Source organism: Mya arenaria, chromosome 14 (genome assembly GCF_026914265.1).
Source record: "Mya arenaria isolate MELC-2E11 chromosome 14, ASM2691426v1".
Taxonomy (NCBI): domain Eukaryota; kingdom Metazoa; phylum Mollusca; class Bivalvia; order Myida; family Myidae; genus Mya; species Mya arenaria.
Genome location: NC_069135.1, coordinates 14036967 through 14166405, shown reverse-complemented (window position 1 = coordinate 14166405; position 129439 = coordinate 14036967). Strand labels below are relative to the sequence as shown.

Below are 129439 nucleotides of genomic sequence, written 5' to 3'. Positions count from 1 at the left end.
GTTCTTGACATTGAAATAATTCTTAGCTCATCTGAGCACAAAGAGCACATGCGGAGCTGTGAGGATTGTTGGATTTCTGTTGGATGTCCATCGTTAACAATTGACTTTCTTGAAATGACGTTTGGTCCGACTAACGGCGAGAATATATGTTACGACAACGTACAACGCCATCATTTGGGACAATCAGAAAACTAAAACATTATATTCTCGCCTTTTTTTGTCAGACTGACGGACATGCACCTTTGACAATACGCACTCTCAACGTCATTTCAAACCTTTCTAGAAACGTTTTCGCAGAAAGACCAATTGGTTTGGTTCACATTTAAACCGATCTTACTTAATCTTTGTCACAAACGTGGTCGATTTCGTTAATGCGGCGATGCTGTTATGCGGCGTTACACACCTGATGTAATGTATAAGTATGAACGAAAACAATCGTGTGTTTTTCAGAATGCCAGATGCCGAGAAAGGTGGGTCCATGCAAAGCAGCAATACTTAGATATTATTACAACTCATCAACAAAGACATGCATAAACTTTTACTGGGGAGGGTGCCAAGGAAACGGTAATAACTTTAAAACGCTCAAAGACTGCAATAACACGTGCATCACGTGTCAGCTACCCAAGGTGAGGGGGAGGTGCCGCGGACGTATTCGCCGCTGGTACTTTGACGCCGCCAGTGGCAAATGCCGCCGCTTCTTTTACGGTGGATGTGGGCGCAACGCTAACAATTTCCGGGCAAAATCATCCTGTACGAAGACGTGTGTGAATAAATCCTAACACAGACGGTTTGTGTACTAAGTGATTCTGTGTATACAGCATGAATACACTACGACGTGTGTATACATATAGACCACAGTGGCTTGATGACAAAGGCTCATTAAGGTCACAATTAATAATTTCAACTAGCCAAAATTATATTTTATACATACTTGAACATGTATATCAATAAAATAATACATTGCCATAAACATAAAACGAGATTTTACAAAATTCAAAAATACCCTATACTGTAACATGAAAGTATGTAAAATATAATTTTGGCTAGTTGAAATTAATTATTGTGACCTTAATGAGCCTTTGTCATCAAGCCACTGTGATATAGACAGGCGGTTGTATGAAATGAAAATGTATATGTATATTGTCCCGTGTACTACTTTGTTATGTTCCAATCTAATAATAAAAGTGAGTTCATTAAACAATGTCTCTCCGTAAAAGACTATCTTAAAGTAAGCTCCACTTTCATTCATTGTTAGAACTTAATATAGTAAAAATTGTTCATCCTCTTATTCACATAGATTAAAACAGTAACAGTAGAAGCCTAATTGTTGTTACGTTGTTACATATTGACATTTTTTTTGTATATATACTCGTTTGAATTACATTGTTAAAACTATGCATACAAATAAACTGTCTGTTTGTCTGTCTGTCTGTCTATTTAAGTATTTTGAAAAAAAAAATCATTCACTAAATATTAAAATCTTGCACAATACGTGTCCGTTTAATATAACACATATTAAATATAAGTACTTCCTGTAAGACAGTTTAAAACCTTTCATTCATTCACCACCCCTCCCCGTACCTTGATTCCCTGGCAGATCTGGCGAAGCTTGCTGACGCCCTCCATCTCTAGAAGTCCCTTTTGGGAGCGCACGTGCTCCCGGAGATTGCGGTCACACAGCTCCATCACGATACACAGCTTCCGCCCGTCATCCTTTAGCACACAAGTAAATTTTGTGTAAGGTGGGAAATAACGTGCACTAGGGGATCCAGATGGGGGGTTTACCCTCCTAAACGCGTGCAAGTTGACTTTTAAATTTAAGATAGGAAAAATGTAGGGATGCAAACGAATGGCAAAATTGATATTCGAATATTCGGTAAATCTTTCGATCGAATATTCGATTAGCAATATAACTCTTTTAGAAGTTGTAGTCAACTATTCGGATTATTTTCTTATGTAATAGCCGGGGCATTCTAACCCTACTTTGTCAGATTTCCCCTAAATGACTCTGAACTTTCACATTATGAACAAACAAACTCGATTAATTTCATTTCCGCTTTCTTCATGTTTTTTAACAATGTGAAAGTACATGGATTTTTGGTCAAATGGCGTTATGCGTCAATGAAGGGTCTTTCCGTAGGACGAGCAGCCTTGTTCTGGGATAAATCTCTACTAAAATAACTCTGGAAAAAAACCCAACTGGGGAATTAGTTTTTTTTTCAAAACAGTAATAGAATACGCACCAAATTTACCATTTCTGACCAGAAATTGTTACCCCCCTGCCCCCGTGCCATCACTTGAAACACAATAAATTTCCGTTCAGAAGTTGGGGCGGAAATCGAAGATTACGACATTGACGTGTATTAATGGGCAATGATGCTATCAAAACACTTAAGGAATGCTGTGATAAAAGCTATATTGTCTTGCTTACATGAGTAATGTGATAGTAGATATATAGATGGATGGATAGATGGATTGATCACGGGATGGATGTTCGATTGTACAATACTATTGTAAGTCATTAAGGACTTCTATGTACATATGGATTTCGTATTAAAAAGTTACAGCCCGGACATTATGTGCACATATGCAGCATTGCGTATAAGATCATGCATCACAAGCGATCATAGTGCACTAGTCAATTGTCACCACGCCCCCCCACCCCACCCCACCCCAGGTCCGGTTGTATACCGGGGACAGGGGGGGGGGGGGGGAGATCCCATAAAGGAAAACTAACTGACGTTTTTCTCCATATTTCAAGGCGTCTGTGCATTTTAAACGCAATACAGCGATTTCATTGGCGAACAAAAAAGGGAAAATTGTAAATTATGTTAAACGTGATCTTCGGGAACGAACATTTGTCTTGCGAAAGACACGTCGCCTATGTGTGCCAGGATGATTAAAAACGCACCATGCATGACATGTTACGGCCCGAAAAAAAACGGACGGACGCAAAGACTGTAGACGGAAGGCCCGTGTGATTTTCATATGTCCACTTCTTGTTTCCGCAATCCAAGTTCAAAACAAAGTATACTATACTATAGGTACTTCTTTGAACAACTTTGTAGAGGGCCACGCATGACTTTTTCGAAATTGGTTGAAATGTACAAGATCACATCAAAATTAAATCTTGTTGGTCCTTAGGTACTAAAAACGTACAACTTGTATATTATATTTCAAAGATTCAAACAACTCTCGGTCCCTGAACGGAAACCAAAAACGCTTCTGTAATCTACATGTTCTTATACTAAATCGCATTTCATGTTCCCTATGATGTAAAGAGTAGCAATGTTTCATAATATACATTAATTCGAATTTAATCAATTGAACCAATATTTACGTCCAAAGTTGAACCGTGTTAAACTATTTCAAAATATGCCCGATATACTGAAGAATGTAGGGCGCCTCACGGGTAGAAGATAATTGGACACCAAGAATGTTAAAGAATATCCTATTCGATGTCAAAATTAATTTTCTGTGGCGCAAAGCCAAGGGGAAATTATATGACAAATACGCTCCGTTCTTTAAACTTTCGCGTCTTTATGTATCTGTCTTTTTTTCTTAAGCAAAGCCCAATTCGAGATTTATTTACGCCTTTTGTCTTTCTTTTGAAGTTTTACTCGTTGTAAACAATATTTGATAAAACATGTTATAAATACTGATAATTTATAGTGATCATATTTTGTTTTTCTTGTCTCACATTCAAACCTATTGTGTAACCGTTGCAAGGGCTGATCCAGGATTTGACGTTAGGGGGAAGTAACTTAGGGGCGTAAGCATTTGACTTGCACATCTCCCTGAGAACCGAGATTTATTTGATATAAAGTCTTGGCGGGGGGGGGGGGGGGGGGGTAGTAGTTTCTAGTCCGAAACGTTCCATTTCCGTCGTATTTTATTACTTATTTTCCTATATTGAAATACATAGTATACATACGATTCGAGAGGGTGGATGCGCGCCCCCTGGTACCGCAAGTGTGCTGTCTGTGTATGTTTAAATTGAATTAATATTTTGATCATGTAATGAGAAACACGCTAGTGATAAAATTACTGGCTTAATGAGTTGAATCTTGCATACATGTATACTCGTACATAACTCGACCTAATGCAGCTAGGTAAGAAGGATTGTAAACAAGTCTATGTTCCAGCAACTGACAATTATACATTTAGGACGAATGTCGAACTAGGCAAATCTTAAATATAACACAAATGCGTTATTGTGGGCCTTCATGCTCACGTTCTGGAAGTCGTTTTCGTACCGCACGAGATTATCGTGTCGGAGGTTGCGCAATGCTTTTATTTCCGAATCCACATGCTTAACGTCTCGTTCCGCCAGACCGGAAATGTCGACAACTTTGATGGCGACACGTTTGTCCCCCTAAAAGATGTTATATTATTATTTTTTGCATCTTTTACACATCTGTATTGTTCCGACGTTTGAATACAGCCTAGGGCATCAGTGTTCTGGGGCCGTAATAAATAAGCATCTTAGTGAATATTTTCAACTTTGTAAGAATTCTATAATTTTTGACATCAGTTATTTTAAATACCCACTATTCTTCATCAGATTTATTCATAAGCATACATAGTTTAGACCATTTTCTTGTTTATTTTCATATTTTTTGGTGTCCAAACATTGTTCGTTTTCTTGGAATTCAAATAAGAAAAAAGGCAATTTTTCACTAAGTTGAAAATTATAACTTAGATGCTTATTGAATACGACCCCAGGTCGGTAGTGAAGAACTTTGCGAGTTACGATTTGTTTCTAGTTATGCGATCATAAAAATGGTTAATAGAGACTTTTTGACCATATAGAATATAAATATTAAGTGTTGCAGATATCACTTATGTGCCACCGTACAAAGGGCAGGAATTCGAAGAAAATGTTTTAAAAACCGTGCAAAGCAGAAAGTTCGTATAAACTGTTTTCATAAGCAAACTAAGGTGTCTACTTACTTTACGGGCCTTGTAAACAATGCCGAACGTTCCCTTTGCAATTTTCTGTACCGTGTCGTAACCGTCAAACTTTTCTAGCCGCTCCGGGCCAAGCGACCCGAGGCTGTCCCGTGTCATCACCCGCGATCCGGCACGCGCCATTACAGTGCATTTAACGATATAATTTTGCGCATAAGATTCCGGGGGAAACAGGTCTTCCGATGTAATGTTTTCACCTAAAGGTACTTCTTCTCTGAGGAAATAGAAAATATTGTAGTAAAACAAAGATTGTGCGTCTCTGATTCAAGGATCACTGCATTGTTCAGCTTAGATCAGTTGGGCAAACATATTCCACGAGGATGATTGTGTGTTCTGATGTCGAGCCCACATAACAACACTACTATTTATCTGTACTTCCTTGTCTGATATTCCCACTGGCTGTGTGCCCGAATATCTTCAGTTTCCGTCAAGGCAGCGCGACATATACAGTGGCGATGTCATCTAGCTACCCATTCATACCATTCACCACAAGAGTTATTCCATCTCTGAGCCGTTTGATCGAGAAATGCAACTTCTACGAATTACGGGAACCCAAATTCTACAGGAGTGTCTTATTGGAACTTCAACAATGGATCATTTATAAATATATTTTGGTATTTCCTTTTACGCTTGATCTATTGGAAATTGCATTTTAAATTTATTTAATGTAAACAAATTTCCGATAATAGGTTTGTATCACGAGCTGTTTACATGATCAGTTTATTTAAATGAGTAGATATATGTTTAATGTTGACAATTTCTCCAATGTGACATTTAAATTACAAAATCGGTGCGATCGATACATAACTTGATATTGCTATTTGGGAGATCGACGCTTATCCAAACCGTAATCCACATACCACAAACAGTCTGAAATATTGCAAGGATCGATGTAGTATGAAGTTCCCTTATGCACCAGTCAATTGTAACCACGCCCCCCCCCCCCCAGGTCCGGGGGTATACCGGGGATAGCCGGGGAAATGGTTTTACCATTCAGGTGGCCCCGCAGTGCCGGGTGAATGCGGTGGTTTTGTCTTCACGCAAAATAAAGCGGGGATTTTGCCTTACCTAGGCTCCTTTGGGTGCGGGGGCATTTAGCGCGGATTTGACCATCAGTTCGTCCCCGAAGGGCGTAGATTTTACCCGGGGTTGGCTGGACCGAAAGTCAAAGTCCCCTCTATTCCCCGGACCTGGGGTGGGGGGGGCGTGGTTACAATTGACTGGTGCATTAATTCCATTCTATAACCTCCTATCCTATAGAACACAACAAAATCAATCCTTTTCAATAGTATTATTTTGGAAGTCTCTGTGAAGCGATTTGGGAAACCGATAAACATATACAGCATAAACTTGCAACATGAGCAAAGTATGTCTTATAAAACCCTCATTCTGGGGAAAACTCAGAAACCTCTGCCCGTTTGTCATCCAGATTTACAGGATTTGTCTCGTACCACTAGATGTCGGGCCTCATCACCCGTAAGCTCCTTAACAATTAGGTATAAAATACATATGATTTATATGGTTCATGTACACGCTCTATATCAAGTTATACAAGTGTCAATTACAACGCTATGTATACAAGTGAGAGCAAAAAGATCATTTATATGATGAAATTGCATAATAACAGAAAACTTTCAGCTTAAACATTTGCTTGTAAAATTTAACAATCAATTGTATCGATACGTGAGCGTATCGGCTTCCCAGCGCTGAATGCATTTACATTCTAATGCGCACGAAATACTCGTGCCTATGAACCACTCGTTCATATAAAACGCCACCTGGCGGTTATTCCATTACAAGGGAAAACGTTTTTCTTCTAATTCGTTTCACTCAAACGCAGAAAATAATATAACTTTTTAAAATGACATTGTATATTATATATGTCAAATTACTTCTCAATAAAAGTGACAACTTTAATGGGAAAGTTTCCAAAGCACTTAAAAAGTTGTAAAATATATTACGAACAAAGAATATCTAAATTGGCGCTGTTGTATAAATAAACATTGTTTTAATAGAAGCCTGTCAACATCTACCTCAATAAATCATGTTCCAATTTATCATGAAAGCTTAAACAAAGTGGCAATTTAGGTTTTCGCCAACAGATTACATCGTGTGACGGCATCAAATTGAATTAAAATATTCAAGGAAGTCTTGCGATTAAAAACAAAACACTTTTTTAAAACACTACAGCTGTGCATTTTACATGTACCATAATGGAATGAGAAAAGATAGATGGACCAGCTATGTGAATGCTTCCAAGGTGAAGCAATGTGTCGGTAACAGGTCAATAAAATAGGGGAAACTCAACAGATACATCACATAGGGGTCCACAAGGCCCTACAAATTAAAAAATCCATAGGATATGGAACTTAAAAGGTTGATAACATATAGGGGTATTCAAGTGATCAATTACATAGGGGAACTCAACGGGTCCATATCATAGGGGGAACTCAACAGGTCCATAACATAGGGGAAAGTCAACTGGTCCTTAACATAGGGGAAAATCAACAGGTCCGTAACATAGGAAAACTGAACAGGTCCATAGCATAGGGGAAAGTCAACAGGTCCATTGCACGGGGGGAAACTCAACAGGTATATAGCAAAGGAGAAATTCAACAAGTCCATAGCATGGGGGAAACTCAACAGGTCTATAGCATAAGGGAAACTCAACAGGTCTATAGCATGGGGGGAACTCAACAGGTCTATAGCATAGGGGAAACTCAACTGGTCTACAGCATAAGGGAAACTCAACAGGTCTATAGCATGGGGGGAACTCAACAGGTATATAGCAAAGGAGAAACTCAACAGGTCCATAGAATGGGGGGAACTCAACAGGTCCATAGCATAGGGGAAACTCAAATGGTCCATAACATAGGGAAACCTCAACAAGTCTATAGCATAGGGGAACTCAACTGGTCCATAACAAAGGGGAACAGAACATGTCCATAACATAGGGGAACTCAACTGGTCCACAACATAGGGGAAACTCAACTGGTCAATAACATAGGGGAAAATCAACTGGTCCATTATATAGGGGAACCAAACAAGTCGATAGCATAGGGGAACAGAACATGTCAATAACATAGGAGAGATTCAACAGGTCCATAACATAGGAGAACAGAACATGTCCATAACATAGGAAAACAGAACATGTCCATAGCATAGGGGAACAGAACAGGTCCATAGCATAGGGGAAATTAACTGGTCCATAACATAGGGGAACAGAACAGGTCAATAACATAGCAGGGACTCAACAGGTCTATAACATAGGAGAACAGAACATGTCCATAACATAGGGGAACAGAAGCTGTCAATAACATAGGGGAACAGAACATGTTCATAACATAGGGGAACAGAACAGGTCCATACCATAAGGGCACTCAGCTGGTCCATAACATAGGGGAACAGAACAGGTCCATAACATAGGGGAACAGAACAGGTCCATAACGTAGGGGAAACTGAACAGGTCCATAACATAGGGGTAACTCAACAGGTGCGTAGCATAGGAGAAACTCAACAGGTCAATAGTATAGGGGAACTCAACAGTTCCATTACACAGGGGAACAGACTAGATCCATAACATAGGGGTTACTCAACAGGTGCGTAGCATAGGGGAAAATCAATAGGTCAATAGCATAGAGGAACTCAACAGGTCCATAACATAGGGGAACAGACCAGGTTCAGCTTAGATCAGTTGGGCAAACATATTCCACGAGGATGATTGTTCGATCTGATGTCGAGCCCACATAACAACACTACTATTTATCTGTACTTCCTTGTCTGATATTCCCACTGGCTGTGTGCCCGAATATCTTCAGTTTCCTTCTAGACAGGGCGACATACACAGTGGCGATGTAATCTAACTCCCCATTCACTCCATCGCCACTAGGGTTATTCCATCTCTGAGCCGTTTGATCGAGAATCAGAACTTCTACGAATTACGGGAACCCAAATTCTACAGGAGTGTCTTATTGGAACTTCCAACAATGGATCATTTATAAATATATGTTGGTATTTCCTTTTACGCTCGATCTATTGAAAATTGCATTTTAAATTTATTTAATGTAAACGAATTTTCCGATAAGTGGGCTTGTATCAGGAGCTGTTTACATGATCAGTTTATTTAAACGAGTAGATGCATATGTTTAATATTGACAATTTCTCCAGTGTTACATTTATATTACAAAATCGGTGCGATCGATACATAAATTTTGCTATCTTGGAGATCGACGCTTATCAAAACCGTAATCCACATTCCACAAACAGTCTACTGAATTGCAAGGATCGATTTAATTTGAAGAACTTTTTAAAATGACATTGTATATTATGTATGTCAAATTACTTCTCAATAAAAATGACAACTTTAAGAAGGGGAAAGTTTCCAAGGCACTTAAAAAGTTGTAAAATATATTACGAACAAAGAATTGGCGCTGTTGTATAAATATATTTTGTTTTAATAGAAGCCTGTCAACATCTACCTCAATAACTAAAGTCCCAATTTATCGTGGAAAGGTGGCAATGTAGGTTTTCGCCAACAGGTTACATTATGTGACGGGATCAGATATTGAATTAATATATTCAAGGAAGTTTTGCGAATAAAAACAAAACACTTGTTTTCTTTAAACACTACAACTCGGCATTTTACATGGCATTTATATATACACCATGATGAAATGAGAAAAGATAGAAGGACCAACTATGTGAATGCTTCCATGGTGTAGCAGTGTGTCGGTAACTGGTCAATAACATAGGACGATAACATATTCATATGGTCAAGAACATAGGGGAACTCAAAAAAGTGTAACATGGCCGTCGTAACAGGTCCATAATATAGGGGAACTCAACTGGTCCATATCATAGAGGAAACTCAACTGGTCCATTACATAGGGAAACTCAACAGGGCTATAACATAGGAGAAATCAACAGGTCAATAACATAGGGGAACTCAACAGGATGAAACACGGTGTGGCTGCCGGTTACAGGCCAATAACGTGGGTAAGCTCAACAGTGTTTTATACGGTGCTGCTGTCGGTAACAGGTCAATAAACTGGTGGAACACAACATGGGGGTGGACTCAACAGGCCCAAAGCATTTGGGGAACTCAACAGGATGAAACATAGTGTGGCTGCCGGTAACATGGCAATAACTTGGGTGAGCTCAACAGTGTTTTATACGGTGCTGCTGCCGGTAACATGGCAAGAACCTGGGTGAGCTCAACAGTGTTTTATACGGTGCTGCTGTCGGTAACATGGCAATAACTTGGGTGAGCTCAACGGTGTTTTATACGGTGCTGCTGCCGGTAACATGGCAATAACTTGGGTGAGCTCAACAGTGTTTTATACGGTGCTGCTGCCGGTAACATGGCAAGAACCTGGGTGAGCTCAACAGTGTTTTATACGGTGCTGCTGTCGGTAACATGGCAATAACTTGGGTGAGCTCAACAGTGTTTTATACGGTGCTGCTGCCGGTAACATGGCAATAACTTGGGTGAGCTCAACAGTGTTTTATACGGTGCTGCTGCCGGTAACATGGCAATAACCTGGGTGAGCTCAACAGTGTTTTATACGGTGCTGCTGCCGGTAACATGGCAATAACTTGGGTGAGCTCAACGGTGTTTTATACGGTGCTGCTGTTGGTAACAGGTCAATAGCATAGGGGAACACAAAATACCCATAACATGGGGGGAAACTCATCAGGTCCAAAGCATTTAAGGAACTAAACATTCCATAGCAAAGGGGAAACTCAACAATCCAATAGCAAAGGGGAAACTCAACAGGTCCAAAAGATAGGGAACAGAACAGGTCATTTACAAAGCGGAACTCAACAGGATGTAACACGGTACTGTTGCCGATAACATGTCCATAACATAGGGTGAACTGAATAGGTCCATAACATAGGGTGAACTGAACAGGTCCATAACATAGGGTGAACTGAATAGGTCCCAAAGTTAGGGGACATAACAGGTCCATAACATAAGGTGAACTCAATAGGTCCAAAAGATAGGGAACATAACAAGTCCATAACATAGAGTGAACTCAACAGTTCCAAAACAAAGGGGAACTCAACAGGACAATAACATGTGGGAACTTAATAGGTCAATAACATAGGGAAACTTAACAGGTAAATAACACAGGGGAACTTAACAGGTCAATAACATTGGGGAACTTAACAGGTCAATAACATGTGGAAACTTAACAGGTCCATAACATGGGGGAACTTAACAGGTCAATAACATAGTAGAACTCAACTGGTCCATAACATGGGGAACGTAACAGGTCAATACATGGAGGAACTTAACAGGTCAATAACATAGGCGAACTTAACAGGTCAATAACATGGGGAAACTTAACAGGTTCATAACATAGGGGAACTTAACAGGTCAATAACATGGAAGAACTTAACAGTTCAATAACATAAGGGAACTTAACAGGTCAATAACATGGGGAAACTTACCAGGGTGCAACACGGTGCTGCTGCCAGTAACAGACCCATGAGAGGAAATTCAAATAGTTTATTGCTTCTTATGTATACAAAATATAATAATAATTTCCATTTTAGTAAAAAGAAACATGCAAAATAAATCGTACATGAACATTATTCATGCTATCAATCAAAGATACACTTGTAAAGAAGGTAATTGGAAAAAAATGCTATAATTATGTATATTACAATGGTTTTTGTATTCGATGCAAACGCAGTGAATACCCGTACAGGTTTTTAACGTGCCGTAACCGCCCAACAAGGTAGTGTGAAGTGGAGCGTTTTGTAAGTGATCAGACGAGCAGACGAGCAAGCAGTCGATTTACTTTTACTAACAATACAGTGGACCGGCATTTTATACGGTCTTCACTTTTACTACAAAAGTTGAAAAACTGATTTCATTATCAAACTATCATTTTTCAATAAGAACATCTTAAGAATCGGTCCACACATAAACTGTTATTAAAGGGACTAGACACCAGATGGTCCCAAAATCGGCAAATACACTGCTAGTTCCAAAATTCAAGCCTAGAATGTCCATATGAGCTAGTATGATGCCGATAATACATCATTTTACATGATTGAACACATATTGTTGCTGTCCTCGTTGAGTTTACCCGTTTAAAAATAGCACATATAGTGTGTATATATAGCATTTGAAAGTGACGGATTAGATAAATATACCACCGCTATTTTTTAAATTTACTGGGATTTACGTGGTAGCTAGACCCCGTAAATTTCGAAATGGAAAAAAAATACACAATAAGGTAAAAAAGATATGTGCCGGAAGTGATGTAATACATCAGTAAATAAGGTTCAATGCGTTATACACAACGATATCAGTGTTATGTAAGTTTTTGGCTATTTTCTTCCAATGGTATCATCTGGTGTCTAGTCCCCGGCTTTACAAAAATCAAATCTGCAGCTTTCAATGTTCATGAACATAGGATGTAAGAAGCGTTTCAATATACTTACATGTACGTGTAAATAAGAGATATATTAACTTATATATCATAAACTTATATACTGATAAGCCATTAGCAATAAGTATAAAATGGTAGTCACAAGTCACAATCATTATGTAACACGAAGATGATTGATATTTGCAAAACAGTAATTTTAAATATAACAAGTATGTTGTTTGCAGATTACAAGACAACTTGAATCAATAATATTCCTGATAAAGGAATAATCATATGTTTCCAACATTTCATAATACCATAATGTCTAAAGATTATACCATACTCTTATGACAATTGAATAGTATTCACACATTGTTTAACAATGGAAAGACCGATCAGATCATTAAAGATTACATACCTGAATTTAATAAATGATGTATTCCAGAGTAATATTCTTGATTTTGCGTTATTATGATAGAAACTTCGTAAAATGCACGATAATATAGACAGATAACAAATCACATATCTTTCATGTTTGTGTGTATTGTCGAGACAGTAGGGTCGTAAATAAAGAAATAATCTAAGATTAACCAAAACAAAAATGGTAAAAGTAAAAGTTAGATGACATGAAGTAACGTCTTAATGATTAAGAAGGAGCGAAGTGGGCGTAGCGAACGAGCTCTTCCCAAGCATTAAGATATACCTTTGAACAGGTCTAAATGACTTAGAATGCAACCGCATTGGCTGATACATGGATTGTGTATGGCAGTGGGCGGACCTTTAAACACCAGCGATAGTTGAAAATAAGTTTAGTACTTAATGATTGCCTATCTGCAATTTCATTGGCTTAAACTATAGGTTGTATTCTAATCTGGGGTATTTGTAGATAATGTCAACAGACTAGAACATTGGTCTTCCGCAATGACTGAGTATGTAGATACACATGGACTGCGCGTATCCTTGACCGCCTCGAATCTTTTACTTCTATGTATCATAGATAAACGGGGCGTAGATTTCCTGAATGCCGGTTGTGTGACATGATAAATAAATCAAAGTGCTAAAGGCACTGATGGACTACGGTTTCATTCCGGGGAATGTTGACAACCATATTTCAAGCAATGAAAAAATCGGCTCACATCACAAGGGGTCACTGTTTAATGGGCTAGCTTAAACTTTAGACTAAAACTGCTTGCAAGCTGCAAAGGAAATTTGAAAAATCTAGTTAAGTGTGTGTAGAGTGAGGGGGGTAGAGTGAGGGGGGGGGGCACACACACTTCTTTAATTTGATCAAATCCTTTTATTTCAAAGGTCTGTTATTTGCAGTTTCAGAGAAGATTTTCAATGATGTAATTATATACTATATAGAAAACCTGTCACCTCTTTTTCAGGGGAGCTTTAAACCACAGGGCCATACTTTGAACAATCTTTGTAAAAGATTGTTACATTGTACACCTATATCAGACTGCATACACATTGCTATTAGGAAGTAGTTTGTATTTAAAAAGAGAAGAATTATTTTCTCCCCCTTAATTTGTGCTTGGTATTCAATTCATATAACATGTTACCATGATAACTTAGTGCTGTTGATAAATATTAGACACTGCCTTCTGTCTAATGCTATTCATATTACTGCTGCAGACTTTTGTACATAGCAAAGCAAGTTGAGTAGACTAAGATGAGATGAATATCGTTTTTAAAGTATGAAATATTGAAATGTCTTTTAAATACTTTGACCATCAAATTTCATAACATGATGTCAGTAGTTCATCAGACTGCTAGTGAGAATGGAATACCAAACATAATTTTATTCTTTATTATATACCCATCATCAATCCACATGCAATAGATATCACAAAATACTTTAACCCATATTCTGCTCCAGTGCAATACGGCCATATACCACTCTTGTGATGTCACGTCATAACAAGTATGTTGCGCAATATTAAATTGACGTCATTAAACCAATGAGTGCATCCTTAAAATGAATTTTATTATGCAAAGATGTGGCTTCTAAGTGATCTAATCAGTAATGTATATAATAAAAGGGTTATTAGTACTGCGTTTTGATCCGGATATGGCGGAATGTCATATTTGATTCTGGTAGTATTTTGTAGATTTGATTTTACTCGGCTTGTGCCTTGTGAAATCCGAATCTGCAAAAATCTAATTGAGTTAAATACAACCTCCTGGATCAAAACGCAGGAACAACAAAACCTGTTACCCCGTGGACAGAGCATCTTTAATCCACAGGGCCATTGTAACTTTGAACAATCATTGCAAAAGACAACTACATACAAGATGCTTAAGGAAGTAGTTTGGAAAAATTAAGAATTATTTTCTCCATCTTAATTTGTATGCATTAGATAACTCAATAATTGCAGCAGTTGGCCATTCTTGTATTGTTATCTGTCACTGTCCTGATAGCTCCCTATCTCAATAGATGCAAAAGGTTGTAGGTTCATGATTCTCCTGGTCCAATATGTCATACAGGAATAAGATGTTGAATGCAGAATCAAGAAGCTTTCTTTTCAGGCACTCCAAATTGAATAATACTGTAACATTTGGAGTGCCAAAAATTTGTTGGATTCCTAGGCAACAGGTATCAGGTGTTGCAGTACATTTGGCAAATACTTTTCACCCGTCCTTGTAAATCTAAAAAAGCTTTCATTTCGCAAAAGTAGTTCATATAACTATATTAAGGTTGCTAAATCAGAGTTTGAATAATTCTGCAAACTAGATGTGCCTTTACATTAATTGCAGCAATTTGAACTCAAACTCATACTGTCAAATAAGCTGGTTAAGCAATATCCTATGTTATGATAAAAGCATTGCCAAGTTGGTAATTTGAAAAGACAAGAAATTATATCTGGTCAGGGTTTGACATAGTCTTTCTAGACAGCGTGCTGGACTTGTTTTGCAGTTACTTTGAAAATCTTCAAAAGCTAAACTGAACAAGACTGGAACAAAAAACTCACAATACCAAAAGGGGTTTTAAAGACTTACAAGATCATTGTCACATCACCTATGCCATTAGTTCTTATCTACAAACTTAAGTCAACATAATAATTAATATTTTACATAAATATTGCAATGAATAAAACATATTGCAATAAGTGCCAATAACATAGCAATCAAGTATGATCACTATAGGCCTAAACATGAGATTTCAACATTTCCTGATAAACAATAAATAATTTTACTTAACAATTTTCTCATTATTTACACAAGCTGAAAAAATGGTCTCTTTTTGAATACTTCACATATTTCATGGCTTTCATCATTCAAACTAACATTTCGCTTGTTATTTCAATATTCAACGATTTTGTAAACATTCATAAATGATGGTTAAATTAACATTCATGCTAATCATGCCTAACAAAAGTACCTGACTGACCAATCAGTATCCAATTTTGGCAGGGCTTATTGGTGGTTCATTGAAATCAACCATGACCTCCCACAATCTGCACTGATCAACAGTAGTTAATGAGTTGTTTCAATTGTTCTTATTTGCATAAACTTAGAAAACAACTGCAGTGAATAAAATTTATTCCTCATCACTGAGAGAAAGTTTAGAAAAATGAACGAGGCCGAGTTACATCTAGTAGGATATCAAATCCTACAAATGTATTCATCATTTTATATAATCGTATTTAGTAAATGTTAAATTTTTGAAAGTCTAAAAAGTTTCATTTTTTTGTATATCAAAGAACATTTGTGTGTATAATTTTGATGATATTTTGTGATTCATTTAATTTCAATCTTGTTTCATTTAGTGTTTAATCCCAAGCTTTCTTGTTCACATTTAAGTGCAAGAAAAGTCACTTAATAATGATCTGAATAAATTCATTATAATGTAAGGTCACATAAAGGATATATTGTGCTTTTTACAAATAACATTTTTTTATCTGTTTAAAATTATGTCAAATGTAGTGCATTGAAATTTTATTATGAGTTTAAAGCTGCACTCTCATTTTAACAATTTTTTATTTTTTTGTCTTGGAACGAGCTAATTTTTGTGAAAATCCATGGAAACCAGTTATATAAGACTGCTGATCAAAATTTAGATGGCAGATTTTAATATCAAAGTTAAAAAAATGATGTTTTAAGCATTATTCTTAAACTGTTAGTAATGGTTTAAGCCATAAAACATTAATTTTCGAACGGAAATATGACAAACTACGAGCTGATTGTTTGTCAGCAATCTGAAATCATTGGTTTGAAGATGTTTACGCAAAAATTTGCTCTTTCCATGACAAAAAACGGTAAATCTGTGAGAGTGCAGCTTTAAACTATGACAGGAATAATTCAAGGGAATTATTTTTTTGTGATTTTTTTGTGATTTCTAGCATTAAAATGCCTGAATCGCATGAAAAATTATAAATTATGTAAGGTATTCTCACATTGGTCACACTTTTTGAACTTTGTGCTGTCTTCTTTTTGTTTGTCTCAAATTAATACAGCATTGGCTTCACTTGTTGTTTATGAAAGGGACTGTACACCAGATTGGCACCAAAAAAGTTGGGGTTTTTCTGTAACGAATATAAGGACACTAAAATATTTTACTCTTTGATATCGTTATTGTAAATAAAATACCAAAATAAAAAAAATGCAGTGAAGTGTCGTATCCACTATGCTATGAAGACTTACTTTTACTGGGTGGAATTTTCCAGATGAATACCTAACTCGCTAATATCATGTAATAACATCAAATGCAGATCACGCATAAGGAATGAATTCTACTCGGTAGACATACCTAGTAATCTTTCTTTAATGGAAAAACACGAAATAACTGCTATTAATAAATCATTTGTAAACTATGGGGATCATCAGTTAGTAAGTCTCAATGCATTGATTGTACACATCGATACCAAGTTTATGTCAATTTTCTACAATTTTCTTTAAATTTTTGCATCATTAACTGAGTACAGCCCCTTTAAACTGTACCTTATAATGTCTATGACTTAAATATTTAATAGTAATGGTCTACAACCAAGATTTGTTTTAATTATCCAGGTTTCAAACTGCATTGTGTATGCGATTTTTTTACAAATAACATTCACCCTGCAAGGTACTCATATTTGGATGATACATAAAGATTTGCACAGTCATTTATGTATACTTGCATTTATTGATAAAGGATACCTTTTTCAAATCTTTGATTTAGATTGCAAAGTATAACTTATATAAATAAATATATATTCTTAACTTTATCTGAATACACAAGCTAATTGCCTCAATTACAATTGACTGACCAGTGCATAATGATCCATGTAGTGATCCAATCTCATGCCAAGATGATTTCTGGTCTGACATCGCGAGGTTAGTTATTCTTAAGCATAAAAAAGCCTGGACAGTATTTGAGAAAGACTGTTGTGAGGTTAAATCTTCATTACTTCACTATTCCACAACATTGGGTGATAAGGGAACTTTATTGAATATTTTGATTTTAATTTTGTTCCCTAAACGCCACAAGTCAACTGATTAATTGATACAAATTCAATTCTATCTCCACAATATTCGGCACTGCATTGTTAAATAAAACTCAAAAGTTACACTTGTAATTATTTAACCAAGTACCTTTCCCTCAAATATTTCACAAATTTATATTGATCTATCAACAACAATGCATCACCATACAGTATCTTTGACTGATTTTTGATTTCCATTCTTGGCTAGAAAACAAAAAGTGAGAACAAAGCGTCCTCAGAAAAAGAACTTGTAAAGTATGCACCAGTCAATTGTAACTCCCCCCCCCCCCCCCCCCAGGGAATAGCAGGTACTTTGACCTTTCGGTCCAGCCAATACCCGGTAAAATCCCTGCCCTGCGAGAACGAACTGGTGGTAAAATCGCGTCAATACACCCCCCCCCGCACCCGGGGATCTAAGGTAAGAGCAATTCCCTGATATATTTTGAGGGAAGACAAAACCACCGCAATCACCCGGCATTGCGATGACACTAGTTCTGGCTTCCATAACTTTATTATATAAATGTTGATATTTATTTTTGACTGGTGCATTTCACAGGGGCAGGTTGTGTTGTTTTGACACACCACGTCTCTGTCCGTTTTGTTGTTGTTGTTTTATCTATTTTTAGTAAGAATATGATGTGGTAACTGTAACTTGTGATAATTGGCAATTTTTATTTATTTTTTATTTTTATTTTTTTATCTTTGTAAAGATATTCCAAATAATTGTACGTTGACGGATTATTTTTTTTATTTTTGATATGGCAAATCCTTCACGTACAAATTGTTTAGTATTAAAAGTGGGTAGTTGTTCCGATCAGGATTCCGGGTTAAAGCATATAGCGTCTATAAAATATCATAAAAACAAGAAATATTACCAGATAATGTTATAGTATATTAGTTCCGTACACAAAAAATAAATATCCAACTTTTAATTATGAGTTTGACGGCTTTTTTTTCATTTCATTCTGTCAAAACATAAAGATATATACATGAAGGGCACCTGCAAGGCTTCAGGGCACAGTTTTAAATCGCTCGGAACATTTCGGTCATGGCCGAGTTGTTACGATTGTATAACGAGGTCTATCTCGAAGCTTTGTCGGAGGAGGCCGAGCTATTACGATTGTATCGAGTTGTTAACCTTCGCATAATTGTTGTCTGTGTCCGTCAACTCTCGCTTTATTGGAAAGGTAAACAACTTGTTTTAATGCATTAAATGCTTGTTTAGTGCAAAATAACATTTCACTTACATGGTAAAATATGAATAGAACTTTTTATGATCAATTTCAACCATAAAATACTTCACTTAAAACAATTTCAATATTTTTAAAACACCCCCGTTTTTTGCACATTCCCGTTAAGACGTTAGGGATTGGAAGAATCCCGTATAACACGTCTATTATTTTAGACTATTGTAAAGGGTGACGACTTGACCCTGAATTTCCATATATTGGCCGACATGACCCTGTTTAAGAAGCCAAAACTTTTGTGTCAAAACAATGCAACCTGCCCCTGTGGTAAGAGAGGAAATCAAAATTGAGCATGCAAGATTGTTTTATCAATGGCGATGGTTTATCTCAATGTCATGTACTTACACTGAGAGTGGCTCCAAGACTTTTCTATGCACATAGGTAAACAATCATCTTATTCACAGATGCTGTGCACATATTCATATATTTGGCTTCATTTAGAATGAAACTTCATAAATAAGTATGCGCATATTTGATATTTTTTATCTCCATTTTGCAAAATTGAAATCACATGATTTTTTCAAACGAACTTGGTATTGCTTGAAAATTTACGTGTCAAATTAAAAATGCTACCCAAGGTAAGATGAAAATAAATCCGTTTGATGGTGGTAATCATTCAATGGCGGCTTTATTGATAAATTTCCTCAATAAAGGTTACACACCACCATTGTTTTTCCCTATATAATTCAATGTGAAATTATAATTTTTAGACAACATTTAAAGGCATTTCGAGCGAATGCAGGATATGATAACCACATATATTCTTAAAGTACAAGCTTTAAATTACATTTTAAGCCAATAAAAAAGGGAGGTCAAGTTATTCCTAAGAAAAGTCACTCCACTTGAAAAACAAACTCTAAAAATTGCACCGTCCGCCATGACAGTTCTTCCAAAATGACCTTTCAACTATAGGGCAGCGGTTTATGCTTTAATCTCTACTCTAAATGATAAATCAAGCAAGAATAGATACTTAAGGTATAAAAGTTTCAGGAATAATGATAGTTTTGATTTACAGTGTATTCAGCATGTGAAAACATGTCTATCAATCATAAGAACATTTTTTATTGAGAATTTTCCACACAACGGAAGTACATATGACGTAATGGTGACGTCATTTCTAAAACACTGTGAAATTCACATCATCAGCATCCGGAAGTAGTGATAACATAAATGTATGTCTGAATCATTCGGCCGCTCTGATCAGAGTAAATTTTGAGGTCAATAAGTAGACTGGTACCCTGATTTACTTTTCCTCAAAAATATAAAGATATACAGGTACGCGGCATATGGTTTTTAGTTAACATTAATAGTATTTGAACAATAAATACCAAAAATCATGTTGTATTTAAAAATGTGCTAAGTGCTATGCGATGATTAGTTAAAAAACTTTGTATCGAAAAGAAAATATCACGGAAACATGCAAATTATGTCGAAAAAAAGAACAGGGACCGACTTCGAAATACCAACATTGTATGCAAAGGAAAACAATACTTTTTTAAACCAACTTTCCTGGTTGATTTCTACTTAGACCGCACGCTTTATTCGCTTTACGTATGAATTCACAAGATATTTCGAATGCGCGACGGGCACCTCTGTTAGCTGATACTGGTTTCTTTTCGGATAAAAGAGAAAAAGGGTACCAGTCTATCAATACAGAGCATTGCACGGAAAAAAATTCGATGCGTCCTTTTCCAATATGTTCATATTCTTGTTGCATATAATCTGACCGTATGCAAAAATATTCATGTAGTTAACCCGATTAACTCACTCGCTACGTATGAATTTCTTGATCATTAAAAGAACATACAGTTAGTAGGAGAACTATTTTTATTGGATGTTTTCATTGTAATCAGTTCTGGTACTACTTTGATTATTCAAATTCGCTAACGGCAATCCAATCAAAATACAGCGTATGAATACATTACGTCGGTGAACCCCCAGATGCGGCTTGAGAATGCAAATAGCGCGTTTATGGCTATGAACTAGGCCACAAGTGCCCTAGTCCAAAAACAAGTTGTGGCTGAAATGTTCTCTCGGCGTGAATTTGCTTGAATGCCGGCAGTTCCGTTTGATCACGTTTATTATTACGTCAAGTTTTCATACACTCCCAATTACAGGTAAGATTAAAAGAAGACATCTGATATGATAATGTTAATCAAGCAAAGAAATGCATAAAACAAACATAGTGAATGTCAAAATAAAAGTGCCCGATACTTAAAAGGCTGGCCATACAAAATCGTCGTTCGCTGAGCTTATTACGCATTATGAAGAGCCTAGCTCAGTATATGGAAAAGGGAAGAATATAAACAATCGTTTACAAAACAATTTTCGTTGAAATATTTGACGTCAACATTTCTCGTAAATTACTACATGTCATGTCAGTAAAAACGTCGATAGCGTTTTGTGGTAAAATGATAAAAACTGCGTGTTCTGCGATATTATTTTACACAAATGAAGACGTTTAGGTAAGAACATCAATTCATAATGTGTTTCCAGTCCGTACAAAAACCTCCGACCGCCAGCAAGCCGCGATACCGGCTTGCACACGTGGTCTCGGGTCGGATTTGTCTATCCGGACAGGACAGGCATGAAATAAATATCATACATTATAAATGAATTGAAGAGAGACTCATGATTACTGTTTTTTAAAATGTTCTATGTAATACTCAATAAATAATATTCACTGATTCATCAATAATGTAACTGTAGTAATAAGGAATTTAGGATGTAGATCGTGTATCTTGGTGGGAGTGAGTATATACGTTATGCAATGTTATACAACTCGGTCCACTCGGGCAAGTTAAGATGATAAGTCCGGTCTGGAATTCTATTCCATCTAGGGAATACACAACGCTATATTGGTTATCTTTCGACGGCAAATTGCTGAAAACCTTATTTAATAGGATTCTTCTGTCCTTAATAGTGTTGAATTTCCCTAAATCCTGTGAAGTACTATTATTTTTCTAGTAGAGGCAGCTATCACCTTGACCTATAGACATCGGTATCAAGTGGGGTCACCATCAACCGAACATGAGCAATGAACATCCCACGTTTTAAGCAATTCTACAAAAATTCGATCCAAAGTTATTGATTGGAAACGATACCGACCATCTATATTTTGAGAAAGGTGACATATGACCTACTGACCTAAAATCGATAGGGTTTATCTACGGACCATGACCAATGTTCATACCAAGTTTGACTCCACAACATGTCGTGAAAACGCAAGCTATTGGCCGGAAACGACGTTTGAGGCCTACAACCTCGACGAAGGCGACGCCGGACAAATAATCCGTATGTCTATGCCATGTTTTAGAGGCCACACAAAGAAAAACCAATGAAATCGTTTTATGTTCAGTGGATTTAAACATAGAGTTTAATTAACAACAGTTGAATGGTCCGAATTTATGAAAAAAATAACTGTTTGATCATGATCGTGCTCTAATATAGGTCATCAAATGGTGCAACAGTCAAACAAGCAACTGACAGTGATGACGTCAATGTGAGGTAGCGAATGAGTAAACAATATGGTAAAAATGTAAAAGGTCATCTAAAATGGAAACCCGTCCAATCAGAATCGATTGTCTACCCAACAACAAATCATCCTTTGAAAGGAATGTTAGTCTGTCCGCGCATGTCGCCGCTACATTATGTAGCAAACTTCCATAAACCCGCCCTTCCCACTCGCTCAATGCTATCTGTCTTCCACTGTCTCCGAGTCCAGGTCGAGCACCTCACCATGGCGAACAGTGGTAAAGGCAGCTTCATGGAGCCCACGGGCGGCGACTGCGTCCGCGAGTTTCGTCTTTGGCTCCATGTACGGCTGGAAAAAGGAATACAATATATAGTACAATGCTTTGTGGCACTACACGTGGTAGGGTAAATTTAAACTTGAGAAGTTTATTCTTATATATTCGAGTTAGCTCATTGTGACCATTGCTGTTGGCTGATATAAAATATGATCGAGTAAGTCTCCTGCGTAGAAGCTGAAAGTGTTCTTTAGAGGATCAGAGAACTACCCCCTTGTCACCTACACAGCCCCTTCTACTCATGCGGACAAAACCTCTAACTCACACCCTCACTCACGAATCAATAATGTTTATTATGAAGGATAATCAAATATGAGTATGTATGGTCATCTAAAGGTATTTTCATAGTACACTAGATAAACATGTACACTGATAAAGTTCAAGGGTCTCCGTCAGTTGTAGACCGGATTAACATACAAATCATGAAACTTCAAAACTTCGATGTTCATGGAAAATTAGTTTCACTTTCCAGACTTGAAGATTATTTTTTTTTAAAAAGAGTGTTTTGTTTAGCAGATTATTCCGCCGATCCGTAAATTTAATGTGGCGTTTGATTCCTCACTATTGCAACACACACGAATTATCCGAGAACGAACACTGCACACAAACATTCATCATTCATCACACGGGTGTTGTTATTCGTTATTATCAAACAGAACAGAACGAAATACAACGTTACAGGTGTAATAAAGGGCCTCTAACCTCCACTGTCATGACGTATGTCCCCCAATGAATAGCCAGGGAGCGGCGCGCTCGGAGATCCACGTGCATCTCAACCGCCTCTTCCGGGTTACAGTGTTGCGGCCGCATAAACCATCTAAAATCAGGAATATGCTGAATTATTTACACCAGTGGCAGATTTAATCTTGGATAATGAAGAACCAATCAATGAAACCATCTCTTAATAAATCAACTTAGTTTGTCAAATGGATTATGAATTCAATCTATTCTTCCTGTTTCAACACTTTGTTATTGACCACATGCTTGTAACTAGCCATACTCAGAAATAACATATTCATTATTGTCACAAGCTGTAGACAAGTTCGGTTCGTGCGAATTTTGCAATGTGTAGACTTCCTTTTCAATTCGAAATGAAGAAACTTTCTTTGAATTACTAAAAAATGAAAGTATATGCCGACTAACCGTGGGTGGTAAGCGCCGATGGGTATTGCAGCGAGGGAGAAGGGCCCATACTTCCGGCCGATCTGCCGGAAGCCGAAACAGTAGCCTGTGTCTCCCGCGAAGTAGAAGTTGTGCCGGGGGCCCTGCACCACCCAGCTCGCCCATAGCGCCTGCAGCACACATGCAGATATATAGAGCATTAACAAGAGCACTGCATAAGGGTGAAAACGCTGGTCTGTTTTTCTCAATTCATAAGGGTCTCATCTTTACAATACCTCAAGTCTATGGGTGTGCCTTGCTAAACATATGCGTATTATGCAGGGTGTGTACTATAAGTGGAATGCCAATATACTGAACCGGTTTTTAATTACAATTTCAAGTTAAGGATGACAAGAACGCCGCAAATACAACTATTTTTTCTTCGAAAAAGATGTGGGCTTTGAGGTTTTATTTGTTTTATTTTTGACATATTATTGCGCATTGTGAATAATTTTATGTTCGTATTGCATCAATACTGGTAGTTAACTTTAACCGATGTTGATTGTAAATCATAGTTTCATTTTGTGTTTACTTTCGACTTAATATTGCACGTTATGAATCAATTCAATGTGAACATTGCTGCGATACCTTCTGCTGGTGAACTTTAACAGATCTTTGATTGGAAAAAAGCGAATTAAGGAATACCGCTTTGGTAAGGCCATTAATCCTATAGCATCAATGCAGTATTAAAAATTTCATCTGCCGCATTATTGGAACCGTACAAAGTGACACCAACCTTGTCTCTGTCGGTGGCGGTCCTTTGGCACCAGTGCTGTGAGGGCGTGGCGGCGATGGTGTACTTATGTCCGTGCTTTTCCAGGGACGCCTCCTCCCACCAGGTGAGCTCTGTGACCATCTCACAACCGGCGTCCCGCATCCACTTCGCCTGTCCCTCCGCCACAAACCAATGCAGATTCTTGCCGAACCGCTTGTTCTGATACCATAGTTTAAACAGTAACCAATTAGTGCTAGTCGATTGTTTCGCTTTGTGAAGAATATCGTGATTTGCATATATTACACGTGTGTCCATAAGCCCGAGAAAATACACGTAAACTTCATAACAATTAAAATGGTATATGTAATAAAAGCTGGCTGCCGATAAGGGAGGTTAGTCTTATACAGGGCAATGGTCGTGTCTAAGACGATATTAATTGCGTTCAAGGTAAAGAATATCGTTAACTTTAAGATCATCATGACTCACTGACCAGTTTAACGACAGTAGAATACTCGAGATGGTCGTAGTGATTGTGACTGATCACCACGGCATCCAGTTCAGGCAGTTCGTCGATGCTGCACGGGGGCGGGCGGTACCGCTTGGCCCCCATCTTACCCAGGGGTCCGCATTTATAGCCCCACACAGGGTCTGTCAGTACCACCAGGTCGTCGACTTTCACAAGAACACATGCATGTCCCATCCACACCGCTCGAAGGTTGTTGCTTTTTTCGCCGGCGGCGAGCGTTTCAATGTCCGGCTTGAGGACGGGCAGTGTTTTGTCCAATTCCTGAAATATCAAAAGTAGTGCTGAGCATTGTGAGTACGGTTAATATTGCGGCTATTTCAACCGAATGCATGCCGAACTCCTGTTATTCACTAACATACTGGCATTTATTTAAACCATTGATCCCGATCTGTTATAGTACACAGCGTATTGTACCGCAAAGTTCTATCTTTAAAAAAGAAATCATATTTTGCTTTACAGTTTTAAATTTTGCAACTTTCTTTAAAAAGTAGTCGGGATTATTTTAATGAATGAAATTATGTTTCATATGTATATTTAAACCAAACTCGTCAGCATTGTGGATTGCATCAGCAAAGTTACGCTTGCTATGAGATGTCGTGTCGGTTACTCTTTATACCGGAAAATACCAAATAACTTCCGAATGATGCATTTATTTTGTAAATAATACTTATAATCGTATACCTTGAGGTGATATATTTATAAATACGACGTAAAAGGGTACAATTTTACCAGTTATCTGTGCGATGTGTCAGGCTCGTTGTGTGATCTCAGCGTGGTAGGAATCAAATAAAACTCTCTGAGAGACAGTTAAAATGTATTCTGATTGTCAGGTATTATTGATAAATATGTATAAGTGCAATTGCAGAAAAGTATATCAATTAATACTATATAGTTTTTGACTTGAAAAGTTCTTCTAAAAATGAAGTGGCCTAGCTATGTGAACTATCGCTACTTTCTAGCTCAATCGATTAAATATGTTCACCGTTAACCTGATAAACTTCAAAGTTGACAATGTCCATTCCATGTGGATCAGACGCAAACATATTCAACTAATTAGTTTTTACGAATGCGGCCTTCGGCACATGGAATAGCGGCCGATTGATAACTCATTTCAGAATGCCATATTTACCTCCTTGTTGTTCCATGGTATCCCACTGATGTTGTTCAACGCAAAATCCTTCATCAGCCTCATAAGGTGTGTGAAGCCGCGGTCCTCGTAGGTCGGGAATGGGTTCCGGTATCGCCCGTTCTCCTTGATGGGGCGCACCAGCTCCTCCTGGTCAACGATGGGCGTCACGTTTGGTATCTCCGCCTCCGTACTGCTCCCAGAACCCATTGTTACTGTGCACAGGGATGACTATTCTGGCTAGATATGAAAGTTGTATACTACTTTTAAAATCCGAATACTGAGGAGCGTTCTAGACTATCACATTAATCACGCACAATTGTCCACACATTTAGACACATCTTTGGATGGTAAAAATATAAAGATTTGAGGACTGCTGTAGAATTATGCAATTCCTCATTAAAATACTCCACCACAGTCCTAGATTGTATATATCCTATATCCCAGTCATTCAATGTTTGTTCCACAATATGAACTTTACACGCGTGTAAAGTTCATATTGTGATCATATCCCAGAGTGTACCAGTATGTTATAATGTATCCCATATCCCAATCTTTCAATGTTTGTTCTACAATATGACCCTGACAGACAAAACGTTTATATTTAGTTTAAAGGAACTTTTTAATTATGTTTGAGTACTTCTTCAACCGTCCAAATTCATTCCTATTTTAAACTTTAAAGACACATTAAACCAATTGTCATCACGAAAAGTGTTGCATACCACTGATTGTCACACTTTTTACAAGTACGAAGTTAAACGAGTACGAAACTTATGAAGAGTATTCCGCATGCGCAGTTCGGTTCGTCCTTAGCTGGAACATGGCTTCCAAACTGATAAAAGCAGCAAATTCGCTGTCAAGAACTTTCCCAAGAATCCAGAAGGTAGAAAGAACATGACATATTATGTATTACACACTTTTTGATTTATTCTTCATGTTGAAAAAACCCAATGTGGTTCAGAAAATTTACAACAAGTTTGATCAAATTTTACCCCACCCATCTGTTTAACATTGAACGTCGAAAATAACTTAATAAGACAACAAGACATGACATTGCTGGAATGATATAATTAAATGTAGTAGCATTTCACAGACTGCTAGATTTAAATTAAAACTTTTTCAATTTGTTTGTTACAGGTATCAGGACTGACAGCACCGGCGAGCCAGAGGTTTAGGTCCACAGATGTAGCTGCCAAGCCTAGCCTGCAGCTCCTGGAGACTGAAACATCACAGCTGTCTAATGGCTTCAGAGTAGCCTCAGAGAATTCTGGGGAACCAACATGCACAGTATGTGAAATGCTAATTTAAAAAATATGTGAGAATGATAATTGATGTATTTCAAATAGGGTGCAGGACGAAGTGAACCATTTCACAAGTGAACCAGTTCCCAAGTGTACCATTTCAGGACCAAGTGAACCACATATGTATTATATAGTGGCTATTGTGTGATGGCACACTGAGTGGTGTTAGTAGTTTATACTCCGGGTCCCGGCGTGAGCACATTGAAGGGTCCCAGAGTGACAGTTCAACCACCGCACACCTATCCTGGGCGGTGAACCAGTACTAGGTGCCTTCACTTCTGCAAGGAACTGACAACTTCTGTACATGCCAGGGGCAGTGGTACAGTGCGAATGGTCGTAGAAAGAATTTCATTACCAATCACAACAGAAGTAACCTGGTCCGCCCGGGAATCGAACCCGGGTTGTCCGATTAACAGTCCAACGCTCTACCAACTGAGCTAACCGGGCGGTCACGTGATGGCACACTGCCTGAAAGGTGATAATAAATAGTAATTATCGCCATTTGAATGCTAGACTTTCGCACATTTGCTACACTGTTAAAGATGTTTATTTAGCTGTTAGAAATTGACTTTTAAGCTTCATGACAATTAATATAGTAGCTATTTTATGATAGTAACATAAATACAAGAGATGCATAAATATTATTTATTACAAATCAATAAATTAACAACACATGTTACAGTTTTTCATTTTTCTTTTCCTTTTTTCAAAACATTGTTAGATATCAAAATACATAATTCTAATAAATAAACACTTTGATATGATTAACAATTTATTTATATTATCTATTAAATCATTTATACTCAGGAAAATAAACTCTGAAACATAATATTTCATTATATAACATATAGATGGTTCACTTCGTTTCACCAAGTGGTTCACTTAGTCCTGGTTCACTTCATCCTACATTCTTTAAAATATTGTAGTGTGTGTGGGTCAGAACCAGCCACCCGGTTAGCTCAGTTTGTTAGTGTTCAGGCGGTTGTGGTTTGAGCCCATCATCAGGTGCACTTTTCATCCCAGGTTTACTTTAATATGCTAGTTTGACTTAAGGTTCAAAGAAGAACATAAAATCAATCCGAAAAGCTTATCTCAGAATATAATGTTATTCCATATTCTTTCAATTCATAGCATGAATTGGCAAAATAAATCTATCTATATCAGAGTCATATTAAACACTATGTTCTCCATTTTGTACTGTGTACACAAAGTCATTAATCTGTGATGTCATTGAAACAATTTTAAGAGGAGTGGTACCAATACTTTTTTGTACCACGACATAGTTGTATCGTTTACTTTTTATAGTAGGTCTAGGGCTGTATTTCTAGTTATTTTTGTAAGCGAAGTTCGATTTTATATCCTAATTGGTGCATTTTAAAATGCTGCAGATGAATAACAAATCAGTTTAATATCTGAATGTGTTATTATTTTAAGTATGATGTACTTTTGAATTCATATAGATTTTACAGCATTATGCTTTAAACTTCTAATACTGATTGTTTATCTTGTTTATCTTGCTAAAACATTTTTCTGAATGTCTAGGTTGGCTTGTGGATCAATGCTGGAAGCAGATATGAAACTGAGAAAACAAATGGAGTGGCTCACTTCCTTGAACACATGATCTTTAAGGTAAATTGTCTATTATAGCCACACTAGATACGGAATTTGAAAAGTGAATGTGCAGTGTACCTGGGCATGCATACTTTTGGGCAAGCCGGCCATCTTGTCTGAATTCTATGAGGCCGACACAAAACGGCAAATTATGAGGAGTGTAAAAATGTTTAAAATAAGACACTGACGCAATGGTCGAAATTGACACAAGCCCGCAAGCCCTGCACTGGTTAAATTCTCTCCGGGCTTGCTCAACTTCTGGATTTATAAGCAGGGCTTGTTGATTTTTAGCTCGACTATTCAAAGAATTAGGAGAGGTATATACTACTCACCCAAGTGTTGGGCAAATAATGGGCCTTCAGTATTTGACTTAGAAATTCTGGTTTTGCATGTTAGCACACATAGGTTAATAATAATATCTGAGCAACTAATTGATGTATTGCATTAAGACTTTATACAATGGTACTAACCATCCAATCTACTTAACTAACCAAGTAAGATAACTCTAGTTTGCATTAAATTCAAATTATGGCCCTTTTTATTCGACATAGTAATTCGAATACATCATGTATTGCATTGAAACTTTCTACACAGGCTCCCAACCATTCAACCTTTATTAATCAGGAAAGGTAACTCTTATCTTGCATATTAAATCATTTTTGCCCCTTTTTTATTCAACTTAGAAAGTCTGGTTAAGGTTTTGCATGTTAGCAGACATAGGTTAATATCTCAGCAACTACTTGATGTATTGCATTAAGACTATACAATGGTACTCAACCACCCAACACACTTGAATAACCAAGTTAGATAACTGTATTTTGAAAATAATGGCCCTTTATTTTTGGACTTAGAAATTCTGGTTAAATTTTTGCATGTAACCACATTCATGTTAATTTCTCAGCAAATACATTATGTATTGCATTGAAATCTAATCTAATTTTACAGTGACCCATGTTTCGCCAAAACTTTCCGATCCTTACACTGAAAAGTGGTGTAATAGTCCAGCGCACTGTCTCTGTGACAGCTCTTTTATGGCAAGCACTCGTGAAAATTTAATTTCAATGATTGCTGAACATGTAAATATATGCTCAAATATTGTCTTTGAAATCAACGTCTTTGCTTAGCAAGAACAACATAATTTATGATGTAACTTCCAGTAATCATGTTTTTCACTAAGATCCTGCTTCTGCTGTAACTAAGTCATTTTTTTGTCACATTGTAGTCCCACGCTTTGCAAAGTAAGACGTAAACTTCCAGAATAATTAAATATTGTGCAAAAGAGATATTGTCGAGTACATATTGCATATTTCTGGATGTAAATATTTTGTAGGGACCAAATGATTCCAGACTATCTGTCCTCTATAGTTTGCTTTTACAGCTAACATTATAAGAATCAACCCGCAATGTCTGAATTGTTTTCACAAACACTGATGTGGCACACTGTCACTGTCATGTTTAGTTGAGTGTTATTTTACACCTTATTGTTCCTTTTTCGTGGTTTGTACAATTAAGCTATTGATAATTATTCTTATCTTATTTGACATTTGAAAGGGCACATCAAAGCGCTCTCAGCGTGACCTTGAACTGGAGGTGGAGAATATGGGCGCTCACTTGAATGCGTACACGTCACGGGAGCAAACCGTTTACTATGCCAAATGCTTCTCTAAGGACCTGGAGCGTGCTGTAGAGGTCCTCGCTGACATTACACAGAACAGCCGCCTCGGCAAGGATGAGATAGAAAGAGAGCGTGGGGTCATCCTCCGGGAAATGCAGGCATGACTGTGTTATAAATGTTTTAAAACTGAACTATATTGTTTGTGTAATGATAGAAGATGTTTTCTAATTTTATGAAATCTTGGATGAACTTGGTTTAAAATTTAAAGTAATGAGCTTTCAGGGAAAGCTTGAAATATTTGGGAAATTGATGATAGGGACAGAAGCGTAGCAGTGATGTAGAGTCACACATCCTAGCACATCCCTTGATTTTCTTGTTGGTTGATGTTTTAACATATATTGTGTTATTCAGGAGGTGGACATGAACCAGCAGGAGGTTGTGTTTGATTTTCTGCACGCCACAGCCTACCAGGGCACACCACTCGGTAGAACCATCCTCGGGCCCTCAGAAAACATCTTGTAAGATCATTCACCTTGTCTGTCTTCAATAATTTCTGATCATTGACTCTATTATTTTGCCTGTTTATTTCTTAAAGAAGATAAACTTTAGTTTATAGGACCAGGACACTTTGTTTTGGGTTACCTGATTTTACGAATTAAGCATCCACTGTTTTTTTACTGTTTCCGTTTTATAGTCTGTTGGTAATTTTCTTTAAACTAAACTATGTTTTGAACTTTTGATATGTAGTTTAAATACATTTAAAGATTTATACAGAAGATTACTATAACGCCATTCCCTGTTGATGGCAATAGCATTCTTACATAAAGCCTGAAATATATAGATAAAAAGCTTACCTACACTTCCTGTTTTGAAAAGAATGTTACCCTAACCACACTATTTTAATTTTTTTTCGGCCTAAGAATGCTTCGATTGTCATAACATTATAGACTAGACTTGAAATTGATGAGGCTAAACAAGATTTGCATCCTTAGTGAATATATTGCAGATTACATGTTCTAATTGAAAGCAATCTGTTTTCTATTGACAATGCACTATACAGTAACAGTATTGTTATTGTACCGGTATGTAGTTTGAATGTTTTTAAGAACGTGTGTAATTTGAAGAACTGACTTGTTCCTGCAGGTCTATTCAGAGAGATGATCTGGTAGAATATGTGAACACACACTACACTGGGGACAGAATGGTGCTCGCAGCTGCAGGAGGTATAATTATCTAATTTAAATCTATTCATTCATTGTAGTCAAGAGGTATAGATTGTGAGATGCAAGAATCTATACTTGCCTCTGGTGTTATTGAAAAGACTTCTTTGATTATTACCTCAAAGTAATAATGGTTTTGTCTGAATTTCATCGATAAATAAATTTAAGTCTATTACATGTAATTGAGATTAGCTGCAGCATTGATTTCATCTATTGTCTTACAAATGTGTGCTTTCATAGATAGATTTCACATTAAATATAGGCAGAAAATCACATGAGGAAGTATATAATTAAACTGGTAAAATATCTTCATAATCAAGATATAGGCATCAAAAATATCTGTGTAATCAAGATATATTTGCAAACTAATGTATACATGGTATCCCTGCCCCTGTTCACCTGTGTGCATGATATCTGCAGGTGTGGACCACCAGAAGCTGGGAGACCTTGCTTCCAAGTACTTTGGTAAACTGCCCCGCAGTCACCCAGACTCTGCCCCAGATTTCCCCACACGATACACAGGCTCCATTGTGAGTAACCGTTTGTAGACCTAATTTGTAGTGACTAATAGCCATTACAGTTATGTAAAAGTTTGTCAACTTCTGACTGAAAAAGCTGATGTTCTAAGAAAAAATATTGATGATCATCTATGTGAAGTAAACAAAATTTCGATCAAGGTAAGATAGAAATTGTTATAAAACAGTTATTAAATGTTTTCCTGTTGTTCTGTATGGCAGATAGAGGAACGTGAGGACAACATGCAGACAGCGCACGTGGCTCTGGCCATGGAGGGCGCACCCTGGGAGAGCACAGACAATATTGCCCTCATGGTGGCCAGCACTCATTTGGGCTCCTGGGACCGCTCCCATGGCAGCGGCACAAACCAGGTGAACATGTTCTCCAACCAGGTGATCGCCAACAACCTCGCACACAGCTACATGGCCTTCAATACTTGCTACACTGATACAGGACTCTGGTGAGTTATGGTGATTGGGGGGGGGGATTAGTGGGCAGATGGTGTAGGAGTGAAATACTTTTGAAAAAATGTTTGTTTTTTAAAAGATGAGTGATTAATTATTACTTCGTAAATTAGCAATTACAATTATTTTCTCAGTAATTACACTTGAAGGAACTACCCCTGCTATTATCTTCATTTGATTTTGAAATTTTAAGTAAATGTATGCCTGTAGGTGTCAGGGACTGTAGACTTAGGATTTTAGTCTGGCATAGTTTGCTCTGGTGGTGCAATAAATTTGAAAAAATATGATTGCCTGTCCTAGTTTCGCATTGCAGTTGATTTAATTCTATTTATTTCTATTTCCAGGGGCATGTACTTTGTGACGGACAAGATGCATCTGAGAGACATGTTCTGGCTGGTGCAAAACCACTTGTAAGTATGGCTGTGGTAAAATATCAGAATAATTATCCTTACACATAATTTTTTCTAGAGTATTAAATTATTGAGAACTGTTGTTTCACTTTATGGATGTGCTTAGAAAAAGTGATAGATCGGGAATTCAGAATACTTTCACCATTCAAATTGTTTTGTTTGAGACACTAGCTATTTATGGTAATAAATGGTCTCTGTGAGCAACCTGAATGTGGTACCACCAAACTGTAATAAATACATCAACTCTGTATGGTGTTTGCAGTATGCGTCTGTGTAGCGACATCACAGATATTGAGGTAGAGCGAGCAAAGAGATTCCTGAAGACAAACCTCCTTTTACAGCTGGATGGAACCACAGCCGTGTGTGAGGACATTGGCAGGTAAATTATGTTGCTCAGCTGGGGAGGCAAAACTTTCATAATGCAATTGCATAAGGGAAGCAGTCAATATAGTCTAATGCTATCTTGTTTAATGGTACAAGAAAACATACAACATGCACAGTCTTCATAGATGTCGATAACTTTATAAATGTTAGGGTTAAACTTACTGCCTTAGAGATGTGCCAAAAGCTATGTAATCCACAATGTTGGGTCTACTAGGGAGATAGGGTTTTAAAGAACAGGGTGCTGCAGAAAAGGGACATAGTAATGTCAAAATTGGGCACACTGTATCAGGCTTATTTATTTGACAGAAAATGTTCAGAATTGTGTTGAGTTGAACTATATCAGGGTTCAACTGTCAAATATGTAAAGTAGTATGTATTTATCGAAAAATATTTGACAGCCTTAAGCATTTAATTTTATGAATGCAGAAGTGCTGTTCTCCATTAGGGCAGATGGGTGCTACACACTTCCATAACTCGTCAGCTTAAGCCCGAGGAGTGGTTTAAGTCCCTTGTAAAGGTGATGAACTTTGATAAGCCTATCCTTTTTGCTGCATAATTTACAAGCTCGAAATGCCATAAAAATTTAAAGCTACACTGATGAACCATGTTCTGACCTGTATAACAAGGCTATATGTGAATCTCACTGGACTGGGTTTGACATTTCAGACATATGCTGTGCTATGACAGAAGGATCCCAATTGCTGAAATGATCAAGAGAATTGATGTGAGTTATGATTTACTTATTATCTATGTTGCTTTACAGCGATTCATTATGTATGCATTGACAATTTTGGTATATGTAGGATCTCACATGAGCAGGGGTGTAGAAATTAATTCAAGTAGCAGGGAATATCCTAAAAGTAGGCGGGGGGTCTGGGTGTCCTCCCCCAGTTAGGGTCAAGGGGGCAACGCCCTTTGTGGGATGAATTTAAGCCTTTTTAACCAAACATTCTAGTCTTCTGGTGCATGTTTATTTTGTAACAGGGAAACTTAACATAAATGTACTAGAATATGATACTGAAACTGAGTACTATCACCCCCACCCCCCACCAGTGAGGGCTAACTAATTAACCAAACTACTGTCAAATTCAGGTTCAGGATAATATTATAACATTCCAGACCACATGCCTTGACATTTGCTAGCTATTCCCTCCTAATAATATATGTAATTTCTTCTCTACCAATTATATACTTTCAGCCACTGAATCACTATTAACCTCTGTAAATTAAACATCTAACTTCATTTTCTGTGGTTCTAGATATTTCACCTGCAGCTAACTTATTCCATTTTAATAACCAGAAGAAATATCTGGACACTTTGTGATATTTAAAGCGTACTAAATTTCACCCAACGTACATGTAAAATTCATCAAAATAATGGATTATTTTTAGCAGTGACATTACCGCAAGCTTCTTCATTTTGTTTACACCTGGTTAACAGGCGTATATAAAATTTACTGTTGCATAAAAGGTAATAGGACTAACAGAAGGCCAGACACGCTCATGTTGCATACTTACTACGCTTTTTTGTGTCTGGAAAAAATATTTATTTCACCCTCCATTGCTTCGCAAATCATTAATTTCAAAACATCCGCAGAGGGGGATGCGACTAATAAGGTCATGTATCTAGCTAATGTTATTGTTCTCGGAACACTGGGAAACCCAAACCTAATTCTTGAAAAACATCCCAGAGGGGGATGTGACTAATGACGTCACGTATCGAGCTAATGCTGTATTGTAGTCGGAATGCGCGGAAAGCAAAATAAACAATACCAACAATCAAGGTTTTAATAGGATGTAAACAGAACAGACATGACAAAAAATAACAGATTTTATTTTTGTTGATGCGGGGAAATTAGCCGGGTGGAGATGCTAAAGTAACCGGGTTATTTTACCGGCTCCCGGCCCATTTCTACACCCCTACATGAGGTGCAATTTAACACAGAAAGTTATGGAACAAACTGAGGAAATGATAAAGCAAGCCTTTTCTGTTAATGAGTGTCGTACAATTTTGTATAAAGGGAAAGAATATATTCTTTTTTTGCGGTAAAAGGTTTGATGCTTAATTAGTTTAGCAGAATGACATCATTGTCAAGTTATATTGCACTACTGTAATATAGGAAAATACTTTATAATGTTGTATTAAACTAGTAAAAATAAATGTTGTGTTGAAAGACTTTTAATAAAGCATTAAGGATAAATATCTCTGACACCTATTGATGTTGTAGCATATGGACAGTATACAGCTGTTTGAACCGTACATGTTTTGTGTTTTCGTGCAGAGTTTGACGGGAGATGATGTAAGAGCCGTGGTTTACAAGTACATCTACGACCAGTGTCCGGTTGTAGCTGCCATAGGTAACTGAAAACTCCTTGTCAATCGATATAAATCAATAAATTATTTCCTCTCGTAATCCTCCATTCGTTCTTGAATATTTCTCTTGTTCTTATATTGACTGAATTGTTGTGTATTCATGATAAGAAAAACCCTAGAGGCCTGGTTATACATTTGCAGAAAGTGTCTTCAATATAGAAAATATATTCTTGCAATCATGTTAACTGGATATTTTTAAAGATAATGTAAATTATATAAGAACGCTAGTCTTGTTCCTGTTTACCAAGCAAAAGCAACTGTTTAATCATTGTTAGAAATACAAGGCTTGACAAGTCTTGTTGGTCAACCGTAACACATGTTAAGAATAGTTAAGTGGTATAGTAGTCTGCCTTTCTACCAAGAGTTTCCAATTAGGGCAGTAGTTGAAATAAGCACAGGCCGGCAACTCCCGCACTGGTAAAATGTCATCCGCCCTTGCTAAATTTTTGAATTTTATATAACAAAGCTTGCTCAAACATTTGATGCAAAGCAATAGTGTAAGAATTTGGGCCTGTTCATCCAAGTCTAATATCGATGACTGTCACTATCTCACGGACTCTTTGAAACTGCGACCAGGACTGGTTTCTTCTAATGTACGGATTAATAGAGTGCTTTATATCAGCTTATAGCTGTTTTCACAATAAAGCTAAAAATTAATAGTATAATCGAAAGCTTTTTTATAGGTAAATTCATGTTTTGTTGTGCTGTCAAACTTTGTAGTATTTGCATCACAAATACAATTGTTTTTTTCCAGGACCGACTGAACAACTGCCAGACTACAACATCCTTCGATCTCGCATGCAGAGATTTAGATTATAATAGAACTGACAGGGAAATAGGGACTATTTATTCCATTGTTTTTCAAAGAAGATGAAAGTAAACTTGAGTCATGCGGCAATGCTCTCTTAGTGTTTTGAAGATCTGCAAAATGGATATTTGTGAAGTCGTGGTCTTCATTTGATTTTTAATAGACAGAATTTCAACATTATAGTTATAAGAATGACATGTGATAAAAGTTTGCTTGTAGAAGTGTTTCGTTGATGTAATTGAATTTTAATGAGGTAGATTTTATTAAAATTTACCAAATCAAACTTTGTTATTCATTATTGACCCTTTTGAAAGCGTACTATGGACCCATTGAGTCTGCATTCACTGAATTTGTCTGCTCATCAATTTTCGATTTTTATCTCGTCCATACATTGTTGCGATGTTTATGGAATGAGATAATTCGCTAACATCTTCAGATGTTTTATCAATACCAATTTAAATTGCTTTGTAACTTTTGGGTTACAGCCCTTTGAGGGACTAGATTGATATCTAGCTAACTTCCCATTTGAAGCTCTGTCAAAAGTGGACCCAACTGACTTTGCTCGCTCACATATCATTTCTGATATGTCAAGTTATTTTGCGATTCCTTATCATGTATCCATTATTTTCTGATCCTGTTTAGTGTTGCTTGTTGTGATAAACCACAATAATAAAAGGCCATCATTTGCATTTAATGCCAAATAGTTATCTGTGATATATAGGTTGGATGATTGAGTACCGCTGTATATATTCTGAATGCAGTACATCAAGTAGTTGCTGTGATATTAACCTTGGTGTGCTTACATGCAAAACCTTAACCAGATTCTTTTAATTCATATAATAAGGGCCCATAATTTGCAGATTATTCAAATAAGTGTAATCTTAATTCATGAATAAAGTAGGTTGATTAGTTGGGAATACATATCTCAAGTTTCAATGCAATAAATGCAAAACCTGAACATAGGTACAACGTTGATTCTAGGGTGAGTAGTATAGATCAACATGGGTAGCATTTCACATCATATTTTTCTTTAAAAAATTTACCTTTTTAACATGTATGTGGTCTCGAGGGATACATGCTTGCATACCAAACACGGCCTGATACAGGATGTTAAAAACCCTTCTATCATAATAGCTTCTATGATTACAACATAAAGAAGTCTGTCAATTTTAAGTTTTATTCCTTGTTAGGATATTGTACAAAACATCCAATGTATTCACAAACACAGTATTCCAAAATGTGTAAACAAAGAAAAACAATTACAATAGATAAATGAAATAAATATGTTGACATATTCACACAAATCAAACAAAACATTATGCTACACTGTATTTATAAACATCTGTTAGGAAATTAAGATTGTACATATTTTGATATGATATGAAGTAAGATTGATCTCAAAAGCAACATGTCATCACTTTCCGAGTGTTGACCTAATGGTTTACTTATTAAATATCTAAAAATTAAACCAGAAAAACTGAGCAATGAAAGAAGGCAATCAAATAGAAGAGCACTTGCTTATTTGCATCACAACACGGTGAAAATGCTACAACCAAGATATATTATTATAACTGAATGAGGCTGGGACTGTGTTCCTGCAATGAAATGTTTATGGCACACTCAAAATGCAGATGAACTGAAAGATTAATCATTTGTAGATGCTGGAAATTAATTTTGTGGTAATGATTGCAATGCAGGAGTATCTATTGGGAAATGAAACACACAAATTGCCTTCTCAACATAGTTCATAAATGCATTAACATATTACAGTTACAAAAATAATGTTTAAAAACTGATTTCACACACGAGGATTTCTCTTCATAAACCACACTGTAGAAGAAATACTAATATACTGTATCGTTTACCGTTGTAAAACCTTCAATAGTTTCTGTCTTGGACATTTTCAACACAGGTAATGAACTCCACTTTTCTCTTATGGCATCAAAGTCTGAGATCAATCAATATCTGTAAATCTTTTTACTTTAAATTGGACTTTGCTTCATTAAAGTAAGAAGAAGCATTCACCCACAGAATTTTGATCATGGTCTTGTTTTTCATTTCTAACCAATCAAAAACTCACTGGGTTTTGTTTCTACAGAGAAACAATGTGTTAGTATGTATATATATATATATATATATATCATTGAATTAATCACAACCTCCTTGTGACATTCACACTCGTATTACTACTATCACAAAGCACTTGTTTAATTAACTTTGGTGGTGTTCTTCCATAAGAAGAAACTTTCCCAAACTTCTTGTCTTATTCCTACAGTTTCCGTGACAACAGTTTCCATGACGACATCAAACACAAGTTTCATGACTGCATCTAGGTTAAAGGTAAAAACAAAATACAACATGTTAATAAAACAAAACAAAACATGCCATGCAAGGAAAACAGAAAACATATACAAGTTGGGCTTTTGAGAGATTTTGTTTGTTTTTTATCAAAACTTGACAACAGTCCAATTACAGAGACTTGACTTGTATATGCTCCCTATAAACTAAACAGTAAGCAAACTTCAAACAGAATCATGGTTTTACTTATGTGAAAGAACCGCAAGCATAATGTGAAGTATTATCTGAAGTTACTCAATAATTATTCAAGCACAACATAATCCACGCAAAATGATTTAATCAAACAAATGTTATTATATAAAGATCCTTAACCCGCACATGCAATTTGTTACAATAATATAACTATTTTCACTATATTCAACAGGTGCAGTGAACCAAACACAAGCTATGTACAATGGCATGATCCTAAAAGCAGAAAGCATGTCATCTAATTTATCTTTTTTAAGTTCATTCCAGAAAGTAAATGTAAGAAGTTCTCCTGAATGGTTTGATATCACAAGTATCCTGCCATTGTACATCCATGATTGATAGTGGCCATGTTTACTGGAACAAAAATACATTCTACAAAATGATTGAGAAGATAAACTTTGTTCCAATGAACTAGACTTTTTAAGTGCAAACAAAAAATTGAGTCATGAATGTTGAGTTTGTCTATGTGTGTTGCCATGGAAACTTACTCTGACTCGGAGTCTGAGGACACGCTGCCCCTGTGTGTGAACACCTTGACCACCATGCGGTCTTGAGGATGGGGAATGGGACTCCCTGGCCCAGAGCGAGGGCTATGAGGGGGGCTACCTAGTGGCGAGCTACCCAAGTCCTCCCTTGGGGAGTGTTTGACCTGGGGGGACCCCAGTGGGGACCGGGGACTCAGTCTACCGATATCCACAGAGTCCATTCGCCTGGATGTCGCTACCTTAAATTCTCGTCCTAGTATACACAAAATAACAGTTTATACACAAAATATGTTTAGGTCCGAGTTTTATTGATTGGAAAAGGAAAATTCTCAATTCTTGAAGCTATAAAAGTATACAGTTGATGTGGAATGTTAAGCAGGAAGGAAACCTTTACATAAATAATAATGAATCACAAAAGCACAGTTAAGCCAAATAAAGTATAAAACAAAACGCTTTGTAACTTTGTGACTCTTCAAAATAAAATATATTATATACCATGCTAGTTACAGAAAATACACTTCAATTTTATAATACAATTTTGTCCATTCATAAAATTTTCTTACAAAGCAATTTGTACAATTTTGAAAGAAAAATGGGACAAAAAGTGCCATGGCATAATAAAGTTCTGTACAATACAAAAAGCTTGAAAAATATATTGACTAGGAAATCTTATAACTCAAGCTTATAATACATGTAAATCATTCAATTACTGAGAAATAACTCAATTAGACAGAGTATATTATTATTATAGACAATTTCAGTTAATATATACAACTAGAAATATAAAGCACAGGCATATTTGAACACAAGACTATCTTAGCCATTTGAAGACCTAGACCAACATTCGCAACAGAAGTAAACAGATATCCTTGACACATTGGCCATTTTCTTTGCTCCAGAGTAAGCCTGAAGCACCCAGTCAGCTCACTGCTGGTTCAGGAAATGTGAGAACGCACCCGGGCCATATCGGGCTGTACCTTTATACTCGGGCGTCTGGAGAGTGACATCAGGCTGGGTGCTGGAGAGGGTTGGCTGGTCTGATGAGCGGTAGTCTGACTCACTTCCTGTGTAGCCCGAGAGCTGGGGGTCCCCGGGCCACTGTCCTGGGTTGTGAGAGGGCTGTGGGGAATACTTCGGGGATGGAGGGCCTGTGGAATACAAACATTCATACCATGACTGTCAAAACTAAAAATAAGTCGGTTATATTGTTAATTGTTTCACAGGTTAAAATTGGTTTAAAGCTAATCAATATAAAACAGTTAAATAAAGTATTTGGGGAAAACAACTGGTACATGATTGAGTACCGAAGTTATCAAGAGTTAATTGAAAGCTGCAACTGGATGAAGGTATTTGTATACAAACATTATTATGACATATATGAATGACATATCCAATAGTATTGTAATTGCCCTCCAGCCAGTCATCGATTGGTTGATTGCACAATGAAATAAAGCCACTGACTAATAGAAGGGCTACTTGATATATGAATATGTGTTAACACAGACATTCAATTTAAATGCATTTATACAAAAATATTAATTGATGGTTGGAGAAACGACTAGTATGGTGTATATTTCCTGGTCTGTAATGTGTACCTGCATATATGTGGTGTTCAAATGGGTTGTGATACTGGTGGGTGGAGGACGGTATCATTGGTGATGGCTGCTGCTGCTGCTGTTGTTGTTGTTGCTGCTGCTGGAGAAACTCTTCTTTCTTCTTGCGAATCTGTTCACGAGCATCCTCTGAAAAATACAAAAAGTCAAGATTAAACAACTGACCATAATAGTATTGTTCTATAAGATTACTCATATGTTAATTTTAACATTGATTTCTTTGATCCGAATGTTTCATGAAATTTATGAATACCATAGGTAATAACTGATATGAAATTTACAGGGTAATGTGCAAATGTTAATAAAAGAAATGTTTTCATCTCAATTTTATAATAGATTAATGTGACTGGATACATTTCAAAAATATGATTATGAACAAGAAAGGATGATAGAAAAAACAAAGATGGTTAATTAAAATGGACAATGTTATTAATGACCATGCCTAAATCAGGTTAGGTGGGGGGATACAGCCTGACTAACAGGAGTTGTCATGCTCTGCAAATGAACACATTTCATGTTAACAATGAAAGCTGGTTTGTTTATAAATATATATTTATATTTTGTCATGTGACGTCCTCTTGACCAATCTAATAGTGTTAGTTGGAAATGCATTTAGATATAGATTTATAGTATTAATACAGTTATGCCCATAAAGTCATGTAATCTATTAAGTTTATACATGCATTATTACAAAATGGAGCTTTTCTAGATTTCTTTTTGACACTTTGTAACAAATTTAGTGATTTTCAACATACATTCGGAGTGATATTTACAATTACACCATTTTTTAAGCTTCTGTTGGCACATAAACCAGAATTGCCAAGTTTCAAAGACTAAGGTTAACTTGTACAAATATTCCTCCATCCCAAACACCCAGCCACCTGCATTCACAAACTTGAACCTATCACCAACCATGTGTGAGTGAGTTACCTCTTGGCAAAAGCCGGCTCATATGATAGAGCAACTCCTGACAATCTACAAATGGCATTGTGGGATATTTATTCAAATGGTTTAAGTTTTTACTTTAACAACTATTAACGCTTTTATTATCATAATCAAGCTATACCTTGACGATGCCATACAGAAATTATCAACGTTTCTGCTGAATACATCTTTCTGGCATTTCCCCCATCATACTTGGTGTAAATTAATCTTGTCACATTTCTTAATCCAATAAACCGACTATATAACTACTTTAAATTTCTAAAAGATACATTAGTCAAAACCTTAATCTCTAATTTAATAAAGTGAAAGAAAAGAAGAATGAAGAGCAATTAGTACCATGAATGTGAATGAAACTACAGGATGTGTCTAGGTAATAATATCTATTTAAATATTAATATGGTAATATGAAATCCAAAAGCTAGGAAAGCGATAGCGTAGCTGTTTTCTTCAAATACCAAACACTCGACTCACTCACCAACTTTCTTGTTTTTTGGTGCTGTGTTTTCCCAGTCTAGTCGTACATCTACATCATCCTCGTCGTCCGAGGAGTGGCTGGATGCCAGATCGAGACTTGCATGCTCTGACATCTCGCTGTCCGAATCTGAGTCGTTACCCTCACGTTTTCCTCGGATTTGCATTGTGTCTGGGTCTGTGTGCAATGTTATAATAGATAATTGTTAATAAAAGTTTAGCAGAATAGTGTTAGAGTCAAATATTGTTTGAATACAATGAATGGAAGATGTTTAATAAATCTTTCAAACAAATAAGTCTAACCGATCCACCTTGAAAGACTTTTAATAAACATGTAAATTCATTAACTTCTCTACTATATTGAAACAGCTCATTTGCCAGTATGATAGCTTTATGTATTTGATTTGTGAGTAAAGCATAAATACCACCATCCTTAAACAAAAATCCATTACACACCTAATCCCTCTGGTTTCTCTGGGTCGTACCCATACATGCCAGGTTTCTGAAATGTGTACGGTGGGGGATTCCCGGATGTGGATGTATCGGTACTGCGCAGGTACTCCTCCCCGCGGTACAGGCCCCCGCTAGATTTGCTCGTTGAGTGAGAGGTGGTGGAGGTTGTGGAGATTCCCACGTTGATGCGATTCATTGTCCCACCGTCACACATGTCATTACGATACGCCAGTGCCGATCTCTGAAAAATGGGGACACATTTCAATAAAGATTACATCCATGATAATGTTCATTGTTCCATTATTCACAATCACTTGACTAATTTTTAGCCATTATCACTATGATTTACAATAGGTTTATTCGTACTGAATTTTCATCTGGTAGATTGTATTCAACTTGCATTGATTTTTGCTCATGCAGCTGTACAAAATACACAACAGTGTACCGGGTAATGTGACGACCCTGGGCAAAATGCAATACCAATAACCTTTTTCATCATCTTAAATATTTAATTGGCTTAAATCATTTGACATGCCTTTGCATTCTACATTACATTTTAATAGAATAACATTTCTTTCACGTTTCAACATCGTATTATGACAGTTGAATGTTACCATCTGACATTGCTCTAGATGGAATAAGGAAAAAGGGTATATTGGGATATATCTTGCAAGCAAATTTAAGCATATTTATGATAGCGATTTAATAGCAGTATGTACCCTATCGCCAAGCTATTGCTAGAATCCTACTTTTGACTTGTTATAGCATTATACATGTACCATCTATTCCTTAAAATAGTGGAATGGAATTATGGAATAAATAGACTTCAAAACAATGTCATTCTAGAGGGCTACAATACTTTTAAAACAAAAAGGACATTCAAATGCACAGCAAAACATATTCCAGGATATGTGAGCATAAGCCACTTACACTGTAGACGGAGCTACGTGTTCCCCCGATGTTATCATCCAGGTCAAGCTTGTGGCCTCGACATCGATACCACAACTTCTTTACCTCGTGACGAACCTAGAAACATGAAGTATCGATGCTCAATGGTCAAACAGCATTGGAACATATGGCTGCATTAACTTTGTTTAAAAAATGGAGGTGTCATTTACACATTAACATGTATATACCACATACAAGACTATGATAAAAGTTATTTTTTGTTGAAACTGAGAGCTGTAAAATTAAATACTCAAAAGACCACATATGGAATTTTCTCCAAACCAATCTCCTACAGAATCTAGCTTAATACAAACATGAATAACTTGATGTGGATGTCTTCCGATCTGAAGGAAATGAGGGATGTTAAAGAACACCTGAAATAACCCAATAATACCTTATGGTTGACAACTGTGTACATGATGAAGATGAAGACTCCGAGTGTGAGAGAGAGGAGGGCGTACAGTATGTGGAGGCCTGTGACATCATAGTTGACAGAGAGCAGCCCCACCACCCATGCCACGCCCCACAACAGCAACAAGATGATGTTACCAAACATACCAACCCTGCATGGGGAAAAGAGAGTTGAGAAACAATTATTCTATTATAGGAAATAAAGGTGTTCAAACAACCAGTCTATTAACAAGAGTATGAAAGCCTCTCAATCAATATCACCAGTTTTAATATTTTGACCTACTAAAATCATGTAAATAAATTTTCTTCCACACTCTGGGTAAAGTAAAGCAGGTTTAATTAAAAACTATTAGTAAGAAACATTAATATTAGTATGCCAAACTGAAAATCTGTCCTCTAATGTCTCTTTTATACAATCTGAGCCATCCTCACCGGAGTGCCTGTACATCAGTGACGGCCACCTTCTCTCTACATGAGCCCCGTATTGCGAGAGCAAACACAAACACCGAGATGATCACTGCCACAGCAACAGGCCCCGCAAAACTCCATATAAACTTGTCCTTCATTGACATCCAACAGCTGCAGAAAAATATTTAAAAAAACAACAATTAAAATTGACTTTTGAATACAAGGCAATCATTGTCAAAATAAGCACTGACATATAGGAATCTGGATTTTAGTATTTTATCTATGTATACCATATATACCACTGTCACATTTTTAATTTTCTAATTTTTCTCTGTTTATAAGCTTAATTTCAAACAACAAAGATTAAAACCAATTCATCAAACTATATTTATAAAACAATCATCAACCTGACCTCATCAACCTAACCCATACTTACAAGTTTTTGTTTCCGTATCCCTCTGCATTGAGGCCCGTTGCCAGGGAGACGATGATGCCGGGTATGACGTAGGCGAGGAGATAGTAGAACTTCATGGATCCTGCATCAATATTGCGGATCTCAGTCAACATTCGGTACATGTGCAGGATATCAACAAACAGCCAGGAGAAACCAGTCATGTAGAAGTAGTGCAACATTATGGCAACTAGACGGCAAGACAACTGCAAACAAAATCAAGTAATTAGCATAAGTGGTTAACTTTATAAGTCACAAGTTCAATTATTGATATGTTTTACGCAAAACTTAAATGAGTATCTGAAGTCAGACAAACAAGACTTAAATGTTTTGCCTAGCATCAAATATGAAATTACTGAAAAATCTGTGTATTTTGTAATTTTATAATCTTAAACTGACAGGTATGATGTCTTCGTCATCAACCAATCATTAGTACAAAAACATAACTAACTTAACTAACTCAAACTATCATCAACCCTACCTCATTCTCTGTGCGGTTGATGCCAACTAGGAAAGCCATCTGGGAGACAAACATGACAAACATCAGGTTGATATGGATGGAGTTGGTGTTGGACTGGATCCGCTTCGGGAAGAACAGGATGATGAAGGTGATGAACAGGCAGCCTAGACACATGGACACACCCACATACGTGACCACCTGTACCGTGATGGGCTCTGGGGGAACATACTGCAATGGAAATAAGAGCTTTTTAATTGTTGCAGAGTAATATGCATATCAGTGAAATGCAACTACAATGATTCTGTAGTTTGATACTTAATAATAATGAAAAACTAAAACAAACTATTCTGTTTTTAAAGTAATGAAAACACAGGTGGCTTACAAGACTCTCAACTGATTATGAGTACATAAAAATATAAATACATTTCATGCAGTGTTGCATTCAGCAAAAAACTTGTGACCAAATTAACACACCTCTTGGTCTGATACATCCATTAGAAGGGCGTAGCTGGTCATGTGGTTACAGGAACACTTGACGTACATCTCCTCATCCCAAGACAAGCGCTCAAGGACTGAGCAGCCCGCCGTAGACCACTCACCGACACTGCCGGAGGTTAAGATAAAAAGTAAATAATTATGATTCTCTGACATGAACAAACTGACCATACAATTCTTACTCTTATTATTCTTACTTATTCTTAAGTTCAGTAGCATTGGATTTTTTTTGTTCTACTCTACTTCATGAACATCTGGAAAATGTAAGTAGGGTACCATACCTGTTCTTGTTGTACATCCAGGCAGCACACTGTGGTGATGTGCGGTTCTCCGTAACCAGCTGTCGGAATGTGATGGTGACGGGGTCAGTCAGGGGACCAGTGACAGCCTGACCCTCATCACGTACTAGCACTGTAAACACTGGGGAGTTCACTGAGATAGGACGACCTTCCAATGTCCTGTTGGTGGGATTGATAAATTTTATTTGTAATTTAAAAAAAACATGTCAGATATTGTCCTTTAACAATGTAAAGTTTGTAAACCAACCAAGAGCTTTCCTACCAGTTCCCCATGCACATAAAATGAGGTCTAAATCAACAATATGTACACATTTTAAGTTATATAAGTTGAGAGTATTAAATCACTTGCCCAATGGTATGGTCACATAGCTATCTTTGCAGACAATCAATATTGTCATTCCTCCTACCTGACACTAGAGGCATATTTCCTGGGCAGTAGATCCCCCAGCTGTTTATAGAGTATGTAGCCCACAAACGCCTTAGGTGTTACACCAAACTGGGGATTCAGGAAGTCTGGAAAAAACACACAGTTATTTTGAATAGTTATAACATTTCCCACAGTAAATAGACAACTTCTAGTTTGTAATGTTGAAAACCAAACTTCTTGTATAACAAAAGGGCCTCTTTACTTCAACATAAACATATACATGTATCTCTTTGATCCAAATATAAATATGTTCACTGTAGTTCATTCCTTATAAAGAAAATGCTTTGATAATGATTTATTTAACAAGCAGCAAAATTCAAGAAATGAGACTGAAAACCGTTATTTTCCAGAACTACATGATGCGCTGCTCATACACATGACTTAATCAGGATCTTAAATATATTTCCCAACCACTTATCAGTAATTACCATGGAAAAAGAAAACCCATGAAATGTTGGATTACTCTATTACCTGTGAGTGTAGCTTGGGAGAGGATGGATTTGGGCAGATTGATATTTGTGTCTTCATCAAACATAGGGGCTCTCACAATGTTGTCAAACTTCGGGATCACCCGGCCCGTAAAATTGTTCTTGTTGATGTAGTCTATGCTGAACACTGGAAACAGAGAAAATGACAATCAGAGTGATTTAAAGACTGTGAGATAAGAACTGTGTAAGAAAGATGCAGCTGATAAAATATGATGTTAATAGAAACCAAGATAAACGTTAATACTATAATTCTATTTTTCAAAACATTCATAGCAACTCAATGTCATGGTAACACAATGTCTGACAATGACAACTCACTGATCTTTATTCTGGTACAATAAGACAATAATGTGAACATAAACAAGTCTTAGAACATAAGATTGTAAGAAGTTTTAACAAAGTAAAAAATCAACCGACCTATGTTGTTGGTGATGATGCTGTAGGGTCTAACAGACCCAGTGGAGGTCAGTTCAAGGGCAGACAATGTAGTGTTGAGGTATGTCTCGAGTTTCCTGATAATCTCCCCTGCCCCATCTCCACCACAGCTAAGATGGGCCCAATCACGGGCATATCGCGTCTGCAGCACATCACTCAACACGGAAATCAGGTTCTGCAAGCAAAAGTTAATTATAGGGGCCGTAAAGGAAGGATTTTTCTAAAGAAATCTATTAGTAATTCACCAGCACACTTATTCATCATTACTAAACAAAACATGAAAGCAAAGAATCATCCTTTACTCAATCCTTTCCTACTCACATAGAGAAATCTGCTGTCCTGTTCACTAGTCAGACTGAGCCCTGATTGGTTGTTCTCGTAGTTAAGAATACGGCAGAGGATACGCAGCGTGATGTTCAGGTCATTACCATACAGCGTCTTCGTCAAGGACACAGAGCTAGCCAGGGAACTCAAGGTTGTCTTGGCAACAAATGTGTTGATTTCCAACTCACCACTCTCAATTTTTTCAATCTGAGGAGGAACAACTTTAAAAATTGATATCAGCTTACAAAAAAAACATTTTTTAAAGAGCATTTTCAACACAAATATCCTGGTTAGTTTATTTGCTTGTTTATTTAACCTTAAAAGTTGTGTTTGTAATAAATTGCAGAGTAATAAAACAACTTAAAACAAAATCAAACTCTATATTTGAAACTACCAAATTGGCAAGAAAATATGAATGTGATGCCAACAACAAACCCAATTCAAAGCACTTTCAAATCTTTTCCTCAAAATATTAAAACACCCTCTACATCTCGTTTTTGAGCCACCACTTATCCACCTCATACCTGAGCCTGGTGTTCCAGGAAGAGCCTGTTTGTACAGTTGAAGAAGTCTGGTTCCTGCCACAAGCCGTCCTTGGAGCAGTTACGGAGGGCTTGACCAATGGCGTTGTCTGGGCACTCATGTGGGACCACCACATTAGCCTCGTCTGTGTCCCACCACATCCCATGGGAGAAGATACGTGGACACGCCTCATAGTCAACTGGACAAAAGAGACATAAAATGTACACTGAGGATTAATAAGATTCCCTATATTCAAATTGTAATCATTTCTTGCTGTCTAGATGTTTAACTCGGAGATAAAAAAATAAAGACTAAAAACTTGAAAAGTTTAAATCTATGTTAAATATAAGCAAATTGGTCATTGTCAACAAAAAAAGCAATCTTATGAAATCAACAATTCTTGCCAGAATCAGAATCTCTGTTTTTGTATTAAAGACTTATAAAGTATTCATACCCATGCATCCATAAATCAGGGTCACCTCATCCTTGCGTATCTCTGCGTACTTGCTGGGGCACTGGTCACACCGTTGGCCGATCACACCCTCGATACAAGGGCACTGGCCAGTGACAGAATTACAGGTCATGCTAGAAGACCCGTGACCATAACAGTTACATGGCAGACAGATGGGACTACTTGTCGGCCGGTAGTAGTTGTCCTGGAGAAAGGAAATGACAAATTAAAGCCTTTTGGATCAATTTATTAATATATTTATTGTTATGATTACAACAGCTCAATTTCAATAGTTGTTTCAATTGTGACAGTTGCAGGAAATCTTGTTATCAAATGCGATTTAACCTGATTACAAAGCTACACAAACTTAATACAGTTATGATTGGAGATTTATTACACTTTTCCAACTTGTAATAAAAATCCAAGTATCAGCACTGCTTAAAAAGGTCCAAAAACCCAGACCTATTGATCAATAATTTGTCCAGACCATTAGCATTTGCCTACCTTACATGAACATTCCCCAGTCTGTTTATCACAGTTTGGATCGAACCCATTCTCAGCGGTGCAGTTCTCAGCGCACGGTCCACACACAGGGTAGCCCCACCACTCTGCACCACACTGCTGCACCACGTTCTCACAGTAGCGGCCCGACTGCAGTTTCCCGCACTCACATACGTATCCCCCACCCGCTGGGTTACGACATGTTGCCATGTTCTTACATGGGTTGTAAGTCGTACAGATACTGTCACAGTTAGGGCCCATTGTGCCTGTAGGATAAAAACAAGTTATCAAAATAACTGTTGCTTTTAAAGAACTCATTCTCGAAATACAGCAATATGAAGCTCAAGTAAAAAGGAGAATTTTCCATGCCTGAATTTTCCATGAGAATTATGTTCAGCTATAAATAAAACTTAAAATCAAACTTTCTCTTGAATGTTATGCATCATCAAAGCATATTAACTTTCACTCACAAATTTATTAGCATTGAAACTTCCCTTTCAACAGTGCAAATTAAGAACTAGGGATATATGAAGATTCTTTAAGTCCTTACCAGATGGGCAAATGCATGAGTGTTTCTGCCAGTGGTTGACACACGTGGCACGGGGATGGCAAGGACTTGAGGCACATGGATTCCCTGCAGGGCAGCCGTCAATGGCGTTAGTCACGTTTGGGTTCTCCAGCTTCGACGTCTGGGTGTTACCCACACGTACATTCTACAAGGAAGAGGGAAAAATTAGACGCACTTTTTCCCCTCAGATTTCGATGTAAATAAAGGCCTGCGTCTAATAACCAGTATAAACAAGCTTTTGAACTTTTTTTCTGAGGTCGATTTCAGACTGAGCATTTGTTTAGACTTATGTAGAAAGGGAAGTTACTTGCGTCGAGTATATACGGGTTAAAACAGCAGTTGAAGATCGGGATACGGTATATCGTACGACGTTTATAATTAAAGAAAAATATTTTACGATTAAAATTATTCAATATTATTTTGAATATAACAATAATTAAACATGCATATAAAGAAGCAAAGCTGTGCACTGTCAAAATATTTTTTGTCAGTTGTACGATAAGGTGTGAAAAACTCGCACTGCCTTTAAAGTTGTTTAAAATACCACTACTACAAACTGTTGCGAAAATGGTCTTGTTTTTTCACACTTTGCCACGTTCTTTATTCTTTTCTGTAGGTGTTGACATTTTGAGAACAAGCCCGTACAATATAAAGTTTTTGCATTGCTAACCCCCACCCCCAAACTTTTCATTCTCGACAGGTAATCGTTTACGATATACTGTCAGAAAGAAATCTTACAAATTGTCATAAAAGGTACTTTTCAGCGCCATCCAGAAACAAAATTTAAATAATTTGTTATGTTTTTAAATAAAATGAAACGAATAAACAATGAATCATATCTTGCTTTGTATTAGTATTGTATGGTTTTAAAAATAACCATTGCCATTTTCACAATTTTTTTTTTTTCGTCATTGTCAACAAACATGATGGCCGATCGCGGCAGACGATTGTTACATTTTTTCTATGCGTCCTTTAACCCAAAACATAGATTAAAAGTTTTTTTCTCGGATTTTTCACTGATTTTTTTGCCTGTGTCTTATACCCCCTATCATCTTATACCCAGTCATTTACGGTACAACTTGTTTCTTTCAATTAGGTAGTATGGTTGAGTACCCTTGAATAAAGAATGCAATACATCAAGTTGCTGCTGATATTAACCTATTAACCTAATTATCTAACTTCATAATTTAAGCATGTTGAATATTTGGGCACTCATATATCTTATATTTCAATACAATACATGATGTACTGGCTGAGATAATGACTTGAAGGTGCTAACATGCAAAACCTTTACCAAGGTGTGACGCTGGAACCAGCAAGGATGCCACAGTGAGTAGTATAGCTCTCCTAATTCTTCAAATAAATACTATGGTTTTCTCCTCAACTTTTAAGACAAGTCATACAAGTTTCTTTTCAAGCTCACCTGAATACATCCATAGAAGTGGCTGGCTGTGGGCACACTCTCCAGTTTGATGGCTCCAGCGTACACTCTCTGGATCGACTTTCCATACAATGTGCTCTGAATCTTCACTGTTTTCTGGGAATCCGGTACAAAGCATAAATTTTCACAAGCTGTTTCACAACCTTTTAATAATAATCATTTGTGGTAAAAGAATCTATTTTTGAAAAATTGTTCACAATATAAAGACTGACAAAATTAACAGAAGGCAACAAAAACATGTACACGGATTTCATTTTACCTCTCTCTGGCCATGGTCCAGTAACATGACCATCTCTCCAGTGTCCAGCCAGCGGGCCTCAAAGTAGTGCCACTGACCATCGTCCACTGTCACAGAGTCAAACACAAACTTCTGGGTGAGTCCGTTCGCATATGTGTACACAATGTAACCATTCTCAATCTGGAAAGTACATAGAGAATCAAACACAATCTAAGCTTTCTTTCATCAATCAATCAAATAACTATTATTTAAGAATCTTGTAACATTGTTTCAATCAAATAGAACAAATCTGTCTAAGTTACACAGTGTTTTATCACAGATTTGTTGAAGCACTGGTGATCAGCCCAACATTTTGTTAAAGCATTTGTGATCAGCCCAACATTTTGTTGAAGTATTGGTGATCAGCAGAACATTTTCTTGAAGCACTGGTGATCAGGCCAACATTAAGTTGAGGTTTCGGCAACCTGTGATTGGGCATGTACATTCAACAATGTTTAATTTTTTTTTAAACTTTATTACTTCAATGTCACACTAAACAAACCTACCTCTACATGTATAGTCTCCCCATCCTGGGCCACGACGAAGAGCAGGGTACCGTTGCTGGCACGGGTGCGGAATGAGATGCCGTTAAACCACGGGGAGTAGACCGGGGCGATGGTGTCCACACTGTAACTCAGGTAACCATCACCACGTAACATACGGGATTTCTCTATACCTGCAGTGGAAATGTGATACATCTTACTTCTTAACTTAAATATGCAATATCATATTGACAGAACCAAAAAAGGACTCATTGTCCAAATTATGCATTCACTGATAAATTGCATATTCAGAATAAGTCATAACAATGAAGAACAGAAAAAAAACACAGTGCTTTTTTATGTATCTTTTCTGTATTCGTCTCTTGTAATGTACATTTAAGAAGCACTGTATTTTAATAATCAAGTTGTTTTGCAAATCAATGTTCATACCAACATTCTGAGACTGGTAAAATATTTCCTAACTAAAATTACATTCATTACCTAAGGGATGAATTGAGAAGACAGGAAACTATTTTTAACAATGGAATCTTCACCTTCATGTAGATATTTTATAAAAAAATGAAGATATTTTTTATATTTTTTTAGGTTTAAACATAATTCCTTACAGGTGAATATCTTGTTATGCTCTGAATTTACAGCCAGATAAAGCACATTAAAATACCAGAGCATAAAAAAGCAAATGCATTTTGCATGCATAAAACTCCTTGATCAATCTACAGCTTCCCCGAGATCTGTGGGAAATCTCTGCTCTTGTTTTAACAGCATCTTCTGATGAAGTGTGCATTCTGAGACATTAGCAGAACTCATAATGTCTTAAAATGTGAAGAATATTGATTGTCATCACACTTTGTTATGCTGCATCAGAATTAGACAGAGATACTGTATGATTATCAAGACTTGAAAACCCATACAATGCAAGTGGAAATGTAATAAAATCAAAACTGTGCAGCTGCATTTCTGATGTTAATCTCAAATTGTTCTCAAAGAATAGTAATAAATTGTGTATATCTAAACATTGTGAATTCTGAGCACATACGGTAAAAATAAAAAGGAACTGAATAATTAATAGGAATGCTTTTGTGACAGAGGCCTAACTGGTTAAGAAGTAATAACCTGGACAATGCAATAGAATGTCATAATTTCCGTGTGACAGGTTATAAATTATTCAGGCCTTCATCCAGATTACTGTCATATGTGGGAGTTTGGACCATTAACCATATAAAATACAAGCATTATCAGTGTCAGGTTACACATCAATATGTTTTAATATAAATATTCAGTACATCTTTATATTGATTATAAATCGATTATGTCCCACACTTGTTTCCTATTCAGCAGAAAGGCTTTAATTTGTTCCATTGACAACTCAACATGAATGAGTACACTATGACTAGTCATGCCAGCCTAGCATCTGCAATATTAACAATGGTAGCTTCACCAAGAACCCCTTCCTCCCCACCCCACCTCTTTTATCCATAGCCATTTCCCGAACCCTTTCCCAAATGTATGTCTGAAACATATTCACTTACTCTGGCTACAGTCCTTGCCGGCCCAGCCATTGGGACACTCACACTGGTAGCTGCCCCAACCCTCCATACATGAACCTGCAAATCATAAAGATGCATGTGTAATAGCTAACACTGTAGTATAATGTAAAACCTGCACCATAGCTGGTGCAACTTTATCTCACGCACAAAAAAGTTCTATTTTTTAAACAAAGATTTAAATGTAAATTAAAATTGATCTAGATAAAATGATTAGCTAATGTTGACTTTAAGCACATTATCACTTGCTTTCATCTTTCTTCACAGTAGTACAACCCTGACAATACAGAACCAAAAAGCCATCACTTACCACCATGAAGACAGGGGGCACTGCGGCAGAAGTCGTTCTTCTCCGTACACCCGACCTTGGTTCCAGTCTCAGACACATACGCATTGAAGTCAAGCAAGGCACCGTCGATGTAGAAATCCCTCATACAGCCGATATAGTCTTTGTTTTTCACCTGGAAGACGGAGGGTAGATGGGGCAGGCCCCCGATCTGGAGTGGCCCAGTCAGGTCTAACATCCGGGGACAGTTAAACACGTTACCCTCCTTGTAGCAGCTGAAAGGCAGGCAAGAGTGAATAAAAATAATGGCCGATGCACATGTGTGCAGAGTGAAAAGTATCGATTTTGGAGCAAACTATCTTGCTCTCTTGAACCATGTAATTTATTTGAACCTCAAACAATACTCACACAAAGATCTATACCACAAATGTTGCATTTTAACATTTTTATCAAACCCTTGATACTAAGAAATATCATCTTCATACAAACTGCACTATTCCTATTGCCCCACCCACTACTGACTTTTGATGCCTTTGCAGGGCTTGTGCACCTCATGCCTGAGCCCCATACATGATGGCAAACTGGGTACACCCCACAGGCTTTTCCCAACTAACCCCAAACCCACCCCACTACTCACTTCGGGGAGAAAGTCTGTGATGCCCGTGCAGCACACTTGTACCCAATGTTGGCCCCGTACATGATGGCAATCTGAGTCTCACACTCTGCTCCCACCGACACCGTCCCTGTCTGAAATATCACAAGGTGAACAATTCATGTACATAACTGTACATATACTACCAGGGTTCATTAGTTTTATACCTCCATTTAGCGTGCTTGCCACATGCAAATTTTTTTTGTAAAAAAAACTGTAATTTTGGTACAAAAATCTTCAACATTAAATTCAATCGTCGTCCTCATTGACTTTTTTATGAGTTTTCAATACTATTCATCAGAGAGAATTACCAAAAAGTAAATAATTTAAATGAGGTATGAAATTTCTAAGTGCCTTTCTTTCTCTTGGTGTTTTCTTCCAGAAGTTTGCACAAATCTTATCATTATCCAAATAACAATTGCCTTACCTTCCATTTAATGTTCAGAAAAGTACTCAAGGTGTTTAAATACGAGTGAAACGCGGGATATTATATCAATTATCTGCATTTGTGTCCCATATCCTACGAACAATTGCTCAACAATAAGCGCTATTTGACTGAAAAGATTACATGTTCAGGACTGACAGGAGATTGATTTAAACTTTCTATGTCAGGATTTATCCCTTGTAGATCAGAGGTCAACCAGATAGAACACAGTAAATACTGAGCAACGGGTACTTTACAATCAGTACAAATAGTAATTTCAATTTCTGAAGTGAGCATAATATTAGATAAATTTAATTATTTAATACATTCCTAGCCTATCCAACAGTAATGAGTACCTACATACATTACATGCCATCTCATACAATGTAATTGAAATGCACTTTAAGACCTGTTGCCTAACTTCTGGGTATTTCTTAAATTTAATAGGACAATTTTTCTGATGTCAACCATCAGCTGACATCACGATTATGTTGTTGGTGATTGCTAACATTACATCAGACCCCCCTGGTCTGTCCTGCAGACATTCTGATTTAATTATCGCTGTCCCTCACCCCTCCATTAACCCCTGGAGTCATGTGGACGGCACTTGGTTGAATTGCGGGTAATTACACCCACATTACAGCCCTGTGTATCACACCACTGACCAATACCATGGTGACACTTTGCAACACTAAATCAGTAATTTTGACAGTTTTGCAATAGTTGATTTCACAAATTAATGGGAACTACAAACAGGCAGGGAAATTCAAAATGGTAGCACTTGAGAGAAATACTTCATTTTATGTTGTTTGCACCAATCCAATTAGAACTCTGACTATGCAGATAACACATTGCACCATTGCTAGGAGGTGCCTAAAGCTGTTACCTCTCACCTTATAGACAAAACGATGCCATACTGCATTATAACCATTATTTTATTCATTACTTTATTTAACTCTTATATTATAATGCTATTTCTAAAGCAAGAGTTTGCTTAATTTTTTAAAAGGGCTACAACAAATGCCTGCTCTTACTGTGTTGAGGTAGTCAACGGTGACAGTGTGCCACTTGCCGTCGTTCACCACACCCTCAACCTGCGGCATCACGGTGATAATCTCAGCCCCTGTAGAGAACGAGAACTGCACCTGGCCTTCCACAATCTCCAGGGCAATAAAGTCATGCAGCTCATTGAAACGACCATTGTAGAACAGCAGACCGTTCCTCTCCTGAGTTGCAAAACTGAAAATAAACAAAACATTCTGAAGTACTTTTTTAAGAAATGAAGGTTGTACTATTTTGAGAAAACTTCCTAAAAACTTCAAGGGCATCCACAAGTATCCTATCATCTATATAAACTGAAAAACTGACAAAACACATTCAATTTTGTTGACAATCTTTGAGGAAATGATATTAATAAAAAATATTGGTGACATAACATTCTACCTTAATCTCATAACCATTTGCTGAAATCATTTCTAGATTTTAGTGTTTTTTTTTTCATTTTTTTACAATTTTTAGAGAGGACACATTCTTATAAGAAGGACAATTTAGATCAAAGCCTCCTATACCACATTGTACCTGTTGAATATGTCAAGTAGCCGGTACACAGGTATCAAATGACATTCTTCAAATTTAATTACGTTTCATTGATAATCCTCTATGATTTCTAACCTGTCAAAATCTATTTTCATATTCTATCATAACAGATTTTTTCATAGCTTTTAATGATAACTGATGACTGTATAAAAGACGGACAATTATATAGTTTCCCTATTGAAACAATTTATGTAGACCCTAGTTCTTTCATGGTTGAAGAGAAAATTGTCATAGATTGCTTTCAGTAGATCACTTCTGTGGTTTTCTTTAAAAAGTGCTATAATTGCTATTACATACATATGTAATCTCTCTTTTTTCTATTACCGGCATATGTTATTATTTAGTTGTTCTGTTTCTGCTTCCTTCTATTTATATATAGCCATTTTCCATGGTATGACATGATCTAAACATGGTATCTGTATATATTAATTGTGTACTTTTATATCCTATATAAAGCTCAGAATTTAAGAAATAAAAGTTGAAAAAGATGAAAGTAAAGATACACATAATGATTTTTTCATTGATCTAAAGGAATTCACTTGACATTATTCCATTAACTTGTTAGACGAACACTCAGGCTTCAAAAATGTATTTGTGGTAAATCTGTCTTATAAAACTGTCAGTCCCTCAGGGTCAATAGATATGCCTTTGTCTAAAGCTGCCCACCCATTTACTAGCTTACCAAAGTCAGCCAGTAAAATCATGTAATAGCATTTACAACAATAGGAACAAGCATTAAAGTTTGAACAGCATTAAGGCCTTAAGAAATCGCTGACATTTCTGCTACATTTCACATGTTACTGCGAACTCTTCAATTATTACAACTGTCACTGGCAATGTGACCAAGAGGACAACTGCTACAACATATGGTTGGCCCTTCATTCATAATAAATTATTAAAGAACATACATGTTACAAAACTTGCAGGTAAAGTTATCAGTACTGCACTTGAAGACTTTTTGACAAGAGTGTACTATCTTTCATTTGTAATCTGTTTGATAACTGTTACCTTTAACAGTTGGACAATAGCAGTGAAATATTGAATAATCGCTGTCCACTTCCTGTAGTGAAGTAAAGTGATTTAGCAGCTATCTGGGGATGGGTTTTGTAATAAAACTGAGGGGACACACCCCCACCTGGGTTTAATGTAATACTTAAATGGGATTAGAAATTAAATCATCACTGGCATCTGTCTTTACTATAGTGTTAGGAGTATGTTTTTTTATGAACAGATTTTTTGGGTAGATCATTTGCAATAAAATACTGAAAAATATTAAGATTTTAGAAATTGTCCTTACAGAACAATGTAATTGCAGATTCCAGCCTGTATTTTTTTAATCATGAGAAAACAAATCCTATATAACATGATAAAGGGTGATGGATTCATTTATTCAGTTATAACATGCCTCCACATTTTACCATTTAGAAGAGCTCTGATAACCAATGTATATTAAGTAGATTACAAAACCACCAAATGTCCATTTAGTAAAGAAAACAACCAGCTGAACTTGTATTTAATCATTAATTGGTTTTATTAAGTGAGTTATTTAGAAGCCCACCCAATGCATGCACACTAGCTAATTTAGAGGCATTTGATAGGCATTTGTCGCTGAACACTAAAAAAGTCAGCATTTATTTATGGTCTTCTTATTGATGAGTCAGCGCCGGGCTTTGCATAACCTGCCGACATAATTGTTTATAAAACCAAAAATAACCACTAACTATTACATAACAATTGTTTGACTTTATCATGGACATCCCTGAAACCCCTGGAGGCCGAGTCACATTAACTGCCTGTTTAAGAGTGTGGAACTGTGTTTGATTTACTCCTCTGACATATTTGTTTAGTTCAAATCAACATACTTCATGAATCATACAAATAGTGAAGGATTTTCTTTTTAATTTACACCTCTGTGGCTCTCTCACTTACCCACTTATGTTTGTAAAGAATCCAATTTTAGTCCTTTTATATTTTATATGAAAACAGTATCTGTTTGCATATTTTACGCAAACACAGTTTTGAAAACAAGCTTCCTATTTCAAACTGCATGAAATGAATTGCATATGATTAAGAGAATGGATGAAGTGTGATATTTAATACGGAATTTTAAATTTAACAGCAGCTAAACATGCTTATCATCTATTTACTTTCTACTTTATAACCAAACAAGCAGTTATTCTGATTAAAATATATTTTTGATGGTAAAAGTATCATTTACCAATTTTGGTTGGTAAGCGAGGCTGCAGGAGACCCAGACATTTAAGAATACATCGTCTGTATTGAAATTAGTTATGAACATAGCATAAAAACATTCTGGATCAGTTAAATGATAGTATGCATTATATTATCATATGGAAGTTGCATGAAAATTAAATGAAACTTAAGGGTAATTAAGTATGTTTTTATCAGGAACTTTTCAAGAAGCCATACTTGAAGAAATCAAGTTATTTCACAGATCACACTCAAGCATACAAATGTTAACTCTGAATCTATAACTTTACAACAAAAAGAGAAAAACAGGACAGTATCATAATTTACATGACATAGAAATTATAAACAAGAGTGACTGGTGTTGATGACTGTACCTGAGAGTGATGTTGAATCTGTGTCGTGATCGAAGCGTCGGGTAGGTGAGAAAAGAGCCCTTAGGAAAACTACGGGCCCTCAGCTCACAAAATGAGGTGAAGTGTGACCCCTGTGGGCACCCATCACACCGGAAACCGCCCTCAATCAGCGGTAAACAGTGGGCAGGCTCACGGCAGGCGGAGCTCGGGCAGGACTGGTGCTCCGACTTGGCCGACATGTCAAATTCACAATGGGCTCCTGGAAAAGTTGAGATGAGCAAGTAAATATGAGCAAGTGAATTGACAGAACTCAAAATAGATTAGGGAACAAGGCACAACTCTCTGTTTGACATTTTTTCCTTTGTAATGTATATATAATTTCAAATCTGAATTTCATTTTTTTAATGAACAAATATAAGCATTTATTATGACAAGACTGTTACTTATGTCATAATTATTCTCTGCCATTATAGCCAAAAGCCATGAATATCCAGCCTTTAAAAGAAGCTCATCTGTGAAACTATCAGTACTTGATCAGAACATTTAAATACTCCATATTTAACCAAGCATATTTTGACCATCCTAATGTCATTCTAATTGTCTTTGTTTCTTATATGGAAAGACTGCTGAAATGGACCATCTTTAAAATGACTAAAATATGGTAATTTTAATAACGAAATGCAAAATATAATTAGAAAGCCATTTAAAGATACACCCAGTCTCCAGTAAGGGAGAAAAGAAAGTGAAGTAAAGAAGTAAAGAGACCCCCTCTACTGTGGTCTTTCCCATCTGATAAGATCAACAAGACAACATAAATACATCTCAACAAACAAATTGACAAGAAAGGAAATAACAGTTTTCTATTTATTTGGTTGCAGTGAAAGGTGATAAATTGTCTCCAATATAAATGACACTGGAGAAACTGGCCATCCAATAGGTTTTATGAGGTGGCCTTTTATCAAACCCCTCAGATCTAGATGGACAACGGGGATAAAAGGAAACATGGCGATAGTCAAACACTTGACCATGGGTTTTGACTGCAGGCTTATTATTTATATTTACTGAGATGAGCTTTATCTTAATGGAAATAAAATAGTCATAGATGTTCATAGACTGACATTTAATTTGATTAAATTGCAATAAAAGAGGCCATATATTTTAAATGTACAACTTAGTAAAGCTCATATTTCATGACACTTTGACACTTGCTAAGCACATAGAAAAGAGCAATTCATTTGCATAGGAACCACCTTAATACAGTTCATAGTGAAATAATGTTAACTGTATCTCATAGTGATTTTCCTCCCGAATTTAAGACATATTCATGCATCAAACTTAGTAATACACTACTTTCTAATGTTTTTTTCTAAATCTGAGAAAGACATCTAAGCTTATTTTTGACTTATGGTAATGGTCTGAAAAACAACAACAGAGGTCTCAACTGTTATTGATTCCCTGTCCATTAGTCATCTCTCCGAGAAGAAAAAGTTCTTATCTGGCAATATGTACACTGGAGTAGGAAGTCGTCAATTACCCTCCTAATCTGGCAGGGAAAATGTTTGTAGACAACTCTGCCTGTGACAGGGGCCGTTTTCTCAGAAAGAAATGACAAAATAAAGCTGACAATTTGTAAACACTTAATTGCACTGCTTCTGTGACAAAGCTACAGAAATAAGTCGGCAAGTTCAACATAATTCTGCAATTAAGTCAGTGTGTACGAAGAAAAAAGACAATTTACAGGACAATTTATTCCTACAATGAGGACACAAATCTATCCCTTCCGTCTACCATTGCCTGTGTGAAGCTACTTGTATGGTCCACAGGTTGTATCATGTGACACAGGGATGTATCATGTGACACAGGGATGTATGGAACCCATTACAAACCACCCCAGCGTCAAACCTCGTCCATTGTTTTAGGGACAGGAACAGACAGAGGGTGACAATAGGCTAAAATTGTGAGCTAACCAGGAATGGAAAAATGACTATAGGGCTTGAAACATGAGAGAATTCAGTCTGTTAATAGTTTATAATGTACAGGAGCATCAGTGCTTAACCTTATTGATTGTAAAGACTGAATTGTTTTAAGACTTAATGATATCAAGGCAGTGTTGGAATTCAAATGCACCTGGAAGTCAGCTAACAGATATGACAGACAGTCATGACATTTTATTGATTCAGTTTTGATTAAAACATAACTCTGACAGAAAGATTTCCATCTAGTTAATGTCTGCTCTTCCATTATCTTGGCAGATAAAAGATTGCAGAGGAATGGATAATATAATCAAGGTTCAAAACACAATCTAGAGAAATTTAAGACAGCTGCATATCACTTAACATATCAAAATACATGAAGATTCCATAACGTAAAAGCTTCCCAAAAGTCTGTGAGTAATTATTCTCAGCAACAGATTCATCCTTTCAATGAAAACAGAACAAGTTTCATTTGATACATGTCAGTAAACTAATTAATTAGCTTCACATACAGAATAAACCCCAAGAGGACAGAGTAATATGACTTCAAAGTCCAGAATTGTAATCCCTGGTAATGCCGGTGGACAGCTTGATGTCCAGATATCCCATACTGACCAGGAAAACTGACCACTGACCTCTGGTACCAGCTGCATGTAAGCCCAGATTTACTGCAGGAATTATGGGGGTATTGATCCCTACTAGTGAGGAGATAAATACTGGAGCAGATTTTGTGCATCATCATCCATAGTACAATGCACAGAGCATGAATAATTGATTCTGGCAATGTAGAATCAAACCTATTCTCTCACATGTTTTTTAAATATGTCAAGCTATATACTGGCTAAGCTGATTGGTAAACACATACCAATGGGAAATCTTGTTCAAACTTTTCAATTTGAATATGAGAATAACATGTCCGGCTTTCTTTCATATCCCACATGCTAAGAGGAATTTAGGTCAAAACCATTTCCCTTAAAGAGTTGAGTGAAGAAAAAACACCTTAAGTTTGTTTTATGAGCTTTCAGATATGGATTTCAAACAAGCCACTTTCAGCTTGAGAATTATTTATTGGGGGGAGAAAAAGGAAGATCAATACATTCACATGCCAGTAGATGCATTTTATATGCTTTCAAGCCATTACATCCTAGGAGTATGAATACTGAGGTTTCGTGGAGTTAAAGCGACATTAGCCATTAATTACTGAATTAGATTTTCCAATTTGGGGTGAAATTAAGTATTAATGGGGGGAGGTAAAACGCAATATAAGGCCATGATTGCTTCTTGCATGTAAGAAGGCATCAAGTTTGCTCAAGGGCACAGGTCAAGATTTTATATAGAGAACTGTTAAGATTTTCATACTTAAAGCAACTTGTCATTTAGCTAGTTGAAGCTTTACAGTATGACATTGCCAAACATTCTCATTTCGTAAGTTATTATTAAACAAACATTAAACAAGCCTCTTGTCTTCAACAAGTGCTGTGCTAAAATGTTTGACTGAAGAAGATGACTATTTGTGTACAAGCAGAGTGACATGCTTTCCTGGGACATTCCATGACCATATGCAGCCTTATATCAGCTAGCAGGAAATTTTAAGCTGTGAATTAATTTTGTTGACATATCTAGGGTAGAATTAAAGTTTAAAGTTTTTACCCACAAAGGCATCAAAGTATCTGAATATTTTAATAAATTGAGGGATTTTGTTTTCTTAAACAAACACACATTTTGACTTTAGGGATTACCTATTTTATAAATGTTGTCTTGAAGGATCAACTAACTATAATGTCACCTTAATCGCAACTTGGGCCAATTCATGGTACTTTTAGTTTCACGGGCCACTAAAGCAATAGAGCTTCTAGATGTCAATGATTCCAATTTATATTTTTGTTCACTGTCTGGATAACTGAGATATGGTTGCCTCAGTTTCAGATTCTGGGTTTCAGGGTCCAGGTACCTCTGAGCTAAGATATTAGATCATTTTGACCCCCTTACATTTTGACATAACTATTGTGTGCTTTTAAAGCTAAACTATTTCTCACCTGTAAATCCTGTCTTACACTGGCATGTGTATCCGCCCTCCCTACTCACGCACGTGGCAGAGTTGTTGCACGGGTTGGAGTAACACAGGTTCACCTCCACGTCACAGTACTTGTACTTGTCAAAGCCTGAAAGGATAGAAACATAGATACATCACACAAATATAAAGGGTGAAATAAGCAGTCAACTTTCCCATAAAATGTCTTTAAGTTCAACCACTGGCTGGTGAGCACACTATACGGAGAAATATGATTTGTGAATGAATCATGTTAGCTTATTGTATAGCTGTCTTTTCGCAAACTCACAACCCATTCTAATATGAAGCTATTAAATGGCAACATATTTACTAGTATAAGGTATATCGTTCCTTTGCGAGATAGGTCAATCATGGTTTTAGAGACCACAGTGTGGACAAAAGACATCCAATTCATCGCCACTAATAGGGACAGCATGACATGGCCAGATACTTGTTTAATTGAAATGAGACCCAATTAACCATGTTGAACAAGTCATTACGCCAATCAAGCATTCATTTTAAACTGACCACTTGTGTGTCAAGCTCTTCAATGCCAGAAATGATGGGAAAATGGGACATGTCAGGCTGCACTAATCTCAGATTAGTCTTTTGGAAGGCTTCTTCTCTGGCCAATATAATTTTTCAGAATAATACCATTTTTTGTTAGCTGGGCAATCAAAGGAAGACATTGTATGATATCATGAGTCCCTTGTGCACAGACAACTGAGGAGCTCCTTTGAGATCCTTGCAAAACGCCATGGTAACTGTTCATTCATTTTTGGGGGTCCTTTTGTGCCAGGGCTTTAGACCATGAGCCCCAAGACACAAATAAGCCGCTTGATTTATATTGTCTGTATTAAGGGGCTGATCTTGTTTGGTTTTATTTGAATTAATTGAATTATAAATTTCCATGTGTCATGTAGGATCCCCGGTGTGAGTTTTTGTAACATGTGTACTCTGTTTACTCAGGATTTGTAAATTATGGCCCCAATACCTCAGTGTGGCATTTATTGCAATGATAAGTTGAGTCAAAAGTTTTGCAACTTCTACAGATTGAAAACTTAATCCTTATTGTAAGTTTAACTGCAACATTTAATCAATTTAGAGGTATTGATCGGACAAAACATTAACAAGGAGATACAATATCCACAGTTTACAGAGTGATGTATTAGACATTGGCAGCTCATCCTGATATTGGTTTTCACTCAGAAACAAAAAACAAAACAAATATCAGCCACTGATGGTCAGATACATTCTACAGGTCAAACAATTTAAGTAAACAGAAGTGGAATCAAACTTGTATAGCACATTAAGGTAGATTCAAAAGCCGCCACAAATCTATTAATGTGGGTTCTCAACACAATAAGGAAGGGCAAACAAACTCCTTATAGCACTGCCTGATTACCCTAAGGGTTGCAAAGCCTATAAACATACATACATGTATAATGAAGATTTTGAATAAAAGTATATCTGATCATTCAATTATTACACCCAAAACTCTTTTCCGCTGAAGCCAATAAAATAGACTCACGTGTGAATCCCTTTGGGCAGACACACTGGTATCCGCTGCTGGGGTAGATGGGTCGGAACAGCATGGTTTCCGTGGTGATGAAGGGGGCAGCGGCCTCAAATCTCTGGACGGACAGACACGCCTCCAGGTATGGGCACATCTCTCCCAGACACATGTTGTCATCAAATGGCAGAATCTGTTGGAATATATATTACAAGGAGACAATGAAACAGCAGTGACATAAGGATAGCTGTAGCATAGTGACATATATATATATATATATATATATATATATATATATATATCATTGACATGTTTATTCTTTTTTTTATTGTTCATAAACTTGAATCAAGAAAAATGTCACAGAATGATAGTTATGATAAGCAATTCTTGACTGTAACATTTTGAAAACCTTTCAGAGATTTGCAACAGGCAAACATACAGTCGATTGGTATAAAATGTTGCAGAAGAGGTCGTACATTAAATTCAGCAAAACCTTCAAAGCCTGCACTGAGGGTATTAAAACAAAGTTTGTGCAGGACAAATGCCAAACTGTTGTCATTAATGTTATCAACACAGGTTTTATGCTTGTATTATTAATATCTGACAAGCAATTATAGTCCTATAATAACAAGGTTGGCGTATAATTGTCAGACATTTGAAACTTTTTTATTGTGAGCTTCAACTGTCATGTTTCAATAATGAGGCATAAAATATCCCTTGATGATATGTACCTTTTCATACCTTAGCCATAAATATAAACATTATTGGCCAGTCTTTGACAAAAGGCCACTGTAAATAGAATACGGATTTTTTTTTATTTTAGATTTATTTTTATTTTAAAAAACACATTCTGATAAGATGTAAACCTTAATTTATATTGGTATTACCGGTAATCTTTAATTGACATATAATGTGATGGTATAAAAGCGCTATGCTCTTCATGATCATTAATAATGATATCAGGGTTTCTGTATCATTAAAACATTTCCCTTGTTATAGTCTATGAAGTATTCATATTTCTACGACCTTCCAGTTGCACCTGTTCAAGGTATAATGTTTGACCAATCTTGATTATTTACTGTCTGGGGTAATCTCTCTCATAACTACTTCACACACAGTTAATAACACAATTTATGGCCACAATATTATTAATCTGACAAGGAGGTACTCATAACGGCAGAACTTTTGATAACCTGTCTACTGCAGTGACTCTGGTCCCGATCTCCTAGCCTAATATAATGGGACTTGTCGACCATGGAACTACATTGTCAACTTTGGAACTGATAGCCCCATACCTCACACTAGCTACAAATGAACCTGTCAATAATATATAAACAGGCAGACTAGCTTATCTTCCACAGAAAACAAGCAATTTTGATCTCATATGTAGTTTTCAACTTAAAACATGCATTTTTGTGGGACAGATGCAAATTTACGGTACTAAGGCATTTCTATACACTGGTCACTATTCCTGGTCATTATACCAAGGGTGTGGGTGTTTAAGATTATTTACACCCACACTTGGGTAAGGCCCATATTCAGCGAGTACTCCGATAAGATTGTTAAGTCATATTAGGTTTTCTGGAGCATAGTGCACAGACAGAATGGTTCATACAGCTACCCTGGTTCTTTATCGTGCACAAGTGTATTGCTCGGCCAAACTGGACCACCATTGAACGTCCCTCCCGGAAGACTATTAATAATTTTTTAGTGTTGCCACAGGGCATCAAACCTGCGACCCCTGGATTGACAGTCAAGAGTGTTACCACTGGACCACGGATCGGTCACAATCATATCAAGTTACTCAGGTTTTGAGTTTTTAAATGGACAGGTGTTGACATGATGTCACTGGATGACTGTTCAGTCTGTTTTGATATGTCATAATTGTATCATTAGGGGTATGTTATTGCCTACCAGCATTCAACATGGCTATGCTTGGGTTTTTATTCTTATATCCGGCTTTAAATTTGCACAAACCTTGCAATTCAAAATGAAGAGCTTAATAACCATTATTACTATGCAGAAATCTATGTACAGTCAAAAAGTTAAGATATTGTCATTAATTTTCTCTCAAGATCATATCAAGTGACAACAATGATTTGACACAAAATATTCATCCCATTAAAATCCTTTGACTAATATTTAATATTTTCCGGGACCTAACAATTATACCCTGTAAGTTTTCGCCGGTAAGACTGAAGAATTGTCTGTCAAAATAGCACACCTTATGACTATGTGTGATATGAAAGAAATGACAATAAATTAGCATAATACCCCCGTTATTTGAACCATCGTGCAGATTGCCATACAATTCTAAACCATGGCTCCCAGTAGGTTTATGACGATATCAAGATTTAAATTCAATTTTAAAAAGAGATCTGTGATAGTGTACCTGGATTTAACTGAAAATGCATTTGATATCATATTTAGGTCACAATGTACCTAGTATCTGTTATGCAGAGATTTAAGCACTTCGATTTTATAAGCATGACAGCTGCATAGTAAAATGATTTCAAATATGCACATGCATTTACTTAAGAACACTTTTAAATCACTGTCATAATAATTTAATGTCAAAACATATAAAAAAAAATACAAATATTTTCTTATTTATATCTCAGACACTATGAGTGGGAAATTTTAATACAAATGTGTCTTCAAAATTCTTGAAAAAATGTCTTAACCATGAATTTTGATTTCAGATCCTAAATAAAGAGTGATTGCAATCCAGCTCAGTATTAAAACTGGCACTGGTGTTGAACTGGTTGCCAAATATTCATTCTTCTTTACGAAGCAGGGCTTGTTGAATATTTCAAGTAATGTAAAGGGTTCGGTCGTTTGATCAAAATTCTTATTTCCTGACTCGAGCTCACCTGCAGAGTGGATAGGTTAGCGAGGAGCACACGCTTCAGGTAGATCTGTTCCTTGAGAAACTCTGGCATGTAGAACACGTCCACAAGCTGCCTATCTACCACCTCCGACCTCTCCCGCACCGCCACAGTCACATTCATAATCTGGGCAGTCACATCCGTGTCATTACGAACATTGATCACAAACAGGTTGTTCTTCGGAACATTGATGATGGTTGCCAGGGCGTCCACAAAGAATGTGAAGAGTGGTGAGAGGAACACGTGGCTGGTCATGTTGTTGATGCGGATTGTAACACTGTTTTGGAGCATCTTGTACGTGACCAGCCGCACGTGAAGTCTGCACGTGGCTCGAACCTCATTGGCTCCATCTAAAATATGGTAGAATAAAATTAATTACAAGGAATGTTAAATACTCTGATATTCACTGCAACATGACTTTCCGTATACAAACTTATGTTTATGGTAGAACTTGATAATTCACATGGACTATGGTTCTTATTCATTATTCTCCCTGTTAGAAGACAAGAACACAGGCAAGGCATAAATATGAGCGACTTCATTTTAGCCAAGTCATTTATGGTATGATGCTAGCTATGCCTCTGAAAATACATCACCTATACTGCTAACAAAGGTCAATGTATTTTTGGAGTTCCATTGCTATTAACAGCATTTGAAATGCTTATAAGGTTTTGATAAGTGTTGACATTAAACATTCACCAAACTTTGCAATTAAACCTGAGTAAACAGGTATCTCCGAACACTTTGGGAAGCCTAGGGCTTAAATCTTATCTAAACGGCCAACATGGCCTTTTGATGGTCAACATTGTACCCTCAAATACCGTATTATATCATGCATAGGACGCACTTTTTTACCCCCAATTCTCGTCTTAAAAAGTGCCTGCGTCCTTTCTATGCTATTAGAATTGCATCTGTTTTTTCCAAGTCCATTTCGGGTCGAAAATATTGGGTCGAAAATATTGGACCGGGGAAGAACGCGGTAATAGTAAGTATCTGTACTGCGTCACCGAAGAGAACAACTGACATAGGTAAAATCACGCAAGTTAACACACGCAGAAATATATTGAATGTTTACTTTAAAATGATTTATTGAGAAATAAATTGAAAAAAAAATACGAGTGTTTACTTTTTTATAAAAGGGACGCTACTCACAAAAACTCGATGTGAGTCAGCATTTTAACTGGATTGAGTTATAACGGCAACGGAAAATCGGGAAAGGAGGTTAATATCAATTAATCGTTGTTCATGATTTTAATGTTTCGATATTATACAAAACATTTTGTTGCATGTTACTGTTTTAAAAAAATAATAAAGGAATGTGCATAACGCAAAGTAGCATAATTGTCAATATCAAATCTTTTCAAATGTGCGAAGGTGTGAAAAACACCCGCTGTCTGTCATTAGAAAAATGGTTGTTTGTTCGCACTTTACCTGACGTGCCTTCCGCTGGCAAGACTAATTACCGACACGCATTAATTATGCCTACATGCTTTAATCCGCGCAGCGACAAGCCTTATCAAAACAATCCTCAGTTTTGACAATACAGTTTTGTTGCGATTGCAACGGTTGACTGTCATTCAGAAGGCATGTCGGGACTATTGCAACGGTTGCAACGGTTGACTCTCAGTCGGGACTATTACGGCATTTGTACAAGTCTTATAATATGCGTGAATGTTCTCAAAATGTCAAGACATATATCTTTGTTATGTACGCTAAATTACCAAAATACGACGATAATTATCGAAATACACAAGACAGTTATCGAAATATGCCTAATATACAATTTTTTGTTTGTTTTTTACTTCAATATATGTTATAAATACTTTACCAACCTCAATTTTTCGGCTCCGATTTTAACATTTTTCCGCTGCGTCCTATCTTATATATTAAGGGGTTTTACCCGTTTTCTCAACTATTTTTTTGCCTGCGTCCTATCTATGCTAGCGTCCTATACATGATATAATACGGTAACAGCATAATGGATAGTTTTAACAAAGACAATAAATTTCAATTTCCATCAAATAACATTGTTCTGACTGCAATTTGGTGGAATAATGAATATCATTAAAAATAATTGATTTAATTACCAAAAATTAATTAAAGTATAGAAAAGTAACTTTTATTCATCAAAATTATTTGAAAGGATCAATTTATGTTCAAACATGAAATAAAACTATTTACTTGAAGCTAATCACCCATATAAAGGACTGCTTTACTTTCCAAAGACCAGAAGAAATATTTTTTTTATTTATTTATATATTATCACAGCAAATCTTACCATTGAAATTCAAGGCAAGCAAACATACCAAAGTACACCTAAAGTTAACCTTATGTCTGTCTAAACAAGGGATTAGCCAAGTTAAAGATCATGTCACTTGAAAAATGAATGGTGACAAATGGTGAAAGTTCAATAATTAAAGGTGTAAACATGGCCAGAATTCCAGTGATTGTTCTAATGGCCAGATCAACATATGGTACACTTCAAACAGCTTAGGGGCTTTTGTCTGAATGATTGGTCAGTATGGAACTATGTATTATTTATTCATTTAAATACACCTTTATTGTCAATGCCGTAAGTGCGACATTCTAATGGTGATTTGCTGTGTGAATATTTCATATATATGTGTATTTTTATGATCAAGGGTTAATGTTGCCAAAACAACATCAGTCCTTGTTAGCCACATATTTTTGAAAATGTTTAAACTAAAGTAATATAATTGTTCATGGTGACATTTTTCTTTTGATGCTCTACCCATACAATGTGAATGATGAAAATAAATTAAAAGTTATCTGATATATAATCAAGCCTTTAGGTCTGTTATACATGACACTTCCTTTATAGAAAGTGGACATATAGAAACAACCCTTCAAAAGTTAGTGACATCATAATTACAGCTCAGCTGACCCAGTGTTCTGTAGATATATACCCATCTCTCCAGTTAAAGAAAATACTTTGATATTCGATAATAAATGCTGTCATAAATGTGCCCATCACTTTTAATGTATGCCAATATTCAAAAAGAATCATATTCTTTCATAATACTTCCATTTTGTCTTTATCTAATCAATTTATTAACTAAACAGATCAGATGTCTGACGATTGATATTAATTTGAAAGTTGCACAAAGATTTAAGATTCTTTGCTTAATCACCCCACCATTATCTCGTTTTCACAAGTATTATTAGTCGTGAATCTCCTATGTCAATATTTCAACAAGATATCTTGTACCTATATCAAAGACCCCTATCAGAGAAATACAAACAGTGATAAACAGATATCTTGATACTTTCAGCAGACACAATATACAGCTATAACATAAACAATTTAACTGTATTTACACAAGATATATCATTTCTCCTCACACAAACTACAACTGATTCTGTTTAGAATTAAGGTTGGTGGCCAGAATGAAATTTTGTCCAATGGAATGGGAAAGTAAACAAAATATAATCTTGAACACTATGCTGGTTAAAGGGTTCTTTGTAAATCAAAATACCATTCCTTTTGGTAAAAACACTAATAGCATTTAACCATTACTTAGAGCACTGTTAAGGCCAACTTAGTCAGTCAAAGAAGGCCCTTATCAGGCGGATTTTACTTGTAGAATTTGGATCATTTAATGGCACAGACAGTCAGCTGTTTGATACAAATCTGTTTACCGGTAGTTTTCTAGACATGCATTAACAACTTACCTGAGACTCTGACTTGGAATGTTCCATTCCTGGGCACGTCTGAGTTGAGCCTTGAGTCGAGGGTGATCTCCCCTGACGTCTGGTTCAATATGAGGTAACCAGCCTCGTTTCCCATTGTGAATGTGTAGTTGAGCTTGTCCTGGTCTGACACGTCTGGATCAAAGGCTGGTACCCTCCCGATTGGCCCGGTCGGGAAGTGGTCCACATAGTTGTTGAAGATTATAGTGAAGTCTCTCAGAACAGGGATGTTATCATTGACATCCTGGACAAGAACTTTCACCATTGTTGATGTTACGAGATGGCCAGAGGCTGCTTTGAGGCGGATGTAGTAAGCCTTGTTCTCAGATTCAAAGTCTAGGTCAATGCGGTTAATGATACTGGCCGGGTCTGTTGGCTTGTTTTGATTGAGGACAAACAGGTCAGCATTATATCCACTGTCCATTGAATAGGTTATAAGTGCATTAGCCCCCTCATCTGGATCTACGGCAGATATAACAGCAATTGTTGAACCTATCTTGGTATTTTCTGGCACCATTACATTGATTTCTGGCTGAGCAAAGGCAGGGGCATTGTCATTGATGTCTTCTATTTCTATTTTAACTGTGGCTGATCCTGTCAATGCATTAATATTGCCATCTACTGCTAACACAGTCAATGTATAGTTGCTCTGTCTTTCTCTGTCTATCTTATTTTCTTTAGCAACACGTATATCACCACTTGCAGCGTCAATCTCAAAGTCAGTTATCCCTTCCAGAGTCTGAAGGAATCTGTAGCTGATCTTGGCATTCACATTCGCATCAATGTCTGTTGCAGACACACTGGTCACCAATGTGCCGTCAAATGCCGCCTCACTGACTCGAGCCTCATATATATCCTTTGAAAACATCGGTGCATTGTCATTGATATCTGTCACCTCTATAAACACTCCTGCTACCTCAGATTTCACTGGTTTGCCATGGTCACTGGCCCTCACATCAAAGGAGTAGGCTGCCTGTAATTCTCGGTCCAGCACTTCCCTTGAGTAAATTTCTCCAGTGTCAGCATTGATTGAAAATTCTTTAATCTGTCCAAGGATTTCATATGTTACTCTTCCATTTTCACCAATATCTTCATCAGTGGCTGAGACTCTACCAACACTTGTTCCGATTATTTCCCCCTCTGCAACATCAAAGCTATATGTGCTCTTGCTAAATTGTGGGGTGTGCTTATTGATGTCAGTTATGTAGATATAGACCTCTGCTGTATCAAGCCTGTTATCAACATCTTTGGCACTGATTGTAAGAATGTACTTTGGAGTTATCTTGTAGTCTAACGTCCTCTGTAGGGTAATGACACCACTCTGTGGGTTAACAGAGAAAGTCCCATCTCCATTCCCACTGGTGATTTCATAAGTAATGGCAGCGTTCAGGTCAGCATCAGCATCGTTGGCCTCCACCGTCAACACTTGCTTGTACTGTTGAGTGTCCTCTGAAAGTGTCAGGTTGTAGACTTTCTTTACAAACACAGGACTGTTGTCGTTCAGGTCTGTGATGGTGATCTCCACAGAGGCAGTACTCGATAATTGTGGCTGACCACTGTCCCTGACTTGTACGGCAAACAAGAATGTGCTCTGCATTTCCCGGTCAATTGTAGCCCGGACAGATATTTCACCTGTATTGGCGTTTATTGAGAATGAAGAATTTAGTTCATTAACAAGGGAGTATTTCAGGATGGCGTTCACTCCAGAGTCTAAATCTAAGGCATGGACTGTCAATACGCTAGTGCCGATTGTTGAAGACTCTAACACAGCACCTTTGTACAGGTCACTCTGGAAGTATGGGGTGTTGTCATTCAGATCAATAATCTGAATCCAAACTGTAGTACTGTTATGCTTGGGTGACTGGCCTTTGTCTGAGGCCTTTACTCGCAGTTTGAAGTCTCTAGTCTTTTCATAATCAAGAGGCTGCTGGACGGAGATTTCCCCAGTCGCAGAGTCGATGGAGAAAGTGTTGTTTGTGTTTCCCGTTGTGATGGAGTAGATGATCTCCTTGTTGAGACCTTCATCAGCGTCGGTGGCTGACACACGAGCAATCACTGGCCGACCTGACACATCTAGATTCTCTGTCAGATTTAGTGTGTATGTACTTTGATCAAACTGAGGAGTACTGTCATTCTCATCTTCAACTGTTATTTCAATGGTGGCTGTGGATGACTTTTGCTTCCCAAATGGGGCCTGGTCGATGGCCTGTACCACCAGGGTATACCGAGCCTGCACCTCTCTGTTGAGTACCTGAAGTGTGGAGATACTGCCACTGACCGGGTCAATCTTGAACATGGCTGAGTTAGGAGGAGAGATGATGCTGTAACGGATGTCTGCATTCTGGTCAATGTCTCCGTCAGTGGCACGTACAGTGTAGATCACACTGTTGGTAGGAAGGTTCTCCATCTTACTTACTCTGTACACTTCTTCATCGAATGTTGGCACATGGTCGTTTTCATCGTTCACATTTATAGTTAGTGAAGCGGTTGCTGAGAGTTGCCAAAAACTACTATCTGTTGCAGCGACAATGAACACATGGCGAGGAATGACCTCTCGATCCAACTGAACTGTGGTGGTCACCTTGCCAGAGATAGGGTCGATCGTGAACATGTCATTGCTGCGCGTGTCTAGGATTGATGTGAGACTGTATGTGAGTTTCCCATCTTCTCCAAAGTCACTGTCAGTGGCAGTGATTAAAATCACTGAAGTTCCTGATGGCAAGTTTTCTGCAATGTCCGCTGTGTAGGTTGTCTGTGAAAATTCAGGTTTAGTGGAGGTGATACCCCTTTTCAATCTTGATTTAACATTGTTTGAGCCAACAACTGTGAACTCTGAACTTCTAGTTGAAGATGGATAAATTAACACTTGGACAGTAATTTTGCTGGAACCATTTTCACCACAGAGTTTCAAAGTTATAGGTATTTGTAATTCAGCTTTAAACTGACACTGTGCATTCCCAGTGATGATTTCATAGGAACTTGAGTTGATAAAATACTTTGCTCCAGAATTGTTTAAAGTTCTTTGGATTTCAAGATCACATATTTGGCTTTGAAGTGCAATGGGAATGTAAGGAATTAGGGACAGCAACACAACATCCTTTTCAAGGCAATACAGAAGATATGAGTGGGTGAACACGTCACTAAATATCACAATACGCAGGGAAGGCCTTTCTAACGTTGAGAACAATGTCTTTCTATGTGCAGGACGAACACTGCATGGCAGGTTATGAAAATGGATTGTCAATGACGTCAATGTGGAATTTGCTGATAAATTGTTCAAATGAAAATGTTGCCTTGCTAAAACTTGGATTTCAATATGATCCTGTGAAATATGTGAGCATACATCTGAGTCTTTGATGTAAATCATTCCTGAGCTGGAGTCTAATGAAATGATATTGTCCAGCGATCTAGTCCACTTGGACTGATCAATATAGTATGACCAGTTGTGTCCAAGGGCGACATTGAACACGGACCAGGGACCCGGCCCCTGGTAACCCCTCAGGTCTACATGTACATTTATACTGGCCACCAGCCCCACACACAGGCTGTATACCAGCACGCACAGCGCTGTAACACACTGACAAACATCCATACTGAATTTGCACATCTACTGGTAATCACACGGATACATCACGATTATAATTCTAAATGTTAAATCCAATTACTCTTTGAAAACATCTTTTAACACTGTTACACTGTTCAAACAAAGCTAAAGGTAAGATTCGTAAATTGTGTTCACTCTTATAAATAGTTTAATCCATTTTAATTAAACAATAAATTGTAATGACCAAAAAATATATATTTTGTATTTCTCCAGTTCTTAATTCCGTTTTACTACACAAACGAGTAAATTGAAATCACTTATTCCCGAGCTATTTCATGATTCAACATTCTGCAATCGATACCGTCTACTCTCAAACCGAAAATGGCCTCGATACTTGTGTTCAATACCACGGCTATTCCATTGTCCTCCCACTGTTTACGGCGTCATATGTTACGCACTGGCGGTTCACTTTGAAGTTGTTCACACCTGAGCGAGTGTCACCAGCGATGTCTACGGGAGGTAAATGCTGCACAGGTACGTTATGCAGCTGACTTACGAGTTATTTTTCGTGTACATCACGAACTACGGTGAAATGTTACTGCTGTATAAATTTCCAGGAGTCTATTGAAATGACTATTAAGAAATAAATTATTTAATTTGAAGTCAATGCACCAACCAATTAATAATTTCATTTTAAATTCATCATTCAATTTATTAATCAATCAAATCATCATTTAAAAAAGTAATCAATCAATCAATCAATCAATCAATTAACCAATCAATCAATCGATCGATCGATCGATTGATTGATCGATCGATCAGTCAATTGATCGATCGATCGATCATAAATTAATCAATCAACCAACCAACCAACCAACCAACCAACCAACCAACCAACCAACCAACCAACCAACCAACCAACCAACCAACCAACCAACCAACCAACCAACCAACCAACCAACCAATCAATCAATTACTTAATTAATCATTCGATTATTTATTTATTTATTTATTTATTACTATTTCAGTGAACATATTTAAAATACGGCGCTGCTCAATTGAACGATTTTGGAAACCGATTTGAATCGATTTAAATGTTTAGTTCATCCGAGATTCGTCGACACTCAACAACGAAATCGGTTATTATCAGTTCAGGTGGCCCTTTCAAAGTGTCGTTTTGGGGCTTATTTGGGTTCGGCGATTTCCTAGTTCCTTAAATCATTGACAAAATCTTATACCTTTACACATATGGCATAATGACATATGACTTTGACAATCAATCAATGAAATAATCAATCACCAATTTATTCATTCATCCATACAATCAATTATTTGTTTATTCATTGCCTCATCAACTTTTAAATTGTAAATGCATTCTTTCATTTGTTTATTCAGCCACTCAACTAATAAATCAATTATGCAGTCATTCATAAGTATACCAATGAAACAATTGATATTAAAACAATAATGCATTCACTAGCGACCCCCCCCCCCCCCCCCCCCCCCCCAGTTAATATAGCTGAAACAAGACCTGTCGGAGTATGTGACGAATGCCCCCGAATGTGACATTGACCTTTGAACAATGTCAGAACATACAAACGCTATGACAATAGCAATGAAATGTGTGGATAAAGCAAGGAATGTTTATGAACAAATGGAATATATAATAAACACTAATTATCTCTCATTGATGTTGTGAAATACCACATGGGACTCATGCATGGTCACTGTAATGTGTCAGTGTTGTTGTTTTTCTTATGCCAACTAAACCAGGGAGATACATATGGTCATGTGGTAAGAAATTTTAAAATACAAGAGAAAGTAACGGCCACGACACGACCAACTATACTCTATATGTTCTTATATGCAACATTTCATAGTGAACTAACACTAAGTGTGACTATGACCTTAAAAGTAGGGACACTGGTCTTGCACGCGACGCGTCGTCTTGGTATGTCAAACACTTGTGGATAGCCTTATTTTAAAATGTGTCCATACATAAGAAAGTTATAGTCCGGACACAACCACCTATACTCTATGTCCAAATATGCAGCATTCCATAGTATTCAAACACTAAGTGTGACCTTGAACTTAAAGGTAGGAACACCGTCGTGCACGCGACACATCGTCTTGGTATTTTAAACACGTGTGGCAAGTTATTCTTAAATCTGTCCATCAATGAGAAAGTTACATCCCGGACACGACCACCTATACTCTATGTTCTTATATGCACCAAGTGTGATCTTGACCTAAGAGGTATAGGGACACGGGTCTTGCACGCGACACGTCATCTTAGTATGTCAAATACATCTGGTAAGTTATTCTAAAATCTGTCCATACTAAGAGAAAGTCACAGCCCGGACACACGGACGGACGGTGCGATATTAATATGCCGGGTGCATAAATATCAACTAAAATACCCCCATAATGAACCATTTCGGACTAGAAATTGTTTAAAAAAAAATTGTGGGGAGTACCACCAGACACCCTTGCCAACACTATCAAATACATTCGGTTCGGAGGCAGGAACGCAGGTCAAAAAGGTTACGCCCCCTTAAATTAATCAATTAATTAGTTAAACATTAATTATTGTTTAATGGGCTGAATGTTCAGAACTTTGTTATATTATCTAAATCATTTATGTTATCTTATATATTGTGGAAAAACATATACAGTAGGCATAAGCCCATGAGTACAGTATACAAATACAATGGTTAATACATTAAAAATGCAGCATTTATGTCATTGTTGTTATAATTAACTTTTAAATCGTTCTTACAAGAATATACTGCGGAGACAACTGTTTTAGCTGTATACATTTTATATTAGGATATGTGAGCACATCATCAAATACTTCATGTTAATACACAACCATGTCGTTAATCACGTTGTTAACAAAGTTCCGAACAATCGGCCAATAACTGAAACTGTTAGTAGTGATAAACAGCTATGGCGCAAACCGGCTACCATACATATACATGTCAGAAAGGTAACTCGTGCGTGACGCTTAGCATACATGTTGTGAATGTCGAGAGGGGTAAGGCAGTTCCTGAAAGTTTGGGGGCATGTCGACCATCAAGAACGAGGAGTTGTTGCGTTTCCTCCTCGCAGGGACTTCGTGCATGTGCGCGGCAGCGGGTAAGATTCTTTGATTAATTGTTACTACATGTACATGTATGATGTACATGCGTAATTCCGTAGCTGTCAGACATAGTCCACCTGGGTCACGGACATTACGGACCATTGACATTACGGACCAGATATAACGGACCAGATTTGGGGACATAACGGACCATATTTAGGGACATTACGGACCATGATATATAATTTTACTGTTTGTTTTAACTTAATAACATACTGTACAATATATGCGGACAATGATTTATGATTTACCTCACAGTTTGTTTTAACTTTACAATGTACCACATTTCGGGACATTACGGACCATGACCTATACTTCTACTCACAGTTTGTTTTAACTTTTTAACATCCCATATTTGTGATGTGAATATTTATATATTCTTATAGGTTAGCGATTTCTGAAATAAACTGTGGATTGTCATATTTGTTATAGACTTATATACCGTGGGTGCACTTTGGTCTTTAACACCTAAAGGAATTTCATAGGAATTATCAACGGTCACATTCTAACCATTGATCTATTTGAATTTTACGGGAATTTTTCACAGTAAGTTGGAACAATTGGCAGGTGTCATAGCAAAATTAACAGACATATACAAGTATATATTAAATGATGAAGACGATGTGGTGAAAAAAATAATGCTAATAATATTATAAATCATGGTCCGTAATGTCCCTAAATATGGTCTGTTATGTCTGGTCCGTAATGTCCATGGTCCGTAATGTCCATTTTGTCCACCTAAATGGCTGTCAGCTGGTGTTTTGACGATTTTGTTTAACTATGGCAGACTCGTGATGTCCACCATCTCAGCAAAAAGTTGCGATCGGCCCTTGCGCAGAGAATCCTTGCGGCCACACTTTTGAAATAATCTCCGTTATAAATTTAAATTTCTACGAAAATATTATTGCCTACTAATAAACACATATTTATTTATGTCATAATGCCAAAATAAGATGTTCAGATATCATAAAATATATACATGTGTCGATTGTTCGTGAAGAAATACATAAAAAATGTCAAAATAATAAAAAGTATCGCTCATTATTGTAGCTACTGTCGGACAGAATCCTTTTATTAGTACTGTATCGAAGACTATCATACAGTCAAAGGTATACCTAGTATTGTACATGCGCCTATATCAGTCAAGACATATTTGTATGAAGAATTTTGAATTAAAGGAATTAAAGGTACATTCCATTGCAGGTGACGTTCAATAAATTAATTCCCCATTCCTAAAGCAATAACGTTATGCACCAGTCATTTGTAACCACAGCCCCTTCCCTTCCAGTCCAGGGGTATTCTGGGGATAGCGGGAGAAATGGAACATGTTTTTGCCTACCAGGTGGCCCCGCAGTGCAGAGTGACAGCCGTGGTTTTGTTTTCATGCCGAATATGGTGGGAATGGGCCTAACATCGGATGCCTCTGGGGATCGGGGGCTTTTGGCAGGGATTTTACCATTAGTTTGACATTTCAGGGCGTGCATTTTACAGGGGGTTGGCAGGACTGAAAAGTCAAAGTCCCCGCTATTCCCCAGGACCTGGGGGGACCCTGGTTACAATTGACTGGTCATTACACATTTATTCTCAATAAAGCGGTGTGCTTGAAATTTTTAAACATTAAAATACTGACTGCCTAAAATTTACCCGAATGCGATGTGTTCCTCCTGCCACATGTCATATGGATAGTATGCCAGAGTATTTTTAACAACAACTCATCAGAAGTGCTTTTTAGCAAGATTTTTCATCGAAAAATTACGGGTTATAGAATGGCGAAAAGCGGGCGGACGGGCAGTTTGGCGGGCGGACGGGCGGGCGTTAACAATTCTGCGTTAAAGTTTTCATTTTATGTAATAAAATCAAAGGTTTTTATCCAATGGTTATCAAACTTGGTCAGACTATTTGTCGGCATTCAAAAACTAGGTCAAATCTTTAGAAGAAATATTTCACGGTAATAAATTCAACACCTTTATCAAATCTTGATTAAACATGGTCAGAATGCTTGTCTGCATTATATCTTGCATATTTTTTAATATGGGTCAACCCGGGTCAAAATCTAGGTCACTAGCTCAAATCTTAGGAAAAATATTTCCACGTCATAAATTCAACATTTATTTTCATATCTTGATGAAACTTGGTCAGAAGATTTGTCTGCATAATATCGTGCTCATTTTTTATGTCGGTCATCCCGGGTCAAATTCTAGGTTACTAGGTCAAATCTTAGGAAAATCTTTCCACGTCATGAATTCAACAATTTTTGTCAAATTTTTATGAAACTTGGTCAGAATATTTGTCTGCACAATATATTGAAAGTTCTTTAATATGGGTCATCCCCGGTCAAAATCTAGGTCACAGGGTCATTAAAAAATGAAATCTTAAATGATAAAGTGTGTCATCCAGGGTCAAAAACTAGGTCTCTGGGACAGATCTTATTGGAAAAGCTGATGTATTTATAAAATGTTAATTTTTCCTCACACAAATGGAATAGTTTCTGTTGATCAGGTTATTTGTATAAACAATATCTCCGATAAATATAAATAGGGGTATTTTTGGTTAAAAATATTAGGTCACTACCTCAAATCCCAGGTTTGCAAAATTGCATTGTCAAATAAAAAATCTGGCTTTAATGCGGCGTTGGCGCATTGGTGTCTTGTTTAAAATTGTAAGGTTAGTTACATTGACACCATTGACATTCATCTAGTTTGAACGACTGTAGATCAGTGCATATCAGTATGATCATAGATCAGAATGTGCATTGAATTGAAGATCTATTTATATATATCCATAACATAACGTTGGTAAAATATTTTGGGAAAAAACTCATGGCTTAATGCGTCTATTAACTTTTAAGAAGCAGTGCGAAATTATGAAAATATTGAACATTTAAAAATTATATTCTTGGCACAAAATGTTTGCAACACAGAATTTATATATATATTTAGTATATGAAAGGATTTCACACAATATTTGTGTTTATTTGGAATGAGGCTATTGAAGCATATCAAAACCACATCTTTATGTAAGCCTTATTTGTTAATGTATCAGTTGTATGAGGTAATGCAGTCTGATATCTGATGCAAAAATAAAAAAGAGTACTGTTAAGGTAAACCGACACCATTTCATGAAATGTATGATCTAATTTCATATTAGATATACAATATATGTACTGAATTTCCATCAAATAGTAGTCTTATTAATTTTTTTTAGAACAGGATGAATTTTAATTGTTGGAAATATATGTCATTTTGTATAGAAACATGAAGAATCTAATTACGTAATACTTGAGAATATTATTAGAATTATGATAAATTAAATGTTTATTTCGTAAAAATAAATCAGAAATTAAATATCTTAGTATTTTTGTTATGCTCCTTGATATCACATGAGAAATATATTTACAACAAATATATTAAATTTTGTATGTAAGGTTCGTTATGTTTATATATTATATTTTTTTCATAACTAAAAGATTTGCTTTCATCTTTTTGGTCACAAACTACTGGTAACCATTTATGTGACCTGAAAGAAATAATAATTAAACATTAGGCATCGAACATGTAAATAATAAAGATTAGGTATATAACAAGTAATTATGCTTCATATTGAAAGGTTCGTTACTTAAAGACTAAATGTTTTTCATGGTAGAGAAAATGCAAATTGCTTGCATTCATTTGAAATAATTCTGCGAAAAACCAATGATCCACAACTGGAGTATAACTTTGTATATTCTATATATAAAAAAATAAAAAATAAAATTTAGGAAAAATATCTGTTTCTTGGTGTATTAATGTATCATCGCCACAGAATCGTGCCTTACCATCGAACACTGCCCTACTATGATGATTATGCCGAGTATATTGGACCTATCTGGGACATATCATGGCAAAAGATATGAAGCGGATGCATGAAATAATGAACTTTTTTCACATAGTATCAATGTTTACATATTTTAATATAACAATAATCTGTGTGTATCTAATTAATATAGATGAGCAGCTATGTGGGTCCCATCTGGGTCCCATCTGGGCATTCTTAACCATATGGGTCCTATATGGCCCCATATGGGCTTTTTGCCCAGATTCAGCCCAGATGGGACCCATTGAGCTTTGCTTGCTGGAAAACAGGTATAATATAGTAATAAACTAAAATTACTAGATTTCTAGAATAAGAATCGAATATAGGGTATGTGTTGTACTATATTTTTACTGTATGTATAGTATACCACATACAATACATATTACATGTAATATCATAGAAAAATTGTACTCCATTAACTTTGCACATTAAAAATTGGTTCAAGAGGTAAAGGGGTTTAAAGGGAATATTTATATTAAAATACACATTGAAGGAACTTTATAATTTAAGGAATGAATTGCGGGCTTGATGTCATTATCGGGGTATGAACGCAATTGGGCTGGTCAAAGTGTGTGGAGTCCGAAGGACACCACGCGTACTTTGACCAGCCCAATTGGGTTCATATCCCCGATAATGACATCAAGTCCGCAATTCATTACTTATATTTACACCAATACTTCATTATTTCATTCAAGAATTGTTAAAAAAACTTAATTTCATTTAAAAAAAAACTTTCAGTAACCCATTCCTACCCATTCTGTAAATAGAACGACCTGGAAGCATTTTTTAATGACGTCACAATATCGCGGGAAAAGATCAACCACTTGAAATCACTTTTAAACATAAAAATCAAACAGTTATGGCAACTACACATGTAAAATTTAAAAAACTAACACTTCCTAAAATGTTGATTTATGTTTTACGGGACCTTCTGACACAATACAAACAATAACAAGATAAATATTTTTCATGTTTATTGTTATGCAATGAGTTGCGATCCGAACATATCTGAAGATGTTGCGTTCATCGATTGATGAACTCAATTGCCGAAATGAAGTTCATTTAAGGAATGGAAGTTGAGGTGTAAATATAAACAAATGAAATAGTACATGTATTTATTACATGAAATCTTTATCCGAATTATTTGAGAACTTGTCGGAAAAGGGTTTAAGTATGGACAAACTTATGGTGCAGCATAATCTAGAAATAAGGGAACAGTATATAAGTATTGATGAGAAATGCCATAAACATGAAATCGTTCGGACAATGCACTCGTAAATATTTTGTACGGACATTGTACTCGCTTTGAAAATTGTCCAGAACTTTTGTTAAACTCGGAACTATCACTTGAAAATTACAACGAAGTATACATTTGCAAATTTAATCAATATTTTGTAGACATTTTTTTCATATACCTGCTTTTTGGGTTAAATCACACGGAATTCAGACTTATACGGACAATGTACGCACAGAAATAAAATCTGTATCGAGTTTCAGGCTTAAACTAAGCAAACCCTTGAAAAACAAAAAAATACGTGAGTAAACTGTGTTACAATGCGGGTACTCTGTGCCTATTCTGAAGATCCTATCTTAATATTCACCATCCGTTAATGCCGAAATTATATGTTGAAGCTGGCTAATTATTCGCCATCTTATTCGGCCAATGTACTATAGCGATCATGTGATACTCCCTTGTGCAATCGTTACAATGCCAATCAAACTGAGAATAATTACTCATATGCGTGGTGTACACAAGTAAATAACTTACTGGGTACCTCAGCATTGTTAAGACTCACTTTTCAAATATTATTTAGATCAAGAAAAATACTTGAGTTGTATTACTGAAAATATATTTAGAATTGCTTTTTGTAAACTGATACCTTCATCTCATAATCTTCAGATAGAATAGGTACGGAAATAAGAAATACAAACTGTAGGTGGCCATTATTAACAAAATTTGATAATCTCATGATCACATAATCAGCTTAAGTACTTGTGAATTCATCAAAGTTTGTTAATTTGTAATGGAAATAGAAACAAATAATGTTTTATTTTCTTCCTTGTAAAACTTTACGTTCTTGTACCATAGTATTTTATTTTGTATGGCCATGATGTTATTATACCATTAATTAATGCTAATTAAATCAATGTCATCATCACAAATTACTGGCAATTGGATTAAATTATTTACAAAATTTCAACAGCAAAAAAATACAAAAATTATCAACCTAAAATACGTTAAGTGAGGTCTCGTATTAAAATGAATGAAACAAAATACCTATCAATGTACAGAATAAAATTTTATTTAGATTTCCTCACTTGGCCAGACATATGCATGTAATTTTGTATTTTTTCAGTAATCTACACATACATTTATATATATATTATAATGTGCTATCAGTTCTATGTCTGTTCTTTCATGATTTCCAGTAACAAACCCTATTGATGTTGTGAAGATTCGTATGCAGTTGGAGAGCGAGCTAGCTGAACAGAAGGGCTTCGACCACATGAGGGGGCGTTACTACGATGGCTGGATTAAAGGATGTGCCACAATCATCCGTGATGAGGGTGTCGCCGGCCTCTATAAGGGGTGGGGGGTTTCATATTGTTCAGAAGTATTATAGTCCAAACCAGGTGGTCCAGTTCCTGGATTTGGGGTTTATAGTTTTAAACCAAATAAATGTATTAAAACTTTGAAAGGACAGCTGTCATAAATCAACTTATTAGACGTTTATACATACTGTCAGTGGCATGGTTCGACACAAAATACACCAGCGTCATGTGATAAAAGCTTTACACTGCTTTGGCTTTTATTTGTTGTTTGAGTTAACTTAAATTGCAATTTTAGGCAAAATGGTGTTTTATGTTTGTGGCTGATGTTGCGCATGTCTTATTGTTGGCATTGGTCCATTTTGCTTCGGCTTTGGCTGTATATTTTAATTATAAAAAGTATTTTATCACCCAATCTTCCCCTTACAGCTAGTTTCCATCCCTGATGCGTGAGGGGTCGTACAGCACAATACGCCTGGGAGCCTATGAGCCCCTCAAACGCATGTTTGGGGCCACAGACCCTGCACACACACCACTCTGGAAGAAAGTCTGCTCTGGAGCAATCTCAGGTGTGTAGTTTCTTCAGTATACATATAGGATCATTATTGCATTGTTGCAATTTATTCTTACATTTTTTTTGGACAATTTTCTTTATTTTGTCCCCCCCCCATGCTAGGCAGGAGGAGATGTATTGTTTTGAGCACTGTCTGTCTGGTGGTCCTGTCACATGTTCATGACCACTCTGTATCTTCAAAACCCCTTTAAGATGAGATTGTGCGGAACATACATTCAAGGCAGGCCTGCTCAAGGTCAAGGTCAAAGGTTCAAGTCATAGATCTCATGTCTTCTCAGTATCTCTTTAACCCCTTGAAGGACTATCATGAAACTGGGGTCAAATGTTCACCACATCGAGGCCATGTGCACAACCCACATTAAAGGGACAGGTCACCTCATCGAAACAACACCCATAATCTTCTCCATATCTCCCAACATCAAATGTCGTGGAAGAGATCAAAACAAGCATGTGGGGAAACATCAGTTTTTGTTTCCAAAACCCCCCAGCTAGTAACATGCTTGTGTTGTGTGACTTAACTATTCATGCATAAGATGGTTTGCTTTTTATACCCCCCACAAACGAAGTTTGAAGGGGGTATATTGGAATCACCCTGTGGTCGGTCGGTCGGTCGGTCAGTCAGTCGATCCCTTCGTTTGTCGGTCGGTCTGTTGCAATTTACCTTGTCCGGAGCATAACTTAAAAACTACTGGATGAAATTGGATTAAACTTCATACAATGATAGAGCATTATGAGAGGAAGTGCAGTGTACAATAACCATAACTCTATTCTTGCCTATTACTGAGTAATTGCCCTTTGTTACTTTTTTTTGTCCGGAGTATAACTTGAAAAGTATTGGATGGAATTGATTGGAACTTTATACAATGGTAAAGCACAATGAGAGGAAGTGCAGTGTTCAAGAAGCATAACTCTACTTTAGCTAATTACTGAGTTATTGCCCTTTATTATGCCCCCGAAAGTGGGCATATTAAAATCGCACCGTCCGTCCGTCCGTCCGTCCGTCCGGCTCTGTAACTTTCCCTTGTATGGACAGATTTTAAAATAACTTGCCACATGTGTTTCACATACCAAGACGACATGTGGCGTGCAAGACCCATGTCCCTACCTCAAAGGTCAAGGTCACACTTAGTGTTTATTCACAATGGAGTGCTGCATATAAGGACATAGAGTATAGGTTGTCATGTCCGGGCTGTAACTTTCTCTTGTATGGACAGATTTTAAAATAACTTGCCACATGTGTACCACATACCAAGACGACGTGTCGCGTGCAAAACCCGTGTCCCTACCTCAAAGGTCAAGGTCACACTTAGTGTTTATTCACCATAGAGTGCTGCATATAAGCATAGAGTATAGGTTGTCGTGTCCGGGCTGTTACTTTCCCTTGTATGGACAGATTTAAAAATAACTTGCCACATGTGTTCCACATACCAAGACGACGTGTCGCGTGCAAAACCCGTGTCCCTACCTCAAAGGTCAAGGTCACACTTAGTGTTTATTCACAATGGAATGCTGCATATAAGGACATAGAGTATAGGTTGTCGTGTCCGGGCTGTTACTTTCTCTTGTATGGACAGATTTAAAAATAACTTGCCACATGTGTTCCATATACCAAGATGACGTGTCGCGTGCAAGACCCGTGTCCCTACCTCAAAGGTCAAGGTCACACTTAGTGTTTATTCACCATAGAGTGCTGCATATAAGCATAGAGTATAGGTTGTCGTGTCCGGGCTGTTACTTTCCCTTGTATGGACAGATTTAAAAATAACTTGCCACATGTGTTCCACATACCAAGACGATGTGTCACATGCAAGACCCATGTCCCTACCTCAAAGGTCAAGGTCACACTTGTGTTTATTTACAATGGAGTGCTGCATATAAGGACATAGAGTATAGGTTGTCGTGTCCGGGCTGTAACTTTCCCTTGTATGGACAGATTTTAAAATAACTTGCCACATGTGTTCCATATACCAAGATGACGTGTCGCGTGCAATACCCGTGTCCCTACCTCAAAGGTCAAGGTCACACTTAGTGTTTATTCACAATGGAGTGCTGCATATAAGGACATAGAGTATAGGTTGTCGTGTCCGGGCTGTAACTTTCTCTTGTATGGACAGATTTTAAAATAACTTGCCACATGTGTTCCACATACCAAGACGACGTGTCGCGTGAAAGACCGGTGTCCCTACCTCAAAGGTCAAGGTCACACATAGTGTTTATTCACAATGGAGTGCTGCATATAAGGACATAGAGTATAGGTTGTCGTGTCCGTGGTGTAACTTTCCCTTGTATGGACAGATTTTAAAATAACTTGCCACATGTGTTTCACATACCAAGACGACGTGTCGCGTGCAAGACCCGTGTCCCTACCTCAAAGGTCAAGGTCACACTTAGTGTTTATTCACAATGGAGTGCTGCATACAAGGACATAGGGTATAGGTTGTCGTGTCCGGGCTGTAACTTTCCCTTGTAAGGACAGATTTTAAAATAACTTGCCACATGTGTTCCACATACGAAGACGACGTGTCCTGTGCAAAACCCATGTCCCTACCTCTAAGGTGAAAGATACACTAAGTGTTTATTCACAAGGGAATTCTGAATATAAGGACATAACAGTGTAGGTTGTCAAGTATGGGTGGTATTTTTTTATGTTCAGAGGAAATTTAAAATAACTTGCCATATGTATTTGACACATAAAGGCAAGATCAATTTTCATGTACTGGCCTTGTTCGTAGGTCAATGTCACATTCGGGGGCATTCGTCACATACTGTGACAGCTCTTGTTTTTTTTATTTTTTGCTGTCATTTTTTTCCAGACATTAACTTGCAAATTACTAGATGGAATTTATTAAAACTTCATACAATGGTAGAGCACAATGAGAGATAGTGCAGTGCACAAGAAACATAACTCTATTTCAGCCAGTTACAGAGTTACTGCCCTTTGTTACTTTTTTCTTGTCCAGAGCATAACTTGAACTATTGGATGGAATTTAATAAAACTTCATACAGTGATATATTATAATGAGAGGGAGTGCAGTGTACAGGAACCGCAATTCTATTTCAGCTAATTACAGAGTTACTGCCCTTTGTTACTTTTTCTTGTCCGGAGCATAACTTGAAAATTATTGGATGGAATTTAATAAAACTTCATACAGTGATAGATCATAATGAGAGGAAGTGCAATGTACAGGAACCACAATTCTATTTCAGGTAATTGCATAGTTACTGCCCTTTGTTACTTTTTTCTTGTCCGGAGCATAACTTGAAAACTATTGGATGGAATTTAATAAAACTTCATACAGTGATAGATCATAATGAGAGGAAGTGTAGTGGACAGGAACTGCAATTCTATTTCAGCCAATTACAGAGTTACTGCCCTTTGTTTCTTTTTCTTTTACGGAGCATAACTTGAAAACTATTGGATGGAATTTAATAAAACTTCATACAGTGATAGATCATAATGAGAGGAAGTGCAGTGTACAGGAACCCCAATTATATTTCAGCCAATTACAGAGTTACTGCCCTTTGTTACTTTTTTCTTGTCCGAAGCATAACTTGAAAACTATTGGATGGAATTTAATAAAACTTCATACAGTGATAGATCATAATGAGAGGGAGTGCAATGTACAGGAACCGCAATTCTATTTGAGCTAATTACAGAGTTACTGCCCTTTGTTACTTTTTCTTGTCCGGAGCATAACTTGAAAATTATTGGATGGATTTTAATAAAACTTCATACAGTGATAGATCATAATGAGAGGAAGTGCAGTGTACAGGAACCGCAATTTTATTTCAGCCAATTACAGAGTTATTGCCCTTTGTTACTTATTTCTTGTCTGGAGCATAACTTGAAAACTACCAGATTGAGTGTAATAAAACTTTATACAATGGTACAGCACAATGAGAAGGAGTTCAGTGTACATTTTAGCAAATTACAGAGTTATTGCCTTTTTCTGTGTTTTTTTTTTTTGTCAAACTTTTGTCCGCACAGTAACTTGAAAACTACTAGATGGAATTTCATAAAACTTCATACAATGATAAATCATAATGAGAGGCGGCGTTCGGGGATATTAATCACCTTCAGTGATAGCTCTAGTTGTGTCAGCTATTGTTTCAGGTAACATAAAGGTATTAACCTTTTGTGTCGCTAGCATCTACATGTAACATCAGGATAGATTTTGCATCCAGACTGGAAACTTTTAGTAAAAGATTAATAATTACATTAACCTATTCAAACAACCCTCGTCTTGTATCCAGGTGCCATAGGGAGCTCCATAGCTACGCCCACTGACCTGATCAAGATTCGTATGCAGGCTCAGGGAAAGCTGGGCCCTGGTCAGGAGGTGCGGTACCCTTCCACATACGGGGCATTCAGGGAGGTAGTGCGGGAGGGTGGGGTCCGAGCCCTGTATGTTGGGGTGGGGCCCACAGTGAAGAGAGCTGCTATACTCACTGCTACTCAGGTGGGTCATTCATATGTTAAACAATTGTATAATGTGTATTTAAATTTGTTTTTTGTTTAACTTCTTACAGCATATGTTACAAGGATTATAACTAATTGATTAGTGTATGTATATCTGAATTCTTGATAGAATGAAGGAGTCACTTGACATGATTTGGATAACATTTTATGAGTGATGTGTATCCAATGAATAACTAGGTTGTTCCACTTGCTTCTGTACACAAACTGATAGATAGGTAAAAACTAAATGTTTATGAAATACTTGTATATCAACCCCTCACTTGAGGTATTTCCCCTTTCCAGATTCCAGCGTATGACCATGCAAAACACCTGATCCTGAATGCCCAGCTCATGTCTGAGGGTATTCCCCTCCATGTGACAGCATCCATGATCGCTGGATTTTGTACTGCTGTCACTACATCCCCCGTGGATGTCGTCAAGACACGTATTATGAACCAGTGTAAGCATGTCTTATAATATATAGCAAAGGCTCAGATATGCATGACGGAATTCCTGCTTGCAAGACTGCTGCTCTACCATCTGATCCAGCTGTACTAAGGGAGTTAACTGTTTCCTATATTGTTTGACATTATATAGGTGTTATTTTTCCTTATGCTGACAGGCATTGCAAGAAGACTCTTAAAAGTCAATTTCACTTTCTTGCATGAGATACTTAACCCTTTTATCCAGAGAATAGAATCAGTCCATATTTCCCTGAATCTGACTTGTTTTTATGCTGCTGGGAATTGTCAATGTCAATTTATATAAAAACATATCTCGGGGGATTTGACAGAAAGGCGTTGTAAAAGTTTATAATAAGATTTCAGTGCTGAATTATAGAAACTAGGAAACGTGTGTATTGTAAATGTTGAGATGCAAAGACTATAAAGCATTGTCCAGATTAAGTTTTATTATCTATCAACGGCCTGCTATGTCTGTTTGTGTTTGCAACAGTTTCCTGTGATTTTTTGGTAAAATTCGTAGATAAGGTAAGATTCATTTCAATACAAGTAATTGGTTCTTGACTAATATCACCGAGTAATTTTTCAGGCCAAGTAACCAAGCCATATTCCTCGGCATTTGACTGTCTGGGCAAAACATTGCGGACGGAGGGACCCCTGGGACTGTACAAGGGGTTCATTCCAAACTGGATGAGGATCGGCCCTCACACCATCGTCACATTCTTCGTGTTTGAGCAGCTGCGGCGGATGATAGGCATGGCTCCCGTATAGCATGGGAAGTTAATGTGTTGGCATGGCTCCCGTATAGCATGGGAAGTTAATGTGTTGGCATGGCTCCCGTATAGCACGGGAAGTTAATGTGTTGGCATGGCTCACGTATAGCACGGGAAGTTAATGTGATGGTTGTGACACTTCTTTGATTTCTTTATTCTTTCATTCAAATGCTCTTCAGATTAAAAAATAATTGACTTGCTTTTGTAATCAGTTCATCAATTAATGGTCGTTACTGGTAGAATTGGTTTAATTTAGTGTTTCAGTCCAGTGTTGAAGTCAAGGAGGTTCTTGTTTACCTACATATAAATATTATAGTTTTGTGCAAAAGTTTTATCATTACTAAGTATTTGATTTCATTATCATAATGCTTAATTGATTGCCAGTGAACTTTTATTATAAGATTGTTTTTATACAAATAATTCTTACCTGAAGACATTTGTTAGTATTTTCACTCTACTCATGATATTTGTTGTGTACAAAGGGACCTAATCTTGATATTGATTTTTTATATCACTTGTGTTTTTTTTTTGTTATTATGGATTGTTTATACTTTTGATCATGAACTCTTGTTTTAATATACATTTTTAGTTATTGAAATTCCTTTTTATTAACAAAATTATACATCACACATATTGACTGGTTATGGTGACAAAATATGTACAGTCAAAACTCTTTGGCTCGATATCTCATGGCTTGATATCCTCATTGGCTCGAACCAGATTAAAAGGACCAATTTTTATTTACTCTTATATAAAATTCAATCGGATGGCTCGGTATCTTGAGGGTCGATATTTCTCCACGCTCGAAGTCATTTTCGTGGTCCCAAACAAGAATTTCACACTTTGTTTTGTTTGCTTGGGTCGATGTCATTTTTCGCGGGTTCAGTTAAGAATCTTACACCTTGATTTGTTTGCTTGGCTTCATTTAGCATAAGGCGCTAATTGATTAAAATTGCTTGACTGGTATTATAATTATTATCAAATTAAAATGGTTTAACAGTTTGAATAAACATGCCATCACTTTAAGTTCTGTCTCTAATTGTTATCCATCTATAAATTTCTATGCATTGTGATATACCTTATAAGCTATGTCAGTTAATAAATACCCCTCTCTTCTCTTGCAGAAATAGCGTAGCCAATAATAAACGAGGTAAATAAGACTTCATTTAACAAATAAAAAAATAACATTCTGTAAGCAATCCCGCAAGCCATCGAGTTTTGACTGTATTAATTCCTAGCCAACATGATATTTTGATGGTTTAAATTTCATTTCTTAATGCATTTGTTGTGTTAAAAATAAAGAGATTTATCGTCTTTGCAATACATGTTTAATGACATTCATGATCTGGCAGTTTTAAATGGTGATGCTTTGTAACTGACATTACTTCTTTGAAATTGTGCTGTTAGATAATGCCAGGGAAATGGATTGGAAAATGTCGTAAATGTTCAAACACAACTCTCATCTTTAAAGAGAAGATCTGATCTCTATTTAACATGCTTAAGTATGCATTAAGGGGATAGAATGCTATGTCGGCCTTTCAAGGATGGGCTTTATTGGAGACAATCGTTTGTCATTCTATAACTTAATGTTTAGAGTTTATGGATGTCCTTAAGGATACTTTTAAATGTCTACTTTCATTCTATTCTCATAACATGATCTATTTTAACTAAAATCATAGCAATTATCAGACATTAGGATAAATGAAGCATTGCATGTTGTTATTTTACAAAAAAATATTGTATTTTGAATGAAAGAGGTTTTCTGACGACTGAAATAGAGCTAAATCCACTTGTCCCTGTTCTGTATGATCATATTGATCAGAGGATATTGACATAGAATAAGAGCGTCCAATTGTTTTACTTAACGGTAGCTGTTATTGTATTTTGACATCAGAATGTCATATCGAAGGCGTTCTGTGGCACAGTCTGTCGAATCCTGTTTTAATGGAATATCTTTTTCTTTAGCGATGGTATTAAGGGGTATCATTGATTGATTTGTTACATCAGAGTTTTCACATGGTTTATAATACTGTTTTAGAGTATGAAATTATTTGCTGTATTATACACATGGCCTTGTTGATATATAGTGTGTCGTATTAAAACAATGTGAAATCTTGTTTACTGCTAAACACTAGAACAAGAAGGCATTTTGATTCATTGTCTGAAAATGTTCCATGTTTTGCCTTTTTTACATTTGGGTCTTATTTGTGTATGTATTTGTGTATGTATTTGTGTATATATTTGTGTATGTATTTGATGTATGTATTTGTGTATGCATTTGTGTATGTTTTTGATGTATGTATTTGTGTATGTTTTTGTGTATGTTTTTGATGTATGTATTTGTGTATGTATTTGTGTATGTTTTTTGATGTATGTATTTGTGTATGTATTTGTGTATGTTTTTTGATGTATGTATTTGTGTGTGTATTTGTGTACGTTTTTTTTTTATGTATGTATTTGTGTATGTTTTTGATGTATGTATTTGTGTATGTATTTGTGTATGTTTTTGATGTATGTATTTGTGTATGTATTTGTGTATGTTTTTGATGTATGTATTTGTGTATGTATTTGTGTATGTTTTTGATGTATGTATTTGTGTATGTATTTGTGTATGTTTTTGATGTATGTATTTGTGTATGTTTTTGATGTATATTCATTTAAAATGTTGAGCATTTGTCTACTTTTAACCATATTTTATTTTTAACTGGCCTTTTATAACATTTTCTTTGTAACCACTAGTCTTTTTAGCCACAAAAAATATATGCTTAGTCAGGACCACTCTTTACATTAAGTGAAAATGGCTGTTAATGTGTGAAACTATTTAAAAGCTTGCACTCTCACAGATTGACCATTTTGACATTTATTTATTTTTTTGTGTTGGAAAAAGCCAATTTTTGTGTAAATGTCTGGAAACCAGTGATATGAGATCAGATCACATTTGTTTATATTTACATTCAAAATTGATGTTTTATAGCTAAAAGTGTTACTAACGTTTTAAGAAAAATGAATTTTTCAGCAGTTTTGCAAACAATTGAGATCTGTTCTTTTGTGGGTTATTTTATATGACTATATTATTAAGGCATTGATACCCAAATCAGCTGATTCTGAGACAAAACTACAAAAAATGTCCAAACTGTTAATCTTTGAGATTGCAGCTTAAAAGAATAGTCAGCTGTAATGGCAGACTCAGTATTTGAATGAAAAAATCTTCTGTGATTGTTTTCATATGATTTACATTCTTGTTTTATTGCAATGTATTATTGAAATCCCACATACTTGACTTTGATGGCCTTTCCTGGACCGCCCTGAAGTGGTATTCATGAAATTTCTTAAGTCATTTCTTGACTTTGTATATTATACTTGGTATAAATAAGATGGTATAAATAAGATTGTATATTCAATATAGTCAATGCCATTAAAGTATGTCAGATAGTATAAGGCCGTATGTAGAATATGACAAGTGAAGTACTTTAATTAAAAAACTGGCTTAAGGTAGGAACAGATGTTTTATGAATACTGACCCTGTACTTGTGTCTCTGACATCTTGTAAGTACTTGGTGGAAAACGGTTATAACACATCTGAGTTTAATCATTTTACATGTTAATTCTGCCAGTTGAAGTTTTACAGATATTGCAATGTTTATTATATAGACTGTAGTGAAATGTGAGTGTAGGAAGCAGACATTGTTTTTTGGAACTGCAGGTACATATGTCATATTCCAGTGACATGCCTGAACCAAATCAGGCTCAGACCTCACCACATCTCCAATTTTCCATCTATTGGGCATACAGAAGTGTAAGGTAAAATGTATTTTATATCCAATCATGGGTCATGGGATATATGACATGTGCTTTATAATATATATGTCATAAAGTATCTACAAACATAGGTGGCTATACAAAAAAAGCTTAATTTGAGTGATTGTTCAAACACATTTAACATATTCTTAGTTAGTCAATTCACTGAAGGTCAATTTCATTGAACATCATTCATCATCATGGTAAAACTAGAACATAATTATACACAAGATTCATTAGTACCAGAGACTACAACATGTTAATACTATTATCACATAGATCTATACTAAAACTGTTCAGTATATTTAAATCTCAGTGAATTTTAAAATTGATGGTATTATGAGTCATATATCATTATATGTTATGATTATGATTATATGATATTATATATCATTTATTGTGGAGGCTTTATCATTGTGGAGTATATTGTACATGTTTTACGGTAGTTTTAGTAACATTTTCTCTCAGGTATTTGTTGCTACATATATTTTCAATATTTACAATTTCATGCAAACACATTGAACACTGTTATAATTGTAATTTGTTAAGATTTTACAATTATATTCACTGTTAATGTAAGATTTGATGATCTCTACACAATGATATTTTTATATTGAATAATTTGTTGATGACATATTGCTCTTGTGTGGTTACCTCTTTATGTCCTGTCATTGTTGTCGGACACCGAGTTGGTTATTTTACCGCTTATATATTATAGTTATACGATATTTTACCATTTTAAAACAGATGTTTACCAATCTGTACACGTTTTTTCTTCTTTGCAATGTTATAAATATACTCAGTCTGCAATGATATTGTTTGGTAAAATATGTATGAGTTATGAGTTCCACTCTCACAGATTGAATGTTTTGACAACTTTTTTACTTTTTGCCGTGGAACGACCCAATTTGTTTGAAAATGCATGTAAATCAGTCATTTAAGACTGCTGACAAAAAATTAGGTTGCAGATTTATATATTGAAGTTCAAAAAATGATGTTTTTTTATGCATTTGAAGTTAATTTTGGAATGGATATATGAAAATCTACGATCTGATCTTTAGTTTGCGACCATTCTCATTCCCAGACAAAAATAAAAAAGTTGTAAAATTGGTACATCTGTGAGAGTGCAGCTTTAAATGGCGTTCTGCAACTTGTGAACATTATAGATAAGTCTATTGAAATAGTGATTTTATTATCATGTTTTACTGATTTGAGTGTAACATGTATAGTTTCCAAGTCAAACATTGTTTATATAATAGCTGGGTTTAATAAACAACTTATTTTATCCGATATTGTATATATGACAAGAGGCACTGTAGTAGTATCTTTAATTGCTCTTAACCATGGACCTATAGGTCCGTATCTTTAATTGCACTTAACCATTGACCTATAGGTCAGTATCTTTAATTGCACTTAACCATTGACCTATAGGTTCATATCTTTAATTGCACTTAACCATGGACCTATAGGTCCGTATCTTTAATTGCACCTAACCATGGACCTATAGGTCCGTGATTCAACTGACTTAGGGTTCAATTCAACAGCATCATCGGAGAATAAGAGTTACTTATATATTCAATCAGTAAATAGCTGGTGCTGCTTGCTGCACTGACCAACGGACGCCTTGCCGAATATTTTTTAAGCGGTGACTGTGCTTTTATATTCATGTTTATTTGGAACAATAAAATGTTGATTGCACTTTGTCTCAGTGAAAATCTGAATAAGGTTCATGCTGTTTTTCCCTCAAAGCGTTATGTATTGGTATGATGGTGGTCCGCTCTGGATGAACTGTTCATCCGTTAATTATCCCCCGCCGAATTGAAGATTTCGGAAGGGGGATATTGTTTTGGCATTGTCCGTCCGTCATTCCGTCCGTCCGTCCAGTAATATATCTTGGTAGGCATTGATCAGAAAATATTCAAACTTGGTCAGAATGTTCCCCTTGATCAAATCTCGACCACTTTTTAAAGTGGGTCACTAGGTCAAATCTGAGAAAAATCTTTGGAACACACAAGAGGCATTTTACAATTTGGTCAAATATTCATGTAATGTTTTCCTTAGTGAACTTTTGGTCGTAAATAAAACTGGGTCACATATGATCGAAAATTAGGTCACTAGGTCAAATCTTAGAAAAATCTTGTCTGGAACCATATCATGGTAATGATAGGTCAAGTTATGTTCAAAATTGGTCATGATGTACCACTTGATGAAATATGGACCTCTTAAAAAAGTGGAAGACATGGGGTCAAAACTAGGTTAGTAGGTCAAATCTTAGAAAAATATTTGGACCATACTAGAGGCATTATACATGGTCAAATATTCATAAAATTAATCAGAATGTTTTCCTCAAGTGATAAAATCTTGGACTTATTTAAAACTTGGTCACATATGATCGAAAATTAGGTTTGTACAAGGTCAAATCTTTGGCCGGAATGGAAATGATTGGTCGCAAACTAATCTAAGATTTCATCAAGGCAAACATTCTAATCCAAGTTTCATGCAGATTAATCCAGATAAATTGCAAAAAATATAGCCTGTAGAGTGTCCACAATTGTTGTTTTAAGATTTGACCCAGTGACCTTATTTTTGACCCCACATGACCTACTAGGTTAAAACTATTCCAAGATTTCATCGAGGCATTCTGATTAAGTTTCATGGAAATTAGAGCAGATGTATTGCCTCTAGAGTGTTCCCAATAATTCTGTAAGATATGACCTAGTTTTTGACCCATATGACCCACTTTTAAAATGCAGTCGAAATTTAACCCAAGAGAACATACTGACCATTTTTAACATAATCCGACCAATTATCACCATAAAAAAGTTTCGGACAAGATTTTTGAAAGATTTGACCTAGTGACCTAATTTCTTATCACATGTGACTCAGTGAAAAATGTGTCCAAGAGTTCATCGAGGAAAACATTCTGATCAAGTTTTATGAATATTAGACCATACATATTGCCTGTAATGTGTTTCAAAGGTTTTTCTAAGATTTGACCTAGTGACCTAATTTTTGACCCCATAAGCCCCACTTTTACAAGCGGTCTATATTTCAAGGGGTACATCATACTGGGTAACATGGAGTCAAAAACTAGGTTTCTTGGTCAATTCTAATTGTTACATTATATACAATATTTTTTTTATTTCAAACAGTTGCAATCAAACTCATCAACACTTGATTTCCATTCCTCGACTTAGCCGAATCAGGCGGGGGATATCAGTTCAACGAATTTGCTTGTTAAAACTACGATTTTGTGACAACGCTATAATATGTAAGGTTTTCTTTATTTCTACTAGTGTGGCATGATCATACAGTTAACTATATTCTTTCTTCTAAAATGTTTCTTGGTAACAAATTTGCGCATGTGACGATCAATGGAATATGGACTCGAAATTGGATTAGGTTCTGTTGTGTAAATGATCAACAAGATTGCTTTTATTGTAAACACAGATTTATTGACAGTAATCAACTTGTCTATGAAAACCCGCGTACTATTATTCGATTTACACGGTTAATAATATTTCCACCAGATAATGACTGAAGCTGATTAAATGGCGGCACCGGCCGTCATTCCCGCGTAAACCTCCGGTAACGCTCGTTACATGTCGGTGATCGGAAGCGCTGACCGATTTCCGCCTCCGGGGAAATCCAGCCCATGAATAAAACATCTCCCCCAACTGCATGTCCGGTTTACGAGGCAAGTGTTGCCAATACATATTCCGACCTTGTTTTACGAGTAGCTGTTCTCACGGAAACACTTGTGCAGAAATCAATACTCGTTTCCCTTGAAAGGAATGAAACAGAGCAGAACCCTGGACCAAACTAAGACGCCGAGCTCCATTCCATTCATTAAAGGTTGTGGCTATATATAGTCGGCAACAAGTGGTTGACATGTTGTAGGTTTGTTGATGCCGCGGCTCCCAAGGCCGCCTGTCAACTATCCGCTGATTGACGAAGGCGGCCTTTAGCCAATGAGAGCCGTTCATGGCCGTTCCGCTTTGCGCGTCTCCGATAATCAACTTTTGTCATGGTTTTCAAGGAGCGAAGATGCAAATGCTCACTCCAAATTACTGTTTTCCAATATGGTGGATTTTTTTTCTCAGAGTTGATACAAATGCTTGATGTTTCTTGACTGATTTCCTTGATCTATTGTCTTAGAATGTGATATTGGTGGGAATGTTCACCAGACTGCAGGAACTATTACTGTACTAGCGTAGTATTTTTCCACGTGCTGATGTAAACAATACATGTATTTGAGGCGTAATATAAGACGCATGGAGTGACACTCTTTTTGTGCTTATCATAAAATATGTACATTTGGATTGTTGCTTTTGGATTTAGAGTTCAAGAAAAAACCTACTAAACTGGACGACGTTAAAGCGTAAATATCACTTTATGTTCTACAATTTATGTAAAATATTAAATTTTGGTGTTCATGTGCACTTTATTTGTCAAACCCCTTAAGATAGTTAAAAAGCATTAATTATTAAGTGTTTTGCGCAGTTACTATTAGTCAAAGCCTCAAAGACATCATCAAAAGTGAGTGACCATACTGATGCTTCTCAGCTCGATCAAATGACAAATGACTTTATCGCACCAGGAGGTTTTGTTTGAAAAATAAATAATGTTCCTTAAATAATTCACATTATATTTGACGAAATCAAAAATGAAATGATAACACACCATCAAAAATACGTTGTTTATTTTCTCTTAGCCAATAATTATTCGCTGTGTTTGATTTTATACTGAAGTCATCTCATATATATAGATCATTAACATATTGAAGTTAAGGTTAAATTCTTTAGGGAAAGGAAAAGGAAGAAAGCAAAACAAGGGTGATTGGAAACCACGTCCGCTGTGTGCCTGACCACGGCAGCGTTGAACGAAATGCATTTAAAATAACATGTTGCTGATCAAAGCGTATTTTTGTCGAGCTTAGTGCTCCTGTCCGTATTCTGTGACAAGTTGACAACCAATTCAAGGTATTTGAACTGTTTCCGCGTAAAATAATGTGACACTTTAAATCACCATATGGAGCGTGCTCCCATTAGAACACCAAATTAACAATGAACAACTCTGAACCTAATTAATTAGGACGGAACTCCTCATCAATATTTCATAGCTGTTTGAGAAACCGCATCAGACAGCAGATGAAGAGTTAGAGGTCCCATGTTTGTAATTGATGTAATAAGTTGCGCAATGACTCTTGATTAGTTTGATGACGTCTGACAAGATCTTGATATGTATCTGCTGTGAGCATATTTGGGCAATTTCTGTTCACAGAAAATCTTAATCCTTTACACACACAGTTGGTCATGATTAGTTCTCCTCTTTCTGGTTTTACATGACATGTAATTGGTCAGTGGAACCACACATTCAAATACAAGTTTGTTAGACTTTTTTTCTAAGAAAAAAGTGATTCTAATCAATGATAAAGCATTCTGTGTGCTCGTGTAACAGCTATAAACATAGGCCATAACTCAAAACACTTAAAATTTATTCGCAGAATGCACTCGTATATTACCAGTCAACCAAATGCTATTTCATAAATAGACCGAGAACATCCGAGAACATCGTTCACAATAACACTGCGGGCAATCTTTTGCGCAATTACATTTTGTTATGCGCTGAAAATACTCGAACGCATCTTCCGTTTTAACCGGAAACAATGAGTTTCAAATGGATTAAACGGAGAGCATGGTTCTCTTACCATTTTATTTTAGGTGTAAACAAGTCAAATGAAAACTAATCGGAGAATATAGTTCCACATAGAATTGATTATGTGTTGTGTTAGATGTAAATATTCTGAGCTTTTTAATGACAAAAGGTTGCCTCTTTACTTGGTGCACTAAGGTTGATGTTGTGTACGTAAAAGTGCCAATGATAAGGTTGTGGTGCCAATGATAAAATTGTGGTGCCAATGATAAGGTTGTGGTGCCAATGATAACATTTTGGTGCCAATGATAAGGTTGTGGTGCCAATGATAAGATTGTGGTGCCAATGAATATGTTGTGGTGCCAATGATTAGGTTATGGTGCGAATGATAAGATTGTGGGGTCAATGATAAGATTGTGGTGCCAATGATTAGGTTGTGGTGCCAATGATTAGGTTGGGGTGCCAATGAATATGTTGTGGTGCCTATGGTTAGGTTATGGTGTCAATGATTATGTTGTGGTGCCATTGATTATGTTGTGGTGCCAAGCATATGTTGTGGTGCCAATGATTGGGTTGTGGTACCGATGATTAGGTTGTAGTGCCAGTGATCTGGCTGTGGTACTGATGTTTAGGTTGTGGTGCCAATAATTATGTTGTGGTGCCAATGGTTAGGTTGTGCTACCAATGCTTAGGTTGTGGTGCCAATGATTATGTTGTGGTACCAATGATTAGGTTGTAGTGCCAATGATTATGTTGTGGTATCATTGAATATGTTGTGGTGCCCATGATTATGTTGTGGTGCCAAAGATTAAGTTGTGGTACCAATGATTGGGTTATGGTGGCAATGATAAGGTTGTGGTACCAATGATTAGGTTATAGTGCCAGTGATTATGTTGTGGTACCAATGATTATGTTGTGGTGCCAACTATTATGTTGTGGTGCCAATGATTAGGTTATAGTGCAAGTGATTATGTTGTGGTACCAATGATTGGGTTGTGGTGGCAATGATTCAGTTGTGGTGAAAATGATTGGGTTATGGTGGCAATGATTAGGTTGTTGTATTAATGATTAATGAGATGGGAACAAATTATGAACAAGCAGAAAAATAATGAAATTGAAAATAATAATGAACTTTGATGACCTTTTGAAGGATGCATGACGAAAGCGCACTTACCCATGTGCTATGATAACTTGAATTGAATTGTTTTACCGGAAAACCCATTGTCAGGGCCTATCTATTAATTGGCACCACAGCCTATTCATTCGCTCCTAGGCCTAATCATTAGCATCGACGTCTATTCATTGGCACCACGGCCTATTCGTTGGCACCACGGCCTATTCACTAGCACCACGGCCTACTTATTGGCACCACGGCCTAATAATTGGCACCACGGCCTATCATTGGCACCACGGCCAATTTATTGGCATCACGGCCTAATAATTGGCACCACGGCATATTCATTGGCAGCACGGCCTATTCATTGGCACCATGGCCAATTAATTGGCACCACAGTCTATTCATTGACACCACGGCCTATTCATTGGCAGCACGGCCTAATTATTGGCACCACGGCCTGTTCATTGGAACCACGGCCTGTTCATTGGCACAACGGACTATTCATTGGCACAACGGCTTATCCATTAGCACCGCATCCTATCCATGTGTACAACGGCATATTCATTGGCAACACGACCTGTTCATTGGCACAATGGTCTATTTATTGGCACCACATCCTATTCATGTGCACAACGGCCTATTCAAGTACACAACGGCCTTTTCATTGGCACCACGGCCTGTTCATTGGAACCAATGCCTATTCATTAGAACCACAGTCTATTCATTGGCACAACGGCCTATCCATTAGCAGCATATCCTATTCATGTGCACAACGGCCTATTCATTGGCATCACGACCTGTTCATTGGCACAATGGCCTATTCATTGACACGACATCCTATTCATGTGCACAATGGCCTATTCATTGGCACCACGACCTGTTCATTGGCACTTAGGCCTATTCATTGGCACCACGGTCTATTCATTGGCACAAAGGCCTATGCATTGGTACCACATCCTATTCATGTGCACAACGGCATATTCATTGACACCATGGCCAATCTATTTATTGGCACCATTGCCTATATATTCATTGGCACCACCGTTTATTCATTGGCACCACATCCTATTCATTGGCACCACAGCCTATTCATTGGCATAGCGGCCTATTCATTGGCACCACGGCCTATCTATTAAATTGCACCGCAGCCTACTCATTGGCACCATTGCCTATTCATTGGCACCACGGCAATTGAATTGGCACCACAGCCTATTCATTGGCACCACCGCTTATTCATTGGCACCACGGCAATTGAATTTGCACCACGGCCTATTAATTGGCACCACGGCATATCTATTCATTAGCACCATCGCTTATTCATTGACATAACAGCCTATTCATTGACACCATGGCCAATCTATTCATTGGCACCATTGCCTATATATTCATTGGCACCACATCCTATTCATTGGCACCACATCTTATTCATTGGTACCACATCCTATTCATTGGCACCACAGACTATTCATTGGCACCACAACCTATTTATAGGCACCACAGTCTATTCATTGGCACCACACCCTATTCATAGGCACCACATACTATTCATTGGCACCACACCCTATTCATAGGCACCACATACTATTCATTGGCACCACACCTTATTCATAGGCACCACAGTCTATTCATTGGCACCACATCCTATTCATAGGCACCACAGTCTTTTCATTGGCACCACACCCTATTCATAGGCACCACATACTATTCATTGGCACCACAAACTATTCATTGGCACCACAGCCTATTCATTGGCACCACAACATTCACAAAATTGATACCAGTCCATCGATTAAAGCCAGTAAGGTACAAAAGTTGTTACGAGGTAACTTTTTTGTCATTTTATAACAACACTGTAGGTGGGGGAATCGCACAAACCTACGGAACGATAAAACCTTTCGTGACAATCAAGGGTTAAACGCTGTCAACACTACGCTCTAGCAAGTTACGCAAGTTCCAGATACTAGTAATCAGATTTTGATTTTTGTTCAAAACCCTTGCATTTAACACGTCAAACTACACTCCCTGATATTTTGATTTTACTCGTATATACATCTAAAATGAAATACTAAGAGGCATATTTTCAACGTCTACTTCCATTTTCGACTCATTGGCACTACAACGGAAGGAGCATCCCTTTTTCAGCGTATAACAAATTGAGGCGCAAAAGATTGCCCGCAATGCATAATTTCCGTAACACCTTGCTTTACTGCTTGCTTTGTGCTTTGTTTCAAAGTAAATATCACAGTCGTGGCTACGCCACTTTTGAAATATGGCTTTTAATGCTCACTCAGTCAATGCATAATTTCCGTAACACCTTGCTTTACTGCTTGCTTTGTGCTTTGTTTCAAAGTAAATATCACAGTCGTGGCTACGCCACTTTTGAAATATGGCTTTTAATGCTCACTCAGTCAAATACATTGCGATCTTACACTGAAACAAACGCATATCTCTATACATGCAGTAAAGCCATTACACCCTGATTTCAACGGGTTGTTGAGGTTTACTTCTTCATTGAAGAACGATTGCATCCAATAGCGATGCTTTATCAAAATTAACCTTCATAATTATTTCAGTAATATTTATACATATATATGCATTTATTACCGGTTCATATTGAAACTATATTGAATATGTAATTACTTCTGATTGAAATAACTGATATAGCTATTCTGGCGAGCCCTTGTAAAAACACTGCCACTCTGGACCCCCGAAAGGTATGTATTGTTAATGTTGGTGCGGGAGATCCAACCTGCCATCCCTAGATTTACAGTCTAACAACTAAATCGTTGAAGACAGGACTGTTTAGACGGACTTATAGTATAGTATCTAACATATTTGCTATCTCCATCTTCATATAATGCAGGAAGGAGGCGAGTATGGCGGGCCGTCTGACGGACGAGGAGATGAACCAGCTGGAGACTTGGATCGGCAGCGGAAGTAAGGCGTTCAGCCTTCTGTACAGCATCACGCGGGATGCCTGCGATCCGGCCGCCTTTCATCGCCTCTGCGACAACCAGGGCCCCACTGTCACGGTGTTGTACAATACACAGGGTTCGGTGTTCGGGGGCTACACGAGCGCCAGTTGGGACGTTGCAAAAGGCGGTTATATACCGGACGACAAAGCCTTCCTGTTTCAACTCCGCTACTCCGCAAACCGGAAGTGCACCAAATTCCCTGTCAAGCAGCCAGAACTCGCCGTCTACAGCTCAAAGACCCACGGACCTTGCTTTGGCAAGGGTGCCAGCGATCTCGCTACGTTCTTTGACAAGCCTATCAACCACAATGACGGCGTGTTCGCGTTGAACGGGAACATGATCAACTTCGGTATGACATTCGAGCGTATGGGCGTGCATACGCAGGAAATCAACAACGGTCACATGAACATCACTGATCTTAAGGTCTACAGTGTCACAGGTGAGACGGGGATCAATGTGAGCTACCGATAAAAAATAGCCCATATTTGATAAACCGTTTTTTTATTAGGTGCTTGGTCAGAAAAATGACCAAATGATAGACATATCATACCTTTGTTCTTAGTTTGTATTATAATTGCCGAACAAGTTGTGAACACATTTATCCAATGAATGCATATATTTGCCAACAGACGGCGCCCGTACCAGGAAGAACACGTCCTCGAGTGGAAACAGCCATCCGGTGTGGCGGAAACTTCCGGAATGGAGCGACAAGGTGCGTACATTGGTCGTGCGACTTCCGCCATGATTGATTACCGGCGTTAGAGATCTGTATCATATTTACTTATCTGTCACTGTAGAATTCCGTCTGTCATTTTTTCCAAAAGGAAGCCATAATAAAGACAAATGTACGGAGCATCTCTGAGAGAGTCGTATCCAGCCAGGGCTTTCTTTAGATTTATTTTATCGATCATATCTAAACAGTATACTGAGTAAAATGATTCCGTGAAATTTTGTTTTAAACTAATTAATGTCTTTATTTTCTCCTCGCGCAACTAATGGTAGTTTCTAGCGAAGCTGAAAGACGAGGTGACGATTGCCAAGCCGCTTGTTGGGCTAGACGTCTCACACTTCCGGTTCCTTCTGCTGGGTCCCATCGGCTCCGGCAAGTCCAGCTTCATTAACACTGTGAACGCCGCCATTTCCGGTCGCGTCACTCAGCGTGCGAGCTGCGGCACATCGCACCACAGTGTCACGACCACGGTATAAACTCACGGCCATGCCTCTGTTGTTTTAAATTACACCAGTTATATTTTCCCCCGGCATTGGCGGAAACAAGGTCATGGAAGTTGAAAGTAATTAAAACGGACTCTCTTGAGAATTTACCCGGTCATTGTACTGATATCAAAGCCATCTAAATGAGTTTTTCGCAGATAATTAGAGAAACCTGTACTCCACATTAATATCCACCTGTTAATCAATGGAAAAATAAAGTGATTGGATACTATTAGGTTTAGGTTACAACTAAGACCACATTTAAAAAAAAATAATCTGGTTTTAGTACACGCCATACACGTACCGGAATTGCTCTGGTTCCTCACTGCACCTGAAGTTGTGTGACACACCCGGTCTGGAACCAACCCAGGGGATTGACGTCACAGACTGCCGCTTTCTGCTCAACGGTCACGTGCCGGAATTCTACACCGTAAGCACGAGCTCGATATCATAAATACAAGATTTTTTTTTGTATCATAGAATATACACGGTGAAAGCCTTACCAACCGATCTATCCGGGTTTCATGGATATCACTGGCAAATTTTCTCACCGGCATGGCTTGAGTAAGTTTTACATGTGCCTTGGAAACAGCAATGTTCAATTAACTGTATATTGGTGTGATATAAATCTTTGAAAAGAAACCAGGACTATGTAGTATAGTGTTGCTTATAGAAGGATTTATTTGAGCGTTGAAAATGTTTTACATGATTCGAAGATTTTTCAAGCTCATGTAATTATACGCCAGTTCTGGTTTTACTGATCCGCTGGAGAGAACGTTAAGTAATTGCAATGTTGTTCTCGACATTTGTCACAAATCATTGTGTTTGCTAATGCGGTTATCGTTACATTGTTTCCATTTTAAAGCATTTTCGGCCGAGAGTACAATGTTTTTTTTCATGTTGTGAGTTTTGTTTCAATATTTAATAGCTTATTTCGATTTGCAAAAAGTAAATAATTGAAGTAGCCCAAGCTACTTGTTTGCGCGCAGATATATGAATAGTGTACATGATTTAAGGGGACAGAAAATCAATCGAAACGATTTAAAGCAATACCACGAATATAAGCAAACACATTTGCTTTTAACGTAGTTTGTTTTAATCTTCAACGTTCCTGAAACTATTGTCTGTAGCTAGGACAGAAATCTATGGAAGGTTTTGCAAATATTGCATGGCGACATTCACAAAACCATATCGCCGGAAGAGCGGTTCTGAACTATGTTGATAATCCATAGCCCATCATGGTGCCTAAGTCTCTCGGCAATAGATTGATAATGGTTACTGAAATAATCGGTTCACTTATTTTATTTTATGAATACAATTTCTCTGATGTTGTATTCCACTTTGTATTATAGCACATCGTCTTTTCCATTAAGATTTATAATAAAATATAAATGGTCGGGTATTTTCCGGAAAAGTGGACTGAGAATTTTATAGTCCCGAAACATAAAAAGAGCAATTTAAATTTAAGTCTGACAATTTCGAGGAATCACATTATTTGGTGTTGTGGGAAAAGCTATTCACATGTATAATTAATAGTCTGCTTTGAACTTGTATATATCGAGGCACAAGCTGATTTCAGAGCTAAAATGAGTACCGTGGATAACAAATTTTATTTAACAAACTTATTTTTTTTAGAAAACAAGCAGTTATTCTGTGTTTTTTTTATTGATTTTACAAAAGTGTTTGACTATACAGTACAAGACAACCTGAGGTATAAACTGTCGAAATATATGAGGATTAAAAAGCAATTAATTTTCAAAAATAATGTCTATGTATAACCATGTGCATTCAAGAGCTAGCACCAACATGAGCTATTAAAATGCAGTGTTTGAAAGTAATTTAGGTGTCCATCAAGGCGAATGTCTATCTCCGTTATTATTTACTTTGTTCATAGGTGTTCTGGGGGAAGTATTATATCTTATAGAAACCAAACGGGTCGACAAAGGGTTGTTAAATTTATTTCTATTCTTATATGCAGACGATTTTGTTATTTCTTTTTTTGCTAATTCAGCAGAAGAATTGCAAACGCATATTAAAATATGTAACAAGTGAAAACGTAAGGATAATTGAGGCAAAAGTCAGTTTCTATTTCTAAAAAGGGTAGGTAATCTTTAAATATTTCATTTTTTTTCTATCAGGGATCACCATTGGAGGTTGTCAATAAATTTACATATTTAGGTATAGTCTTTAGCTCAAGTGAATCATTTAAACATGCTACCAAAACGTTATCTGGTCAAGCACATAAGGCAATTTTTAAATTTAGGAAATATTTGAATAAATTTACTTATAAAATACCTGAACATAAATTGGAACTTTTTGCTAAACTTATAAGACCTAAATTTCCATATGGTTCAGAATTTTGGGGATTTTTAAACGATTGCCAATTGAAATGGTACAAACCCAAGTCATAAAATATGTACACTCAAAACAACTACATAAAACGACTCTGATTATGCAGAGACAAGCAGACTAGATCTACTGTCGCTTATCTTTTTTCAATATATGCAAGAACCATCTAAAATGTAATGCTTGATGATATTGTAAAATGTTTAAATAAAACAAATAATGCTTGCTCATTGAACCTGCAAAACACAACAGGCTATCACCATATTAATTTCGGCAAATCGCCTGTCTACACTATCAATGATTTATCTCCTCAACTCCACAGTTCAACCCATCTGTCCATTTTGGGCTGGACTCCCATGAGTTCCGAGTGAAATCGACTGCGGACGCCAAGGTGCACTGCGCAGTTTTCGTCATCGACGCCTCAACCGTCGACCATATGTCCGAGAAACTCGTGGATACAATGACGTCATTCAAGAAAATCATGTTCGAGAAAGGTATGTTTATATAAGAAGTACATAACAGAAGAAGTGAATGTTCAATGCATGGAGGTGTACATTAAGGCTCTGCTAAAAAAATCAAGTTAAAGAAGTTCAAGTTAAAGAAATGAATGCGAAAAAAATATGGGCTATGGACCTCCAATCACGAGAATGGTCCGACAGTAATACTCTACTACAGTCTACTGTACATAGATTTTGACTATATGGACATTTTGGAATTAAAACATGTATACACATTAAACATCGATTACACAATAAAAAGTAATTTCTTGTAATTGATTTTGTTTTAAGAAATATAGTAAATACCTCGTTTGATGCAATCGACAATCTCTTAAACGTTTGGGCAGAAAAAACACCTTGAAAATTGCCTTAACTGATGAACACAGTGCATAGGTCTGTATTTAATGTTTCTTTACGTTACTAATAAAATAAAGGTAACCATTTCTTAAACACTTCACTAGCATCGTTATTACTAGAAATTATCAATGTCAGACAGTAATTTTTATCTTTTAAATAATTTTCAATCTTGCCTATATAATTATTTCTTTCAATGTTACAATATGCAATGTACATAACTCCGTATTTCATTATTTTTATTATTTGTGAATTGTAGATGCATTAGCTCTGCCTTTCATTTATATGTAGTCATGACTATAGCATTTACATATGGCTATAATGACTTAAGGTTGTAATAGATATATTTTGAGATGCTACAGTTTTATGTTGTTTTGAAAGCAAATTTGCATGGCAATGCTAATAAATACACACATTTGCACTTTTTATAGCGAAAATCATAGGTCATTTTCAAAAAGATACACACATTATGTTATGGACAATATAAGCTTTCTTTTGCTTGAGATATGTAAATTTTCAAAGCAACACGCAAATAAATAACGCATAACACACACAAATAACATTAAAAGAACAATTTGTCGACACAAATAGGCACATTTCATTGGGTTTGTTGAAGGTAAGCAATATTCAGTTTTTGATATCACATATACTAATCTGCTTTGATAATACTTCAAGTAAAGGTAAAACATTTAATCATAAATTGTACACTAAGGCAAATTTCAATAGACATCACACATTTTAAGGTATCTTCAAATAACGGATATTTTCTATTTTGTCTTAAATTTTATTATCATGAAATTAAGCGTTTACTTACTTGACTATCAACTCGCATGATATAAAACATATTTCATGAAAAGCGCGCGTTTCTATTTTAAAATAGATGCACTTAATTCCTGATACATTTGGTAGCGAACATAACAGTCTGTTACTGCTTCAAGCCCTACTCTCCAAACGGCAGAAAACGGGAAATATAGGTGTATAGGTGTAAGGCTGCGTGTGGCTAGGTCTAATAGCTTTGTGTACATACATCTTGTTCGAGATAGAAACAAATATAGAAACCATGCCGTCTTTTAATAGAACCATGACATATGTCAAGAAAACCATGTTCAATGCATACTGCCAATTTGAAAGCATGATCTCGTTCATTTGACACTTCCTCGTGGTCTCTCAATTTGAATTGCAGACCTTTGATTCGACTACTCGAATATGCGTAAATCGTATAAATCTTGCTTTCACAGAATCAATCGTAATGTATTCTTCGCATTCGCATCGAAAGAAAAGGAATAAACGTAATCACCGGAGGTTTATCGGGCGTGCTTGGGCATCATTACTGCTTCGTGGAAAAATAGGCAAAATTAGGCAGGACATTGATTCACCCTAGAATCAACCATTAATTACTTTGACACATGCTCATTGTAAAGAAAAGGAACAAATGTAATTAACGGAGTTATAACTATCATTTCTGCGTCGCGCAAAAATTAAACGCCGGCTGCCTTATTTCTTACATCTTTCAATTGGCATTCCCTCTTGCCAAAGTCTAGTTTATGCAGATCGTGTTCTCTCGGTGGCTTAACTTTACAGTTGATATTCAGACCTGCCATATACATGACCACAACTACTGCAAAATCCGGCATTTAATGATACAAGTTGATAAAATTGATATGGAATATCAATGAGATTTGTTGTCAAACGTTTGGTCAGATTAAGCTCTGAATTCAAATTTAAAAGATGGTAATTTCTATCTAGGATTCATCGTGGCATGAAGGCAAAGTATTGAGAACTGAGACCCTTAACGGCCACGGGAAGTAACTACACGCTTAAGGAGATGCGAATTACTAGTAACTGTCTCCATTAAAACCCACCAGAGGGCAAGATCATTACGAAAACCTTAACCGTGAAAGTAAAAATAGCCAGTTATACATTGTATATAGTCAGTTGTATGTGTACCGAACATTTGGATGAATCTAATTTACTGCGCAGCAGCACAGTTTATATGTCCATGGCAGCAAAAGAAAACCAAAGCCGAAATTCTCGAAAATGGTCATATCTCAGCCAAAGGAAATCAATATGCCATTAGACTTTCTGTCATTCATTCATAGGCGAACATTGACAGCAGCGTACGATGTTGTAAGAATCACTTAAAGACCTGTTTGAAGATTTTTTGGCACGTTAATTCACAGTTATGCATCCCCTGGTTTTTCCTCGCAATATCGCAGTGCTTAATTTCTTGTACATTTGTTTTGATAATTTAATTGGATCTATTTTGGCTGACATTTTAACACGATACGGTATTGCACTGATTATGCGTTGGAAAGGCCTGACACCGATCTGAGATCTGATCGACGACAATAGAAACAAGAGGGCAATAAAGATTGTTATCTGTAGCAGTACCCTGGATTTGGAATGGGATGAGGTACGGGTGGGAGTCATTCATATAAGGCTAAAACTAGGCACTGAATGCCGTTTAACCGTGTTACCAGCTAGTCAAGGCATGCATTACTCGTCACAATCACGGCAACTGTTTTAGTGTATGCCCACCCATGTGCAGGGTAACACGCTTTGACAGACCGTTATACCTATTTATTAAGACGATACTTATTAAAATTTTTATTCATATTTTCAAATAATTGTTAAGCATCATATTAATCATTTTTAAGTTATACATCAAATGTACAAACGATATTCTCCATCGGCGACATTGCAGGAAAACTACTTAAATAACCGGTAGAAACAAATGAAGAAAACATGAAATTATGGCCTTTATTGTCTGCCTGTTTTGACAGCTTTTAGTGCAACGATTTCCTGTGTCTGTGATTCATTTTTGCCTCCGACAACTTTTGCTGAACACGGTAATATGTGTTCATTACGAAAATAATTTCATTTGGACCTAATTGAACCAGAGTGTAAGTGATTACCGTCGACTGCGATAATGCTTAGTCGAGAAGAAGAATTGACTTGAAATGTCGCGGAAGTTTCGTTAATGTTCACCTGCAATACAAGGGGGAGGACACTCGCAAAACTAGTACACGGCAGTTTTGTCTTTAATTAGAAGTCTCTATTTCCATGCGTTCGGCAAACTTTGTTGCTAACAAAGATCAACATGGACAGAGACAAGCGCAAGATGTAGTTTTGTGTTTATTGTTTAACATATCCACGTACATGTTTTTGTCAGGTGTACCCCAAGCTGTTCTGCTTACAAAGATAGACACAGTCAGTGACACCGTCGACGAAGATGTTTCTCGAGTATTCAACTGCGCCGACATCGAACAGAAGGTGAAAAAGGCTTCAGAGGTGAGGATAGTTTACTACTAAATTATTATTAATTGTGCCTTCAATGTTAAAAACCTTCTTGATATATTCTTACTGTTTTAAACTGTAGTAAGCATTGATAGATCTTATATCGTTTTTGTTTGTTTGAAATTCTTATGTTATTTTGTTTGTATATGCTTAACTCAGATCAAGTCATACTTATTGCTCGCTTACATTGCACGGTTGTAAACTAAACTAGACAATAAATAAAAATTGCCTTGATTCATTTGTAAACAAATATTTGATATAGGTTCTCGGGTTGCCTCGCAACAGTGTGTTTCCTGTGAAGAACTACGAGCATGAGATTGACGGAGATCGGAACGTGGACATTCTGGCGCTTGTGGCCCTCAGGCAGCTGCTCTACTTCGCCATGGACTACTTGGAGAACCAGAAAATGCAGCAAAATAAGACGGGAGACTCGGTGAGATGAGTACGGGATAATTGGACGGAATTTTATTAATTGTTAAAACATAGGAAAGTCAGTATAGTGAGACTGTACTAGGGTGAATCAATTTATAGAGGAGGTAGACTTAAGTGGCTGTAAATTATTTTTAATGTGATATGACAGACTCGAAGGCTCGATGGCATAAGGTCTTGATGTTTTCGATGAATTTCAACATGGGCTACCTTGAGAACCAAACGAAGAGAACACACGACTCGGTGAGTGAGTGCGTGTATGGTAAGAACGCGAGATTATTGATAGGTTTGGTGTTGAAATGGTAGATTGTTAACTATAAATACCATTGGGGAGAACAGGAAAATTCAGCAGAGCAAGTCCGAACGGTCACTGAGTTGGGTATATGGTATAGTGGGAACGCTGTGTGAGAGGTAAGGTATTTGGTAAATTTGTAAGGCGTATGGGTTGAGATTTGATTTGATAAGATTTGATGCATTGAGATAGTAAATATTTTCCATGTAGATGGTAGAAAAGATGTAGAGACAAAATGAGGCTGGTGAGACATTTTGAATACTTCTATAGAGACGACAAGGTAGCGAAATGACAAAGAGGAATTTACGTACAATGCATTACGATATAAACTGGAACGAATTTGGGAATCAGTAAGGTGGGGAGTTATTTCGTCCTCTAGAAGGCAATTTGCAATGTTAACGGAGAGTTAAGTTTAAGAATCACAAATGGCCGTCAGGAATACACGACTTATTGAAATTGCCCTTACTAACAATTTAGTGCAACCAACGCCCTTTCATGATTTCAGGTGCGGCTACAGTGCGGTCTATGGTGTGTGCCGGCCAAGAAAAGGTGAGCGCGTCTAACCTACGTGAGGTCATACGTCATCAGTGTCGTCATCATCAATGTTGTCACAGTGGTCGTCTAAAATTCAGAAGAATTGTTTATCGATGCGTGGAAATGAAAGTCACGGGAACAATAGAGGAATCTAGTAGTGTGACTCAGATTGACATGTGTTTATAAGTGAATATGAGGACATTCGTATTGGGACATTATATGCCGATTGGAGATAACATTTGAAACACCATGGGCATAGCGTCTCTATCACCAGTGGAATGTGTTGAGGAGTGTATGCATGAACAGTTTTGTCATGTGCATTTAATTGTTTAGTATTTATATACATAGGCAGCGTTACAAACAGAGTATTTCTTTAGTATATATCATGGTACAACGTGTACATCGTTGCTTTGATCAGATTCATCGTGTATGCCACTTTAAACATTTTTTTTTCCATTTACAACGAAACATCAGCCCAAAATACAACAAACCTTAACAACCTCGTATCCATTTTTTAAGACATCAGTGTTATTGTTAGGCGAATATAAACACCTCAGGCTGTATTCTTTAGGATATTGTTGTTTTTTTAAATCACAATCCTTCCGTCCTCGTTTGGTGCATTTGAAAACGGTTCAAAATGATGTTATCTGAATGTTTCACAGATGATGACTAAGTAAGTCAAAATCTAGTTCTAGCTCTCAGGCAATGTGAATGCGCAGTTCCAATTTCCATATTTTGAGACATTTCTTGTGCTCATGCATTCAGGGTGGAAATCATTATTTAAATAAAGAAGACGGCGCCAAATGTTTTTTTCTAAAGATTTGAATTGTTCTTTTTTAAGTGATAATTAAACGCCTCAGTTGACTACGGTAGAATCCGCCTGTTCCGTTCATTTTACTCGACTATTTGTTTATAATTGATTTGGCTTTTTGAAAAGTCGATGTCACACATATATGTGTAATGAAATCGTACGAACTACGTGAAGCTTCATATTTTGACAGTCATCATTTTTGTTGTATAGGTAGCGTTATGTAGTATATTGTAAATAATGTAGAGGGTCAAAACTGAAACACATGTCAGCATGCACTAAAATAAGTATCAGGAACATTATATTTCTTCTGTCAAAGTGTCCGTTATCTACATTCTTATCATGTCGTCGTAAAATACATCTCCATTTCCTCTTCATACAAACAAAGGTCTTAGCACATGTACACCATATATTTTTATTCAAAGATGAATTTAACTATTCCAGTTATTTACTTCATTTCTATACAAAATAATTATACAATATCTATAGTGCACGTTAAGTTTTATGTATATAGGTATGTAGAGTTTATGTCTGTTTCCAATGGATAGTTTTAATTATACATATATGTTGTTTGTAGAGAGATTAATTAATGTATTTGTAAATCTCATATACCGGTAAAATTTGAATAAAGTGAAAATGGAGCTCCCATATATTCTGTTCCAAATGAACAATTCTATGTGTACTGAAAATCAGTGTCCTCCACTATGTCATCAATGTGATAAAACCGCACCATTGCTGTACTTTTTGGACTGTTACAAGGCAATGCACAACTTCATAATAGGTAGAAACCCCTTTTCCTTTTGTTAATCTCATTTGTTTTGTTCATTAAGAAATATTTCCGAGCATGTAATATCGACTACGTCCTTTTTATGACGTGCATGTCGGAGTGGCCAACACAAATGTCTGCATAGTGTTTTGGGTGACAATAGATGCACCGGAAAAAGTTATTGTCGTTGGTACAGGAAAGATGCTGCGTTATCGTCGGCTGCGACTTCACTATTGTTGGTGGTACTGCTGGTGCGGTGTCGACAAATTGAGACACAGCTATTAAACAAACCGGAGCTGTGAAATAGACAATAAATTATTCCATTCTGTAGCAATGAAATTATTGCAAAGCAAATGTATCTATCGATGATGATGCACACTAAACTGTCTACACTATTGAAATATTGTGTATTTTGGAAAAAAGACTTTATTTATCTTTATTTACATTAAGATTATTTTGCGTAATGGTTGTTTAGCATCCAATGGAGGGAATAAATAATATGTAGAAAAATTCAGAACAATTTTTATAAATTTGGAGGCTCTACTTAACCGCAGTTCTTGCTCTAAAAAGAATTTTCAAAATGGTGATCAAACATTTATGTTAACAGTATTAATGAGTAAATTGCGTCCAAACCATTTGGACTATGCCAGACGAGTTCAGCAAATTATCGATTAAAATACATGTTAAACAGGGCCCATGTGTTGACTATGTACGTCACGTCCACGTATGTGTTTATCCTTCACACGTAAGCGAAGGGAACCACATAAAACCCACAACATCATTGTCAATAGATTTCATGACTTCTTCTGTAGACCAGACGCCAGATCTATTCTGGAACTTGCCGCTTACAATGTCAAGTGGTGTATCTGACAATGATGTCTTCATTGGCAAACTGGATATTCAAGAATATGTTAGGGTGCCCATCGTATTTTGGAAAAAAAATCTTCGATGATAACACGAATTGTAAAACTGTTTAAAAGTTCTCCGTCGTTATTAAGCCTCTGCAATTTTTTTTCTTAACCCTTGGTCGAGTAATTCAAATGCGGTTCGTGAAACCGAAGATACATCAGTTTCACCCAATACAATTACCGCAACAGTGTTTTCGCAGTATTTGGTGCATCTTTGGCATTACATGACACATAAGTTTTGTCAAGCAGTAGTACGATCGTTCATAAACACTGCGGTTTGGTAACGCAAAATTTATGAATTTTCTAGTGTAAGGAATCATCTTTATATCAAATGGTAATGCTTTTTAAAGTTTGGTTTGCCTTTCGCTAAACATATGCCAACAGTGTTGAAACCCAAAACAATTAATTATAGTAGATATAAAGGCAAAAAGAGAAAACCAAAAACTCCAAATTCCGAATGTTAACAATCGTTTCAACAAAACAAGCTCGTTATGAATAATCTTATAACTCCTAGGTACTTGTCTCTTGTACCATTGTTTTGAGATATCAAACATCACAAAGAACCGTTGCATTGTTTCTGGATTTGAGTCTGTTTAACACACTACTTTCAGTGTATATTTTTGTGTAGAAGGAGATTCAGAAATGAAAACAAAAAATTGCTAGAGAGTTTCTTATAGTCCAAAATTTAATCAGACTTGAAATCCCTTCAACCTCTTTTATACACTGTACTATAGTTAACAAATTTCTAAAGTCGGAGGTAAAACAGACAATAAAACAACATAAACAAAATCAGATTGAATCTCTACATTTTATATGTAAACAACGTGTGCGGACATTATGGAACGTTTTGGTGTAATTTCGTTAAATAAGACCCATAAGTAGTTAAATAATAAGTTGATTGTTTACAAGTTTAACAATTTGCAAATGCCACTCCAGCATATCGTTAATCATTTATTAACTTTCTTTTCATGAAATAAATTGGTGTCTTGCAGAAAACCACACACGATCGAACCAAATGAATTGTACACTTATTTTTCACATTTTCAATAAAAAAAGAGAAACACACGTAAAATGGCTGATTACAGGGCATATAGGGCATCATGGTTGTCGCAATAATTTCGCAAGGACTCAACGCCGACCACCTTGGACATTTCCGGTATGTAATGAATACAAATAGGAATTCCACCGGCTGTCTCATTTGTTACATACGTCTGTGTGCATTCTTTCTTTCCAAAACAACACTGACTGTAGGCCAAGTCTATGCAGATCAATTTCACTCGACGAAAAGCTTCCGCAGTTAATCTACATTCAAGTCACATAAATTGCCATAATTTCTTCGAATGTCGTCGTTTAATGAGGGCAGTTGGTTAAGTCGCATACACACGACTGAAATGTTCTGTCAGAAAAAGCCCTGAATCCAGGCAATCTCCAAGAATATCGTGAACAATAAAGACGCAATAAACATTGAGAACTGGGAATCTTAATGCCAAAAGAGGATATTGCAAACTGCATCAATTAAAACTGTCCAAATAATTAGTTCAATTCCGTGAAAGTGGAATGAATTATATCACATGTGTTTGGATTAAACTCAGTTACATTGCAGTATAACAAAAACATAGCATATTTAGGAGAGTCAAATTTCAGCCAAAGGTGCTATACGGCAATTAGTCTTTCTGGCAACCTGCATTCACAAGCGCACGTTGACAGCGGCACAAGACCGTATTGGCGGCTATTCCAGGCATGCAATTACACGTCACAAACACCCTTTAATAGACATTTCAATCAGCGATATTCAAGGGAAAAGACTTTACTACGAGATAAAGAGAGGACTAAAGCCGGAAATAATGGTCAAATAACTGTCTGCAGCTTCTGACAGAGTTTAAGGCAACTGTTTTTTTTGTTTCAGTAGTTTATTTTTCCCCAGGCCAACGACTGTACAAAAGTTGTCTTTAAGGCGTCTTAACTGTCTGCGATGAAAAGGTGCCATTTTTGCGACCGTGAAACAGTGAATGGAATGTTTGAATTATTACAAAACAAAATGTTGTCTCACAATTAGACAGCATTTACCAGACAACGCATCGACGCAAATTTAACAATATCAAATCTGGAGTCGTTTTGATGATCAGACGAGAAGCGAGAAGTGGAATCATCCACAGAAGTTCTGAATATACTTTGCAATTATTATTATATTATGGATATATATTGTTTGCATTTAAATTGTAGCGATTCAATCTGAGGGGTTAATAAGTGAAAAACAAACAACATTTGATTAACAAACTCCTGAATCGGCTTGTAATTATAAAACAAAGTGTGCGAACACCTTCGAATGTTTTGGTGTAATTTTGTAATATAAGACCCATAACTAGTTAAAATACTAAGTTGGTTGTTTACAAATTTTAGTTGCCGTGGCACATCGTTACTATCGCAATAATATCGCACCGACTCACCTTGGACACGTCCGCAATGTAATGCATACCAATAAGAATTCCAACGGCTTTGTTACATATTTCTTTTTGCATTCTCTCTTTCCAAAACAACACTAACTGTAAGCCAAATGTATGCAGTAAATCTACATACCAGACACACAAATTGACACAATTCTGCGAATGTCGTCGTTTAATGAGGGCAGTTGGTATATGCGCATAAAGACGACCGAAAGTGGTTTTATAGCCGAAGAGTCTAAAGGTCTTTCTAGCATTCATTCACGGGAACATCTTGACAGTGGTACAAGACGATTTTTGCCCTACTTCAGACCGTATTGGCGGATACTCCAACCACGCAACTACACACAACATAACCCTTTATGACATTTAATTATGACGGTAAAGTTGGAAGGTAGTTGGTAGTTGGGGATTCGAATATTCAACTACCTGCTAGTTGCCAGTTGGGGATTCGAAAAATCAGACTTAGATGTCGATGTTGATATTAAGCTACTCGAGTATTTCCAGTCGGTTATTCGCGAATTGGGGATTCAGAATTTTTTCTTCATATTTCATGGTTAAAAGGTACACATGTACAAAAACAAGCCAATTGTATGTTCATGCATCTACACATGTTTCTTCTTGACAAACAGATCACTTTTATTCGTTTATTCGTCAGTCGGATATTTGACCATTTCCAGATTAAGATTAAGAGTTTTGTCTTTTTTATGGTTAAAAGGTACACATGTAAGGAAATCAAACAGTTTATTGTGTTGTATTTATGTATACATATATATCTTTGTGACTGTTTTAAATCCTTTTATAAAGGATATATCGCTGACAATAAAAGGCGCAGTATCAAGAACTGAGATACTACATGATTGGGGAAAAGAGATACACTAGTGACTGTCTCCATTAAAACCTACTAGAGAGCAAGATATTTATGAAAATCTGAACTTGGTCAAACTCAGTTACTGCGCAACAGCATGGTTTATATGTCCATGGTAGCAAAAGAAAACCAAATCCGAGTAATTTGAAGTTAGTCATATCTTAGCCAAAAGCAAATCAATATGCCATTAGTATTTAGTTCATTCAATTAAGGGCAAACATTGACAGCAGCGTACGACATTGTGAGAACCACTTGATGACCTAGTTTGAAGAATGTTTTGCGTGTAAATCCCCGATAAAGCATCCCCTGTTTTGCCTCGCAACAGCATAGTGCTTAATTTCCTGAAAATATTCTTTTTTAATAATTGGTGCTATAAATGTATTCTTCGCATTCGCATTGAAAGAAAAGGAATAAACGTAATCACCGGAGGTTTATCGGGCGTGCTTGGGCATCATTACTGCTTCGTGGAAAAAAATAGGCAAAATTAGGCAGAACATTGATTCACTCTGGAATAAACCGTAAATTATTTGCCGTATACTCATTGCAAAAAAGGACAATTGTAATCAAACTGAGTTATAACTATCATTTCTGCGTCGCGCAAAAAATAAGCGACGACTGAAGGCCGGTCAGTAATTACCTTAAACATATTCTAGAAGAAACATACCAATAAGACATCCGCTACCTGACATGTTTCTATTGCCATTTCCTCTTTCCAACGCCTAGTATATGCAGATCAAGTTCTCTTGATATATTAACTTTACAGTAAACATTCAGATCTGGCATATAAATGAGCACAACTACTGCAAAATCCGGCATTTAATGATAAAAGTTGTTAAAATTGACATTGAATATCAAAGAGATTTTTGTCAACCGTTTGGTCAGAAAAGGCCCTGAATTCAAATTTCATAAAAATGGTAATTTCTAAAGATTCATCGTGGCATTAAGGCGCAGTATTGAGAACTGAGACCCTTAATGGCCGCGGGAAATAACTACACACTTGAGAAGAAGCGTATTACTAGTAACTGTCTCCATTTAAACACATCAGAGGGCAAGATCATAACGGAAATCTAAACCGTGAAAGTAAAAATAGCTAAACATTGTATATAATCAGTTGTATGTGTACAGACAATTTGGATCAAATTCAATAATTGCACATGGCAGCAAAAGATAACCATATCCGAAATTTTTAAAGATGGTCATATTTTAGCCAATGAAATCAATATACCATTAGTATTTCTGTCATTCATTCACTGGTGACATTGACAGCAGTGTACAATGTTGTAAGAACATCTTAAAGACCTGTTTGAAGAATGTTTTGCGTGTAATTCCACAGTTATGCATGACAGACCGTTTTACCTATTTATTATGACGATACATAATAAAATTTGGTATTAAACTATAGGCGACAACACTTTGTTTTGCATCACTTTATTTATTTTTAGTAGTATATCACAGGAAAAAGATATTCAGTAAAATGCATAAACTATTTTTTTCCATCGGTGACATTCGAGAAAAAATACACTAATAAATGGCGGGAGAAACAATTGGAAGAAGGCAGGAAATTATGGCTTAATTACTGTCTGCCGGTTTTGACAGCTTTTAGTGCAACGTTTTCCTGTTTGTGTGATATATTTTTGCCTCCGGCCCCCCTATTGCTGAACACGGTATAAATATGTGTTCATTACGAAAATAATTGCGTTTAGACCCAATTGAACCAGAGTATAAGTGATTACCGTCGATTGCGATAACGGGGGCCATAAAATATATTCAAGGCAAGACAATAGTCTGTATCAAATGCAGTCAATTCATTACTGCCTCGTCGTCTCTTTAAGATGTATGATTGATATATTCCATAAAGGAATGTCAACAATATTTCAATTTCGTAATATTTCGTAATGTACCAACTTGAATTTCACAAATATCCTATCTGGAGACATTTTGATGCTAAGTCGAGAAGAAGAATTGACCTGAAATGTCAATTTGTATGACAATGCTGTCGCGGAAGTTTGGTTAATGTTCACCTGCAATACAAGGGGGAGGAAATTCGCAAAACTAGTACACGGCAGTTTAGTATTTAAGTATCTGTCTCTATTTCCATGCATTTGGTTTGCAAGGTTTGTTGTTAACAAAGATCAACATGGACAAGGACAGGTGCTAGATGTTGTTCAGTGTTCATTGTTTAACATATTCACGTACATTTTTGACTGGTGTTCTGCTTTCAAAGATATACACAGTCAGTGACACTGTCGACGAGGTAGTGTCTTGAGTATTCAACTACGCCGGCATCGAACAGAAGGTGAAAAAGGCTTCAGAGGTAAGGATAGTTTACCACTGTAAATGTTTTACCCTGTGCCATTAAACGGGTCTTATGTTTAGACATTTGGCAACTGAGCTTGTTTTTTTATTAGTATTGAAACTGTTGTCATTTTGTTTGTAATACTGAACAGTCATTCTTGTCACTCGCTTATTTTGCACTGTTGTAAATTAAACTAGACAATACATAAAAATGGACATGATTCACTTTTAAACAAATATTTGAAACGTTCATTGATTATCTCTTCATATCATAAAAACTTAAAAATTATTGCTGACTCAAAACTCTGAGCGCAGGTTCTCGGGTTGCCTCGCAACAGTGTGTTTCCTGTGAAGAACAACGAGCACAAGATTGACGGAGATCGGAACGTGGACATTCTGCGCTTGTGACCTTCAGGCATCTGCTCTACTTCGCCATGGATTACCTGGAGAACCAGAAAATGCAGCAAAATAAGACGGGAGACTCGGTGAGTACGGTATATTTGGACGGAATGTCATTAATTATCAAAACATTAGGAAGTCAGTACAACTAAGTGCACTAAGGTGAATAAGTTGATAGAGGAGGCAATCTAAGTGGCTGTAAATTAGTTTTAATGCAATATGACAGACTCGAAGGCTCGATGTCATAAGGACTTGATGTGTTTTGAAAAATTTCAACATGGGCTACCTTGAGAACCAAACGAGAAAAACACACGACTCGGTAAGTTAGTATGTGCACGGTAGGAACGCGAGATTGATGATAGGTCTTGTCTTGAAATTGTAGAGAGATTTATTGGACTGTAGTTAAATTATAAGTTTGTTGTTTACAAATTTCGATTATTAATTTTCTTTTCAGTGAAATAAACTTCATGGTGTCTTGCAGAAATATTTCATCGAACAAAATAAATTGTACATTTTATTTGTCATATTTTTAATGACAAAAGAAAAACAAACGTAAATTGTGAGTCTTATAGGGCATGCCATTGCATCATTGATGTTTCGTCCAATAATTTAGCAACGACTCAACGCCGACCACTTTGGATATTTTCGCAATGTAATGCATACCAATAGGAATTTCACCGGCCGCCTCATTTGTTACATATTTCTGTTTGTTTTCTCTCTTCCCAAAACAATATTAACTGTAAACCATATCGATGCAGTAAATCTACATACCAGTCACATGAATTGCATACCAGTCACATGAATTGCATACCAGTCACATGAATTGCATACCAGTCACATGAATTGCCAAAATTTCTGCGAATGTCGTCCTTTGATGAGGGCAGTAGGGAAATGCGCATAAAGACGACCCAAAGTTAAATGTTGGCAAACGTTATGTCAGGAAATAGACATAAATCAAGGCAATCTCCAAGACAATAAAGTGGACAAGAAAGACGCAATACATATTGAGAACTGAGACCTCTAATGCCAAAAGAGAGCAACTGCACCTTAGATAATATATAATAAACTGTGTCCATTAAAATTGTCCAGAGAATTAGATCATTACAGTAAAAGTTAAATGAATAATATCACGTGTATTATCGTTTTCGGAAAAGTTTGGATCAAACTCAATTACACTGCAGCTTGGCAAAAAGCATAAAATATTAAGGAGTGTCATGTTGTAGCTGAAAGGTCTAAAATGCCTAAAAAGTATTTCTGGCATTTTTCACGGGCCTACGTTGACAGCAGCTCAAGACGATTTCATCCCCACTTACCGTATTGTCGGCTACTCAATACACTAAATTACACGTCACAAACATCATTTAATAAACCTTTCCAACCACGATATTCCAGGGAATAGACTTTACAAAGATATTAAGAGAGGACTGAAGACAGGAAATTATCCTCAAATGACTGTCTGCAGCTTCAGACAGAGAAAAGGGCAACTATTCTGCTTCAGTAGCTTTTTTCCCTAGACCATCGCCTGTTCAAAAGTGGTCTTTAAGGCATCTTGCGATGAAACGATGCCATTTCTGCGAAATTGACATATAGAATGGTTTGGATTATTACATAACGGAATGTTGTCTCACAAATAGTTTATCGCTGACTGCATATACCAAACAACGCACCAATGCGAATTTAAGAATATCATTGATTGCGTCTTTTTGATGATTAAACGAGAAGCAAAGTGGAATCATCCACAGAAGCACTGAATAAACTTGGTTATTATAATATCCTGTATAAATATACATTTACGCAATATAATAATAACACACCGATAAAGGAGTCCTGTTAAGGGTTACATATCCAGACGCACTGCAGAATCATTAAAACATCAAGCCGTGTATGATTATACATGTATCAACGTTGTAATCTAAATGCGGCAAACAATCCAACTGACAAATGATTAACCCCGTCAGCGACACTGTTGCCGCAATCATTTCGTTGGGGTTCAGCAACACGGAGATAACAGCTCACACATTTTGAACAAGGCGGTTCTGTCTTTAATAATAAGTTTCCATTGTAAGACGTTCCTCATGCAATATTGTTGTCGAGGATCGACATGGTCAGTTGCAATGTAGATGCGGACGTCGCTCAAGTAATCACAGGAGCATGTGCACGTACGTTTTCACACGTAAGCGAAGAATCAGATAACACACACAACCCTGCTACAACGCAAACCGGAAGTGACAAGTTCCCTGCCAAACAGGCAAAATTAGTTTAATACAGCTCAACGACCCACGGACCTTGCTTCGGCAAGGGCACAGAGCAATATGGCTACGTTCTTTACAAAGCCGACCTACCGGTATGCCGCAGGAAATCAACAACGGTCACATGACCATCACTGATCTTTAGGTCTAAAGTGTCACAGCTGAGACGGTGTTCAATATGAGCTATCAATAAAATATAACCCATGGCTTTATCAACACCGTTTAAATTCTGTGCATGGTGAGAATAATAACCAAATGACAGACATTCTATAATTATTTTCTTTAGTTTACTTACAAATTTAGGAAACGCTGCGAACAAATTTATTCAATGAATGCAAATATTTGCCAACAGACGGCGCCCATAACCGGAAGAACATGTCCTCGAGTGGGAACAGCCATCTGATGAAGCGATCATATCGGGGCATTGTTCCGAGTAAGTTTCATTGAAATATTGTTTGAAACCCCAGTAATAAATGTATTTATTTTTATCTCGTGCAACTCATGGAAGACGAGGCATCGATTGCCAAGCGGCTTGACATGCGGTTGCTGCTGCTGGGACCCATAGGCTGCTGCAAATCGAGCAGCATTAACACTGTGAATGCCGATATTCGTGGTCGCGTCACTCAGTGTGTGAACTGCAGAACATCGCACCGCAGAGTCACCACCACGGCAACGCACGCCTACGCCTCTGTTGTCTTTAACTGCACCGGCTCTATTTTTCTCTGTCAACCACGAAACCACGGCCATGAAAAGTGGAAATATTTACAACGGAACCTCTTGAGAATTTACCCGGTCATTGTATAAATATTAAAGCCATCTTAAATATGTTTTCCAGATCATTAGAGAAACATGTATACTACATTAATCTCCGCCTGTTAATCGATGGAAACATAAAGTGATTGGGTACTCGATTCAGGTTACTACTAAGGCTATATATCATGAAAAGTACGCACTATAGAACACAATTTAAAGACTTGTCTGTTCCAGGTTTCAGTACATGTCATACATGTTACGAAACTGCTCTGGTTCGCCTCTGCACCTGAAGCTTTGTGACATACCCGGCCCGGCCTGCACCCAAAACAGGGAATTGACAGACTGCCGCTTCCTGCTCAACGGACACATGCCTGACTTCTAAACCGTTAGCACGAGTCCCTTATCTTTACAATATTTATTTTGTATCATTTACTATTACCAAATAATGACGACAAGGCGGGAAGTTTACCAATAACCGGGCGGCACACATCCACAGGCAAAAGTTCTCACAATGCCTTAAGTACGTTTTGCATTGGAAACAACAATGTATACATCAACTTCAAGTTTTGTATGATACGATTATTTGAATAGATACCAGTACTACTATAGCGGCGCTTAACGTGTGCTGTATTTGCGTGTAACATAAATATTTCCACGATTCGAAGAAGTTCCCAACTCATGTAATTATATACGCCTTTGTCATGGTTTTACTGATCCTTTGTGAGCAAATGAAGGAGAGAAAATAATGTAATGTAAATCAAATATGGTTTTCGACATATATCATTTCTTCTAATGCAGTTATCGTTACATTGTTTTCATTTTAGCGCATTCGCGGCATTGTTACATGTGGCAGATACAAGGTTTTGTCATCTTGTGGATTTGGGTTCTTGATTTATTTAGATCAAGAAATGAATGCTTTAAGCTAGCTTAGGCTACATTTTGTGCGCAGATTTATGAATATTGATGAATGATTTAGGGGTACAGAAAATCAATGGAACCGATTTCAAACAAAACCACTCATAATGGATCACCGCTGGTAAACAATATTGCCTTTAACGCAGTTTGTTTTAATCTTCACCATTCCTGAAACTGTTGTCTTTCGTCTGGATAATCTATAAAAAACAAGCGGTGATCATCCATTTAAACCTGTGATTATAATCGTCCAACGCTTTGCAAATATTAGACGGCGTCATTTACAGAACCACATCGCTGGAAGAGCAGTTTTGAGAATGTAGAATATCCATTACACAGGAAAACAGCAATCCTTTACCAGTGCATACATGTATTACATCACATGTAACGGTTATAAGTACGGCGTTTTGATCCGGAAGGCTGTATTTTTATTCAGTGGAATTTTTGCAGAATCTTTTAGAATCATCTATATTCGAATACTACATTCCGGATCAAACGGCATTACTGATAACACTTTCATTCTATACATTACTGGATTGATTAATTTCGGTACACATGTTTTCATCATAAATGTCAATTTAATAAGGCAATATTTTGTTTATGACGTCATTTTGACATCGCGCAATGATACTTGTCATTACGTGACTTTAGTTGCGCGGAATTCAGCCGTTTTGCACTGGAGTGGAATACGGACTAACATATTTCGCTATAATTATTTCCTTGGTTTCAAGATGGAACAAAAGTGGAGTGTGTCAAAAGGACATACTAGTTAATTAATAATTTCAATGCCAAACTGTTTATTCATGATAATCAATCAAATAACGATCAAATTCATTGCAACTTAATCCAAACTGTAGTAGCAAACAAAATTGTGACCAATAACAGAGAACATCAAATGTACCATACCAACCACAAAGTCCTATAATAAATATATTATATTGTATTAAAATCAAAATTGAATGTTATCGTATATACGATGCTTTCACTACACACCTAAGAACCTTTTTATACCAAAAGGCATAGGCGATTCAACATAGATAATACATATTGTGTAGGAAAAGAGCATTATGATACGGATAATGCTAGCTTTTTTGCTAGAGTTATACACATGTTCAGAGTTAAACGCAGTATATACTATATAATTACATAAATAACATTTAAAGATCATATTTTACATTTGTCAACAAAAACCAAGCAAATTTAAATCGATTTTAAAAATAAAAGATGTTCAGTTATTAATTATTGATATCCAATTATCTATGTTAATATTTCAAATACATTAAGACATAAATTTTACACTAAGGCTAATTTTGATAGACAAAACACCTTTGAGGTATTACTTGATAATGGATATTTCCTATTTTGTCTTTAAATTAATTAATAATGTAACTTAGCATTTATCTACTTTATTATCAACCCGATATAAGAAATATTTTTCATGATAATACACACTTTTCTATTTTAAAATAGACTGACGCATTAAATGCCTTATAAGCAAGAGGCAGCAACCTGTTCCTGCTGTAAGTCCAACTCCCCAAACGGAAACGGAAACTGATGATTATATATAAATACACTTTACAAAATAACGCCGGGGGAGGGGTCCTTGTGCCACAGTCTAATAGCTTTGTGTATGTCTTGTTCGAGAAACGTTATAAAAACATGTCTTTCAAGAAAATGAAGTTTGCAAAAGGTGAACCATAGAACCATGACATATTTCAGGTGAATCATATTGAATGTATGCTGTCAAATTGAAAGCAAAATCTCGTTCATTTGGCACTTTCTTGTAGTTTCTCAAATTGAAAATGCAGAACAAAAAATAAAGCAACGATTGAAGGCCGGTCAGTAATCATATTTTCTCCAAATATTGCATACCAATAGCAAATCCACCAGCTGCCTAATTCGTTTCATTTTTATGTTGGCATTCCCTCTTTCCAAAGCCTAGTTTATGCAGATCAAGTTCTCTCGATGGCCTAGTTTCCACAGTTAAACGTTCGGTTAGGAAAAGCCCTGAATCATAGTATCATTAATATGGTAATATGGTAATGATAATGATATATCCATGACAAGAAAAGGCGAAGTACTGAGAAATGAGATACTACATGATTGAGGCAAAAGTAATACTAGTGACTGTCTCCATTAAAACCCACAAGAGAGCAAGATATTTAAGGAAATCTGAACTTAGTCAAACTCAGTTACTGCGCAGCAGCACGGTATATATCCATGTCCATGGCTTAAAAAAACAACAAATCCGAGAATCATGAAGCTTAGTGCTCAATTTTCTAAACATACTTTATTTGATAATTCGAGCTATAAATGTATTCTTCGCATTCGCTTTGAAAATAAATAAATAAATGTAATCATCGGAGGATGTCGGGCGTGCTTGTGTATCATTATTGCTTCGTGAAAAAAAAGGCAAAATTAGGCAGGGGATTGATTCACCCTAGAATCAACCGTGAATTTATTTGTCGGATGCTCATTTCAAAGAAAAGGAACAAATGTAATCAACGAAGTTATAACTATCATCGTCGCGTCGCGCAAAAATTAAGCGACGCCTAAGTCAGAATTCACTTTAGACATATTCTCGAAGAAACATACAAATAAGACATCCGCCGGCCGACTTATTTGTTACATGTTTCTTTTGGCATTCATTCATTCTAAAGCCTAGTTTGTTTATGCATAATTTCCTCAAATTCCATCGTTTAATGAAAGAGTTTTGTAATCATGGTATGGACGGCAAAACATATTTGTTGGCAAACGTTTGGTAACAAAAAGCCCTGAATCCAAATTTCATTCATATGGTTATTCATAGGATAAATCGTGGACAAGAAAAGAGAACAGTATTGAACTGAGACCCTTGATGGCCGCGGGAGGCAACTACACGCTTGAGGAGAAGCGTATTTATAGTAACTGTCTCCATTAAAACCAGCCCGAGAGTAAAATCATGACG

At 36.7% G+C, this 129439-nt stretch overlaps 6 protein-coding genes across 8 annotated transcripts in view; 3 read left to right on the top strand and 3 right to left on the bottom strand.

Annotated features, from left to right (window-relative positions):
* Positions 1-5641, bottom strand: part of LOC128217831 (serine/threonine-protein kinase Nek4-like) — a 16216-nt gene extending 10575 nt beyond the window's left edge. The window contains exons 1-3 of one of the 2 annotated variants that reach the window (XM_052925236.1): positions 4954-5639; positions 4235-4375; positions 1582-1713 (exon numbers count right to left, since the gene is read on the bottom strand). In XM_052925236.1, the coding sequence (XP_052781196.1) occupies positions 1582-1713; positions 4235-4375; positions 4954-5094 (414 nt within the window). In that variant the 5' untranslated portion in view covers positions 5095-5639. Of the gene's footprint in view, positions 1-1581; positions 1714-4234; positions 4376-4953 lie in introns of both variants that reach the window. The other variant, XM_052925237.1, reaches the window with a different exon arrangement.
* Positions 5642-22411: 16770 nt separating this feature from the next.
* Positions 22412-27134, bottom strand: LOC128217666 (N-acyl-phosphatidylethanolamine-hydrolyzing phospholipase D-like). The gene is made up of 6 exons (XM_052924968.1): positions 26409-27134; positions 25244-25540; positions 24775-24972; positions 24021-24169; positions 23580-23694; positions 22412-22891 (listed from the first exon to the last, which is right to left on the bottom strand). Exons 1-6 carry the CDS (start codon positions 26613-26615, stop codon positions 22763-22765), a joined length of 1095 nt encoding a protein of 364 aa, XP_052780928.1. The 5' UTR covers positions 26616-27134; the 3' UTR covers positions 22412-22762.
* Positions 27135-27162: 28 nt separating this feature from the next.
* LOC128217665 (mitochondrial-processing peptidase subunit beta-like) lies at positions 27163-37391 on the top strand. The gene is made up of 13 exons (XM_052924967.1): positions 27163-27288; positions 27543-27692; positions 29249-29335; positions 30869-31090; positions 31344-31450; positions 32076-32155; positions 32573-32682; positions 32890-33128; positions 33477-33542; positions 33805-33921; positions 34593-34650; positions 36209-36284; positions 37055-37391. Exons 1-13 carry the CDS (start codon positions 27226-27228, stop codon positions 37117-37119), a joined length of 1440 nt encoding a protein of 479 aa, XP_052780927.1. The 5' UTR covers positions 27163-27225; the 3' UTR covers positions 37120-37391.
* An 880-nt stretch (positions 37392-38271) lies between these two features.
* LOC128217070 (cadherin EGF LAG seven-pass G-type receptor 1-like) lies at positions 38272-76187 on the bottom strand. The gene is made up of 33 exons (XM_052923925.1): positions 72215-76187; positions 68507-68871; positions 65652-65826; positions 64107-64232; positions 60119-60356; positions 56972-57176; positions 55499-55608; positions 54886-55136; positions 54561-54635; positions 53035-53204; positions 52511-52669; positions 52234-52347; positions 50793-50955; positions 50246-50508; positions 49745-49946; positions 49293-49489; positions 48766-48975; positions 48427-48619; positions 47993-48136; positions 47502-47607; positions 47077-47253; positions 46775-46904; positions 46322-46528; positions 45826-46046; positions 45414-45560; positions 44965-45133; positions 44553-44648; positions 43626-43863; positions 43174-43347; positions 41736-41882; positions 41118-41288; positions 40144-40393; positions 38272-39437 (listed from the first exon to the last, which is right to left on the bottom strand). Exons 1-33 carry the CDS (start codon positions 75837-75839, stop codon positions 39413-39415), a joined length of 9243 nt encoding a protein of 3080 aa, XP_052779885.1. The 5' UTR covers positions 75840-76187; the 3' UTR covers positions 38272-39412.
* Positions 76188-78782: 2595 nt separating this feature from the next.
* Positions 78783-93837, top strand: LOC128218005 (mitochondrial substrate carrier family protein ucpB-like). 2 transcript variants are annotated; one of them, XM_052925497.1, is made up of 6 exons: positions 78783-78914; positions 85201-85360; positions 85750-85889; positions 90149-90354; positions 90657-90813; positions 91404-93837. In XM_052925497.1, exons 3-6 carry the CDS (start codon positions 85766-85768, stop codon positions 91583-91585), a joined length of 669 nt encoding a protein of 222 aa, XP_052781457.1. In that variant the 5' UTR covers positions 78783-78914; positions 85201-85360; positions 85750-85765; the 3' UTR covers positions 91586-93837. The 2 variants fall into 2 exon arrangements, with proteins under 2 accessions (XP_052781457.1, XP_052781458.1); XM_052925498.1 differs by lacking the exons at positions 78783-78914; positions 85201-85360 and having other exon boundaries at positions 85548-85889.
* An 11653-nt stretch (positions 93838-105490) lies between these two features.
* LOC128218449 (interferon-induced protein 44-like) lies at positions 105491-115297 on the top strand. Its single transcript, XM_052926116.1, has 8 exons — positions 105491-105571; positions 105762-105844; positions 106135-106332; positions 106631-106774; positions 109013-109184; positions 112714-112832; positions 113101-113271; positions 114065-115297. The coding sequence occupies exons 1-8, from the start codon at positions 105499-105501 to the stop codon at positions 114110-114112; spliced, it is 1008 nt and encodes a 335-aa protein (XP_052782076.1). The 5' UTR covers positions 105491-105498; the 3' UTR covers positions 114113-115297.
* The last annotated feature ends 14142 nt before the right edge of the window (positions 115298-129439 follow it).

Coding starts and splice junctions, on each gene's coding strand:
- LOC128218005 (XM_052925497.1), top strand. CDS start 85,766: ATGCGTGAGGGGTCGTACAGCACAATACGCCTGGGAGCCTATGAGCCC. Junction 85,890..90,148: donor CTGCTCTGGAGCAATCTCAG/GTGTGTAGTTTC, acceptor TCTTGTATCCAG/GTGCCATAGGGAGCTCCATA. Junction 90,355..90,656: donor CTATACTCACTGCTACTCAG/GTGGGTCATTCA, acceptor TCCCCTTTCCAG/ATTCCAGCGTATGACCATGC.
- LOC128217665 (XM_052924967.1), top strand. CDS start 27,226: ATGGCTTCCAAACTGATAAAAGCAGCAAATTCGCTGTCAAGAACTTTC. Junction 29,336..30,868: donor TTGAACACATGATCTTTAAG/GTAAATTGTCTA, acceptor GACATTTGAAAG/GGCACATCAAAGCGCTCTCA. Junction 33,543..33,804: donor TGGCTGGTGCAAAACCACTT/GTAAGTATGGCT, acceptor TGGTGTTTGCAG/TATGCGTCTGTGTAGCGACA.
- LOC128217070 (XM_052923925.1), bottom strand. CDS start 75,839: ATGTGCAAATTCAGTATGGATGTTTGTCAGTGTGTTACAGCGCTGTGC. Junction 46,905..47,076: donor TGGATGTACAACAAGAACAG/GTATGGTACCCT, acceptor AACCTCCGGCAG/TGTCGGTGAGTGGTCTACGG. Junction 41,883..43,173: donor ACCAAAAAACAAGAAAGTTG/GTGAGTGAGTCG, acceptor TGTATTTTTCAG/AGGATGCTCGTGAACAGATT.
- LOC128218449 (XM_052926116.1), top strand. CDS start 105,499: ATGGGCGTGCATACGCAGGAAATCAACAACGGTCACATGAACATCACT. Junction 106,333..106,630: donor ACCACAGTGTCACGACCACG/GTATAAACTCAC, acceptor ATCTGGTTTTAG/TACACGCCATACACGTACCG. Junction 106,775..109,012: donor ACGTGCCGGAATTCTACACC/GTAAGCACGAGC, acceptor TCAACTCCACAG/TTCAACCCATCTGTCCATTT.
- LOC128217666 (XM_052924968.1), bottom strand. CDS start 26,615: ATGGGTTCTGGGAGCAGTACGGAGGCGGAGATACCAAACGTGACGCCC. Junction 24,170..24,774: donor CCGCCACCGACAGAGACAAG/GTTGGTGTCACT, acceptor TGTGTGCTGCAG/GCGCTATGGGCGAGCTGGGT. Junction 22,892..23,579: donor CATACGTCATGACAGTGGAG/GTTAGAGGCCCT, acceptor TCCTTTTTCCAG/CCGTACATGGAGCCAAAGAC.